The sequence below is a fragment of the Mangifera indica genome, chromosome 5 (assembly GCF_011075055.1).
Source record: "Mangifera indica cultivar Alphonso chromosome 5, CATAS_Mindica_2.1, whole genome shotgun sequence".
In the NCBI taxonomy this organism is placed as follows: Eukaryota; Viridiplantae; Streptophyta; class Magnoliopsida; order Sapindales; family Anacardiaceae; genus Mangifera; species Mangifera indica.
The window spans coordinates 99,877-244,055 of record NC_058141.1 but is presented as its reverse complement, the minus strand read 5'-3'; the positions used below and the strand labels follow the sequence as shown (position 1 = coordinate 244,055).

The following is a 144,179-nucleotide window of genomic DNA, read 5'->3' as shown; positions in this document are numbered from 1 at the left end:
AAATCATTAGTCATTTTACAACAAAAGTTGGGAAAATCAAGAGAAAGTGGGGGCCTCTAGAATACCCTGCTCAATCAAACATTTTATTTCTATGTAATTAGAGAAACAGTAATCATTTTCCAATTTTCATAATTGAGCTTAATTTGTATTATTGAATATTTGTCATTTACATTCAATGTTTAATATAATGTTACAAATCCAAGAAATACTCTTGTTACATAAATCATTCTACTAATTTGTGTGATTTATACACTGTTGTTTGTGTTGAGGATTGTTGAGAAAGTTGAGTGGTTGTTACTGTGTTGAGAAAGAACTTGCAAGAGGTAGTTGTTTGAAGGATTACAGAGGTTCTGCAGATTGAAAGGAGACCAGGTACCTAGCAGAAGAACTCAATATGATTGTATATCACCATAATATCTATTATTAATGAGATTTTTTTTATATTTTGATTTGTATTCACAGAAGAAAATAATCCTCTCTTATCAAATTAAAAATATATTATGAATGTAATTATTATGCTATTAGCACAATTAGGATAGTGATTATTTTTATTTTAATTGAAAATCTAATTGTTTATTTTAGGGAAATTAAAATAAATGTCTATTTTGCCCTTCTTTAAGTAAAAATGTCCACTTGTCCTATTCCTAAACAAAATGCCCTAAGGGGGTGTTTGGTTCAAGTTATCAAAGATTATCTCGGTAATCTATTTTTTATTCCTTTGTTTGGTTTGTCAGTAATAAAATATTATAGTAATCTTCTATTACCAATGTTAACGTGGTAGGTAATATAGGTGGTAATCTAATTACCATCTTCATCTTAGGTATTTAAAGATTACCAAGGTAATCTTGATTTTATTATAATTATATTATTATTTATTAATTTTTTGAGATAAAAATAAATTTATTTTTAATTAATATGATAAATAATATAAAAAATATTTAAAAATAATTATATTCAAGGGCATTTAAGTAAAATAATTTACTAGTAATCTTTTATTACTTTTAACCAAACATAATAATTATTTATATCTACCAAATTTTATCAAACATAATAATCATTTATACTCAGTAATTTTCTAAGTAATCTATCTTCAAGGTAATCTTTCTATTTTGATAATAAAACATTACCCAAACCAAACGCCCCCTAAATATTTTTTAAAATACTAAAACTACTCTTCATCACTTCTATATAAACCTCTCACATATATTTTTCATATAATTTAAACACTCATTCTCACTCTTATTTTTACTTGATATTTGTGTAGGATCGAATGACCTAAGAGGGGGGGTGAATTAGGCAACTTTAAAACTATCTTTACCAAATTTGAGAATTAAAGCAATTTATTCAAATCAAATAATGTTACCTATTTTTAATCCAATGTATGAGAATAACTAAAAATATTTCAAATAACCAACACAATTAAAATAGCATAACATAAAGTATGAGTTTAAGGGAAGAGAAAATCAAACACGCGATATATAGTGGTTCGGCTAAACCCGGCCTACGTCCACTCCTCCAAGCTTTCTCCCTTGGAGTATTCCACTAATCCTTGGTTGACCAAAACCTCAACCAAGCTTTTCTTCACAATCAAAATAGCTTCCAAGGTGCTATTAACCTTCACAAATGTTAATACCCAATTTTTCTCACAAGAAATTTTCTAATCTCTCCAAGAGTGAACCTCACTCTTTTATAGCACGATTTTTAGTATGAAATTGAAATATGACCTCTCTCAACAGTGTATATGAAAGTTAAAGCTTAGTACAACCCAAAGCAAATGAAATTACAAAGTGTATGAGCAAGGGTTTTGATTAGAGAGAAGAATTTGCAAGTCAATAGCTCAAAACTAATTTGCTCTCAAATATATGAAAGTTTTTGGTAGCAAAAGTTCTTTTCGAACGAAATTGATTGGGTTTATATAGGGGAAAATAAGGAAAGTTACCGTTGTGTACAAAGATAGTCGTTTTAATTTTCCAGAAAATGCATAATTCGGTCGACCGGATGAAATTCGGTCAACCGGATGTGACGTGGCACTTCCGTGGAGCTTACGTGGCACTAGCTGTTGGAAAAATTCAAACCAAAATTCGGTCGACCGAATTTAATTCGGTTGACCAAATTTCTGAAGCCAAAATACATGGCTTCTGGATAATTCGGAAGCTGATTCGGTCGGTGAAATTCGGTCAATCGAATTTTATTACATTTTACCCCCTGGATTTTCAAAAACTGCAATTTGACCCCTAAAACTTTGAAAAGTGATAATTTAACCCATTTTTGAAAATTCTTTCAAAACCAACTTTAAGATATGAAAATGTAGTTCACAAAACTTCATCATTTTAAAAGAATTAATAAACTTTGGTGAAAGAATTGGCTTAAACCAATAAGTTTGAAAAATGACATTTTAACCCAAAATGTGAAAGATATGAAAATGAGTTTTCAAGTGAGCTATCCCATGCAAATAAATATTCTAATCAAAACGAATGCTCTAAATTACAAATATATCTACCTAACACTTGAGTTTTTCTTCAAATCTTCAATAATTCTTCAATTGACTCTTCTCTTTCATTTCCATCTTGAAACTCCTTTAAGTGCATTAGATAAATCCTTGCAATCTAAGCTCACACTCAAGTAAAATCATTAGTCAATATGTTTAGGGACATATTAGTTTGTTATCATCAAAATAAGAGCATAATGACTCCTCAAGTCAACAATTTGATACTACAGATTCATTCGAAAGAAAAAATTCATATTTTTGAATTCGAATCGAAAAAAATCAATTCATGAGAAAAATGTATTTATACGAATCTTAAGTCAAAACTTAATTTTATTTATTAAATCTAGTTTGTATATTATGTAAATGAGGTATTTGGATATTTGATAATAATTTAGGGGTTAAACAAAATATTAGAAAAATATGGGAGACATTTTAACATTAAACAAAGTATGAAGGTTCTAAATGAAATTTTAGGAATCGATAGATGCATTTCAATGCAAAACAATATATGAGAATGTTAAATGAAATGTTACATAATTATATAGGGTTAAATGAAATGTTAAAAAAATATAGTAGCATTTTGATATTAAACATTGCAAAAGGTTTTAAATGAAATGTTATGAATAGATAAATGCATTTCGATGTAAGACAATATATGGGGGTGTTAAATAAAATGTTAGATAATTATAAGGTGTTAAATAAAGATTAAAAAATTATATACTCATTTTGATAGTAAATATTGTAAGACAATTTTAAATGAAATATTATGAGTAAATAGATGCATTTCAATACAAGATAACATATGAGAGTATTATATAAAATGTTAGATGATTATAGGGGGTTAAATAAAATGTTAGGAATAAATAGATATATTTCGATACAAGACATTATATGAGGGTGTTGAAGAAATGATAGACAATTATAAAGCGGTTAAATGAAATGTTAGAAAAATATAAGGGTATTTTGATATTAAACATTGTAAGATGGTTTTTCATTTTAATAAAAGAGAACATATAAGGGTGTTAAAAATGTTAGATAATTATAAAAATTAAATAAAATATTAGAAAAAATATGGCGGGTACTTTCATATTGAACATTATAAGACGGTTTTAATTTAAATAAAATGTTAAAAAAATATGGGGGACATTTTCATATTAAACATTATAAGATGATTTTAAATGAAATGTTTGTAATAGATAGATGCATTTCGATACAAAATAACATATGAAAGTGTTAAATGAAATATTAGATAATTATAATAGATTAAATGAAATGTTAATAATAGATAGAGACATTTTGAAAAATTATAGATGACATATATATCAACAAATGGTTATTGTAGATTTTTTTCTTATAAATATTTAATTTTTCCCTAAATTTTTCATTATAGGTTGATAATTAAAATAGTTAGTTATGTTTTTGTTTGTTTCCAAGAAAAATAGATCTAACGTGATGAGAACAAAATAAAGTATGTTGGAAGTTGTAAACAATTAGTTAAAATTTCTTCTGGAACAATATTTGAGGGATTTATCTAATTTTTGAGTAAACATTGCAGCATTGATCTAATCAGAAACTACATTCAACTATGTATGAAACCAAAAAGAATTGAACTTGACTGTCTTGTAAAGATCGAAAATGATGAATATGTCTAAGGTCTTATTAACATATCTCAATACTTCATGGAATGTATTCCTGTTTTTGTTACATGCATCCCAATTAAAGGATAAGAAGAAGAAAAAGAAGAAGAAGAAGAAATTGATAAAGTGAAAAAAGAATCTAATTAGGAAGACTTAATTGATTTCAATAATGATGTATTCTATATTGCTGATGAATGGGCTCGAGGAGACAAAAAGAGGGTTTTTGATTGGGGTGACTTTGACGGGAATGAGATGACTGATACTCCTCCTTATGAGGCAGAGTTTAAGGATATGTCACTTGTTACTTGTGATATAAATAGTTTGTAACTAGAAGATCATATTATGAGTGACAAAAATTATTTAGGATTATTTTTTGACAATGTCTCCATTGATCCAATTAAGTGGTTTCCTAATCTCCATAGCCTTTAACATCATCAACTGGTATAAGATTTATTTAAGAGAGAAATGTTGTAAAATTTGGTGACATTTTTCATGACAAAAAATACTTGAAAGATGTTGTGGACCAATTTACCCTAGAGAAAGGATTTCAATATAAGGTGCTTAAGTCTAACATAGAATGATGGAAGATTAAGTATTATGATGAAAAATGCCAATGGTATTTAACGAGAAGCAGAGTCAAATCCAATCAAGTCTTTTGAATTAGTAAAATGAATCTAACCACACATGTTCATTTAATAAGATAATATCACATCTCAAACAAGCCAGGGTATAGGCTTTAAGTCAATTAATGAGATCAAAGTTTGTGCTGATTGATTAAATTTGTCAGTCTAAAAAGATTATTATCGACATCATTGACAAGTATAAAATTGACATTTTATATTCATAAACCTAGCTGGTAAAAAATTAAGTTTTAAATTCATTGAAGGGCTCATCGGAAAAATCATTTATACTCTTACCTAATTATTACTATAATTTAGAGCGTGCTAGTTTAGGCACCATGACAACTATAGAAACAGACGATGAACATCGATTTAAGTATTTTTTTCATAGCATTGGGATGTTTCGTCTATACATTTAAATAATATATTTGACTTGTTATTTGCATTGACACTGTTTTCCTCAAAGGTCGATATCTCGAATATTTATTCCTTGCGGTTGGCTTTAATGGTAATAATAAGATATATCCAATTTTTTTTATGCTGATAAAAAAGAAGATCATGACACATAGTGTTGGTTTCTGATGAAGGTTAAAAAATGTATCAATGAAATGTCAAAGTTGGCAATAATCTTGGATCGATATCATGTTATATACTTTACAATGGTTGAAGTCCTTCCAAATGTATACCACAGGTGTTGTTGTTGTCACCTTCTCTGTAACATATAATCAAAGTACAAACACAACTCACGGTAACATGTTTATAAATGTATAAAATTTTTATGTCATTTAACATTTTATAAATATTGATAATAAAGTGCTCATATTATTTATAAACTGGCAGGTTACATGTTTATATTGGAAAACCATAAAGTCATATACAGAAACAAATTTTGAGGCTATGATAAAATCTCTTAATATGGTGCATCTTCAAGCTAGGGCTTACCTACGTGAGGTGAGGTTTCACTAATGGAGCAAAACACATTTTTCAAGGCATCGCAGAGTCATTCAATGCCCTCATCAAACATGCACAAGGTCTACTCATCACGATACTCGTCGAGTTCATTCGAGACACATTACAACGATAGTTTTACAAACGTAGATACCATTCAAATACCTATGAAGTTAATAATAATTATCTATTTGAGCATGCCTTTTTTCTCTTATGCTTGTTATTAACAGATATGTTGTTGCTTTTTTCCCTAACTATGTTACCCTATGGATAGAGGAGAAGCTTGATCGTCATGTGTTAAACACTGTGCATTGGAGGTTCATTCAATTACAAATATTTGGTATTAGGTGCTAGGTATTGGTGGATACATGGGCATTGTTGACTTTAATGAAATGTCTTGTACATGCAAGAAGTTTAAGCTTTCATGTATTTCATGCAAGTATGTCATTGTTGTTGTAAGACACATGAGGCTCACAAATGTGAATGCATGGGTTAATCCTTTTTTCACCACCAAGTGCTACCGTGCAATGTATGCAGAACCTATCAATTTACTCAAGATTCAATTAGAATGGTTGCATGCCCTAAAGAAAGAGTTATCCTACCCTCAATTCTTGATTATTATAGATCGAGTTACCCTTCAAACCAAAATTGATGTCTTTCACAAGGAGAAATTGTTACACCCAAAGTATGTAACTAGTGTAAGAAACCAAAGCACGTCCGAACATAATGCAAAAGCTCAACACCAATTCCAAGCTCTATCCAAGTGATCAACCAATTAGAGATATTCTATAGATACCTTCCTTCATCAATCATTCCTCATTAACACTATATGCCGACAATACAAGAAGGCCATTTTGATGACATTGATATTGTCATCCTTCTATAGCTTAGCCAAGAAAACGTACTCTACATCATGATACTACACTTTCTGACATCCATGAAAATAGGTATCTTTAATCCTATGTTTGAATATGCATGGAGTATATGATGAAAGTATAGTGATTTAGTTGAATGATAGCCCTGTCATGATTGCAAACTCGAATAGCCTGAATCTCATGTTAACCCCATTTACCCTAAATCAAAACTCATCTTTGCCTAAGCCCCAATATAACTTCATAATAGAAATGAGTACACCAATACTCTACTGAACTTAATATCTAGTAATCAAAAGAGATGTCCAAAACACATTCTCTCAAACAACCGCAACTGCTGCGGTGTCAATATAGACCTAATCTTCAATATAGCAGTGCGTTGGACATGATATATAACCTCTGCTTCGAAGTGTCAAGACTCATCCAAGATTTTTAATTTGTCATCATCCCGTTTTCTTTTATGAGAAATATCTTATAAAAAAAATTTAAGTATAAGAATTTCATAAAAAAACAGATATAAAAACAAAGATAGAAATGACAAATATAGAAAAAAACAGATCTAAAATTTGAAAACTACACGTTAAAATACTCTAAAATGTCAAAAACCAAAAAATTACTAGGAAATTCAAAAATTACAAGTCGAATTACCCTAAAATGACAACGATAAAAAAATAGACCTGAATTTTCAAAATTAAACGTTGAAATACCCTAAAAAACTGAAAAATCGAGTTGAATTTTGAAAAGTATATGTTGAAATATTCTAGAATAACAACAATTGAAAAACTAGACTAAAATTTGAAAGCTATACATCTAAAAACCTTAAAATAACAAATATAAAAAAGCAGAACTGAAATTTGAAAATTACACGTTAAAATATTCAAGAATGTCAAAAATTAAAAAATCACTCAGAAATTAAAAAATTATAAGTCGAATTACCCTAGAATAACAAAAAAAAAATTAACCTAAATTTTGAAAATTAAACATTGGAATATCCTGAAATGATAAACGATCTGAATTTCAAAAAACACATGTTCAAATATCCTAAAATGACAAATATAAAAAGCAGAACTGAAATTCAAAAACTACACGTCAAAATATCATAGAATGTCAAAAACTGAAAAATCACTCAAAAATACAAAATTTACAAATTGAAATACTCTAAAATGACAAAAATAAAAAGGTAAATTTGAATTTCAAAAACTAAACGTTGAAATACCTTGTAATGATAAAAACTGAAAAATCAATTTGAATTTCAAAAAGTACATGTCAAACTATCCTAGAATAATAACAATAAAAAAACTAGACTAAAATTTGAAAACTATACTTCCAAAAACTTTGAAATAACAAATATTGAAAAAAAGAATTGAAATTCGAAAACTACACGTTAAAATGTATTAGAATGTCAAAAACTAAAAAATTGATCAAAAATTTGAAAATTACAAGTCCAAATGCCTTAGAATGACAAAAATAAAAGAATAGACTTGAATTTTGAAAACTACATATTAAATAACCCAAGTATGAGAGCTATAAAAAAAAACCAATATGAAATTCAAAAACTACATTTCAAAAAATCCTAAAATAACAAAAATAAAAAAACAGAACTGAAATTCAAAAATTGCATGCCTAATTACCTTAGAATGACAAATACTGAAAAATTGATTTGAAATTCGAAAAGTGCACATCAAAAACCTTATAAATCACAAAAATCGAAAGACAGACTTGAAATTCAAAAACTATACATTCAAAAACCCTAAAATGTGAAAAATGAAAATAAAATTTGAAAACTATGCTCAAAAACCCTAAATTTAGAAAAATATCAATTTGCCCCCTTAACATTTTCTTTCTCTTTCACTAGTCCTAAATGTTTAGAACAATATTATTTGCCCCTTAACATTTTCTCATTCTCCCATAGGTCCTAAATGCTTCGAACAATATCAATTTGCCCCCTAATATTTTTTCATTTTCCCACCGGCCTTAAATGCTTAAATAATATCAATTTAATCCATTATAATTTCACTCTATCCCATATGTTCAAAAAGTTGAAAAAATAGCAATTTCACCCCCACGGGGGTTCCCATGGGTCTAACTGTTTAAAAAATCAATATTCCCCCCTCCCACATGGTTCCCATGTGTTGTGCCGTAGGAAAAGTTTCAAAACTTGCAATTTTCCCCTCCCCCGGGGTTCCCCCGTATGACCCCCAACGTACTTACTGTTTAAAAACTCACGTTTGCCCCCCTCCCCCATGTCATTGATTCAACTTGGGGGATATTTCTCAAACTCGAGAATCCCTGGTTTGCAAAAATCCCACAGGTTGAATTCCTATTTGCAAATCGATCAATTTTTTGACAAAAATCGCAATGTTTAGTTATTATTTCAGTCAAAAACGATTGTACACTAAGTTAAACACAATGACCCAAAACTAATTCATTCAAAACAACCAAAAATCAAGCCACAAAATCAATTGTTTAAATCACAAAACCTTAAACTAAAAACGCTCTAAATGTTACTTTAATCTGTCAAATCTAAAAATGATTCAAACAAAATAAGGGATAATTTACTCATCTTGTTGGTCATTTTCATCATTGGAAATAGTCAAAAAATTGACTAAAATATCGAATTTGTCATGCTGTGACAAAGCCGTGGAAGCGTCTATGGGAAATAAAATTTTTTGCAGTGTTGTGGGAAAAATTTGAGTGAGGATTTTTTCTTTTTTGGGTTTATATATGGGGGCATTTCAGTAATTTCAGAGAAAGGGGGCACTTTTGCATAAGTCCAATAAAATGGGGTAATTTCACTTAAACCCCTGATATTTAGGCCATTTACTTTAATTTCCCTTTATTTTAAAAGCAATGCTATGAGCATTTAATGGGAATCAAATTAGATATATCTCTATATGAATAAAATTTTGTTTTATACTTAATTAAAAATCACATAATAATATATTATATGATTTAATAAATATATTTTTTAAACATACATAAAAGATAATTTATTTGTAATAATAATACAACCATTCTAATTATCTTAGATAACTCTTACCTATAAATAGAATAGAATAATAATATATAAGATTGATTTAATTTCCAATCATGAGATATAGATGAATCAAGTAGAACATAAGCCAACAAGGACTCTGTATTGACATTCATGAACTTCATGAAAACGAAATTAAAATCATTCTGGGAGGTGACATTTCAATATCATAACCAATGACTTCCCAACCGACCATGCCGCATTTTAAGAGAGGTTCTGGCCGGTTTTGGCCCCTCCACCACTGCTAACTCATCTTATATCTTGATGTGAGATAAAATTGTGAGGTCACAAAGGGTCGGCAAGCTTTAACCTAGTCAAGGTTTTATCCGTAGTGAAGCACGTACATATAAATATCACATCATGCTGTAAAATGAGATTTTTTAAAATTACAACTCAACTGTAGTCACTGATTCCTCTAGAGTAATCACTTCAGTTCAAAACACCATGAGTTGCCAATCTTATATTTAGTTGAAAAGATTAGCTTGGTAAGACTTAATTTAGTCGTCAGTTTGAATTAAGAATGACTAGTTCTCAGTTTTAATGTAGTTTAATTTATTTAAATGAAACCAAATTAGATCAAATGCACACGTTAAAAAAAGAAAATACTATGTGAGGTTGTAACAAATTTATATTCTAATACAGTTTACTCACCAAGAGTTCAATAAAATTAACATCAATCAATTACTTGTCTAGTCGATTAGATTGTTGGTGTGGGGCTGATAGTCGAAAATATTCAACATTACAATTATACGAGAATATGAGATTCGATCTTCTTTTTGAAAAAAGAGTTCCAAAACACTATTGAAGTTCAATCAATTATTATTCATAAAATATCTAATCGTTCTCCGCCCAACAAAAAGAATTTAATTATATATTATTTCATTAGAGAAGCCGATCAATGATTTTCAAAAAGATTTCTTCTCAACAACTTTTATCCTCTCCATGGACATTAGTCTGTTTTTTTTCCGCTGTCAGATTAATGAATAATTGTCAGTCGCATCAAATAACTTGATAACTGATCAACAAGCTAGAGCCGATCAATCTTATCAAACTTTATGAAAAATACAGAACAATTCCTCATCACCACCAATTTATCCATCTTTATTGTATCATTTGATGCAGTGAGCTAGGTGAATAATCTTACTAGGAAATGAAGTATTTTACTTCGTGTTAAAGTTTGACTAACAAGTTATATAGCTAGTGACGATAGAAATATCCCACACTGGTCATGGAGTTGAGGGTTTTGGTGACAAAGATCAACTGGACAATATCTCACATATTGTGTTGACGAATGTAATCACACTTTTTAGGTCTTGCCCATGTCTCGTATATGGACCACCATCAATAATTGTGCTAGATGCATTCCCCAAACCTTTTAATGGGGATGTGTTGATGTCAATATCTTACATTAGTCAAAAAGTTGAAGAATATAATTTCTTAGTCTTTCTCTTCCTTCCTCTTGAGGTCGATGAAAGTCAAGACAACAGATACATCACGAATAATGTTAATGAATGTAATCAGATAGTTTGGGCCTTGCCATGTGTCAGTTATGGACTACCATCAACAATTAGATAGATATAAAATAACATAAACAAAGTCGTATGGTTTGGACCTTATTATGTGTTAGTTATAGACTATCATCAACAATTAGATAGATATAAAATAATATAAACAAGGCTGTTTGGGCCTTGTTATGTGCTGATTTGAACCATCATCAATAATGATGTCGTTTATGAGGACAATATTAGTTGATTCCTCTAAGCCCTCAAAGCCTTACCATGTGCCGAATCCCAACCACCATTAACAGCTAGATAAATATAAAACAATATAAACAGTGTCAGGTTAGAGTCTCCGCATGGAATTAAGAAGAGAGTTGGAATGGGAAATTAAGAAAAGTTTCAGGAAGCTGAAATAATACTAGTCTTATCCTTTGAAAAAATGATTATACTGTTGTCATGAATCAATGTTATTGGTGACGTGGGTCCTTTTTTGATTGGACTGTTTGGGGTTTAAAATAAACCCTAATCACTTTGAGATGACGGATGCGCGTGCGTGCTGAGAAAAGCATGTACATATTTGTTAATACAAGACCCTTTTCGATCTAGAAAACCTGAAAATATAAAGTTTGAGACTAGAATAGACTTTAGATAAAATTTTGGAGGATAATTATATGCATTTGCCAAAGATTTCTCTTGTTTTTTTAAGGAAAAAAGAGCAAAATAAAAGGAGACATTATATAATAAACCATTTTATAATATATTTGATAGATGTTAGTATGAAAAATTATACCAACAAAAAATATGTAAAACTAAATATATGATATTATGTCAGATGTAATCAAGAGTTAAGAGTGTAATTGTATTCATAAAAGAATTAAATATAATAAAATTTTTAACATAGTTCAATTTACATATTTAAAAATCTACCTTTATGGTATATCTATGAGTTGTAATTGAGTGTCAATGTAAATTATAAAAGAATTGTTGAAAAATAGACCATTTTTATCTCTGTATCATCTTATAGTTGCTACGCATGAAAATAAGATAATTATATTATTCTAATTTAAAATGAAGTAATTATTTTCATATATAGACATGAGATGCAATAAACAAATAACCTTCTTAATAAAGGAAATTGAGTTTATCACATTAAGGAAATTGTGGAAATCTACTAAGTCTCATTCTTCTTGTCGTTTTTCCCTATTTTTGGACAAGAGGAAGACCCATCTGCATGCCGTACTGATTCGTACGTAGGTAATTCGTCCTGGTTGCTGATCATATGGTGTATTACTTCTTGGTAGCTAGTCACATTTTGAATATAGTTGAGTTTTAACTGTAGAGGAAATTTTCCATACACCTATAATAACGGTTTAACCTCCGCAAAGTATAACTCAATTTCTGTTCAAAAGTAAGAATTAAATCAAGAGGATAAACCCCAGATCCCAGAATAATTCTGTAACAAATGAAACATTCGAACGAACGGTTAATGAAAAATAAAATCAAATTCCAAGTCAACTAGCTTAGTTTATTAATTAATAATAAATATGACTCAATGGATGAGGATTTCAAGAGGAATTTTTTATGTCATATTATTTTTGTTCCAAGCAATTAGGTGGCGTCGTTACTTCTTGATGATGTTGCTTAATTTGTTTTTATTAAATTATCAATTATAAAGCAAGGAAAATTATGCTTTAATACGTATTTAAACTGATAGGACGATGTTGACGTAAGGATATATATAATTGCCCATGAACTTCAAAAACATCGTTTTATTGTTGGAATTGATTTGAGTTGTTTGAACTTAAATTCGAATAGGGATCACATAAGAAGAGTTCAAGTTGTTCACATAAAATAAATGAAGCTTGAGTTGATCTGAATATTTAAGTTTGAGTCCACTTAAAGCAAATTTAAAGTAAATTTTTTTTTTTTTCAAACAAAGTATGAGTGTTAGTTTCACATTTAAGTCAATCTCAAATTGTGTCTTAACTGGGCTCAATCCAAATAGAATTCACTGTAACAACCCTATTTGGTTCTGATTCCAAAAGAAAAACAAAGAAAAGAACAAAAAGCTTGCCAATGTATAGTTTGTATCATGGCTTTCAGAATTGGATCGGAGCAGTTGGTCGGATCGGTTAGACTGCGAATTGGCCAATCGGATTGAATTGCAGCTAGGCCGGCTATTCGTAGCCGGTTTGCAGCATGGGGCGGTTCAAGGTTGCTCCGGTTCAAAAGAAAATAGAAATTGAAAAAAAAAAGTTAAAAATCTAACCGAAAAAGCCATTCGCGTTTTTCTCTTTTTGTACTGTGCTGCCCTAAACTAAACGCACCTAGGTAGCCGAGTAGTTGACGACGACGACCATCATCTTCACTGTGATGATATTTGGCTGTTTTCCCCCATCACGCACGACGGCAAGTCGATGGCAGTGGACTTTTCTACCAAAGTTTAGTTCTTCAAGTTCGGCTCTTCTTGCCGATAAATTTTCTGTGAACTTTGAAGTTCACTGTAGCTGACCAAATGAAGGTTATGATTCAAACTTAAATGAAAATAGATGACCAGATGAAGCCTAATCGAGAGATACAGAGAGAGGGAGAGAAAGAAAAGACGCTTGTGGAAGAGAAAGCTTTTTTATTTAAAATGAGTTGTTACATTTTCGTACAGATAATTTGGCTGTACAAAATTCAGCAACCCATTAATTTCTAGCCCTTTCTTTTTAACCCTGCATTCTCAGATTCTGCCCTTATGCATAGATTTAAATTCAATGTGTATAGAAAATATAATTCAAACAAATTTTTTTAAGATTCTTACATAAAACTGAAAATCTTGTTAAACCAATCAATTAAAACAGTTTGATTGGTTTGATCATAATCAAATTTTAAAATAGTTTATAGTCTAATCCGGTTATTAAAATTTTGGTTCTTACAAAATCAATCTTCATAAAAACCTTTTGTAAGTGAGTTATACATAAACTCATTTATCCATAACGCTACAAAAATTAAACCCTAATTCTTCGTCTTACCATATTACAACATATAATGTAAGTATTCGAACTAAATTAATTGGTTCATGCCAAAGTATTAACTATTATATGAAATTAATTAACCTAGATCAACATTAATCAATTATATATAGCCAAGGGTTTCTTCCAGATTGAAACGTTAACCAAATCCATCCAGTTTCAGGCCAACTAAATGGCCGACAATTTTACTAATTATAAAACCTATTGACTGTTGATCAAGCTTTGAATATCGGATTCCGAGCTTTGGATTGTGAAGTTTGGTGTCCCAAATCAAGAAGTGGGGTAAGCTCAATCATCAATCATCATTCATACTTCTATTTACATGAACCAAGTTCAAAAGGGGTGGTAGTTACAAACGGTTTTTTCATTATTTATGGTACTATATTGTATTTAAATATTAATAGTTCACCATTTGTGGTACATTTTTACTTGAATTCTATCCTTAAGTAAAGTTCAACCGTCTACTTTGAAATATTTATAGATCAATCCAAATACTTAAAAGAATGAATTTAAAAGGTTACTGTATGTTTGATTTACACAATCTTTCAAAATATATAAAAAAATGTTTAAATTAAAAATAGGGGTTAGGGTTTGTGTAGGTTGATTTTGAACATTCTTACTTCAATTGTTGTCTGCATATATGATGTTTTACCATCATATATAAATTCAATTCATATTATTTTCAAACATATAAAATCAAATATATATTTAAAAGTATATGTTACTCGGTATTCTTCTGCTCATAAGATATTCTTTGGAGAAGCATCTCCTCAAGAAAACTTGTTCGAGCAATTGTGACTAGCAACTATTTGAGGGACTAATAAGTAGAGAACATCCTCTATCTGTCAAATGACAAGAAACACAAATAGACATTTTAGTTTGCGATCGCGAGATGACCACTAATTAGCAATGAATTAGCTCATAATCTTTCAAAAAGATTTTTCTATTTTTTTTTTTGTGAAAACAATAAAAAGCTATCTCCTTATTCCCAATTGAGATGATTTCATCATCATAAATATTCTCATTTAGTTTAATTATATATGAATAAATTCATATAATCATATTTGTATTAAGAATCTCCTAATATTCCTTTCTGATTGTAAGTTCTATAAATAGAAATGATCACCACGAGAGAAAGGGAGAGCCAAGGACAAACCAAGAAAACTCACAGAAACAAACATAGAAATACATACATTCTCTATTGTATACATCATTTTCAAGATATACTTTGTAATATCAATTAATAGCTACATTGTCAATATACCTTTTTCCATCATTGAGTTAACCATGTTAAAACTTTTGTAATTTTGTAATTTTCTCTATTGTTTTGTTCATATTACACCATAGTAATATTTAAAATTGTATACTTTATCTAATGATGAGAAATCTCATTAATAGTATACAATATTATCTTGTTCAATAACATTCTTAAGCAATAAAATCTTAATTAACTTAGATTAAATTTGGCCAACATTCAAACTTTAGGTCTTAATTAATAAGATTTATACATATGTTGATACTAACTACCACTAAACCAGAAAAAACAAAATATTAGATTGAAAGGTGGTATATGTGCATATTAAGTGGGGGAGGCCACGAAGGAAGCTATGACAAATGGAAAAGTTGATGAATGGGATTTGCGAGTTTAGGAAGTTACCTAAGACTATATCAAAATATTGTATAGTATGGTGTTGTCATCTCTTGCAAAAACAATGTAAAATACTTGTATGCACATGCTTTGTTTTGCATGAGTGTACCAACAAGAGAGACAAATATATTACCTCATGTACAAACCATTATTTATCAAAAATATATAAAAATATTTTTAAGATGATATGTCTCAACATCCTTTCCATTAAACCTATTAAATTGTTGTTGGGATGCTTGAGAATGATGAAATAAACCTTTTTCTTATTTGATATTTGGGTTTATTTTGTTTATTTCAATCAAACATAATATATTTTGTATTACATAATAAATATAACTAACACACATAGATATCATAGTGTACCTAGGACAGATCTGATCTGGACTAAGTTCGAACAAGCCTTAACTTGAATATAAAAGAATCAATTTAAGATTGACAAGTTGATGCTATAATTCGATTAAAAAACAAATTAGCTCTGGATTCAATCCAAAAATCTTAAATTTGAATATTCAAATCGATTCATTCGATTTGCTCAAATTTAAGTTTAAAGAGCTCGATCAAATCTAGCCCTCAATGAATTGTTTGCCCTTTGTGAACCTTTGGGTCAGTCCATATTGTAGGAAACATATTTGAGCTGGGCCCATCAGCCCATAAGGGAAATTTGTGAAAGCTGCACCTGAATTTTGTATGTAGAGCTTCCATGGTGAATGTGATGTTCATCTACATTCAAAGAAACGTATTAGCATAAAGGAGAGCGCAGAGAGAGCGAAAAGAACAATAAAAGAAAGGACCACTTTCCGATAAAATTTCGGCTACAAAAATGAACTGGATTCTCATTGTAGCTAAATTTACACGATAATGTTACTTCCAAGTGTGATATTGCCTCTTTGTGTCTAGCTTCCTACCCAAGTAATTTAGAATCTGGTACATATCCAGATACTCTTAGTAGTTTTGTCAATCCATTCTAGGTTTTGTACATTTCATTGGTTTCAGGATGGCTCTCATCTAAGATAGATAATCTTTTGAATTTTCTTAACCCAACTCAAGCCTCACAAGCCTTTGTCTTTTCAAAGACTCCTTGTTGTTTTATTACTGTCAGATGGGAAGGTTGATATTGAAGTTGAATAGAGAAGGTTGATTGTAGATAAAGATGAGGCTTTGTTTGAACAAATTATAAGGAAAAAATAATATAAAAATAGTTGTCAGGTTGTTCAAAATGGACTCCTTAATTAATGTTGGGGGGTTTATGGTCAATTAGGCAAATGCAAGGGCAACTTAGTTCTGGATATTGGAAGAAGAAGGAAGGTGAATTTTTAGAACTTTCTTAAAATACGTGATTCCTAAGTCGTCCCTCGTAAGCAGATAAGTTTCTTGACCACTCAAAATACTCTTTTTACTGAGTTCCACGTGTTGGTGCACTGAGTAACCTTTCTAAGATGAGCTTTCTTTGCACCAAAATCTTGTACTTTCTGACATCACATAATTACAACCGGAAGACATATAATATGAATTAGTGAGCATTACACCTCAAAAGTTAATTATTAAGATTAGAAAGTTTAAATCTATATCGAGCAGAAACCAAAATCTCATACATTTTGATGTAATATGAAAGCAAAACATATGTAACGCATTGTCAAAATTGAAGCTGTTCTATGAGCCAGTGTCCCTATTCTTGAAAATTGATATGGACTTTAAGAGAACTATACGTCAAAAGATAGCTATTGAGATGAAAAAGTCTAAGAACATATAAACCCCACACTACCATACTTTTCAATATGGAATCTAAGTCTCATACGCCTCAATGCCTACATAGGCTAGTTGTGCACTTGAGATCCTAATATACCACCACACTCTGTAACTCCAGCACCCATGCGGACTGGCTATGTGTTAACTCCCTTCTAGCCCTGGTCAAACACTACAATGCCAACATCATCACCCATGTTGCACGATTGTAACTAGAAGACGTGGTGATAACTCTAATCCCAAATGATACGGACCTTAAGAGAATCACATCTCAAAAGCTAGCTATTGAGATAGGAGAGTCCAAAGTCATATAAAGCCTACACTAGTTCTTTATACTTTACAAAGTATGATCCAAGTCTCATACGTTACATTTGAGATCCTAATAAAAAGCAAGAACTCAAAGCAAAAATAATTAATCTCATGAGGCCTATTATCAAATGTCATATAACATAAAGTCTTAACCAAATTAGTATTCAATGAAGTTTGACACCTTTAGTTTTAGGATTTTAATTATATACAAATAAACTGGCTTTAACAGAATGAAAGATGTAAGTATTTATTTGCATAAGACTGTAGGAAGAAATTAAACACTCTTCAGATATTTTCCTTGTTGTACTGCTTTAGACATTCCACATGTTTTTGAGAAGCAAACGGGTAACTAAGATTTAAGTTGCAAGTGTGATGTTTTTGCTAGCTGGAGCAGCCACTGGAACTTACAGGCTAACTAAGATTTAGCATCTAATATTGTTGTTTGATTCGTGATGGGACAGTCTTTGATATTATAGCTTATCTTGCTACTGTTAGGAACAAAATAATATATTCCAAAAAGTGGATATTGTAGCTTGTGTAATAGGATTGCTTGCATAGTAATTGACAGGATTCTTTTTGGTTAGCATAAAAATATTAAACCTTGTAGATAGAGATGAATGATTTTGCAAGCGTCAAAGAAGAATTAACCAAAAACATTCACCAGGGAATTATTACAACTTCACCCGGAGATGGATAAGAGAAGCTAATATAAGTGGGGGAAAGACCAGCCAAGCAAAAGTAGAGGAATCAAAAGATATATATGGTGGAGTGTCAACTGAAATTTCTGTAAACCAGAGCCCTCCTAGATCTTCATCTACTAATAGGGCTAATCCAATTCTGCCTACAGAGTAAACTGGGATCTTAACGCCTTCAAGAACAAAGTGTTGGAATTTCTTATGTAAGCATATATTAATTATACTTTTATTTGATTAAATAAAACCATGTAAATATATAGTTCAAAGTGAGTTTATTGGACATTATGTGATCAAATTGTAAATGCCCATTACATAGGGGTCTGCATAATTTGGTTTGAACCGTAAAACCAGATTAAACCGCTTAAAAATTATAGTTTAGTTTGGTTTAATTTGTAAAATTGTTTGGTTTTGGTTGATAAATTTTAAAAAAATAGTTTTTAGTTTAGGTAGCAGTTTAGACAATTTTCAAACTGAACCAAACTGTAAACCGTTTTTTTAAATACATACATACATATATATATATATATATATATATATATATATATATATATATATATATATATATATATATATATATATATATATATATATATATATATATATATATATATATATATATAAAACTATATTTGATAGAATTTTTTAATTAGTAATTAAGTGTATAACTTGTTTTTTATATTTATTTTGTCATTTTTCTTTACATGTATATTATATATATACATTATATTTATTTTACATATTTATATTATATTTGAGAAAACTATAATTCGATTAATTTTGTTAAATAATATATATTTAAAATTGAATGATTTTAATTGGTTCAAACCATAATCTAAACCAGACCATATTGTATTTTTTCAGTTTTATTTGGTTTGAGTTGAAATCTAAAATAATTTGGTTTGGTTTATAAATTTTCTAAACTATTTTTTTCAATTTGGTTTGAAAAAACTTTCAACTTGATAGTGCACACCCTTATCATTACACTTCGTATTGGCCTTTTTTTAATTTAGGTGACAAGTGTAAGTTTTTATAGTTTGTAGGGCTTTTAATGGGTAGGCCTAATAAACTTATTAGATAAGGGATTAGATTCTCTTCCCAAAATACTTTGAAGTGATATATGTACTCATTTATAGCTATCATGTTTTGTTTTGAGTGTTATTGGTTAAAGGAAAATCAGATTATAGATCAATAGTCAATTGAATGAGCTACTACATCAAATCACTTAATTAGGTTTATTTGAATCCCTAAAATTACTTAGTATCTATATGTCTATGGATTCAATAGTCATATTGATATTCAATTGATCAATTACATGAATATTTATGTTATAATTTGTGTGATTAATTGTATATCTGGTATCAGAGCCATGCATATTAAGTTATAGGATCTTTTGTGTCAAATTAAAATTGAAAATTGTAGATTAAATTAGAATAATTTCTATCTAGGGTTTATAATTAAAAATTGTGAATTTTGGTTCAATTGATTTAAAGTCGATTCTGATGTGAAATTGGACATCTTTGTAACCTCGAATACGTTTGGTGGTGGCATCCTCGACATTATTTCTAACGTTGATAAAGCCTTGAATTGCTACCAACTGTAGCAATTCTTTCTTTTACTTATGATATTGTGGCAAAATTCTAGCTATTAGGATTGATTTCAGTGCATTATGTTGCTGAATTTTGGTTAAATCAAATCTTTGCAACATTTCAGCAACCAGAATTAGATGAATCAACATTGGAATGAAAGATTTTTAAAATTAGGGTTATTGTTTATCATAAGTCGAATTCAGATAGGGAATGCCTAGAGAATTGACTCAAAAGTCAAATGAATCAGGTCAATCCAATTGGATTACATGCCTATAAAAGAATAATTAACGTGCATGCGGTGTAACACCCACAATCGCATACCTAAAAGTGTGTGTGTGTGTGAGAGAGAGAATTTTTGGTTGTTAGAGGAAGCTATCAATCACCAGAAGTGCCATAGCCATGTGAAGATCTTAGCACTTTTCAAAAGCAAAGTAAGTAGTGACTCTTGGCTTGATTAAAGACTTTCAAAGCATTAGTTAAATTGCTATGAAAATATTATGTTTATTCTTAAATGCCTAAAGGTCTATTTGATGATCAAATAATGATGATTTATTATTGGTATAGATGAAGAAAAATGATGATTTATTATTGGTATGGATAAAGATTAATGGATCAATGTTGTGTTCAGTTTAGCTAAGTGCAGAATCATGTTTATGGTTTGATTATTCATGGATTAACGTCTTAAGTATGTTTGAATATCTTATGTTATTTTATTGATGATTATAAGAGAATTACAATGACTTAAATCATGTTGGCATATATATGAATACTGTTAGGGTGTTATATGAATTTGTTGATATGTTGGTTGGAAGAATTCCTTCTTGATGATGATAATTGCCAAATAATTGAGTAGTTTAGCGTGATTACATGGATGTAAATGTGATAATATGCTTTAGGCTATGTAGAGATTTGTTTTTGAAACTGCATATGTGTTTGTGTGGCCAGAGAGTGGTAAAAAAAAAAAGTGTAGAACCCCTAGGCTTCGTGATCTCTAGATCACGACACACAGTCATGTGTGGCCTCATATATGTCTGTGTGTCCTTAATGCAAAATAGAAAGTTCCATTTTTTGTGCGCTTGTTTTGAGAAAAATCATATATGGTCATGTGGTATGGGACACACGCCAGTGTGTGACTTTTTAAAAATAGACGTTACGCTTAAATAGATAAACACAGGGGGTGTACCTTAGGCATACACTGGTGAATTCAGTTAAAAGAGTATTTTACCCTTAGATTAAGCATAAGGAAAGGAAAAAACCTTAGTAAAAAAGACAAGGTAGTTAGAGATAGAAATAATGTCTGACTATGTAGAAGATGACATAAGACCTCAACTAAGTTAGATCTAGGTCGAAAAATAAAAAAAGTTAAGAAAAGTGGTACACATCTAGATAGACACCAACTATTTACGAAATGAAGATGTATGTGAAAGCAATAGGGCATGATACCCATGAAATGCATCATGCAATTAGCACCAAGACATATAACCACTTAGTTCAATTCAACTTAGCTTAAGTATGCATGGTAAGGGATTATAACTTTCAAATATTTTCTCACGTGGTCAGCAAAATGTATCACATATGTACCTATGATAGGGGTCATCCTATGATGGTTTAGATAGTAATTTTGTAACTAGTGTATGTGGTAAGGGAGAGACTGCGACCAAATTTTCTCATGTCACTAGGGTGTTCTAGTGATACGAAAGACATTATAAATAGTGATACAAAAGGTGTCTTATGCTTTCATTAAGACATCAGTTATGCCAATTTTAGTTTAGGTTTTTGTAACCTTTATGGATGACCTATGTCAGGACACGAGGGTGTCGAGTTATGATTGCATTTAGATTCATAAATGGAACATTAGGTTTATCAGTCTTATGTATTATTCAAGATGTCAAGAGATCACTTACTTACTAGATGTTTGTATTCACGCATTTTTTTTTTGTTTTGCAGGTAAAAGTGAGTAACGGGGCATGTAGGGGAGTTATTGGTCTAGCCGAGCAGTTGCATGAGGTGAAGGGCAAAAACATTATTTCTAAATTTTTATATTGTTTTTGTATTTATGTTTGATTATGCGTTTTATCAGTTTTTTAGTTATTTTCAAACGCATCAATCGTAATAATGTCTGATTTATTTTATATATTTAAGACATTTATTCAAATTTCACTTGTTTGCACGTTTGAGTATTTATTATCATGCATTAAATTTTGTGTTTTTGAATTAAATAGTTTAGTTATACACGTCTCTCTAGGTCATATTCCATTTAAAGGTATATATATCTAGAAAGAGGTGTTACATTTATAATATCAGAGCATGATCTTGGTACCTAAAACGGAGTTAAGTTTTAATGTGTTTGAAAGTGCATAATAGAGTTAAGAAAGAATAGTAGCCCTTCATGCATTACTGACTACCCTTGAACACCTATTGTTGTAATTATAATAAACCTGCATTTAGTTAAAATCATATATGTGCCCGAATTGTGATTTTATTTTAGGATGAAAAAATCCAAGAGATTGATTAGAGATGCCCTAGAGGTCCCTAATCAAGAAAAGAGCCAAGTTGAGGCTTAAGGATAGACATATGGCACATCAGTTATGCCATTAGTAAATAGTGAAACTATCCAACGAATAGTTGAACATATCATCAGGTAGAAGAGAAAGGCACCCAAGAGTGTTGGGCACCCAATTCATGCCCCAATAATGCTAGAGCAACCTTTAGACATTGAGTTATTGCCCTAACAGGATAAAGTGGGCATGGAAGTACCTAGCATGGAAAAAATAAATGGTGGCATAGGTCAGACCCATCTTACTTATAGTTTGGTGAGCAAATACTAGCCCCTTAATCTTAAAGGTAGTGTAATTTCAGATGGATTACTAATTGATGAGTGGTTAGAAGTAGTAGAAGACATCATAAGAATTTTCGCCATGACAAACGTAGATAAAATCTAGTTTGTCAGCCTCTTATTGAAGGATGATGCAAAGGTTTTGTGATAGACAATATATGAGACCTACCAAGCTTCATGGATGACTTAGACTAACTTCATATGGGTTTTTGAAAAAGAGTATTTATTAGTAGACATCTTTTATATGAAGGCCCAAAAATTCCTTCATCTAAAACATAGCAATAGGACAATCAAGGTATTCTCTACCAAGCTAAATTTTTTAGCCAAATATGCTTTAGGAGTAGACAGTTTAGATAGGGGCAAGTTAGAGGTTTTCCTTGGAGGACTTAGGTTGGATATTGCCAAAGATGTCATGATAAGATATAATCCTCCCAGATCTTTATCAAAAGCCTTAGGCAAAGCATTGAGGTCAGAGACCGTGAGGTAAAAGATGGCCTAAGAGAGAGAGGTATTAGACTAGCCCGTGCTAGTAACCTCATCTTTCAAATGATTATAGGTGGCATCTAATATAGTGACAATAAGGATTTTAGAGGCAAAAGGTCTTTCCAACCTAAAAATAAAAAGAATTAAAGAGGTAAAAAGCAAAGGAGAGAAGGTCAACCAAGACTTGATGATCCCCTTACTTATCATAGATATAGAGAGAAACATACCAATCAGTGCCTAGCCAATCAGAGAGTATTCTATAAGTACAAGCAACCCAATCGCTTTGCCAAAGAGTGCACAATCATAGCAATACTAGTACAAGCCTCAATAAAGTAGACAATTTGGGAAGGATAGGCTTGAGTGTATATAGCCACTTAGACCTAAGTCAAGGCTAGCCTGACAACAATAACTGGTTAGTTGATCTTTCATTCTTATCCATTGTATGCATTAATTGCCTCTAGTGTTATGCACTATTTTATTGCTAATGGCATAGTAAAGAGATTAGGACTAGAGTCCACAGTAGTCTCACAAATCAATATAGAAATGCTCGATAGAAATAGGGTTTATAGTAGCCATATGTTGATTAGAGAGATAACATTTCTAACAGGCCAAGAAATGGTCGTGGACTTGATAGTGATGGATATGCCTAATTTTGATGTAATACCCAATATGGACTTCTTAAGCAAATATAGGGTAGAGATAGACTATAGAAAGAAAAAGGTTCGATTTAATTTAGATAATGGTTATTAGTTTAATTTTGGAGAGGGTCAAGTTCACAGTATGATGATCAATAGTGTCAAGGTAAGAAAAATGTTGAGAACATCAAATATTTGGCGTATATAATGAATAAACCAGACGAAACAATCTTGAGTGTAAATGATACTCTAGTGGTGTAAGAATTTTCAGATATTTTCCTTAATAGCCTTATAGGGTTAGCATTTTAGAACTTTTACAACCTCTTAGCATGTTAGAATGGAAATGGGAACATATCTCGCTAGATTTCATGGTCAAATTACCAAGAGTCCAAGGAGGACTCAATGCATTATAGGTCATAGTCGATCAATTGATCAAGTTTGTGCACTTTATTACAATTAAAGACACCATGAGTACAGATCAAGTGGGTAAATTTTATGTTAAGGAGATAGTTAGACTTCATAAGGTATCTAAGATGATAATATCAAATCAAGACACCAGGTTTGTCTCGACATTTTGATAGAGTATGCAAAGATCCTTGGGTATGAGATTGGCATTTAGTATAGCTTACCATCCCTAGACAGATGGTTAAACTGGGATAATCAACTAGATGATTGAATATATGTTAAGGGCTTGTTCCTAGATAGAAGAGTGAGTTGGATAGACGTATACAATTATCAAGATGAATTCGTATGAGGCTTTATATGATAGAAAATGTAGATTATCGTTGCATTGGGATGAGATAGGAGAAAAAGATGTCTAACTTAGTCATTAGGATCAAAAATGACCTAGAGAATGATAGAAGATTTTAGATTGATAAGGAAGAAAATGAGACAAGCTTAAAACCATCAAAAGAGTTATTCTGACTAGAGGAGACATGATCTTGAGTTCAAGGTGGCTGATAAAGTGTTTGCCAGAATAGCTCCCTAGAAGCATGTTATGAGATTCGATAAGAAAGGTAAGTTGGCATCATGGTTTATAAGTCTATTCAAGATGTTGAAGCATCTAGGTGAGGTTACCTATAGGCTTGTGTTGCCAACAAGCATAGATTGCATTCATAATGTGTTACATGTATCATTGTTATGCAAATATATCAATAACCTAACCTATGTGCTAAGACTTGAAAATGTCAAGCTCGATGATAATTTGGCGTATGAGGAGCGCACAGTTTAGATTTTACACAGGTGATTCAAAGAGCTCAAACACAGACAAATTCCCTTAGTCAAGGTTCTATAAAGGAATCACGAAGTTGAAGTAACCATATGAAAGGTCAAGTAGGACATAAGGTAGTGGTTCCCATAATTATTTGAGTGAATTTTAGGGATGAAATTCATATGAAAGGGGGAGGATTGTAACAACCACAACCGCACCCCTAAAAGTGAGAGAGAAAGAGAGAATTTTTTGTCACCGTTGTCGATTGCTAGAAACGCCATTGCCACATGAAGATCATAGCACTCTTTAGAAGTCAAGTAAGTAATAACTCTTGGCTTGATTAAAGACTTTCAAAGCATGAGCTAAATTGCTGTGAAAATATTGTGTTTATTCTTAGATGCTTAGAGCCTTTTTGATGATCAAATAATGACGATTTGTTATTGGTATGAACAGAGATTAATGGATCAATATAGTGGTTAGTTTAGCTAAGTGCAAAATCATGTTTATGGTTTGATTATTCATGGATTAATGTCTTAAAGATGTTTGAATTTCTTATGTTATTTCATTGATGATTTTAAGATAACTACAAATGAGTTAAATCATGTTGGCATATATGTGAACTTTGCTAGGGTGTTATATGAATTTGTTGATATGTTGGTTGGAAGAAATCTTGCTTGACGATAATGATAGCCAAATAATTGAGTAGTTTAATGTGATTATATGGATGTAAATGTGATAATATGTTTTAGGATGTGTAGAAATATGTTTTTTAAATTGCATATGTGCTTGTGCAGCCTAAGAGTGGTCAGGAAAACATAAAACTCGTAGATTTTGTGATCTCCATATTACGACACACGATCATGAATGGCCTCATATGTGCTCATATGTCCTTAATACAAAATAGAAAATTTCATTTTTTGCATGCTCGTGTGGGATGAGACACAAGCCCATGTGTGACTTTCCAAAATTGGATGTTATGCTTAAATAGATGAACACGAGGGTGTTCCTTAGGCACACACTAGTGTAATTAGTTAAAAGACCATTTTACCCATAGATTAAGCAACCTTAGTAAGAAGGACAAGGTAGTTAGAGATAGGAAAAGTGACTGAGTATGTGGAAGACAACACAAGACCTCGATTGAGTTAGATTCGAGTCAAAAAATAAAAAAAAAGTTAAGCAAAGTGGTACACATCTAGATAGACACCAGTTATATGCGAAGTGACAATGTATATGAAAGCAATAAGACTGGATATCCATAAGATGCATTATGCACTTGATGTCAAAACATATAACCATTCAATTTAGTTTAGTTCAGATGTGCATGGTAAGGGATTGTGGCTTTCAGATATTTTGTCACATTGTCAATAGGATGTATCATATACGTACCTATGGTAGGGGTTATCCTATGATGGTTTAGACAACGATTTCATGACTAAAGTATGTGGTAAGAAAAGGAATGCAACCAGATTTTTTTCATGTGACTAAAGTGTCCCAATTAGTTAGCCTAATAGGTTGTATAATATGTGCACAAGGCACAATAGATAGTGATATGTCTTACGTTTTCACTAGGGTATTAAATATATCAATTTCAGCTTAGGCCTTAGTAACCTTTATGGATAGCTTATATTAGGGTACAAGGGTATCGAGTTGTGACCACACCCAAATTCACAAATGGACTATTAGTTTTATCAACCTAATGTATTATTCAAGGTGATGAGAGGTCATCAACTTACTGAGTGTTTTTACTCATGCATTCTTTTTTATTGTTTTGCAGGTAGAGGTAAATAGTTAGACATATTGAGGAACTAATAGTCTAGCTGAGCAATTGCATGAGGCAGGGGGTAAAAGCATCCTTTCTAGATTTTTATATTACTTTTGTATTTATGTTTGATTATGCACATTATTAGTTTCTAAGTTATTTTCATACACATAGATTATAATAATATCTTGATTTATTTTATGCATTTAAGGCATTTATTCATATTTCACATTTTTGCACGCTTGAGTATTTATTATCATACATTGAATTTCATGTTTTTCAATTAAGTAGTCCTGTTGTAAATGTCTCTTTGGGCCATATTTCATGTAGAGATATGTATTTGGAGAAGTTGGTTAATGTGGCATGTGTAAACTCATTGCAAGCGTGTGTAACACACATATAACTTATTAATTCACGTGGATCACTTTTACCTTCTAGAGTCAACACGTATGAGTGTGTGCTCTGATATAACAATGCATACGTTGGTTTTAAAGGCATGTGTAGTGCATCTCTTCAACCTATTGGCCTATAAGAGTGTGTTAATATGTTTGCTTAGCTTCCACTGGTGGGTAGGAACATGTGACAAGCATGTAAGTGAATATCAGAGCATGGTGGCCATTTCTCAACACATGTTTGCTTGTCCCAATATCTCATTAGTGCATGAAAGCAATATTTTGGCACGTGTAAGGTCCTGGAAGATGAATAAAGCGTGCATGTACACTTGCCTTGCGCGTGAGTGTGTGTTAAAGCATTATTTCAATGCGTAAATGCACTTGAAAGGTTTGTATAGTGCATAAATGTGCATGAGATTGTCCTATGAGCATGTTTCATTTTCTAGAAGTGTTTAAGTGCACATGAATGGTTTTCTACGGTGTGTGAGTGCATAAAAGATAGATAAGATAAATTAGAGCTTGTGAAAGGTTTAAAGTGGCGTGTGAAAAGCATTAAAGAGAAGTGATGGTGGTTGAAAGCACATGAATGACTTATCAAAGCGCATGAATTGCATATAATGTGCGTGAAAGTAAATGGTAGTATATGAAAGGCAAGTGAAAATACATGGTGATTCTTGGATTGCTTGTGGGAGTATGTAAAGGTGCATGAGACGCCTATGAGAGTATATTTAGAGTTGAATTAAATTCTAGATTTGATATTGAGGTAAAGTACTCTTCCTATATTAGGATTGATGCATTTATAATAATATCAAGTCTGATATACGTGGCTAAGTTAGCATATTTGGCTAAGATTATTGTTCATTGGTTGAGATACAACAATTTTCCAATCAAGATTGTAAGGGATAATATAGTGTCGTATCTCATGAAATCTTAATTAAGACAATAATATTAAGTACCACTGGAACAATTTTATGAGTTATCAGAATATTTAATCGCCAAATCAATACATTAATTAAAGCTTATAAAATTTTCATATAGTAACCATACATTCTTTAGTTTATGAAGCATAAGGTTAATTTTCTAAAAACACACTAGTCATTGATGCACTCTATTTTAGCCAAAACAACATAAAAATCATTCCATCCACACCCATATAATATATATATATATATATAATTCAAAGCATCATTCTAAATCATATAATCAATTGACTTCAATAATTCATCAAGATCAAATCCATAATATCTCAAATAAAATCATGGAATCCTCAATATATGTAAATGTTAGCATCTCATTACAAGCCAACGAAATAAAGATCATTAACAAAAAGAGTCGCCATCTACTTACCTTTCTTCTAACAATCTGCTTGGTCTTCACATGGCAACAAACAATCTCTAGTAATCCCTTGGTCCTTAGGCTTCCAAATCTCCTTCAAGGCTTTCAATTCTCTCTTTTTTCTTTGAATATGGTGAAAACCAAATGAGTTAAACACCTTTGAAATCATTTTATTTTGCCTGTAACGCTTAGACGTGCATGCCATTACTCATAAATAGTAGTTTTCAAAATTACTGCGAAACTACTTCTTATCCAAAATTCAAATTGCATTGACCACACACGGGTTGTACAACATACATAGGTGTATGTGTCTTCTAAACTTAGCCATTTTTCACACACTTAGTAGAAAAAACCATTTTACTCTTGCCAACACATTTACGTGGGTGTCAGCTTCCCACACGATCGTGCACCCCCAAATCACACATACATAATAAACAAACATAATTTAAGAGACAAAAGATATAAATAACCTTGAACACATCTGTAGGTGTTATAAAGCTAATTTTGGAAAGATTGAGTCATAAAAATAATGGAGATGTTTTTTCCACATGTATGAATGTTCAAGGGTAAATTCATTTTGGTCCAATGGGTGTTAAAGGGACAGATTGGACTGATAATGATTGTTATATTATTGCTAAAGGTAGTACCCCAATTTGTTGTGCTTGAGGTGTCTCTAGGGGAAATTGGGATAAGATGAGTTATGAATATGATCCTAGTTACTTGAGTTTCCAAAATTGGTTTCCTCATTAATAAATCTTTTCAAAAGTAACCAAACATCCATATTTGTAGCATGTTTTTGAAAGTTGAGGTACATATCGATTTTGTTCAAAAGTTTTAGCTCTTCTTGGTATGGACCTAGATAACCATATACGAGGGTTCGATATATGCTTCGCTACTATAAGTTTGTTCCATAATAAATATGATGTCATCTCTTCTATGAAAATAAACTATAAATTTGTTCATTGCTACAAAAGCTAGACAATTAGGGTTCTTAGACTAAAAAATTTTATATGTTCCCATTAAATTATTAATCAAAACTTGGTCTTACTCTATTCAGCCAGTTTTTTTTTTTTTTTTTTTTGGGATTTTGGATATAGTGAAAGTGTCTTTATGTCTAAAATCAAATTGGAGTGTGTGTGTGTGTATATATATATATAGGTCTATGTATAGTCCTAGATTACAAAATTGAATAGCAAGATATATCTATTCACAGTTCTACCTAGATGCTAGTGATGTCGCATGCATATGATGTAGCTACCTCTTTCTTTGATTTTTGTGTAGTTACATCTTGATTTCCATTAATTAACAAGAGAGTTCGTATAATTTATCCACAATTTCATAAATACAAACTTTTGTAGGGAGAGGTTCCATGGTTGGCCATTCTCAACTTCATCAATGTATGTTGAGTGATCTAAATACATTTATTCCAGTTGGAATAGATATCATCAGAAAAAAAATTATATCACTATTAAATAAATTTTATATCAATAAAATATAACAGATATATTAAATATAAGAAGATTGATTAAATATATAATTTTTAAACTCTTATTAGAAATGTTTTGGATTGTACAGTGTAAATGCAAAACTAATCACATTAACAATATCACATAGAAAGAGGAGAGATTTAAGTATGGCCACAATAATTAAGTCATAAGGTCTGAGGAGCTAGGTAGGAATTGAGTGTGAAAACGCAGGATCTAAGATTCCGAAAGGAAAAGACAAAGACTATATCAATGTTATATATAATTTAAAAGACTAAAAATGAAATGAATGAATAAAATATAGTTCATTGCCTGCAGCAGCTTTAAATATTCCCTCGATCGTCATTGCATGAATAATCAGCTCTCTCTTAGCCTATAGCCGTCTATCTACTTCTGCTCCACTATATTCAATTCAATTGGGCGCTATCATATTTCAGTATTTTGACAGCTAGCTGCAACTCTTTTTGTGTAGTTCTGCCCTATATCTATCTCTATATTTTTATAGTATTAATCATTTTCGATTCTTCATTTTTTTTATTTCTCTCCTCGTCACTGGTGCAATCCCGAGAATATTCAGAAAGGTACGGAACTGTAGGTTGGCAAAGATCCTCTGTGTTTGAGAGAGAGATCAATAGTTGTTAATCAGTTGTTGTTGTTCTTTCTTTCTCTACCTCCTCTTAGTTTTGACAATCAATATGCTGCCCCTTACCCGATTCAATATTTCAAACTACAAACTGTATATATATTTTTTATAATATATGTTTAAGCCGGAGTCTGCTGTTTGAGTTTCAGTCTAAAAACCTTCGTGTTTTGATGCGAACTGTGGTATCTATATGTGAGTCATTACAATTTCTCATTGTGAATCACTCAACTAACCTCTTAATTACTGATAAACCAAACTTTTAACGAGAGAGAATTGAAGTATGTGAAAGTTCTTTAATTATTTTCCTTTCTGGTGCAGCTGCGTTTTAAGATGGGCAATCCATATTATATTAGGTTAAGCAATAGCATTAAGAAGGGTATGAGTTTTGTTTCGATCAAGTGGTGGACCATAAACCATAAACCACCACCTCATCCTATTGCTTGGCAGCTTCCAGAACTAGGGATTCTTGCATACATAGGTATCTCATCATTCATCATGATCAATTTGCTTATGAGAGAGGCTCTCTTGCTGTAAAAATATTCCGCCAATAATCCTAGTGTTTGATGAGTATTATGATTGAATTTTTCTTTTTTCCAAGTTTTAAGCACCTTAAACTAATTTTCCTGATTCTTCTTCTATCCAGTTGCAAAATCGGCCCAATGTTTGTGTAGCTCTTTTCGGCCATCCAGGCTGCATTGACTTTCCTTTTTTTTTTTCATTGAACTGTCTCAGAAAGTTATCTTTTTTTTTCAAATTAATTGAATCCTACTTTCTCTTTACCAGCAGCTTGCTCTAGAGGTAAGAAAATTAGAGTGTATGTAATATCCCTTTTAGAGAAATTAAGAAATTTTATAAAACAAAAAAAAATAGAGTATAAAATACGAGGGACATATCCAAAACAAAGTTACAGGGGACTCATAAAGTAAAACAAAATGAACACACAAACTTCCAAAAATAAACTAAGTAAAAGACATGAAAAAACAAAAGGAGCACGCAAACTCAAAATAAAAAAATTAACTAGATAATTATCATATAGCTTAAAACTAAGACAATATCTTATACATCGGCTCTAAGACAACAATCATAGTGCTAACCACATCACAAATATTAGAAACAATCTCACGACAATGTCTATGATGTGGATGAAACACCTGATTATTTCTCTCATATCATAGACAGTAAACAGTGGCAGACAAAGGTAATTGGGAAAAAAAATGTCAAAAGTCCCTCCTCTACCTAAGGTGCAAAGATGCTAGTGAAGACCAAGAGAAACTTGGTTAAGCTAGAAGAGTCCTTGCTTTGATTTCACCCAAATAGAGGAAAATATATCATAACTGAAAAAAAAATGATCGTGAGTCTTCATGGCTAACCCACAAAGAACACAGACAACAGACTGTAAAATCCCATGATGCTAAAGTCAATCCATGGTACACAAATGACCCAAAGTGAAGAGTCAAAGGATGAATGAGTGGCATTGAACATGCCTTGAGAACCAAAGTAGATGGCACACAAAGGTGACATCTTTTCAGGTCGATAACATGTTCCAAGCAGAGTCAACTGAAAACTTAGTAGAAGAGTGACCCTTCCAAACAAGGTGATCAAGAACCTCAACTCACGGATATGTAGTGATAGAATCCTAGACATGCCAAAGCTCCAAACTAGTTGCCGAGAAAACCCATAGGCCATCACGAATGATCTCAGAAACTTTGGCATTCCTAGGAAAATTAGTAGTTGATAAAACCCTTAAAGAGAACAAATCACACAAATGGATGAAAGCCAGTAGTCTGGCCATAAAAAAGTGAGTGTACGTAATATTTTATATTAAAAATCACTAATCGTAAAAATTGTGATTTAGTGATGCATATGTCAAATTCAATCAAGTAGTTCCACATGGAATTTGATAGTTTTGATCGAATTACTTGTATATTTGGCAAAGAGAGCTATGCTCTACAAATGCATCCACAAAGAATGCAAGTTGACAATGATAACATGATGTTGCAAGCCTATATTGATACTACATAGGAAAACATATACCTTGAAATGAAATGTTTATAATAATACTTTAACATGTGTCATATTACCTATAGTCACAATTTAGAGTGGATTCAAGATGAGTTAAACCCAAACAAAGATCAACTCAAGTTTGGTTTCAATCTAAAAAGTTTAGCTTGAGCTAATGATGAGGTCATCAGAGAAATTGTCGAAAAGCTACAAAAAAAAATAAGGATTGCTAGAGATGGAAAAGAAAAGAATTGGGGAAAAAGAAAAATTCTCCAAAGAAGAAGAAAAGTTATAAAAGAAAATAAATCTACCTGCTATTTTCCAATGATTCATTGGATTCGAATTAGCTTGACTCAAACTCAAATCAAGGCTCCTCTAATTTGAGTTTAACTCATTCAAATCAAACATTGAGCCAAGATTGAGTTAGCTCAGTTTAACTTGAATCTAGCTCTATGAACTATATTAGGAATGAGATAAAAAAGTATAATATAATATATATAGTTGTACTTAACTTTCTAATATTATCCCAATAACACAATGTAAAACATTTGTGGAAGCATCTGTGATTCATAAAATGTGTTTATGTTATGCATTAGATTCATAACATATTTTCTTATATTGATTCAAAATATGGTAAATTTCTAATAATGTAGAGAAAAATCCCCATTTCATAAACGAAATGTTCATTACAGTTTAAATTTTGATTAGAATGTAAAGATTCCACCATAATAAATAAGGATTAATTTGATATCTCAATTAGCAATCCAAATACAACAATTTTACTTTCAGTTTCTCAAAACTAAAGATAAGAAAAATATTTATTAATTTGAAAAAAATAAAATTATGTGTAATAACAATAAATAATAATTTCTGTAATAAAAATGATGAGTCAAAATATGATTAGTGATTAGTGATTTTAAATTAAGAAAAAGTAACACCAATCATATAATGATATACTATTATTAATACATATATTAATATCATTATTAGTACATATAATTTTTGTTCAATTATTAATACATATAGTGTTACCCATTAGAAAAACTTATTGATTTTGAGTTTTTCAAAATAGATAGTTGATATATAACAATGGATGAAAAATGGTTTACAATTTTTTTGTGACCAAAGACCTCACTTGTCAGAGTCTGACCACTGTTAACGCATTTCACTTTAACACAAGCATATCAAAAGGTGTTAGTGTAGATTTCAATCCATTTTTCAGAGTTTTCATGTTGTGGCTGGTTGATTACCATAAAGGCTATAAGGTTATTACTATTCACATGCAGCTCTGGAGAGTACAGCCGACCCTATTGTTCTTTTCTCAGTTTGACAAAGCAAAGACATCGATCACAGCGTGATTTTATATTTTAATTAATTTCTCTATTTTCTCCACTGCTTATTAAAGTTTGATTCAAAACTAACATGAATTAGAAACGGGGTTACGACAGTGAAAAGTTTTTTTTTTTATTATATATTAATTGGAGTTGAGCACCATTTGTTCAAGTCAAACTCAAACAGAAGCAATTTTAAATTGGTTCACAATCAAAACTCATCTCTTCAGGGATTTTTTTCTTTTTTCGAAAAATTCTTTATTTTGTTATCTATAGTAATGATCTTCTTCTCTGAATATTTTTCATCTTCTCTGAAGAAATTGTTTATTAACTCAAATTAGATATTTTAAATTTTAACTGACTTCAAATTAACCATTATTTGAGTTCAATTCAAATCTAATCCTCAATATTATATAGATGTTGAAAAATGCCCTGGATGGAAGCCTTGAATATAAAACATTTTTTCTATAGTGGGGATGGTAGTCAAAAGATTTGGCTTCAGGAATTAATGTTGTGTCTCTCGTGAACACCCATTAACAATGGACGAAAACTGTATGACATTTGGCATATATATAATAGCTAGGTGTTGTTATAGTGTGGATAAAATCAAGAAATAAAGTCAGGGAATTGAAGAAAAAAAGATAGATGCAGTGATTAAACAGACTTTACTTGACAGATTTGATTGACTCTGGTCAGAAAGCTTTCAGCAAAAAGTGTTTAATGGAATTGCAGAGATTTCTCTCCTGGTCATTGCCCGTATTGCGCAAGCATGTTGTAACCATAAATGTTTTCAAAAACTAGAAGATTCCAATTTTGGATTTGGAATGAAAGAGAAGGAGAAACGGATGGAACCAAACCCATCATCATCCTTGTCTCATCGCCCAACACTCACTGCTTCAGTCAAAGATGTTTATAATGGGAGAAGAAACTGAAAAAAATTAAAAAGCCAAAACCAAAAGCAAAGACAAATAATATTGTAGCATCCAGTTCAATAGGTTGCACAACTTTGAAAGATATTGTCATTTTAGTCAAATATTTTATTAATGAAACATTGGAGAAATACTAGATATATATGAGATATACATATGAGATATACATAAGTTGTAAGCTTTAAACTATTGAATCTTATTTTGAGTTACAAAATCAAAAAATATTCTCTATTCAAAGTGGATGTAATACGAATTGAATTATTCAACTAATAATAAATTTATATGCATACATTTTTTAGTATACAAATAAATATAGAAAAATATATCATTATGTGATTATCTGATTTTGAATTAAAAATAAAATAATATTTAATCAAATGATAAATATTATTTATATACCTATTTATATATTCAAAAGTCTGTACATATATCATTGCTCACTAATATTACATATAATATAACATAAAAAAGAATGAAAAATATATGGCCAAAAGACTATTTCCCACCCAAGATTTGATGCAAACCCAACTTTTCACCCACTAACTTTTAAAAATCTAAATACTCACTCATCTATTAATTTTGATTATTACAATCAATGATAAAATTATCATTTAGAGATTTTTATTGAAACAAAAAAATTCATTTCTTTTTTACACATTAGTTTTGAAACTTAAACATTTCTCTCATAACTTAATTTTAAAAAGTTATTTTTTCACTCTCATTATATAGAGTTTTCAGGATTTTATATTTTAGAGTTATTACCTACCCCCCTCAAAGTTTGAAACATTACACTTACACCCCCAAAACTTTATTCTATCTTTTTTATGACAGTTCTTTCCAATTATTCACTCTGATGGCATCTCCCCTCCATCCCCAATGGCTTCTTGACATAGGATCCACCAAAAATCTGTGTAAATTTGCATAAATTCATGCACAAAAATTTGACCATTTTAGTCAAATTTTTTGTAGTTCTAGCATCGAGAAACCACTGAGAATGGAGGGGAGATGCTGCTAGAGTGAATCATTGGGAAGCTCAATCATGAGAAAGAAAGGTGGAATGAAGTTTTGAGGGTGTAAGTGTAATGTTTCAAAATTTGAGGGAGACAACTAATAACTCTAAAATATATAACCTTATATAATTGGGGTGAAAAAGTAATTTTTTAAAACTAAGTTTGAGGAAAAATTGTTAGTTTTCAAAATTAATATGTAAAAAAAATAAATTTTTTGTTTAAATAAAAATCTTTAAATGACTATTTTACTTCTAATTATAGGGGTTATAATTAACACATAAGTGGGTATTTAGATTTTTGAAAATAAATGAATAAAAAGTTAGGTTGGCATCAAACCTCTGGTGGGAAATAGTCTTTTGGCCAAAATATATTAAACAAACACCATTGGCATGCAAATGCAAAAAGATGGTTAAGGACTTTCAGTTCATATGTAACTTCTTGTCCAATATATCCAAAGCTCTGGTTCCTATTTTTAACAAATGGTCATTGTACAACGATCCTCATAGCTCAAAGCCAAACTAGCTGAGTGTGCACATGATCTCAAAATGCCTTCCCCAAAACCCAATCTCCTGTACATAAACCAGAAACTTCTCTTTCTGTCCTTCCTTGCGTGACCCCATTTGTCTGTTTGTTATGTCTCTCTGGCTCTCTGGGTGCCGTGTGAAACCACATGATCAATTCTTTCGATATTATTTTCATTTGTTCATCATCCAGTCCTACTTAAACCTTACTTAACCATATTGTTGTTGGCTAGAAAGGCGGAACCCAATTCAATCCTTCCTCCTGATTGCGCAGTGACCCGTCTCTCCCTCCGGATGATGCTCCACTCAAGTCTGCGCTACTGCCACGGCTTGAACCCGCCATGAACCCGTGTCCTCTGACAGGCGCGCCAATGCATGTGTAGTTTGACCCAACCGGTGCACCCATGTAATTTAGGTTTTGGTGAGGGTATTGTGAATGAGAATGGGAAGAACGGCTGGTGAGGACATGGCCGACGTAGTACTCGTTCATGGGATGAGGAGGAGGATACTGAGTGCAGTAGGAAGTAAGACGTGAAGGTGAAGGGTAAGAGTAAGGCGGTGGTTGTGGCGGTGGAATTATTGTAGAAGAACCAGTGAATAGTCTTGGTGGGTGGACTGATCTGAATGGATCTCCAATATGACCTGCTGTATGGTAACTTCCTGCTGCGATTGGATGGCACCTCGTGATAAGAATAAAAATTATATTTCAGTCATAAAAAACAAAACAACAAAAAGAAAATGATGATTTTTTCCATTTTTGGTCTCGAATCTCGATCACAATAATAATGCTCCTTCCGTTGTTATCAACTTTTTCGTCCAAAAGAGTTTAAAAATAAAGTTAAAAATAAAAATAAAAATCTTCCTTGATGTTAGACATTATTGAAATCAAGTGAAACAATTTCTGGGTATCTTGTGAAACCTCAAAAAATGAACAGTGGTAAGAAAAAAGATGAAAAATTAATGAATAGATAAACATACCCTAGATGAGAAGGGACCTGAGCGGCTGGGTTATCGTTACCGAAGACGAGCTGACGAGCCCGGCTCAGTGTCTCTGTCTCCCTCTCTGAGCGCAACCAATGAACAAACATCAACAACAACACAAATCAAATCAAAACCCTCACAGACAGATTCAGCAGAAAAAAGAAAACCTAGCTATGAACTTCGTTTTCCTCAAGATTGACAAGACTTGAGCTTTCTTTTTTCTTTCCTTTTTCTCTTTTGTTTAATTGTATGAAGGCAGGCACAAACTTTGTTGGTGAAAGCAAGTAGAAAGAAAGAAAGAAAGAAATGAGTTGCCTTGTCGGTGGCGGTTCATGTGTCCTCCGAGAGCTTGAGATTTGCAGAACTTGAGGGAACAAAACCTACATTCATAGACCTTCCCGCACTCATCTTTCCCTTCCTTAGCGCCGCCTTTCTTTTTCCTATAGCCTGTTCCAAGAATGACACAACCAAAACCAATGAAAGCAACTTCGATGAGACCACACAATGCTAATTACCCAAATCATGTTTGGAAAAATAAAAATTATAAAGTATCAACTCCATCTACATTATTTTTGTTTTTGCACATGGTTGTTTTTAATCTTAAGCTCTAGTGAATTTAATTGGTATTTACCAGAAGCTGAAGAGGAATCATCAATGACTTGTTTGCCATCTCTATTACTGAAATCTTCAGGCAAGTTGTTGAGGTCCAAAGAGTTTTTCTCCGGCCTCCTGCAAAATTAAAAAACAAAGTTTAACAGAGAAGATAGATAGATAGATACGTAGAGTGAGGGAGTAAGAAGAGAGAAAGAATCGATGAATGGGAAGTGTGGGAGAAGACCTACATGGTACATACAGTGAGCGAAAGACGGAAAGAAAAAAAAAAGATATAAACTAAACAATCTTTCAGATGGGAAGATACAAGTAAAGCTTTAGAAAATTATAAGACTGCTTCAGTTTGAGACTGTATGGAGACTAGTTGAGTGAAGTAGAGAGAAAGGAGGTTTGAAAGTTCTCTATCAGTTTTCTCTGCCACCCACTCTGGACTCATCTCTCCCTATCTCTCTCTCTAAATTGAAAGAACAAGAAGGGACAGTGGTTCTCGTGACTTTAAAAAGAGCAAGAGGCTTAAGCAGGTGTAATTAGATGATGAGTTAGGGATTGAGAAGGACGTTTGCCTTATTGAGAAGATGAGCTAACTAACTCTTTCCTGAACTAGTAGTGTCATCTTCAATCATTCAATCAAATTCCAATATATTTTTATATTGATACTTACTAGATTTCTATAGAAATTCTTATGTCATCTAATTATACATCTCACATATTAAATGGTCCCAGGGTTAAGGGTTTTGCGGATCTCCTCTCCTGGTGATGATTGTTTTTATCTGGCTCTTGCCATGGATCATGGAACTGTTACTATCAAAATCTGATTATTAGGGTTTTGTGATCTAAGTTGGGATACAAACCCAGCTGTTGTTTTATTCCTTGGAATTTCCTGCTTCCCTCACTCACAGTCCTTTTCATTGATGTTGTGTGTCTATTTCACTGGCCAACATCCTAATCATGGATTTGATCATAAATATTATAACGTAACAATTTAACAGTATATAAACTATTTAATTATTATAAAATTCAGCCTTTGGACAACCATTTACACAACTTTGCCTTTAGATACATAGTCCATCAATAATTTGTTAGGCAAAGGACGATTTTCCATCCAAATTTTAGCATAATCTCAAAAACACACCTATAACAGTTGAAAAACTCAAATATCCACTCATAAGTTAACTTTTATTAAAATATTCTATTAGAGAGAAGGTTAAATCTTTATTTTCTCTCATTAATTTAAAAAACTAACATTTTTCCCCTATAATTAATTTTAAAAAATGACATTTTTCCCCATTCAAATTTTTTGGCGAATAATGACTGTTCTTTCCCTCCCGACAATGACTCTCCCTCCAATGTCTTCTCTCTGTCTGAAGCCCTCTCTCTCCAACTAGATTTCATCTAGATTCGAAAAATCCAGACAAAACCTTTCGTTTGAATGATGAATTACCATCATCTAGACAACAACAACACTTCCAAACCAAGGGTTTATCATTTCTAGTGTCTACCCTTGGTCTAGATGCATCATCATCGTCCAAGCAACGACTATTCGTCTGGATGACACCTTCATCGTCCAGACGAAATCCAACCGAAGGGAGAGAGTTTCAGATGAAGAGAAGGTGTTGAAGGAAGAGCCATCGTCAAGAGGGAAAGAGCAGTCGTCATTTGTTAGGAAATTTGAATTGGGGAAAATAGTTACTTTTAAAAAATAATCCTAAGGGAAAAATGTTAGATTTCTAAACTAATGAGAGAAAATGTTGTAAATTTTTAGGGTTTAAAAAAAATGATGATTTTACCCTTCCCTCTAATAAAAAATAGTAACAGAAGTTAGCCTATGAATGGGTATTTAGATTTTTCAACTGTTGCAGATGTACTTTTGATATTAGAGTAAAACTTTGGTGGGAAATTGTCGTTTTCCCTAATTTGTTTTTGGGATTTGCAACTTAGAATGTGTATTGATAGTTTTAGAATTCATAAATTATTTTACCAGTCTTGTTTTAGTACCTCAACGATATGAAATATTCATACATGCTTAGCATATTTCTTGTTTTATTAATATGAGATTTGTGTAGGAGTGTTGTAATTTCTCAATTTTAATACAGCTTGATAAACATAGTTAATCCTCCCAACTCACTTCATATATTATATAGAATGATCTCAAAACATACCTTATATATTTTCATGTCCTCAATAAGAAACAGCATGAACACCATGATATTTGAGAGATTGTCCATGGTTTTTCCTTGGAGTAAGAGCTAATTGATGAGTGCAATTAAGCACAGCATGGAGCTGGTCGGGCATTGCTGGTGAAAATTAATAAGTAGTCGGGTTGGCTCTCTGAGTAGCAATTGCAGTAGTTTTGTCAAATACATCAGCAGGTGGTTCATGGACCACTCTACTTGTATCTTGTTTTGATTACAATAAGTATAATAGATTGCTTTCAGCAAGCAAGCAATGCAAAACGCCATCTTGCAGCTGGTACAAAGTTACTCACAGATCACCCATTATTGCTTTCATTTCCTTTCAGTGGTCCTTCTAACCATCATTTAATCTTCCCTTCAATATATTTCCCAGTTTCTTTTTTTTTTTTTTTTTTTGGTCTGAATCTTCTTATATAGAACCCATTTCTATATATGTTATACAATACACTTGATCTTCCTCCGATTTCTGCGAACTCCTTATTCTTGTAATCAAGCTACTTCAAGAAAAAAATCAACATTCATCTTTCTTTTTCTCCTGGAATGAAAGATTAATTTCGGCTTCTCATAACTCTTCCACGTCAAGATTAAATAAGAGTGGTCTGGTTCAAATTTAATCAATGGCTCAGTACAATTGAGTCGATTACATGATAGAGGTTTAGATTGATAACTCAATTTGAGTTTTATGCATTTTTTCATTCAATAATATTAATTATCTAATTAATAATATTATTTATTTCATTGTAGTTTTTAATACAATACACTCATTTGAATAACTTCAAACTTGAGTGAAATATTATTATTTAAATGCGAACTCAATTAGACTCTACACTCAATTCGGCTGGGATATACTCTTTGTATTTGTTTCATTCTAATTTTTATTAAAACAATATTAATACTTAAATATAAAGAAAAGGGATATTAAAATTTTTACCACTATTTTATTCCGTCTATACAAAATTATCACCTATTCTAAAGCTTTCACAAATATACCACAACAGTACTCACCTTTCCCAAAATACCCCTCTTCAATCTTTCATGCAGATATTTTCTCTCTCCTTCTCTGCAACTTTTTTCTCTCTTCTTCCTCTTCTTCCTCTTCTTTTAAATGATAAAAGAATCATATAGAAAATATAATAAGTGTTTCAAAAACAAAAAAAGAAAGGAAAAAAACTAAAAAAAGAAACAGATTTCAGATTACGAATTCTTTACTGAAAAAAAAAGTTAAAAAGATTGACAGAATAAAAATGTGGGTGTTGACGCTAACTCTTTTTATTATATTATATTGATATTTAATTAAAAGAAACTGGAAAAAAAACTTGCTGATGGACTCATGAAACCTTATTTTGTGGATTTCAGATTTCAAAATAAGATTGATATTTAATTTAAAAAAAAAACTAAAAAAAAACAACATTTTTTGGGGGTTGGCGTTACGCCAACCCATTAAAAGCAGAGCACCTAACGCCAACCCAATATTAATATAAAAAACTGGCATAACCCATTATAATATAAAAAAACTGGCAGACACGCCAACCCTTTGCAATATAATATAATAATATTATATTATAATATAATATTATAATATAATATAATATAATATATAATATATTATAATATTATTTATAATATTATATAATATTTTATATTATAATATGTTAAATATAATATAATATATTATATTATATTAATATTATTTATTATATATAATATAATTATATTTTAATTATAATATAATATATATTATATTATATAATATATTATATTATAATATAATTTAATTTAATTTAATATATATAATATATAAACTGATAATATATATATTAATATATATAATATATTATAATATATAATTATATATATAATATTATAATATTACAATATGTTATATTATATATATATATATATATATATTGCCAAAGGTTGGCGGCATCGCCAACCCTTGGCGACGCCAAGGGTTGGCGACCCCGCCAACCTTTGATAATTATATATTATATATTATATATATAATATATAATATTATATATAATATTAAATATACAAATATACTTAATATTAATATATTATATATTATATTATTAATATATATAATTATATATTATAATATAATATTATATATATTATATTATTAATAATTAAATATTATAATATATATGTATATATATATATATATATATTATATTATATTATATTATATAATATTATAATATAATTATAATTATATTAATATATAATATATTATATTTAATATTTATAATTATATAATATAATTATATAATATATAATTTATATAAAATTATATAATATATTATAATATATAATTATTAATACTAGAATATCTTTAATATTATAATAATATATTTTAATATTAATATACTATTATAATAAAATAATAATTATAATAATATAAATAATATATTATTATAATATTCTAATTAAAATATAATATAATATATCATATATTAATATAAATATATAATATAATTATATATATAAAATTAAAAAATTATATATATATATAAATCATGCTTTGCTTTATAAAGGGTGGGCCCACCCTACATTAATGCTGCAGGCCAATTTCCCCTTCTCGCCAACCCAGACTCCTTTTACATATATTTTATAAAATATAAAATTATATTATAATATAATATTATATATTATATATATAATATATATAACCAAGGGTTGGCGATGCCGCCAACCCCTGGTAATAATTATATATAATATATTTTTTATATATTATATTATATATGTAATATTATATTATAATAATATTATTTAAATTATAATATATTATATATTATATTAATATATTATTATATGATAATATTATAGTATATAATATATAATTATATAATATAATTATATTATTCTAATTAAAATATAATATAATATATCATATATTAATATATAATATAATTATATATATATATATATATATATATATATATATATAAAATTAAATAATTATATATATATATAAATCATGTTTTGCTTTATAAAAGTGGGCCCACCCTACATTAATGCTACAGGCCAATTTCCCTTATCGCCAACCCAGACTGCTTTTACATATATTTTATAAAATATAAAATTATATTATAATATAATATTTATAATTATATAAATTTTATTATATAAAATAAGTAATATATTATAATAATATATAATTATAAAATATATAATATAATATATTTTATATATTATATTAATATAATAATATTATATTAATATATAATTATAATATTTTAATATAATAATATTATTATATATATAATATATATTCCAGGGGTTGGCGATTCCGCCAACCCCTGTTATAATTATATATATTATATAATATATATTTTATATTATATATGTAATATTATATTATAAAATATTATAATTTAATTATATAAATTATAATATATTATAATATTATAGTATATAATATATTATATTAATATAATAATATTATTTAATATTATATACATATATTAAGGGTTGGCGTTACACAACAACTTTTATGCCAATCTTTTTTTTTTTTTTAAGTTAAATGCCCAGTTTTTTTTGTTTCACTTAAATCCTTAAATATCAATTTTTTTTCTTTTTCCAGTTAAATACTGTTACATGATCATCTTACATGGTCATTTCTTCGATGGTAATTTTTTATCTTGTAGGTTGCTCTTTTTTTTCCCTTTTTTTTTTTTTAAATCCTTACTTTGAAGAATTCTTAATTTGAAGAATTTGGTTGTTTCCTTCCTGTTTTTGTTTTTGAAGATGAGGGAGAAGAGAGAGTGATTTCTTTATAACTTTGGAAGAAGAGGAAGAAGAGAAAAAAAAGTTGCAGAGAAGAGGAGAGAGAATTTATGCATGAAAGATTGAAGAGGGGTATTTTGGGGAAGGTGAGTACTGTTGTGGTATATTTGTAAAAGTTTTAGGATAGGTGACAATTTTGTATACACAGAATAAAAAAGTGCTAAAAATTTCAATTTCCCTAAAGAAAATCTAAGTTTGAAAGGCAGACCTAGAGTTACGTAGACATGAGAGTTGCCAATAGGAAAACTTTAGATGTGCAGGGCAGCTAAAAGAACTAGGAAATGACAAACTCATCGGGCACTGAATCCAAGTTATTGACTGAATCAGAGCAGGATAATTTATTGGATTTTCGTACTTTGTATAATAAAATCGAGATTGGAAACTTATTATTTTGTTCATATGTATATTTGGGGCTGGCCAGACATCATCTGCGTAGCTCTAAAAAGCAGATTTTGATTCCAATAAATGCAGGTCATTAAAGGAGATGAACAACTTTAATGTTCATCGCGTTGATTCACCCAATCTATTCACTGTTCCTGCAACAATTAATAAGAAAATTCCAACTTGATATTTTGTATTATTGAACACACATTTCGTCACACTTGTACTTTTACAATTCTTAATAATTCAAAAACTTAATCATATTATGTTATCATTTGATGTGCAATGTCAGATTCAACATCTCTCATGTTTTAATTAAATAGGATTTGACTAAAGGTAATGCGTTAATATTTAAAATATTATATAGAATTTGACTAAAAGTAATGTGTTGATATTTAAAATATTATATGATATGTGTCATATTTAACCATATAATTCCATATATTTGATCTAATTCTCCCTTCCTTGTAATTGTATTGTAAAGTTATATTAAGAAATCTTAAACATTCTTTAAAAAGTGTTTAATATTGAAATAAATTGTTTTTAAGGATAGATTTGAACAAAATCAGTTATGAGTTCAATTCTATATTCAACTCAAACAAATTAAGCTTGAATGATAAAATAATCAATTTATCAAGTTTAGGATCAATATCCACGTCGAAGCTTGTCTTACTAACAAATCTTTTTTCTTATTCTCCAATAATGTTTTTTCTTTTCCGATGATTGTTCGCCTTCTTTGTTTATATTGCTCACCAGCTTAGAGTGGCCTTTATTAAGCTCAAACTTACCCCTTGTTTGAGTTCCACTTGATTCTAATCCACCTCTAAGTTGCTAGCTCTTTACATTGAACAATACTTAACATGAAACTAATGTATCCATGAATTTTAGTCCTACAACTTGGAAAGGTTATTAAAAAACAATAACATACACATTTTTTAGTATACAATTAATATGTTATATATGATTGAGTAATTTTGAGTTAATAATAAAATAATACTTAATTAAATGATAATACATCAACTATGTATTTAATTATATATTCAAATATATATACTCATAACATTGTTCATTAAAATAAGTGTAAAAAGTGGAAAGGTACAAATTTTTGCATGCATATGTGATAAAGACAATTAAAAATAGGGAAATTAAATTAAATGCCTAAAACTAAGTGGGCTAAGCAAAATTGCCTAAAACTACTGAGGAAAAGAAAATATGCCTTAGTTTTGTGAAATGACAAAATTACCCCTATGTATAAATCAAGAATTTTTATTGATTTTCCCTAAAATTTCCCACGAATTCTCCCACGAGGAGGACAGATTGCTCGTGGGTTAGGGGGAAGTTAGCTTTTTCAAAATATTAGGGACTTGGGAAAGAGGGGATAGTCTACTGGGGGTCTTTGTAAAATTTTACATGAAACCGTGGGCTAATGCCATGAAAACCGTGGGTTGGGGGGGGGGGGAATTTACTTTTTTTTTAACTACAGGGGCTCTAAGAAAGTAGAAAATTGTTGAAGGGGCAAGAGAAAAATATTGGACTTGTTTTCCAGTATAAATTTTTTAAGGGGGTAAATAATATTTTTCACATCTAGAGTTTTTCGACGTGTAATTTTTTAATTTCATATCTGTTTTTTCTATTTTAGGGTTTTTCGAAATGTAGTTTCCAAATTTGACATTCGGTTTTTCATTTTTATGCTTTTTAGACACATTTTATGATGTAATGACGAAATTTCTAATCGATATTTCGGGTTTTTCGTTTCTAGGGTATTTCAATATTTAGTTTTTGAATTTCAATTCTTTTTTTTTATTTTCGTCATTTTAGGATATATCAACTTGTATTTTTCAAATTTTTGAGTGATTTCCCAATTGTTGACATTATAGGGTATTTTAACATATAAAATTCCAATTTCAATTCTATTTTTTTGAATTTCGTCATTTTAAGATGTATCGATTCATATTTTTCAGATTTTCGAGAGATTCCTCAATTGTTAACATTCTAGGGTATTTCTATGTATAAAATTTGAATTTTAGTTTCGTTTTTTCAAATTTCATCAATTTAAGATATATCGACTCATATTGTCAGATTTCTGAACGATTTCTTAATTGCTAACATTTTAGGATATTTCAACGCATAGAATTCAAATTTCAGTTCTGTTTTTTTTATTTTTGCCATTTTAAGGGATATTAACTCATATTTTTCAGATTTCTAAGTGATTTTTCGATTGTTGACACTTTAAGGTATTTCAAAACATAGAATTCAAATTTCAGTTTTATTTTTTTGAATTTCACCATTTTAGGATATATGACTCATATTTTTCAGATTTTCGAATGATTTTTTGATTGTTGACATTCTATGGTATTTCAATATATAAAATTTGAATTTCAATTCCCTTTTTTAAATTTCATCGTTTTAAGATATAATAACTCGTATTTTCAAACAATTTTTTTATTGTTGACATTTTAGGGTATTTCACCCATGGAATTTGAATTTGAATTTTGTTTTTCAGATTTTTGTCATTTCTAAAAAGTATCAATTCATACTTTTCAGATTTTCGAATAATTTTTTTATTATTGACATTTTAGGGTATTTCAACGTGTAGATTTCAAATTTCATTTATGTTTTGATTGTTTTTCCATTTTTTATCTTTCTATGTTTTTTTTATTTGTCATTTCAACATTTGTTTATATATTTGTTTTTTTTTTATTCTTATCAATTTTCAAAATTTTTTGCAGGATACTTCTTATAAAAGGAAAAGTGTCGAAGGCGAGCTACGAATCCCTGACGAGTCAAGACACTTCCAGACAGAGGTTATATGTTGTATATAGCGCACCGCCATGTCCAAGATTAGGTCAACACTAACCTTGTATTAACTTTGATTATTTGAAAGGATATGTTTTCGGAATCTCTTTCATCTATCTGATATCAAATTTTTTGGAGTGTTGGTGCATGCATTTCTCCTACGATAGCTACACCGGCTTTCCATTAGAGATGAGTTATGGTTTAAGGTTAACGGGTTGATATGAGATTCAACCTGTTCGAGTTTTCCTTGATGACAGGGCTATCATTTAGTCGACTCACTACATTTTTCTCATATATTCCCCCTCATCCAAACATAGGATCAAAGATACCTACTTTTAGGACTGTCTGAAGGTGCAGTATTATGACATCAAATGTGTTTTTTTGGCTAGGCCTTAGGGGCATGACAATATTAACGCTGTTAAGATGGCCTTATTGTATTGCCTACATATAGTGTTGTTAGAGAATGATCAACGAAAGAAAGTATCTGTCGAATACTTATAGTTGGTTGATCATTTGGATGGGTTTAATTCCTACCCTTGGGGCGTTGCAGTGTGGTAGATGACGTACGAGTCGATGTCACAGGCGTGTGACAGAGTCTGTTCTAGACGAATGCTTAAAATACGTAAATATGACCTCTACGGATTTCTTTTTGCATTTCAGGTAAGTTTATATTTATTGATTATATATATTAATCGACAGAAATACGAATTGATTTATTTTAATCATTAATTGTTATATTATAGTATTCAATATATAAGACGTTGGACACCCTATATGATTGAGTTGATATGATTGATATTCATGTGTCTCCACAAATGTTTAGGTGGCGTACTCAGGATATTCCTATTTGGAGTCATATAGACAGTATTTTCACCGATGATCAGGTTTATAATCGTTAATCATAGAGTTAATTGATTCATTGAATATTGCAATTATGTTAAATTATATATCTTAATGAATAAGATGATGTCACATTTCCACTTCGTTCGTCACCGATTGAGGAGTCTAGACCATGATATGCAGACATTTGTGAGTACACCGGTATGACAGAGCTGCATTCTTCCTCATTGTCTTTGATGCCTCCCTCGACAGGAGATGGGGTTTTTCTAGTCATGCCATCTTCAAATATACCAGTCGGTACTCTTAGGACACTTGAGAAGCCTATTCAACCCTTGTTATGGAGTAGCCTTCATGTTGAGACCGCAAACCTTTCTAGGGTTGAGAACCGTGCTACCTATCCTATCACACATGAGTGTCCCCCATCTACATCACCCATTCGATCCACAGTAGATGTTGTATTGGCGCACTAGGGCACTATGATTTTATGTGAGATTTCTTGTTTTCGCAATGAGGTGTCTTCACAAATGACTCGATTACACGACAATGTGTCTTCTCAGATGACTCGATTAGAGGATCATCTGACTTGTTTGGGGAAATGGTCACGTGTATATGTCTAACTCTAATCGATCAGTTTATAAAACCACATCTCATTTATTTCTTATAAAAACTGTATTTCGTTGTTACTTTAACATCTATATTAACTTCATACAGGCTACGCACAATGTTGTCGAGACGACCTCCCCCATTGACAAGTCAATACCATCTCATCACCCACATGAGGTCTGTATTTAATTTCTTAGAGATATTTAATGTTAAATGTCGTTATTATATTTTTATTATGTTTTAGGGTTAAATGTCATTGATCGAGTTATTATTACTATTACCCTAGGGTAGTCGTTACGAGGAGGTATCGGTTGACTCTTTTATTATATCACCTTTCCGATATAAGGTATATTATTTATCATTATCACTCTATTTTTTAATTAATTGTCACTGATTGATTTTTTTTATATATTCGTATAGAGTTCTGCTTATAATTAATTCCTTCAATTAATTGTCATTTATCGTTGTCACTCGATCTTGTACCACTTGATAATGTTGATGGTTGTAGAGGAAAATCAAGAAGCCACATGAACGAATCAGTGGGGACATTATCAAAAAATGACCCAAAATAATTTCTACCACCCAAAATAGGATCTTCAATCTGCAAACTGTTCATACCCTCAATAACAGATGATTTATGCTTGGGTTTTATCTCTTCAAAAGGAATATCAGTTATATCATTTCTATCAAAGTCACCCTAGTTAGGAACTCTATCTTTCTCTCCATAAGTCCATGAGTTTGCAATATACAATACGTCATTATTGAAATCAATCAAAATTTTCAAATCATATTCTTTTTTTACTCCACTAATTTCTTTTCTTTTTTTTTTCTGTCTGTCAATCGGGGTACATATAACAAAAACAGGAATACATTCCTGTAAGTATTGAGATATATCAATAAGATCTTAGACATCTTCATCATCTTGGATCTGTACAGGACAGTTGAGCTCCATTTTTCTTGTCTTCATAGATAATTGATAGTAGTTTTTCATTGGATCAATACCGCAAGACTCATTTAAAAGTTAAATAAATCCCTCAAATGTTATTTTAAAGAGAATTTTAATCAATTGTTTAGATCCTCCAACATATTTCATTGTATTATCATCACTTTGAATCTATTCTCTTTGGAAACGAATCAATGCATAACCTGTCATTTTAATTATCAATCCTATAATGACAAATTTTTGAAAAAAATTAATCATTTATAAAAAAAAGTCTACAATTACTATTTAAAACAGTTTTATAATGATTAATATCAAAATATCTTCATATTTTTCTAATATTTTATTTAACCTTTATAATTATCTAACATTTAATTTAACATTCTTGTATGTTGTCTTGTATTAAAATGCATATATCTATTCTTAACATTTCATTTAAAACGTTCTTACAATATTTAATATCAAAATACTTTCATATCTTTTAAACATTTTATTTACCTCCATAGTTATCTAACCTTTCATTTTACATCCTTGTATATTGTCTTGTATGAAAATGCATCTATCTATTGTTAACACATTATTTAAAATCGTCTTACAATGTTTAATATCAAAATACCCCTATATTTTTCTAACATTTCATTTCCTCATATAATTATCTAACATTTCATTTAACGCTCTTGTATATTGTCTTATATCAAAATGCATCTATTTATTCTTAACATGTTATTTAAATCCTTCATATATTATGTAATATCAATATACCTCCATATTTTTGTAACATTTCATTTAGCCCCCCAGCTTATCTAACCTTTTATTTAATACCCTTGAATATTGTCTTGTATCAAAATACATCTATCTATTCTGAACATATTATTGTAATCCTTCATTATTATATAATATCAAAATACTCTCATATTTTCCTAACATTTTTTTTATCCCCCATAATTATGTAATATTTCATTTAACATCTTTATATGTTGTCTTATATCAAAATGTATCTATCTATTCCTAACATATCATTTAAAACATTCTTACAATGTTTAATATCAAAATACCCCTCATATTTTTTAACATTTTTTTAGCTCCTCATAATTATCTAACACTTCATTTAATACCCTTGTATGTTGTCTTGTATCAAAACATATATATCTATTGTTAACATATTAATTAAATCATTTATATATTTGTAATATCAAAATACCCTCATATTTTTCTAATATTTCATTTCACCCATAAATTATTATCTAATAATCAATTACACCCTTTACATGACATACAAACTAAATTTAACAAATAAAATTAGGTTTTGAGTAAGATTCGTATAAATATTTTTTTTTCACAAATTGACTTTTTTCGACTCAAATTCAAAAATACAAACTTCTTCCTTTTGAATAAACCCCGTAGTAATAGATATTAAGTAAAAATGAAAGTAAGAGTGAGTATTTGAGTGATATGAGAAGTGTATGTAATAAGAATGAGAGTGAGAAAGTTTAGACAGATGTGGTGAAAGATAATTTTGGTATTTTAAAAAAAATTAGGATATTTTTACTTAGAAATAAAAAAAAAATGGGTATTTTTACTTAAAAATAGAAAAAATTGATATTTTTACTTAATAAAAGAGTAAAATAGTTATTTAATTTAATTTCCCTTAAAAATATTAGATTTGGATGCTAAAACTTATTATTGTTTTTTTTATAATTCTTATGAGCTGTTCATCTTCTTTAATTCAAAATGTGGACAAGATTAACCGGTCGAACTAATTCAGAGAAGAGGGAATCGTCATGTTAACTTCAATATAACTAAACCCAACAACTAAACATGAGTCTTCTTGGATGGGACTTGGTACAAAAACATCTCGACCAAAACATTTATTGTTGAACATTTTATATAAATATATATTATATATCACAAGTCAACCAATCGAGTGAACTGAATAACCCACAAACCGACTCTTTGATACGGTCAAGGTCCAATCTTGGTCTAAAAAGGCTTGAAATATCTATAGAAGCCCAAGAATAAGGAGGCCTACCCTTTATCCTGTGAAAGCTTCAGTATCCATCTCCATCCTTCAATGGCGTCTCTTCTCTCACTCAACTCACTAACTCTTCACTCCCCTTCTTTCAAAGGCAGCATCTCTAATTTAAGACCAAACCCATCTCGATTATTTAATTTGTCGCTCAAATTCCAAAGCCACCAAAACACAACTTCACTCACTGTCCTCAACCATGCTGCAGCAGCAGCAGTGACTCCAGCTTCGGTTACAAACGTCCGGTTTCGCCTTGATAACCTGGGCCCGCAACCGGGTTCAAGAAAGAAAGGAAAGAGAAAGGGACGAGGGATATCAGCTGGGCAGGGGGGAAGTTGTGGGTTTGGGATGAGAGGTCAAAAATCAAGGTCGGGTCCTGGTGTTAGAAAAGGCTTTGAAGGTGGTCAAATGCCGCTTTATCGTCGAATTCCCAAGCTTCGGGGGATTGCTGGAGGTAATTTTTGGGTTGAAATGGCAAAGTTTTTATTGTTTGGTGCATTTCTAAGTTACCCTTTTAAGGATTTTATGAACTGTATGTAGTCATGATGGTGCGTAGATGAATTTATTTCGTTTTATACAGCATTTGGAGACATAAAGATGTCATATTTGATAGGGGCATTGGATTAAGTTGATGTTTTGTATCATTTGTTAGTTTCTAATATCCAAATTAGATGAATTTATTTGTTTTTCTGGTTTAAGTGTTTTTTTTTTTCCAACATATAGCTGCTTTTTATGTTTCTAAGTGGTCCATTTAAGCATGTTGTGAACTGAATGTTGTCATGTTGATGATATCATTTCTCCAAACCTTGTGGGATTGGTATGGATTTACAAGGAATCTTGGTATTCAAATCGGGAAATTATAAGTTCGTTCTTTTCTGTATGGTGTTTTATCCAATTAGTCCCATTTTAACTAGGAGCCTTGGTTTTTATTTAGTATTGGATTATATATGAATCTACTTGAGGCAATCTTATTGTTGTGGGACGTCTGAATGAGTGCTAAATTGATTTTTTTCTTTTTTTTGGAAGGAAAATGTTGGAGAATATTAAATTTCTCCTGCATAGTTTGAAATCCTTGTGTCTCGATTGGCAAGCATCATTTTCTTTTCTTAGCATTGATAGTGAAATTTTGTGCACATATGTTATTGCTTGTGCTTAGGGTTTTTACTTACATCTTTCTCTTCTTATTTCTACAAGGTATGCATGCGGGATTACCTAAATATGTCCCAGTTAACTTGAAAGACATAGAAGCTGCAGGATTTCAGGAGGGTGATGAGGTGTCATTGGAGAGTTTGAAGAAGAAGGGTTTGATCAATCCCTCAGGAAGAGAAAGGAGACTTCCTTTAAAGGTTTCATTGGCATTATTTTTTCACTAAGTTCAAAACATGAATCTGTTTGTCTACATATTCCCACTTCATCTTACTTGGCAAAACATTGTACTAACTTCTAAGAGAAAGACAAACCTGTGCAATCTGTTTCCTTAGGTCCATGAAATAAGTTATACTTCTTTTTTCTAATCATTTTAGATGTTAAAATAGAAATATTAACTACCCACCCATTTACTGTTTACTCTTATCTGCAAAACATATTGCATGGAGTTGCATATTCTGTGATTGATGGTGAAGCACCTTTTTCTTAGTTAGACATATCTTGTTACTAAAAATCCTATACTTTTTGCTCATGTTGACTCGATCCTTTTCCCTCCTAAATTACTATTTAACACGTTTATGTGCATCTCTTTCTCTGTGAATGCATGTGTTTGCCTGTCTTGACCCTTGGGTGTGTATTCAACCATGTTATTTGAGCATTTTTGTCTTTGTATTAATTAGTGCTAATTTTGAATAAAACATTATTTACTCTAATTTCACTTTGATCAAGTGTTTGAGAGGCTTGGTACTGGACCTACTACTATTGAGCAAACCAAAGTCCCAATTTACTACATTGATTTCAGGTTGGCAGTGGTGGTGTAATATTTTGGTTCTTCTACTACTGATAAGAAGAAGGAAATTATTAAGCTAACCTCTCAATTTTCTGTGCTTTTAAGCATCTTGCTTAGATGTAATATAGAATCAAGTCAATAAAACCTGTAAAATATAAGAGACAACAAAGTTTCTGTTTTGTCACAGGTCAATAATTCCCATTTATAGCCTCCTTTATAACAGCTGTATGCAACTTCACATTACCACTTCACATGTATCAACCAGATCTCTGATGGTGATATGATTTAAGCTGATAATTGTTGGATGTTTATTCTCCAAAGCTTCCTTTTGCTGTTTTATTATTTGGTAATCTTTCAGTTTCACATCAGCCTTCTTTGTAAAGAAAACACAATTGTCATTGCTACTTTGAGCCAGTGCAAAATTGAGGTATAGCAATAAACATTGGACTTTTCAGGAAACCTGAATCCTAAAATTCTATTTTTGAAGTTTCATTTGGAATCTCCCGATTTGAATGGTTTAATGTTGATCGTTCTCGCATGTCAAAAAATTTTTATTTACAAAACCGTATGTGCAAATGGAAGTATATGATTATTGCTGATAGAGATTCTTAACACGGTATCAAAACGAAGGTCTCGGGTTTGAATCTTTCTCATGTCACATGTCTAGATTCATTGCTAGAAAAGGAAACCTGAGCTGCAACTACAAGTATCCCACTCCATTTCTCAGTATCAGCTTAAAACTGCAAGTAAATCCTAGTAGCAAAACCTGTGAGTAAATCCTAGTAGCAAAACCTGTGTTTAAGGAAGAGAGTGGACAACATGGTTTCAGGACATTTTCAGTTTTAAATGATTGTTTTGAATGTTTAATGTTGGATTCAGATTCTCGGTGATGGGGAACTAAGTGTGAAGTTGAACTTCAAGGCTTGTGCCTTCTCAACAGCAGCAAAGGAGAAGCTTGAGGGCGCTGGTTGTTCCCTCACTGTGTTACCCGGCCGAAAGAAGTGGGTAAAACCAGCAGTTGCCAAGAACCTTGCCCGAGCTGAAGAATACTTTGCGAAGAAGAAAGCTGCCGCGGCTGCTTCTGAACCAGCTTCAGCTTAAACTTAACCTTAAATGTTCAAAAGACAGCCAGCCATTGTAGGGTGTTCAACTCTTTCCTTTTAGGTAAAAGGGTATCCCTAAATGTAATTTCTTGTAACTGTTTCTTCTACCACCTATTCAATCCTGTTGAAAATTCTGTTGATTTCAAAGCAAAGTGGGAATCTCCAAGTAGGCAGAAAGAAAATTTAGAAAATGGTCAAAATCCAATAATCAAATTGGTAATGTTGACAACGTAAGGTTATTTGAATTGGAATGTGATGTATGAAACAATTGGAAAAAGGTTGTGGGAGTGGGGAGTGGAGTGGGTCATGAGGCATCGAATTTTCTTTTAATTGGACATAATCATTTGGAATTAATTCCTCTTTTGATAAAGAACCCAACGCATACATACCCAACTCTCTTATCTGTTTTTGCCTTTTCAGTTTCTTGTCGTTTCATCATCACCTCCACCTCCTCAGTCTCCCTCTTGTATTAGAATATATATGTATATATATATTCTAATATAGTGAAGTTCAAGTTTTTTCTTATGTTTTTTTTTTTTTTTTCTATATAGAGAAGTTCAAGGCTTTTTGTTTTTTTGGAAGAATCTTACTTGATGGAGCTTGATCATCGCTTTGGGATAGAATACGACCACCAAATTGAAAAATTCTAAGAAAATTAGCTTAGTAACCCATTGTTGGTGCCAGGGTCTCTCACTTTAATAGGGGAGACTGGGAGAGTGAAATTGAGCTTGGGTTCTCTGGACAGACTACATGTTTGAGATTGTTGATCTATTTATTCATGATGGATCAATTTTTTTACTTCATCTCCAAAAGAGATATTAATTATATTTCTATGTATATAATTATTTAAAAGTAATTATTTCTTGTGAAAAAGATCCACATAACAAAAATAAAATTATTTGTTTAGTTGAATCCGAATCTGCACTTATGGTGTTTGGCCTTCATCTAAGCCAACCCTAGTTTGAATTTCTTATGGTGTAGAGGATTTATATTGTTCTGATGCAAGTTGAAAAGAGTTGTTAAATGGGTGATTAAATATCCTTGTACTATTTTATAAATTTAGACAGCTTATATCCTGACATTGACATTGCTGCTAACAAATAACTTTGAGGTTGAATCTATACAATTAGGATGTGTTCCCTTCTTGGGGCAGCGGCAGTAGCATTAGCATAAACATGTCCAGGGTTAAGAAGATACTGAATCTTCCTCCTTTTCCATATGAATAACCAAGGTAATCTCTTTTTTTCAGTACATCCCATCACACAATATTGCTTCACAAAAGAGTCTAAAAACGATAATATTTACAACGTCGCCACAAATAGAACAATATTAGCATCTTCCAGGAAATTAGTACTTCATTGGATTCCTAACTTGTTGGGAATCATTTTGTGACATCCAAAATTAACAAGGATGTAGGTAGTTTATTAGATCAAGGACAGTAAAATAGATCGATGAATTTGATGATGAATATTTGTCACATAATGACTTTTACATATTTTTATTATTATTTTTTCTAGCTTGGCTTGGGTACTGAAACAGTACAGACGTTATTTCTCGCGGGAGGTTCCGCTCGCTGCATGGCCAATTTCTGAAAATGACTATTTTCCTTTTTTTTAATTAATTTCTTAAATTTTAAAATCAAGAATAATTCATTCCTTACACCTTATCAATAAAAATGTATTACATCATCCATCACATGTGTATGACATATGCGTTCTGAATGGGCAATCCTCAATTATATTTAATTCAAATTAAATTCAAACTAACTATATTCTAATTTTATTTGATTTAATTCACCTCTAACAGATCCCATGGACATTTCAAAATCATAACTAAAAATTTGAAAAAAAAAAATTTGTAAAAGCAAAGAGAAAGTGAAACAAGATGCCTTGTTGTTGTTGCATGTATTTGCAGTATTTGTCTCTCAAATTGGAAGAAATAAAAATAAAAATGGCTGTTGGCCTGTTGCACAGTACAAATTTTCTGACTTTTCTCTTTCTTTATAATTTAACATTTTCACCCCCTTTTTTAAATTCCCTAAAAATTTCTCACCTTCCCTTCTGTACTGCTCTCCCTCTCCGCCTAAACGTCTTTGAAGTTTCCATTTTTACTTCCTATTTATTAAGTTTCATTTCCATGTGTTGCCGTGTTTGTGTTGAGTTGTTAACATAGTTGAGAGTTTTCAAGCTGTGCAGTTGAAGCTAAAGGCATAGTCGTTAAGCTTTTTAGATCTCTCTCTCTTCCTCCTCCTCTTCTTTCTTCACAAATTTCTTTATGCTTTAGGTCTGTTTCTTTTGGTATTTTTCCTGCTGGGAATTTTCTTCAACTTTGGTTTCTTAATCTCATACTCTTTGCAGATCGGTGAAGAATTCAAGTAAATCCTATTTTACTTGAGAACCCATCCGGGTTCAGCTTATAAACTTCAAATATCAAGTTTTGCTTCTTGTTTTGACTGAAAGATCCATCTTTTTAAGCTTATATTCTCTCTGGGTTTGGCTTAAAATCTTCAAATTTTGAGTCTTTTTATGATGGTTAAACCAGATCTTTAGTTTAACTCTGTTGGATGCTAGAACTTGAGCTTCGAATTTACAAGATTTTGTATTATCTTCTCTGTGCAGGTGAAATTTTTCTTGTTTATAAAGAATAGAGGTAGAGACACAAGGTGCGATCCAGCAGAGCATAATTACTGGTTGTGAAGAGATGAGAACCTCAGTTTCAGACATGAGGGACTATGTTGTTTGTCCTAAACCGCGCCGTCTTGGTGTCCTTCACTCAACCTTCAACGACCCTCAGCCCGTTCGCTCTCTCAGATGGAGCCTGAGGTTTAATATTTAGACTTCATCTTACAATTGCGAAGCTTTGTGAAGGTCAAAACTTTATCTTTTGGTGTTAACAATCTGGTATTATTGTGATTTTCAGCCATCAATCAGAGGCGTTGGATTCAAGAGCAGCATCTGATCTTTTTGACATCATAATCCCAAAGGTATTTTGTTAATCCTTGTGAATATTTATAGTAATTGGTAACTTGTGTGGGTGATTTGGCATGGATAACAAGTGATTGGTTTTAATAAAGTTATGAAATAAAAATCTGAACTTGGAGGTGGAGCTATGAAAATGGTATGTTTAGATTTAGAACTGGTATAGTGTTAGGGATGGATGGTTGGTGTAGTGTTGTTGAGAAATAATTTTGGTTTTCAATGTTTCAATAGGGTGGTTATGGTGGTATGGAACAATCTTGTACACAAGTATTAGCATCGTCGCCCCCTTTTTTTTGTGGGTCGCCGCCTAGCAGAGTAGCTAACCCATTAATACATGACTCTCATTTTGGAGATGAGAAAATTATCACGATCACCCCAGTGTCACCACTTTCTCCGGTGCAGCTTTCGCTTTCACCTTCTTCTTCAAGGAAGACAGGAGGAGGAGGCTGCGTTCGACCCAATTTTGGTAACAAACCTGCAGTAAGAATTGAGGGGTTCGATTGCAGGGATAGGCACAATTGCAGCATCCCTGCATTGGCATAGGAGAAACCCTATTTCATTGATCAACAAAAGTACATATAGTAAAAAAAGATCAGGAGCTAATGAATTTTTACTTTACAGAAGCACAAGAAAAGGTTTGATGATAGCATGAGATGAATTTTGAAGTTCACAAGAGATGGTAAAAGAAGGATCCTTTTTGTAGTGTAAATATGTTTATAAAGAAAGGATTCTTCATTTCATTTCTTTCTTTGTATATAATAATAAGAGGGGTCAAATTACGTTTAATGGTTAGGAAGAGTATGAAATGTGGATCGTCCATTTTTAGAAAACCCCATTTGGGTTATGTTGTATTATCCAAGTAAAACAAGTCTCAATTGCGATGGGAAGTTTCCTTCTTTTTGGGTTCATTGAAATTATTCAATGAAAGGCACCATATGGAATAACAATCTGTACAAAAACTTGTTATTTTGAGTCATTTACAATGTGAATGTGTAGCTTTTGTGTTGTTGTGACTTTGTTATATCCGCTCTTTCTTTTGGAACTTGGTACCTTTGGCTTATGCTTCACGCCAATATATCAGCGTCTTCCTAGTCAATTGCTTGAAATTATTGATCAACATGACCATCTAATGGCTCGAGTTGAAGACACAGAAAAGCTCTAATTGGTTCAATCTTTAGTCATTCGATATTCAAAGCAATTTCAGGAGATCCATCAATGCAAATCCATATAATCATCTTTGTTTATCATTTAAACGAGGATCTTTAATGGAGTCACCTTTTTGATTGAATCAAAACTCTGAATCTAGTGATCAGTTTCAATTATTGTATCAGGTAAATCAGCCCCTTCCCTCTTACTTGGGCATCCCTACTTTTATCACTCCGCCTATGCCAATTTTTGCTTTTTCTCCATTGGAGAAGGAAACTTTTAATGGGCAAACTAGCATCGGGCTCATAATAAGTCTATGTTCCCATATAGTGTTGAATAAATTTAAGGGATTGTGCATCTAACAAGAAAACTCTAAGAATGCAGAATCCAGTTTTTGGCTTATTTCCTTTTACAATTTTTTTGTAGAATCTCTCTCTTTTTGGTTTTTGTACATCAGCCGTCTTTTTTAACCTATTAAGTGAAATTATCTGTAAACAAACAAGTTACAAACTTTTCTTTTTTATTATTTTTTGTGGGTTGGATCTCTTCAAGTTTCAATCAATTACATCAAGTAGAAGAAAATTCTGAGTTCAGTGACCAATCTAATAGTTCTTATACTAAATTAATCAACAGTTTGATTAATATTAATATGTATCCAACAAATTTCAAATAGCCTCTTGCTTCGGTGCCCACACCTGCAAGCTACCCGTTGGGGGAAACTTACAGGAATTACAGCTTCTTGTGTGAGTTGTATTATGGGCAGCTCATTGTGGTTTTTCAGGCAGGCCCGTAGAAAGAAAACTGTTGAATTTATTGCTTGGATAATGTCATTTCCTTTCGTACGTTAGGCTGAAAAACAGCTAGACGTGGTGCACGTGATGGCCATAAATGTCTTTAGCTTATACCAAGAAAGATATACCTACCCGTGACCGAATTATAACTCTGTATAGTCGGCTTGGCCCAATATACAAGTCCAAGATGGTTACGTCTTATGGATTATTGGGCCTTGCAAGCTCACAACTAACGCCAGACAATTGGTCAATGGTAAACCCTAGAAGCTCTAACTTAGAATGACCTAATTTTTGCATCACATTGGCAAGGGTAATGGTGGATTCGAGTCAAACTGATCTGAATAAAAGTGGGTTTGAATTTGATTTGAATTTAAAATAGTTATCTCAAGATCAAAATTAACTTGTTTGATTGATGAGTTTGATAGAGACATCATTGGAGATAAAGAAGAAGAGGTTGTCAAATATAAAGTAAAAAAAAAAAAAAAGATAAATAGTCAAAGAAAATGAATTGGTAAAATAAATTTTCAACTACCCGAATGAATCTAGCCTAGGCCTAAGATTAGATTAATAATCTAACATTCTAAATTCCATTTTATTTATGTAATAACAATATTCCTTATCAATATTCTCAACTAATTGAATCAAAGGAACCCTCCCTAAAATTATCAATAAAGTTCAAGCTGCCTTTGTTGGAGGGAGAAGAATAGGAGACAATATCCTTCTTTGTCAAATGCTCCTCCACAATTACCATAGAGAATCCAACAATGAGAGAAATTATACTATAAAGATTGACCTTATGAAGGCTTATGATTCGGTAAGATGGGAGTTTATTGCTCATGTTTTTAAAGGTGCTTAAGTTTCCTAGTACCATGGTGAATTGGATGTACTCTTGCATATCCACCCCTAAATACTCGATAAGCTTTAATAGGGAATTAGTGGGTTTTTTTAGAGCTTCTAAAGGGCTGAGACAAGGGAAATCGGTGTCCCCATACCTTTTTGTTTTGGCCACGGAGGTTTTGTCGTGCCTTCTTTAGAAGGTTTCTGCCAATGCATCTTTCAAATTTCATAAGGGTTGTAAAGAACTCAACATTACCCACCTATGCTTTGTCGATGATTTGATGTTATTTTGCTAGGCAAAAGGGCCTTTCATCAAGCTTTTTAAGGAGGCCCTTGATTCTTCTGAGATGTGGTCCGATCTTAAAGCTAATTAAGATAAATCTAATATCTCTTTCTCAGGAGAGAATACATCAGAGAATGCCCAACATGTTGCTATTATGGGTTTCAGTGTTGATTCCCTTCATATAAAATACCTTGGAGCTTCGTTGATCACTACAAAATTGAGATATGGAGATTGTAGGTAGTTGGTGGAGAAAATAAGAAGAGTTGTTCTCATTAAATGTATCTTATTGAGCATTCATGTGTGTTGGTTCTCTATCTTCATTCTCTCTTCTAAAGTCCATAAGGAAGTTAAGAGCATCACCAAAGATTTCCTTTGGTCGGGAGTAAACTTAGAAAAAATTAAACAAAAAGTTGCTTGGAAGAATATTTGTGTGCCTTTGAAGGAAAGGGGGGGGGGGGGGGGGGGGGGAGGGCGCGTTTAAGGATAATAAACATCTAGGAATGGAATAAGGCAACAATGGTGAAACATTTTTGGAATAATGTATGCAAGAAAAAGGGTTCTATTTGGGTCAAATGGGTGTTAAAGTATCATATTAGAAAAAAATCCCTTTAGGCTATTAAGATTCCACAAAATTGTCCTTGGATATGAAGAAACATCCTTAAACTTAAGAAAGATATGCAAAGACATATTCACCATGAGATTGGGAATGGACAAGATAAGTATCTTTGGTTGATAAATGGCATAAGCTTGGCCCCATTGTTAACAAATATGGTACAAGAATTATCCATGACTCCGGTTTAGAGAAGAATACTCAGGTTAGTGTTATCATAGACGATGGAAGGTGGATGCGGCCAATTGCTAACTCTTGGGAGGTAATGGAAGTTAAAAATAACATTACCTATAGTCCCAAGGAAGGTTGTGATATGGTGAAGTGGAAAGCAAACAACTCTAGAGTTTTTTCCATTATCTCAACTTGATGTATTTTAAGAAGTGGGAATCCTTAGGTGCATTGGTACAATTTGGTTTCACCAAAAAATTTCATTCCCAAGCACTCTTTTATCCTTTGGTTGGTGGTTAAAGAAAGACTTTATACAAAGGATAAAGTTACAAAATTCTGGGAAATGGTGGACATGGTTTGCCAATTTTATGATTGCTAGTTGGAATTTATTGGTTACCTCTTTTTCTCTTGTCATTTTACGGGTATGATATGGAAAGAAATTCTAAACTAGAGTAGCCTTAATTATGTGGGAATGCCAATTGTGTTATGTGGATGGCTACAAACTAGAACTCCAATAATCTTTAACATGGAATGGCTAAATTGAGTCTTGGTGCCACTATTTACTTATTTGGTTGGAAAGGAACAAAAGTGTCTTTCTTGATAAATTGAATGAAGTTGTTGCAATGGTTAAAAGAATCAAATCCTATGTAAGGGAGAGTGTTGCAGAATTTAAGAAAATCTAACCAAAGCATATAAATGAAGTCATTGCTCAAAAGTGGGGTCTGCCATATTGTATTTTTGTACAGAAAAGTTAAGGTGGAATGCTTGCCAGTTAGCTGGCTTTATTTTCCTAACCTTTGGTTTTAGTTTGCAGGTGTTTACAAAAGCTTTCAGACTATTACACCCAACGAGGATTTTTGGTGCATGGTTGCGAAAAGAAAGCAGAATATAATCATGGAGGAAAGAGAGTATTCATGGATGTATCAATATCTTATGCAATTGTTATTGCTGGTAAGACCTCTATAACCACCCCTTGGTGCCCTTGGTGTTAGCTAGCTCTTACTCCCTGATTTTGTCTACATGGTGTTATGTGCTTTCTTTTTGTTTCGGTTGTTTGCTTCCAGTCCAGATTGCTTCTTCTATAGCTCTAGATGATCATGTTTTAGGTATGCGCATCTTTTTTCTAGTAAGAAATCATTTTTACTCTTCTAGTCAGATCTCATGCTTATTAGGGGAAATATCTTCCTTTCCTGATGTTGTCAAAGATTGGTTGTTCCCTTGTTGGATATACTGTGTCCCCTATTGGTTATAGTGGGTTTTTTCATATTAAACTTAAAAAAAAAAACTTTCAGTTTCTAATTAATCTAACGATATGCTAATATGGGAACATGAGGCAAATCAATCTTACTAAAACTTATTACTCACAATCTCCACTACCACCATACTACATGTGACAATCACACACATTACTTATGGGTTAACTTCATTAACGTCCTCTAACTATTATTTTGATTTAAAATTTATGACAAATAAGACTAACCAATTTAAGTAAAGTTTATGGGTTTAGGTAGTATAAAAATTCACTGGATCCTTAATTTAAATAAATTGTAAAAACTTATTTTGACAATTTAAAAAAAATAAACACGTAAAAATTTATCAAACTTTTAACCTATATAATGATATATCTCATTAGTACAAAATTTAACTTAGGAATAGGTGTTGACTCAATCAAGAGGTTGGTTCGGGTTTAGATCCAATCAAAGCTATGGTTGTTTAAATATATATTAGAACAATATTTATCAAACAAAATTATACTCTAGCGATATATTATGCATATTCCTTACTAAGTAGATTCAATCCCAACAAATGGGAAATGTTCTAGCCTCCAACTTGACCAATTTCAAAAGGATTCGACCTAATTTGGTTTGAGTTTTAAAAAAATGTTATAAATGAATTTTTTAAACGAAAAATCTTTATTTGACTTAGACTGACCTTTAAGACTAAATCAGTCATATCAAATAAATAAAATTTTGAGTCTAACGATTGATCTCATAATCTAGTTGGTAAAAACATAAATTATTTGTATTCCTGTTTAATTAACATTTTAAATATGTCACTCTTAATTTTTGAACTCAAAACATATTAAACGCATAGTTTTACCATTTTTAATGTTTTTCATTTTTTATGAATCTTTTAAAGTACGAAAATATCTTTTGTATTTTCAATTAATTATTATAATATCATAATTATATAAAAAAAAAACCCAATTTTTTGTCATCCAAATCCATAATTTCTCTCGATAATTTTTGTGATGATTAAATCGATTATATATTATGTTATATTAAGTTTAATAGTTAATAAGATACTTTATATTTAAATTGTTAATAAAAAAATTTACGAAAGGTGTTAAAATTATAATTAATATTGTCATATTTTTTAAAACGAATTATTGACGATGTGTCATATTAAACCCGTGTACACATGTTCCATATCTTTTTCATATCCAAATTTTATGAGTCTTTTTTTATAAACATATTTTTCACTATTTGTTGTATTATACCCCTATAATTTCCATACTTTTTTTCGTTTCCATTTTTACTAACTAGGTTTCACAACCATTATACCTAGGGCTGAATTCGAAGCGAGCTTTTTCATGTTTGAAACAAGCTTAGCTTGAACAAGCCTATTATAAATGAGCACGAGTACAAACGCAAGCTTAAGCAAAAATTAGAAAACGAACACGAACCCAAACCCAAACAGGATAATACTTGGCTGGCTTGGCTTAGTGAGCTAAGTTGGATTTGCTTAACTTAAAGCAAAAATTGTTGTTGGCCTCCTGTTGCTACATGAAAACGTCACTGTTTATGGAGCAATTAACTAAACTAAATCTTAAAAAAAAACAAAAACCCTAAGTTCTTTTGCTTTTCTTCTTGCTATTTCTCTAGAAATTATATTGTCGTTTAGACTTTCTTCGACTCCTATATTCGCTCATAGTTCAAACACCGTTCAACCACCACGACTTCAACGTTGTTTAGCCATCGTGACAATATCTTTCTCTGTATTTTGTTTTCTCCATTGCATAACAGTTTTTGGCCTTTCTTCTCTATCATTTCTTCAGTGGTTCTCTACTCTAGCAAGGTTACTCAGTGATGTGAACAAGTGAGGTAACTTTTCTGTATATCAAATTTCTCATAAACTTGTTAAATTTCTCATCTTTAATTCTTCGGGTGCTCTCTTAAAAGTCAAATTTCTATAGTTGTTGGTTCTCTCGAAAATAAATAGTATCATTATGTAATTATCTCATAAATATTACATTATTCAATTGTATCTTTGTTGAGCTTGCTAATAATCACCTCAAAATCAATTTAGTAACCAAAATAATTGGAAACACTACCTTGAAATTCAATTCATTTATTGATTCTCAAGAGTTTCTCATAACTCAAGCTTACCAGTTTATTTCCAAACTATAATTTTAGTGAAACAAATAAAACAAAGATCACTAGGAGTGCTTACTAAATCTATAGCAAGTATTGCTCTATGCTTTTGTAGACATGAAAATATTTCCAAAAGCTCAAGTGACTAAACTTGAGGCTAGTGCCTTAAGAATTCTATTTCATGACGATTTTGTAGTATATTTGTTTACATTTTTTTCTCTATGATTTAATAGATTGAAAAATTTGGAGCCTCATTTTGCATCATGCCTAAAGAAATAGCTATGCCCATGTGAAGACTTTTGTATTATAAGACTAGAAATTGTGGAAGTTGAATTATAAGTCTCACGATATCTTATTTTTTCTCAATGGTTATGTTTAAGACTTTCTTCTGTTCAAGTTTCATGTGGTAGTTATAGCTAATTAAATAAACGTGATGCAATTGTATAATTTGACCATGAAATTCATAAACCAATTCTGTCTTGCACTACATGGAATGATGTCACACCTCTAATTAAATCCTGACTTGAATGTTTTTGCTTATATGTTGCTAGCACATGACATTGATATCCAATACAATTATACATGTTTGCATGTTCTTAGGGAGAAATATAGGACTAATAAAAACAACATCTATAATTAAGTGATCTTTTTTTTAAAATCTAAACCAAAGTTTGGCTTTAAACTTTTTCATTGACATAATTAATATTTTTAATGTTATAAACTATTAACATAGGTGGAGAAATGTTCTTTGAATGTAATAAACTAATCATTCATGAATTATGTATGTTTTGATTGTAGATGCACCAAAGAAATATTAGTCAAGGTTCTTCTTATTTATCAACTACAACTGAAAAGAAACATCTTCATTCATCAAGGTCAATAAAAGGGAAGGGAATAGCAATTCATGGACCTCATTTGTTTGATTCTATAGAGAATGCAGAAGATTATGAAAGATTTGAAAAAGATGCCAGTGAGTGGGAAGATATAATGTCTAAAAGGAAATCTAGCTCACATAGTCTTCTAGTTATCCCACCTAACAAGAAAAAAAGACCTATGTTATTTGGGAATGTTTTCCTGAAGACATGATTATAATAGTAAGGGATGCACAATTTGTTATATGTAAGTTTTGTAACAAAAGCTTAAAACTATAGAAGACATATTCAACAACACACCTTTGTTATCATATGGGACAATGTGTCAAGCAAAAGAAGGCAATGGGAAAACAGAGTTCTTCAAAGGGACAAATATTGTTAAACTTTCAACTAACAGAAGGAAATTGCCTAGGCCCCTTACTCCACCCATCATGAGACCGAACGCAAAATATAATCACGATATGGTATGTCTTAAATATTTAAGTAACTTGTTTGGTTATTTTTTATCAATTTCATACTAATTTGTGTAAAAATAATTAACTATTATTGTGATTCAATATACAATCCGCAAGGCATTGGCTCACATGATTTTGATTGACGAATTGTCATTCTCCTTTGTTGAACATATTAACTTCAATTATTTTTGTAATATTCTACAACCACTATATTAGAGAATAGGCAAAAAAAAAAAAAGTAAGGTTTGACTGTGATCGAGATTTACAAGTTGAAGCCAAATAATTGAAGAAAATTTTTAAAGAGTTAAAAAAGATAAGTATAACAATTGATTTATGGAAGTCAAATGCACAAAACATTGAATATATAGTCATAACCATATATTGGGTGGATCAAGAATGGTCATTAAATAAATGCATAATTAGCTTTGTCCATGTGCCTCCCCTAAGAAATAGGAAAACTATTGCACATGCTTTGTATAATTGCTTCAAAGATTGGGTATTCAAAATAATGTCAGGTGAAATTTGTTTATTTTGCTTATCAATAATAAGTGACATCACTTATGATTTATAAATGTGTTAATGCTATATTAACAGATGTTCATTATCACTGTGGACAATGCATCAATGAATTTAAGATGGATAGATCACTAGTTTCTGGGAAAAATTTATCCCATATTAGGTGCACAGTTCACATCATCAATCTTCTTGTTCAAGACGATATTGGTGAGATTATGGATATTATTGATAAAATATGGGATAGTGTGAAATATATGCATGCTAGTGAGGTTAGGCAATGAGATTTTGCAAGCACTACAAAAATTTGTGAGATTAAAGAATGGAAATTGGTCTTGGATTATCCCACTAGATGGAAAAACACTTACAATATGCTGAATGTGGCATTGATTTTTCAACAAGTATGGTTGCAATACGAAACTAAAGATGGAAACCGTTTGTAATATTTACCAAATAAGGTTGAATGGAACAAATTGGCTAGAGTTTGTAACTTTTTGAGAGTTTTTAATAATATAAGTCAAACTATATCAAGAACTGACTATTCAATAACTAATTTGTACTTTATGGAGGTTTTCAAAGTTAAAAAGTTGTTAAAAGATAGAGAATTTGATTTTGTCGTGGCCTCAATGGTTAGATCGATGATGTTAAAGTTTGATAAATATTGGGGAGAGGTTAATTTTCTTATGGCAGTCGTAATTGTTATGGATCCGAGGTAATAATTTTGATTATTGGTATGTTGTTTATTACTATTTATCCAAGCTAATTTCTCATTGTTGTAGGTATAAATTAGAGTTTACAAACTTTGTTTATCTCGTTTTATATAGGGAATACGATGTGGAGGTTGAGCTGGACAACTTATACCACACATTAGAAGAGTTATATGGTGAGTGTGTGAAAATTTTGTCAATAAAGAACTCATCCCTCGCCCTTACATCACAGATGGGATAATCTATCTTAGGTATATAATTTTATTATACATTCATATTAATTGTCATATCATAACTCTTAAAGTTTTAGATTAATTTATAGTCATGTATTTTTAATAAAAAAATATTGTAGGAATACATTGCAATTTCATATCTTCACATAGAATAACAGATGATTTTGATATTGTGTTGGAATAGCATATGCATCGTAAGAAAAGTCAAGTTGAAGCTGCGGGAAAGTTGGAGTTGATAATGTACCTCGAATTTGATGTATTCGAGTTTGAGACATTAGATGATGTAGAGACAAAAAAATTTAACATACTTTATTGGTGGTCTGTTAATCAAACTAAGTTTCTAGTCTTGTCACGTATGACAACTGATATTCTTGCAGTTTTGATCTCTACTATCGTTTTAGAAAGTGCTTTTAATGTTGAAGGTAGAGTGATTGTAAACATGTTTATATGTGAAGGTGATTTGTTTCGAGCCAAATATCGAGTAAAAAAACCAATACAGGTATAACTTTAACTTTATATACTTGTTTATTTATGATATTTATAACCAATTTAATAAAACATGTTGTGTGCTCTCTTAAAGATTGAGGTCGCTAATACTGAGATTAATATATTACTAGACACTTAAACAGTCATGTATTGAAGGATAATATAATGTTCTCATACAAGTAAGATCAGATTAAGTTTATATATGTCTCACAACTAAAATTATATAATTGTTTTTACATGTTATACATTTTCTTGTTAATGTTATGAAATGAAGAATTTCTCTTAATGCTACTATGAAATTTATTTTAATTCTCATTACCTTATTGATGTTAAATGTAATTGCTTTCACATACCACTTTCTATCTTGTTAATGTTATATTGGGGATAGCAAAAATGCTAGAGTTATTGTTTTTATTCTTAAATTTATTTTGCAAGTACGATGAATTAAATAAATTGGCTATAGTTTGTAAAAATGTATGTTGAGGTTTGACTAAAACCATGACATGTTATAATTATGTAGGGCTGATTGAGGTTTGACAAGTGGCATGAAAGTTATGGAATCATGACATGGAATATGGTTGATTTAGGTTTGAGAGGAGGCAACTTCATGTTGGTCATTTGTTCATGTTTAAGCAATCTGTAAACATGTTAAAATTATATAATTAATGTGTAATGTAAACTACTTTATTTTGTATTCATGTCTTTCAAATCAAATATTAAGGAGAAATCTAAACTTATGATGAATGATGATAATAGGATGCAATATATATTTTGGATTAATAATATTCTTTATATATGTATTTTAACTTTTGAATTTGAGATTCTTATTTGTATATATGTAGTATATATTTTTATAAAGAATATTAAGAATAATCTATAATTTGACACGAGCCTAGAATGTGAGCTCGAACCTGAGCCTGAAATGTGAGTCTAAAGCCGAGCTAAGCGAACCTGAGCCAATATATACGAACTCGAGCTAGGTGCAAGCTAAACACGAACACTTAAATTATAAAATGAGTTAAACACAAACGTGTGTTTTAACGAGCTCGGTGAACTTGAGCTAAGTTTGAGCCAAACTTAAACGAAAATAAGTCGATCCCTATTCGGGTTCAATTCAGCTCATATCCACCTCTAATTATACCAAGTAAATTGAGAGTTTTATTTTAATATGTCATGTGTGGGTTTCAAACTAATACTCTAATACTTAGACACCCCACCTTTACCACTCCATTATCATTTGTAAATTAAATTAAATATTTTTTATTAGAGAAGAAGGTATATTCTTATATTGTTGAAAGAGTTATGATATATTTATTCATTTAACGAAGTTACCTCAAGGTGGAAAATTGTCAAGAGTTTATTCATTTATTTTTTTTCTAAATAAAAAACGTTGGTCAGTAATAACTTCTATTTATTGGACTTTCTAAAAATTTAGACAAATCTCAGGAGATGAGTGAAATTAAGCTTAACTTTAACGGTTGAGTGTTGGCAACCCCTCGATGAGGTTGTGTGGAGCAAAGTAGTGATTCCATATTCACCCCGTTATGTGTCACTACCGCTATATTTTTAAGTCTCATTACTTTCTTTACTTAACTATTGATTTTTAAGTTCCAATCAGCTCCAAGCTAAAGCTTTAGATTCTCATTTCTCAAAATCCAAACATGGGAGGGAGAAGGCAAAGGCTCCACCTTCGTCCACCTGCTCATCGTCGTTCTAAGCCTGGTGGCTTTTGGTTTCGCCATTGCTGCTGAAAGAAGGAGAAGTACTATGTGTTTTTTGTTTTGATTCAAACATAGATTTTGGATGCGGATTATATGTTGTTATATTGTTTGTGCACATGGGTGGATCTTTGTTTTTCCATTGTGTTTTTAGTTTGTTTGGTTAGTTTATTATGTGGGAGTCTTTCTTGTTTCTTGTTTCTTGTTTGTTTGATTGTTAGGATTCTTTTAATGATTGCAAAGGTTGGATTTTTAAGGACAAAAATTATGTCTTTGTTGATTGATTGGTGTTTTTGTGATGGCTTTTTGGCTATGTTCAGCGTTTGATATTGTGATGTCATTGAGTAGTTTGTTGATTTTCCAATTCAGGGAATTAAGATGGTCTTAACATTAACATTTAAGAATGTGATTTGGTGCTCAAGTCTTGATGTTGGCCGACTTTTCCAATATCAATGTCTTTTAGTTCTATTCAGAATTTCCTTTCGGCAATAATTTGCACAAAATGTGGAATGCAAACAGCTTTTTAGCTTTCTGCCCATTGATGAAACAATGATGTTTGTCTTATAGCTGTAAATTGGACAGTGCATATGCAAGAGGCTAGAATCAGTCATTTTCGTTTTAGATGATGCGGCTGCTGAGATGTTTGTGAATGTAATTCAAGATTTTTAAACCAAAGTCTTCATATGGAGTAATATATAGCATAGATTTTGTACCCTGACTATAGTTAGTTGCATTGTCATCAGTCTTTCACCAATTACCAAGTCTGTAGCCGTCTAACCCAGTTAATTATTCAAACAAAACAACTAGAAACTCAAACAAATCAGAAAACAAAGATGATTTTATTGACAAAAGGGGATTTACAATGATAAACCAACAATTTGAGGAGTGAGGATCTCCCAATTCTGGCTATTTGAGACACTAAAAAATCTTCTAATCAGCCCTAAGGCTGCACAAACCCTAATTTTTTCTTCCCCTTTTGGCAACCTTAACTTCCTTTATATAATAAACTTTACCCTCCTAACAAAATGCATTGAAGTTTCAGTAATTTATGTAAAATGAAATTTGCTATTAAAGATAGCTCAGTAGAAGTTGTACTGCAAACCATGCAACGGAGCATTGTATAATCAGATGAAATGAACTTAATCTTATATCTCCTTACAGGTATAAAGCGATTGGCTTACACATATTCTAAGTATTTTCTGTTGTCCATGACATTTTAAACCTCCTACTAAGGCATTTGTCTTGACTGAATTCTCGATAGATACTTTGAATTTTTTTCCAAAGAATCACTATATTAAATTATAGCATTTTGGAGTCGCTTCTACTCTACTGTGGGGTTTGGTGTGTATGGTAACAAAAAGACACCTCCTGCCCAGATCAGTCGACCATAATGAATTTAACCAAATTTCTAAGACGGTTTTGTGATAGATATTCTAAGTTTATGGTTATCTGCCAGAGTTAATAGATATACACATGAAATTAAAAGCAACCATGTGTTGCCCCTTATCTCCCAGTTATGTTTGGTGAGACTGGGAACCAATGCCTGGATGGAAGTTGTGAATATGATTACGAGATTATTGAAAAACTTATTTCTGCTACATTTGATGCCTCCAAATGTTTATTTGTTAGACCATGATTAGTTGATGCTTCTCTTTGGCTCTTGGTTTTAACTCAACTGCTAGAATAGTTTAAGAGTTTAAGGGGTTCACCAGTGCATCTGTTGCCTTGTGCCCTAGGTTTAACAAGGTGCATTGAGCCCTTGATTACAAAAAAAAAAAAAAAAAAATCTGTTTATATATTTTGAAATTGTGCCTCCATTTGTTCCTGTCAAATATGCTAAAATAGTATCTGTGTTTCAGCTAGGCAAGTTGAGGCCTCAATAGCATACATAATCAGCTATAGATTTATAAGTATGCTCCATTGGTTTTGGAAAGTTGCTAAGCCTGTTTTGGTTTGTTTCAGGGATTTTACATGATAAGGTAAAAAATGAATTTTTATTGCAGGGATGTATACCCTACACTCAAATATAAAATAAAAATTAGTTATAGCATGCTAGCTTTGTGGCATGTGCAGCATGCTCTGGATTAGATTATTTTTTTGTGAAAAATTAAATTTAGAAAAAATCCTTCTTGAGTGGAATTTATGTAGTTACTTGAGAGAAAGGAGAGTGGATTTTAGGGGAACTATGCATAAATAGTTTTTACTGATGAAAAACTCTAAAATGGTCATAGCATTCTGTAAATGTCAGTTATTAGGTATATATGTGTATCTTATATTGCTTATAAGAGACCAATAGTTAATAGCCTGTGAACTCCTAAATTATCAAGACGTGTTTTAGATCACAAAACTTTAAAACAAAATAGTAATAGACTGTATATCCAAAGCAAACACCATCTTGACAGTGAACCTGGACCATAATATTACAGTTTGAATAGTCTAGAATGTTGTGTTAAATTTAATATTTTAGGGCAACTTGTTATTCTTGAATTATTTTATTATAATTAATTTGTGTATGGTTTATCTCTTTCTGTATGATAGGGTCATATGATGACAGATCAAAATAATGCGACATACTGTGTCTACAGCTCAGATGTTGCAACTGGTTATGGAGTGGGCGCTTTTCTGTTTCTTCTTTCTGGTGAATCGCTGCTGACAGGTGTTACAAAGTGCATGTGTTTTAGGAGACCTTTAGCTCCAGGTAGGAATCGAGATTGGACCATCATCTACTTTGTGTCATCATGGTAAGAATTTAGGCATACCAAGTACATGTTTCTCATTCTCGGCCAACAAGTTAAGGAAACCTCACTAGCTAATTCTGATTGATCTCATATGTACAATTACTTTAACTAAATTTGTGTCGTTCCGAGTGTCTGCAGGACAACATTTCTGGTAGTTGAAGTGAGTCTAATAGCAGGAGCTACAAAAAATGCCTACCACACCAAATATAGGGGAATGATTATTACACAGAACTTCTCCTATGAAACATTGCAGAAAGGAGTATTTGTGGTTGTAACGATGATCCTGAATGTTTACTTCTACATGTATTTCACCAGGGCCACTGCTGCCCAGGCTGCCCACAAAGCAAATCGTGCAAGTTTGACAGTTGGGATGACTAGCACTGAGTATGCATAGAGCCAGCCAATGAAACTAGATAGCTAAGTTTTGTTTCTTAACGTCATGCGGGTTTATGTAAGTCTACTGATATCTAGTGTTTGTGTTCAAAGATAATATAGTGTTGTTATGATTTTAATTTTTCCATAGATCTGTTAATATATGAAGTGAATAAAGAAAACAAGGCTCTATAGTTTCTGAAATACATTCCTAAAAACACATCTTTGCAGCTTGAGGAAAAGATGAGTCATTTTCATCTATTAACTATGATATTATGACTATTATGACATCCTAAAACTTGCCAAAACTACTTCAATAAATGTTTCAAAAACTAAACCATGTGAGGATTGATTTAATTGCTTGTAAAGTTGCCAAAAGGCAGTAACTGTACAGAAACACGGTCCCATTTAAGCAAAAAGGTACAACATCCTGTTTATGTCTTGCAGGGTGTGTGTAGAGAAAGTGTTGTGCAAAAAGTTATCTGGGAAACAATATTGAACTGGTCAGTGCAGTGTAATATAAATAGCAATTACCCAGTTGTGCCATGGACCTAAGATTGAATTTTCTATCAGGCTCATGTACCAGTTTGTTAAGTTAATACAACTACTTACGAATCAGGTTTCTGATGAATATCAATTATCATTCCTCAGACTGGTCTTGCTTGGCCCTGACCACCCAGATTGCGCAGTGCAAATTTAATTAGCCTTTATTATTCCAGTTGTTTTATTCTTCATTTAACTGGTAGTAAACAAGGCCCTAGTAAGGGTCAATAGTCCTACTTACAATTAAAATATGTGAATACAGTCTATTATGATTTTGTTTTGGTGTTTTGCAACTTAAAATGTGTTTTATTTAGCTTAAGAGTTAACATATTATTTAATCAGTTTTGTTTTAGTATTTTCAAACGATATAAGATGTCCTTGCATTCCTAATATTTCTCTTATGTTTTGTCAATGGGAAATTTGATTAGAAGTGTTACAAGGATAGAATGAAATGTGTTCCTGGATAATGTGGTTGAGTTGACAGACTTAAAAGGCCAAATCCAAAATGGCAGAAAAAGGAGGAGGAAATAAATGCAGCAGAGAAGAAAAGGAATAAGGTCAAGAAGAAGAAGGCAAAGGTAATAAAAGAAAGAGCTAGAAAAAGGGCAGAATGGAATACTAGAAGGAGAAGACAAAGTCTACACAGACACAGATGCTAAAAGTTTTGTTTACTTTCAATTGCATGCTGCAGGATTGGATATCAGATAACAGGTAGCTTTTAAGACTTTGGAGTTTTCTCTTCCTTTTTCGTTATAAAACAAAACTCACTTTTCTTTTATTTTTATTTTTTAATGCTTGTTCACAAGATGATATGTTTGTATTCAGTTTGTATCTATTATCAATGTTCGTAATATTATTCGAATCTAAAAAATAGTTGTTCGGTCTTACATGCTCCATTCTCTCTATTCAGCACTTGTGAGAAGTTTTAAAGCAAATTTATATGGGTTTGGCGTATTATCAACGATAACTACTCGGTTGAATCTAAAATATGAAAATTCTTGCTACGCTTATTAATCATGCATGACATTAAAGACAGTAGTAGTATGTGTTATTCCCATTTCTCTCTTTTCATTCTCATTTTTGCATATATAGTTACTTATTTCAATTATAATCTCATCAAATAAATAATATTAGTAGAAACAAATTAAGTGATTATGTGAAGAGTAATATTATATATATAAACAGTTAAGTGGTGATGAATACAAATAAAATATTACGTAATTATATAATAACAGATACAAAATTACTTAATTATATAATAATATATCATTTTGTTTATACATAATGGTCATAATGGTATTAACAGAAGAAATAAAATACGAAGAGTATGAATCTAAATTTCATTTTAAAAGAAAAATATGTGCATAAAATCAAAATGAGATATATGAACATGTACATATCTCATTTATATACAAGATTTTCTTTCATTAATCAAATCAATTCTCCTTGCTTGCAATTATTTGGGGGGTGGGGTGTGGCTTGTATAGCTAGGTAGCTGTGTGTTGTGGCGTGTGATATTGTTTAAGTCATTTATATGACAAAATTTCACCATGTCACCATTTTTACTCACGGGTTCTAATCTCTCTCTCTCTTTTTTTTTTTTTTTCTAATTCAAGTAATTATTTTTCAGATCCCCTTAATTTTGCATTATTATTTGATATTCTTGAATAGGGTCAGAAGCTGCCAAGCTTGCTGGAATTTAAATAGTGACTCAAATCAAATGATCTTAGTTAGAGTAAGAATAACTCTAACTTGAATCAATTGAATCATTAAAAGATAATGTATAAGTTTATCTTATATAGTATTTTTTCCTTTTTTAAAGAATTTTTTCTTCATCTTCAATCACTTTATTTTTTCTTCGAGTGTTTCGTCAAAGAACTTATCATTAATTGAGTGAGTCTTTGGCTTGATTTAGAACAAATTGGATCCAGTCTTATTTATTAAAAAAATGTGAAAGGGCAACATGTGGAGAAGAATGCATAAAAAGGAAAATTAGGTAGAGAGGGTAAGAAAAGTTACAGGAAAATTGACTCGTACGGAGCACAATTAACAAAGACATATCGTAAATTTTAACTTGTTAAATACGTTCATATTAACAAAAGTCTCCAACATTGCTGCGATATTTCCGGCTAGCCATCTTCCTTAGCTAATCAATGTTTCCTTGGAGGCGCGTGGCTGCTTATGGAGTTGGTTGAGAAACGCGTGGTAAGTTAATGTTAGATTAGATAGATTTCAAATTGCTTTGACTTTGACGCCGACATATAGTTTTTACTTTGTTCACATTTCCCATCCAAGGAATGTTATGTTAATTTAATATAAGTAAAATATCAATGTAATTCAAGAAAACTTAACTTTTTAGATTTTTTTTTTTATTTACCTATCTATATATTTTTTTTAATTTTCTTTTACTCACAAATTTTATTAATAGATCTGTTATTTCTCAAATTAACCCTTATTAAATCTAATTCAATTTAATTCTACCCTCTTTTTTATCAACAAAATATGCAGAATATTTTACAAATCTACATGAAAATTTACCCATCATTTACTATTACGATATTATAGCTTGGCGGTAAAAATTCGCGGAGTCTAGTACTTTTGTTTGGTAATAAATAATAATGAATGCAATTGAAGACAGACACACACACACATAGATAGTAGAAAATCGTGGCTAATGGAGATGGGCATGTTCTCTCACCACGTGGGCCATTGCGGGGGCATTTCCCATTTCGCCTTCTGTCTCTCTCTGTCACTTGTTTAATCTTCCTCTTCTTCTTCGTGCACAAAGTGAGAGACTCTGATTTTCTTCTACCTTTCATATATATATACAAACATCTTATTATATAAGTTTATTGTTGTTATCAGTTCCTGTATTGTTCTTTATGCGGGTGCGGCTAAGATGTCACTTTTTGGTGGCAAGACAAAAGCAGAAGCTACGGCGGTTTTCTTCTTCTTCTTCTTCTTCCTATTCATTTTTGTTTTCCAGATTTGGGTTTGCTCCGACTGCCAAGCTGAAGCTGTCAGGATTTTTCCGGCAACCAGTACAAAACTTATCAACAAAGCTACAACCAACTTCACCAGTGCTAGTTCAATGACGACGAAGAGCTTCAAACAAGACCTAATCCATAAGTACTTTCATGGAAGAGCTTTCAACATCAACACAACAACAACTCATCGTGATGATAAAGGCTTTGAACAAGATAAACGAAGAGTTCCCAATTGCCCAGATCCTCTCCACAACTAGTACAATCATTATTATTCAGTTTTTTTTTTTTTTTTTAAAAGATGAATTTTATGCTCCTTATATGTCCAAAATACCCACGTTTTTCTCTTCATTCTCTTGCTAGTCTTTCCACTTTCTCTCGTAATATTAGGGGGAAAAACGAGGGTATTTTGGTATTTGAATGATCACTCTCATATTGCTTGAATTAATCAAAAACCAAAATATGATCCAATATTATCTTCATGGTGAGAGTCTACTTGTTGAAGAAGAAGAAGAAGAAGCAAGGAAGCTGCAGAAGTGAAATATGTAATTTGGAAATTAGTAAAAGATAATTAAACAATGTACTTACAGAGATTTTCATGAACTTTCACATTGGATTTAGTTTGAATTATTGAATTGGATCTCTCTCTTTTTTTTATTGTGTAGCTAAAATTTAGTATATGGAAGTATTAATAGCTTATTCTCGATCTGACACGCATTTATTGTTTTTCTTCAAACTAACTAATTTTCTTATCAAATCTATATATATTTTATACTTTATATCTGCTTGCGATCTGTTTTAAAATCCTTTTAATAACTGTAATCAGACTTCCACTGATTCATGTCTTCTGACTCGTATCAAACCTAAATCTTCACCATATTTAATAATGTTATGAATTGATTAAGCTTGTATATATAAATTTTATTCTGATAGCCTTAAACTTTGAATATTAATATTCACTCTTAGTATTTAATTAGATAATCAACTTGAATTACCCATCAGGTTAGAAGACTAGCTAGTTAACATATGAAATTTCAACTTGAATTACAAATGGATTTAAGTGCACACACTAACGTCTTATAATATGTCTCTATTGAAATAAAAAACATGGATAATAGATTGTTAGACTAGTCTCCACTCAAAAGAGATGATAGGATTACACCAAATGAAATTTCTCGCCATAAAAGAAATATATATATATATATATATATATATATATACACTAAATTTGAATAAAAACGTTCATTTCGTAATCCTTTTATAATATATATTAATATTCATTACCATAGTTATTATTAATTACTATGTGAAAATATTACATGATAGTTGTAATTTCAGCACAAGGGAGAAAATTCATATGATTAGCAAAAACAATAAAACATTAAAAGAGAAAAGAGATTTTTAAGTGATTAAGTTGTTATTTAAGCAAAAGTTATATCAACTGTAATTTTATTTTACCATTTTTATGCCTCTCATGTAATATCTTTAGTATAGGTGTATGGAAGAAAGAGAAAGAGAAAGAGAGCAAAACAAGAAGGGGATTTGTAAACATTTGAACTGAGATTTCACCAAAAGAGTTTACAAAGAAAGCAATCAAAGTAGTTGAAAGTTAGATGGACAGTAGTGATTGTAAATTAGTGTAAAAATGGATTGAGCATTTTGTCTTCTTACAGAAGACAAAACGTGCATCAAGACATGAAACAATCGAGTGTAGTTTACACAGAAAAACAAAGCAAAGTTGCTTGTTTGGGTTTATTATGAGAAAAGTTTTGTCTCGTATTTTGAGTGATAAATAAAAATTAGAGGAGGAAATCGATGTGGGAAAGAGCCACGTATAATGCGGCCACAAGAGGGTAAGAAGTTACCAAGTCTTTGTTTATTTGTTTTCTAGTGGCTTGGATTTGGAATCAAGTTGAATGAATTTCCACAGTACTATTTCATTTACTTCACCAATGCATGCCTTTCTATGCTTTCATTCATGTATATTCTTAAATTTCTAATATCTTCCTCTTTCTTTGTGTCCTAACCTCTCTTAATTGAACCTGCAATTGTATGTAATTCATTCACCGCATCAGCCTTCAGATCAATAAGAAATTTATTTTACAATCTTAACTCTTATTATTCACTCAGAGTTGACTCTAAAGTTAACTCAAAAATTCAAAATAAATTTATAATACCTAATTCAAATTTGAATTTATTCAATTAGATGTATAATAATATAGAGGGTTGATAACAAAATAAACCATATTGATAAAAGGGTGAAGATCATCAATATGATAAATAATTAGTATCATTGGATGGGTAAACGAGTCGATCTTGAAGTAAACTATTAAGTTAGAGTTTACTTGAATTAAATTCATACCCGTGTAGAGTTTATACTAAAGTATCATGTGAATGATTTTTTTTTTTTTTAAATGTTTGTTTGTTTATATAAAAAGCAATCCTAATTGGTGGAGTTAAAGTTTTAGCTTAATTGACTCAACTTTAATTCATTCATTTATTTGATGACATTATTGATCCCTTCGTTTAGCTTACAATACTGTTCATTTATTTGACTGTGTTTTAATGACATTATACACTATCTTAAATTATGGATCTTATTCAAGCTTAAACTCACCCGAAGCTCAGTTTTGGATTAGATTAAATATATCCCTACCCTTGAATTGCCGGATATAGTAGAGTTTCCCACTGGAAACTGAAGGGAGATTGTTTAGAATGGAGGATTGAAAGATCATTGAGTATTGTTTTGGGCCACATGGTCCAAACTTCTGCACCAAAAAACAACATTTTTAATTAATGGTCCGACCCATATATCATATACACTAGGCCCACACAAACAAATCCGCAAGTCTCAAGTCTCAAACATTTTCGTGTCATATTAAAATTCATGGGCAAGGCAAATTTATCGCTCTTTTTAATTATGGCTATAGAAGACCATCTGTGATGAATTTGAATAAGTAATAGAAAAATTCCTACTGATGAAACTTTGACAAAAGAGAATTGATAGCCAATTTCGCAAAATTTGGAGGTTTTTAGAATCTTCTAAGAAATCAGTTGTCATCTTAAACACATCTTTAAATGGTTCATAAGATGCTTAATGGAGATTAATTCATGTTCTATTTATGGTTAAAGTTTTACTACAGTTAGGCATATTGCATTGGTTGTCATTGTCTATTAGAAAAAAGCCATTACAATTTTCTTTCCATTGCATTATTTAGGCAGAGAAATTGTCTAATAAAATAGTTTCATTGTGTTGGATAACATATATTAAACCCATGTATTGGATCATTGCTTAAATTTTTAATCAAATTTGATAGTTGAATTGGTCCATATTAAGAGAAAAACTTGTTTAGTCCTTAGAATGGATTGACTTATGCTTGAATACAACTAAAAAAATTATAATTAAATCTTATAATTTAGTAATCTATTAAATACTCTTTTTAAAATTATAAAATTATAAAAATATATTAATAATATTTTACACCTATAAAACCTTTTAACTGGTTGAGATAAATAATAATAGTAAATTTGGACTCAGGAAGGGTTACATACAGGTTACTGAGAATAACTGGCAATTGAGTTGACAGGGACAGCCCCAGTATTTGGTGTAAGAAAAAGGTTTGTAAAAATAGACTAACTATTTGTAACTGATTACAGATGAGATGACACATAATAAATATTTAGATTCTCATCAACTTTAATTAATTGAATTGAATTGAATTAATTACGAGTTAATACCACATTAAAATTTCCCAAAAACCAATAATTTGAAACCATTGGCTATTATCAAGGAATGAATCTCTGTGCGCCCACAGTACCATCCCAATACAATTCTTATAAAAACTACTTCTGGTTTCTTTAATTTCTATTACTATGTACGGACTCCTCAATTTCTGGAATTTTCGTTTGTTACTCACTTTCTCTAAAATCTTCCACTCTCCATTTTCATTGCAAGACATGAAACACTCATTCAACAATGCACATGTTTTTCTCAACCACTAATAAGCCTAGCCATGCCATCTCCTTTGCCTCTCGCTCAATAATTTACATTTCCGTCCGAGCACTCACTTGGCATCCCCAAGTTTTAGTGTATGTATATATACGTGCCTCTTGCACATATGTGCATAATGTCCACCAAATATTCATGTTAGACCCTTTCTCTAATTTAATTTAGTTTGACTTAAATTCATAGTTCAGTCCAATTGAATCGATTTTAAATTTAAGCTTTAATTCAATAATTCAAATCGAGATTGATTTGTTTGTCTATTTAATGACATAATTTATTTTACTAATTATATTGTTTATCTTATCGATAATCCTTTAATGATATTGTATACTATCTTAAATTGAAATTTATTAATTCAATATGAGTTTAAATTGATTTAAACTTAATTCGAATTATATCAAATCCACCATACTTATTGATGTTGTCATTTGATTAACACATATAGGAACTTCATTCTAATGCTTAAAAGCTAGCATTACCATGATGGAGACGAATTGGGGCTTTACAATATTATAACACAATTAACATGAAATATATATATTTTTCACATGATTATATTATAGTCATAGTAAGTTGAATTTGACAGTTGGAAGAATATTATATAAAATCGACAAGATTATTTTCATGCATCATGCCTATAAAAAAGATGGGAAAAAACAAGTGATGTTAAGAGAAAACGGAATGGGTGGGAATGTAATAAAATGGTGCATGTAGGGTGATTCTAAAACCAAGTTAAAAACAAAGAACAAAATCTTGGTGAGTAGGTTTGAATTTGAAAATTGAATCCTTATCTATAGAATTCTCATTTTCCAATCAAACCATACAATATATGCTAATAATTGGTACAAATTTGAGTATAAATACTTACCTGTTTTAGGGTGATTTAGTGTTATTTTATCAATAATTTTAAATCACTAAATCAAATAATAAGACATTATTATTTGTACTTTATACATGTATTTATATTTATTGTTAGTATATGTAAAAGATTGGACATAGTTCCTAAAATTTTAATTGATTTCTTCATATTTCATTAGTTCTTTATTGACACAGAATTTAATTAAGAGTTTGATTTTAATATATCATTAATGAATTTTAAACCCTTAGATAGGGGTGTGCACGGTCTAGTTTGGTGTGGTTCGAAAGCTTTTTAAAACCAAATTGAAAAAAATTGTTTGAAAAATTTTCAAATCAAATCAAATCGTTTTAAGTTTCAAACAAAATTAAAAAAAATACAGTTTGATTCAGTTTGTATAATGGTATGAACCATAGTTGCCAATATAAAAATGTATCATATCCTATTATACGATACAATACAAATAAGAAATGATACATATCATAAGGTATATCAAATTAATACGATACAATAAATTTATTTTACAATACAATACGTATTCTATAATACGATACATATTATTTATACGAATTGATATACTTTTTAGATTAAATAATAGTGCATTAGGAGTGCATATGAAAAATTTTAAAATGTTAACAGTGTTTGTGATTTTTTTAAAATGAAGACATGTTACTTATGATATAGTATTATTTTATTAATATTTTATTATTTTAATTTTTAAAAAATGTATCCTACGATATAATATACGATATAAGAACTTAGGTTTTTAATATATAATACAATACACGATTTAGCTATCATAGTTTAAATATTTTAAAATCATTCATTTCTAAATGTATATATTATTTACTAAAATTAATTGAATTATAATTTTTTAAAATATAATATAAATGTAAAAAAATTAATATAAAATATATATACAATATACATATTAAGAAAATGATAAAATAAATATGAAAAAACAAGTTATACATTTAATTATTGATTGAAAAATTTTGTCAAATATGGTTTTATATATATATATATTTTTTAAAACAAAACAATTTATTGTTTGGTTTGATTTGAAAATCGCCTAAATCGTAATTCAAACTAGAAAAAAAAACAATTTGGAATATTCTAAGCTAAACCAAACCATTTTACAAACAAAACAAAACCAAACTATAATTTTTAAACAGTTCAGTTTAGTTTTACAATTTGAACCGAATTATATACACTTCTATCCTTGAAGATATTTATATTTTATTTTTATTTAATATTCATTTTTAAGTTTTATTTTTATGGTCCGACACAGAGAGCATAAAGAATTATTGTTTTCCAAAAACAACAATAATAGTAAAAATTTTCTTCAAAACATTTACTACCTGATTAAAATTAGGGAAATTTGGCAGAAAAACACAAACCCCTGGTTTTGAGCACTTTCATTGTCTTCTCACTACCCCTTTGGAAATTACAAAAACCACTGCGCCCTTGGAACCTTTTTTTATTTACAACTCACAACTCTATTTGTCACTTCTCTTCTTCAATAAATACTCCTCTCTTCCCCCTCTACTTTTCCGTACATTTCCCCTTCTTCTTCTTCTTCTTCTTCCTCAATTCTCTGCAAATTATCAGCTAGGATGAGGATGAGTTGCAACGGCTGTAGAATCCTTAGAAAAGGTTGCAGTGATGATTGCACCATCAAACCTTGCCTTGATTGGATCAGATCTTCCGAATCCCAAGCCAATGCAACTCTCTTTCTCGCCAAATTCTATGGCCGCGCCGGCCTTATCAATCTCCTAGAAGCTGGCCCCCAACACCTTCGTCCTGGTATAATATTTATATGCTCTCTCGTGTGACTTTGATATATAATTAATAATGAACGTGACTTATTATATTTATATATGATTTGCAGCTATATTTAGGTCCCTTTTGTACGAGGCTTGTGGGCGGATTGTGGATCCGATATCGGGTTCAGTGGGGTTGCTTTGGTCAGGGAAATGGGTTCAATGTCAAGCGGCGGTTGACGCTGTTCTCAAAGGCAAACCCATCATGCAAAATCCTCCTTCGTCCTCTTATTCTTCTTCTAATTCATCAACAACTACTACAGCCACAACAACTGCTTCTGCATTACACCAGATTCCTCCTCTCAAGTTCTACGACATCCGCCATGTCTCCAAGGATCCAAATTCCAGTTCAGGCGTCACCACCACGACCAAGACCCCCCGCATGAAGCGATCCTGGAACCGCAGGCCCAAAGCCCCTGCACCTGTAACTGACTCAACCAATGGTAGGGCTTATCCGGGTCTTGACTCACCAATATGGCTGACTCCGATCGGCAATACAGAAAGCTCGGTGGAGACCGTGGAGGGTTCAGGTTCAGCGATGCACCGGAGCCAACAGTTGAGCACGGTTGGGTTGGAACTAACTCTGGGTTTAATTAGTAGTTCCAATTAATGAATCAATGAAAGAGCAGCAGGGTGTAAACCTGAGTGTTTAATTGTAATCAAGGTTATATTTTATCAGTTAATCCATGAATAACTTGTGTTTAAAGATGTATTAATTATATAATTAAAATTGTAAAGATCGCTTATGATGATTTTTCATGGTTTTGTTGTGGTGGGGGAGATTAGCAGAGAGGAGAATCCACGTTGAGTTGAGAGAGGGGACAGGTGCTCAACATGCAGCGCCATTGAAGTTTGTGATTCTGAAAATAAACAAAATTTACTGCATGAATGGTTCCATGTGGACATTGCTAGCTTCTGTGGCTAGGCAGGCCATAAAAATCAGAATCCTGCATGGAGATGACTCCTCTCCCGATCTAGCGTCCAATTTAAGGAAACATATTCTTAAAAACAAACAAATAAATAAATGATTTAACCGCTAAATTGAGGAGAGGGCCAAGTTTGACACAATTAGAAAGCTTTAAGTTTGCGTCTAAGTTTGTGTTCCACGAACTCTTTTCAAAAAAACTCAAATTTAATTATAGTAATTAAAGAAATTTAAATTTAGTTTGAATTATATCAAAATAATATTATTATACTCCTTTTGAGTTATGTTAATCCAAACTTACGAATCATAATAAACCGAATATCCCACACTTAAATTTGAGCCTGAAAAATATCACACTCCTCTGGCCCAAGCTTACCTAGATATACCTATCTTCAAATTGGCCAAGGGACTATTTCATATCTAAAGTATCCTTTAATCTTAAGTATTTATCTCTTAATTATAAAAATTTCAAATACCCACTCATGGATGGTTAAAAATAATGAAACTCAAACTTCTTAAAATTTTATCTTTTTTTTTCCCCTAAACTCTACAAACTAACAATTTTCTCCATAAATCAAGTTTTACAAAATGACATTTCCCCCATCTAGGGTTTAGTTTTTAAAATCTGATGCCATCTCCGACGCTTCTCCAACAACATCTCTTTTCCTTTCCTCAGGCAGTTGCTCTTTTATCATCTTTCCCTCTAGCCAGTAATCCTAAATCCAACATCTTCGTCTTCCAGATGAGGATGAGATTTTTTGTCTTCCCTAACAAAGACGAGATTTCTTATCTTCCCCAACAAATCTCTCATCTTTATTGGGGAAGATGAACAACTTCATCTTCCCGATGAAGTTGAGATTTGTTTTCCGTGTTAAATGACGTCGTCCAAGCTTTCAAATGAAAAAAGTTTGGTTGTCGAAGAGAGAGAAGACATCGAAAAATATTCATTGTCAATGATAACGTCAGAGATTTGAAAACCAAATCTTAGGGAAAAACTGTTATTTTTTAAAATTTAAATTAAAGGAAAACTTTTAGTTTCTAAAATTTAAAAAAAAATAAAATAAAATTTTTATTTATTTTTAATATTATAAATAAAATGATTATTTTATTTTTAAAATCGTTAATTTTAATTATTTATAAATGAATATTTAAAATTTTTAAAATTATATAGTGAAAATAGATTAAAAGGATTTAAGTGGAAATAATTTGGCCCTTCAAATTTGGTTGAATATAATTTGAATCCGCCCAAAATTGCAAGTACGTTAACATTAAATGCCGTACGTCAGACAAATTGAAGTTCATATTTATTTACCGAAGTTTATTGATCTTTAAATATTTTTTCCTCACCCCAACAAAGTAACAATGATTTAAGCAAAGTCAAGATCATGTCAGGGCTGAACACGTAATCTAATATCGATAAATGGAATATGTCAGACAGCTAACCAACATATTGGTAGACGCAATCGCCACGATTCGGCCAATTTGGTACGGGTTTTGACAGGTCATGCCGACCCGACTCAACATTAAGTCAGGAGCACGATTTATGGCCTACTGTGTAAGTGTTTTGGCAGGTCGGTTCGTATGTTTTCTGGGTTAGTCCATCAAAATTAATTTTTGTAAATTTTTAAAGATTGAAGGATTATTTTTCCCTTGAATTTTAATGTAAAAATAAATATATATTTATAATATTTTACAAATTTAAACATTTATTTATAAATTAATTATTATTAAAATTTTTTATTAAAGATAAATATATAATTATTATTTTATTAATAATATTAAAAAATATATTATTTTATCTTATTTTTCTTCCTTTAGGTTTTAAAAAGTGGAATTTCATCTCTCAATTTCAACTTTAAAAAATAACTTTTCTCTTTCTTCCAAATTCCTAGGGTTTGTTGAAATTTTGAGGACAGCAACAATGACACCAATCAATTCTGATGTCAATCGGCCTTATATGTGTCTCTCTTTGCTATCACTAATGAAGCTAAGCAAAGGTTGACAAAGCTCTGACGATGATGAAACTCGAAGACGAAGAGACTTTGTTCAATAGACTCCAGACAACGAGAATCTATCACATTTTCCAATCGATTTGGTTTTAAATTAGGATGATCATAGATGAAGATCCCATTCTTCGATCACAAACATGACGAAGACGCGACCACAAATGCGAGGTTGGTCGGAGAATGTCACTAGAGAAGGAAGAGAATGAATGAAACCCTAGGGGTGAAGAGGTAGCTTTTTAAACTTTTAGGTGAAAGAAAAAAATTAATTTTTTAAATTAAGGAAAAAGAATAAGATAAAATTTTAGTTTTTTTTAATATTATTGTTTAATAACAATTTTGCCCTTGTAGTTAATAGCAAGTTTTAACAAAAATTTTATGACCAGTGGGTATGTGAATTTTTGAAACCCCATGAGTATGAATTTGTCTTTACCCTAAACCTTGGGTGGAAATAAGTTTTTTGGTCTTTTTTTAAATTTACACAAGCTAACACATGGGCTTTCTTCTATAGATTTTAATATAACATTTTTTAAAAATAGATATTGATCGTAGGACGTACCCTCTAAATTGGACTGTTTAGGCTTAAACTGATACAATTTGTTGTCAGTACTAGGTATTTAGCCACTTGCGCATTTTTATAACGGTGTTTATATAAGTAATTATAAGTTGAATATCTATTGAACTTTGTGCATCTTTCATTAGAATACTTTAATTCCATTGGTAATCTTCATTTCTAAGAATTCAATTAAATCCACACCAAGAATCATCTTTGTCTTAGAGAGCATGATCCCATGAGTTTGGAGATCTAAAGGAATGGCGGATTGTTTTGGAGTAGTATCGACAAACTCAATTACTTTGCCTTCTTGATGTCGACCAATTCATATATAATATTTATGTAAAATTTTTGGGCAATCCAACCCATATGGTTGATTAGGCCCGAGAAGAGTTTTTTAAACTCAAGTGTTGCTCATTCAATCTTAAAGATTTGGAGAAACATTTCTACTATATGACATTTTGTCCTTTAAAACACCTCACAAAGAGAGAAAGATAATTGATTTTATATAACAATCCACTTTTGTCAATAAAAGGTTTTTGACATCATTAACATATTAATTAGTTCCAATAAATAAATACATTATGAAGATAAATTTTTGTTACTTATGATTAATCTTTTAAAGTGTGAATATTTCAAAATTTTTAATTGATAAACCTATAAATAATATCTATAATTTTGTGACGAGAAATTTTATATTTAAAAATTATCTCATAATGAAATGCTATTGAGAATATTTTTATATAGCTCAAAAGTTCATAACCTACATCTAAAAATTTTCCTTTTTCACTTAAAATAGAAGGATAACATATGTGTCAAATATTCTGATAATGATGTTGGTTGGTGAAAACAGACAGGAAGACCATAATATGATTTTTAGAATGATAGAACATATAAATTGAAAAGTTTGTGTCTCAATTCAATTTAAAAGCATTGGGATTAATACCTTTAGTTCTCTGACTATAATGTTGGACCTCCATGAGCCTTAAATTATAAATCAAAGATCAAAATGCAAAGTCATATTACGCATGAACAAACAAATAAAATTATTCAATTCTAAATTATATGATTTACGTATAGATCATAAATTGCAGAATTAAAATTTAAGATTTTAAAAATATTTTGATTGTCATTCAAACTAAATCTTTAAAGCGCTTAAAATTATTTGTTGATATCACTTCTTGACGCGACTTGACTTCTACTCTAGAAACCTTTTTGAATGACAACTTTGAATAGATTAGTTATACTGTATTAGGGTTTGAAGCAAAAAATTAGCTAATATATAATAGATTAATTGATCATCCATCAAAGTTTAATAAATCTCAAAACTCACACTTATACTATTCACCAAGATAATAACCTTCAAATATATTAGATTTATTTTTATTGATTGTTTAAGTCCATATGTAAAGTGACATTGGACTATTCAATTATCCAGTTTTATTAAACTAAAATCATAATTAATGTTAGCGCACGTCAATAAATTTCTAACATTCTCCCACTTGGGCAACATTAATTATTTTTATTTTCAGAAAAAGAAAACAATTTTTTGACTCTCAGGTAATTAACATTTTTAACTTTAAGTGACCACTATTTTAGAAAACAAAATAATTTAAAGATAAATTACACTTTAATAAATAATCCAATTAATATAATAAATTACACTTTACACAGAATCATCTTATCTGGTTGATATGAGAATGACACATGGGTATAGCTTCACAATGCATGACCATGTGTTACAGAAAACTTACATTTTGATTTTCAAATCATATTGACTCAAACATATATTTAATAAACTCTTACAGAAAAATTATTTTGCTCTTGAGATGTATTTATAGGCATTACAATAGCAAGATAAATAATATTGTTGGAGATGTAAATAACATCGTCGATGAGATAAACAATATTACAAAAAAAAGAAATGAGTTGATTTAAATTAAACCAAAGTTCGAGTTCAAAATCAATTGAACTAACTCAGATCCAATTCGCCAATATCACACACACACACACATTTGTTTCAGGTCAACCTATACGAATGTTTTAGCTTCAAAATTGAATTTACAAAAGATAAATAAGTACATGAAATTTTTTCCATTTGTAGTGTCGAATAATAATAACTTGAAAAGGTTTGGCTCCATAAACATCATTATACATTATTAGCTTGAATGAACCGAGTTAACACCAAGTTCGAATCAATTTAATTTGAATCTACTATATATCCACCTACTAATCAACTTTTGGGTTTAAACCTTTACAAAACAAAATAAAATTTATCTATTTTGTATTAAGAGGAGCTCGTTATCCAAATGACATTACAACAAACTCAGAGTAGTCATACCTCATCTAAAAGGTTGTCTCGGGTATATCTTACTCAACCACCCTCACCTGATGGCAACCTGACGTTAAATCTATCTTGGAGAATATCATTGCTCATCTCAACTAATCAAATAGGTCATTTATTCTGGGCAGCGGACACTTGTTCTTCATAATTACCTTGTTTAACTCTTTGTAGTTTATGCATATTCTTATGGATCTATCCTTCTTTTTAATAGAGAGGATGAGAGCTCCCTAGGGAAAGTGACTTGGTACGATGAAACTATTCTCAAGTACCTCTTGGAGCTACTTCTTTAATTCTTACAGTTTGGTTATGGTCATTTTGTAAGGTGTCTTAGAAATAGGTGTTATGCTCGATGTCAATTCTATGCTAAACTTGATTTCTCGCTTAGGATCTAATCTTGGTAATTCCTTCGAGAATATATCTGAAAACTCTTGAACGACTAGCATATTCTCTATACTTGGGTCTATCTCCACCTTACTTACCATGTGAGCTAAAAAACCTATGCACCCCTTACTTAACATTTTCCTTGCCTTTATGGCTTTGATCATCATGCTTCTGATGCGTCTTTCATCAAACTTAAAACTAATCTTTATCTTTAAGGTTGAACAAGACTTTGTTGCATCGATAGTCAATCTCAGCCCTATTCCTCTCTAAGAAATCCATCCTCATAATTATTTCAAAGTCTGACATCTTAAAAACTATTAGATCCATAAGAAGTTGTCTTCCCTAGACTTCTATGTTTGCCCTAATAACATCTCATCACTTATTACAAACCCACTATCTGATAATTCTATTTTAATTCTCTAAGCTACCCTTACTAGTTGTGCCCCTAATCTTTCAACTAAACTTTTGGATACAAAATAATAAGAAACGTCACAGTCAATTAAAATGTATAAAATAGTACTAAGATAGGAAATTTGAGCAATGATTAGTGATCCTTAGGTAATAGTGAAAACACTAGCAATGGCTCCCTCCACTGACTACTCGACTTAAACTAGAGCCCTAAGACAAGATCTAGCCATGTGCCTTGGTTGACAGCACCTGTAGTAGACTGCTTCCCTATTTAGGCACTCTCCTCTATAATGTCTGTCACACCTTTGACAAGTGGGAATCTTTGATCTCCTTTGCTTCTTGTTACTCTTCCAACCATTCTTGCTCCCCTTGGATTGGAATGACCTCTTTTCTTTTTTCTTTGGGGGAGGACCCCTTTTAATCACGACACTGTTGATGCCTGACTATGGTACTAGTGTTAATGTTGGTATTAGGGCTAACTAAGTTAGGGTTTGGCCATATATCCATTTGACAAACACCTTAACCCTCAAGGCTTTGCTCAAGGCCTCATTGTAAGTCTAAGGCAGTTATGTATCTATCATCATATCTTGGGCTATAGTTAGGTCAAGCCGTACACAAATTTCTCCATCTGTCTAATCTCGGTGTTGGTTATCTTAGGGGTGTATCTTGTTAGGTGATTGAATTTGTTGGAGTATTCTTTCACTGAATTTGTACCTTATGTCAATGTAAGAAACTCCTAAGCTCAGATGCACATTACATTTGCCCCCTATACTTAGCCTCAAACCTCCTATTGAATTATGACCAAGACATCTCTAAAATTTTTGTTGTCTCTCATACTAGGTTCCACTATGTTCTAACACTTGACTTGAGGAAATATGTGGCATATCAAACACTCTCTTGATTTGTCATGTCAAATCGGGTCATTGCACTCTCCACCAACTCTAGCCACTTCTCAATTGCAATTGGGTGCTTCATACCATCAAATTTATGAGGTTAGTGGATGTTGGGTAAGTTAAAGATGTGGTGTAGCTGAATCTTGGCTGGTACTACTATTGGTGCTATTATTGGTATGGATGTTATCTCAATTGAGCCTTAAGCCTGTGTCGAGGGTGCCTGAGCCAACTCACTAACTTGAGCTAAAACACCTCCCTATTCCTTTAACATCTCTTTGACTATGTTTTTTACTTCAATAGCACTTAAAATTGCTTGGGAAACACCTTTTCACTCTGAGTCCCTTATAGGTTCTCGGTCTAATTGTTTCTAGTACTGGCTCCAGTTCACCTCATTTTTCTTAAGAAACTCACAATTACGAGTCTTCATATAAACTTAGCAAGTATAATAAAATTTTACTTATAGTGATCGGCTACGAGTGTTGTTAGCGTGGCATAAGGGACTTACATTCTTACTCTATTTGACTATACATATACTTAGGACATATTTTGGGTGTCAAAATCATACTCTGATACCAACTTGTAACACCTTATTCAAAAGTATTACTCTCCGGAGGAAGATGTCACTAAATCGACTAACTAAACGTACTCAACTTTTAAAAACATTTTTAAGATTCATAAAAAAAATATTATAAAACCTTTGAATAAACATCATTTATTAATTATCAAAATTATAAAAATACCTTTTACCATAAAAACCGCTAGAAGCGTATAAATGATGTCTCGAACTCAAAACATAACTAAAAAATTATAATGTGTAGTCAAATACATAAATAGAAACCACAATAAAAATAAAAACTAAAAGAAGAAGGAATGACAAGAATACCCTCACAACTCTATACCTGTTGAGCACAACTCATTCTATAACCGTTATAATCACCTATACTTATATGTATAAAAGCATAGGTGTGAATAATGAAAGACTCAATAAACAATGCCAAAAGGGCTAAAAAATTGTCAAACATTGTCAATAACTTCTGAGGATTCTCAATCATGTTACACATTTACTAATGACCATATAGATAGGACAAAACACTTTTTGAAAATCGTCTGTCACCTATGTGCCAGAAACAAAGATAAAAAAATTGCACCCAAAATCTTTTTATGACTTTAATGATTTTAGATGAGCTTAATCCACAACTCTGGAAAATTCTCGATCAAGTTACACTTTAAAAGATATAGATAAAACAAGGAACATCTCACGATCGCAAGGTAACTGATACTCTGTCAAGATTGAAGCATTACGTTCCATCCCTTATTTTTTTCAAATGAATATTCAATTTTAAGTACTGAAATCTTTTGATCAAGGTTGTTGTTGCTCTATTTTTGTTATCGATCCATTGTCTTGAACACTTTTGGAACATCATAGAACTAGGCTCAATATAGACCCAAGTATATCTTATATATCATTCTCATCATAACATCAATGCTTTAGTCTAAAAGTTGTGAATAAACAAGTTAAAATGAAAAATAAATTTAAACAAGAGTAACAAAAATCGCACTAAGCAAGTAGTCAAATTTTAATCCTCGGACAGCGAATCTATAAAACTCAGAGCAAGGACAATAAGTTGTACAGACGAGGAGAATTCGGATGCCCTCTTGACTTTGACACACTCGTAAAGGCGCTGCAATAAGAGCACTTGGTTGCTGCAACATTGGCTCGTGTGATGACAGGGGTTTCATCATGTAAGAATCTTCCCATGTTTAGTGTTTGCAATACGATAATTCAAAATTACTATGGTAAAACAATGATTGTTGATTAATGCTTGAAGAAAAACACAGAGAGCCGACAAATACACAATCAAGAATTCAATAAGACCATATAGGGATGAAAATGGAAGCTAAGTTAGCTAACTCATAATAACATACATCAACTCTATTACACAACCTACAAATTCCAAAGCAGCCTGGCCCCGACTGAATTCCAGCCAAGCAGGCAGTCCACCTGCAAACAGGTAAAGAACGTATTCAAGGTCATCAACTACCAATCACAATACTTGTATTCAGACAATTTTACAAGTAATGCAGCAGATATATTCCCTTTTGATCATAAGAAATATGGAACTCCTGTCCTTGGTCCCCTCATCTGGTTGTTCTCTTCTGTTTCTGTGAAAAACTTCACTTCTCGCTCCTTTACAAATAACAGTGGAAACAATTAAATATGACCAGCATAAATATCCACAAGAAATAAAGATTAACACTAATGAAAGAGATCCATCAACACCATGGCAAAAGATGTAAGGAGAGCAAACTACAGAAACAAAATTGGACCACAAATGAATGCATCCAGGCGATCCTATATCAATTCCCAGGAAGCAGTAAAGGTGAAACCATAAATAAGACTAAGAAGCTTATTAGACCTAATTTTCACACCATTGTACACATGACGCATGATAGAAACCAGTGAATTAATTATATTTTCCAATAAATAAACACATCAGTCGGAAAGCAAGCAATCTATCTCACCATATTCTCATTAAAGCTCAATATAGAAGCTACATTCCCACAACGATAACAGTAATTAGGTGCAGACCATACCTGCAGAAAACAAGAACCACATTATATCATCAAATAGTTGATATTTTATTAAGCAATAAAATGAACACAAAGAGGTCCAGAGACTCACAGTCACTAAGCCTTTATCTTGAAACATGTACTTGAGACCTTCTTGTACAAGTTGGTGTGCTCGACAAACTAAATCAAGATTGTTTATGTGATTAAACTGCAAGGCAAAATAAGAAAGAGAAAAATATCAGTAATTCAGTGAAGAAATTAAAGTTGAAAGTTAAGATCTGATATGAAATTACCTCATATGTGACCCTGGAACCAAAAAGCCAACCTGCTCCTCGTGGACTAACAGCCCATGTTTCAATATCCTCAGGATCACTCCACATGAGGTCACAAAAGGGCCCTTCATGTGGAATTTCACAATTCCGTTCAATCACCCTTATCTGCCAAATAGGTAGATAATTAAACAAGCAAGGTTTTCAGATCATCTGTGCTCTAAAACAAAAAGCAGAGAGAAGATTACATTATGGCTAGTTACTTATGCTACTGAGAGGCCAGTACTTAATAGAATGTTGTTGTTTGATGTATATAAATACCAGCTCCATGAAATACAAAATCATTAATTTGATGCATTTTGCAAACAAACTCAAACTCTGAACTAACCAGAAACATGAAAAAATACATGACCAACTGCTAGTTCAATGCAAAAGCTACAATCTTGTTATATGTCCACCTTCAAGACTAGATCTTGATTTGAACTGAAGCAATCTATGAAATTCTACACCCACCCACCACCACACCCCCCACCCCCCGAAGCCATCTACTAATAAACTAATTTCAGCAAGAATTAAAGTAATGTTTGAAATTTCTGATGCAACATATGTTGAACACTCCTTCATCATATCCATGTTCATATGCAAAATTATGAACATGATCCATCACTTATTTTAGCATGGTAGGTTGACAGAGGAAATTTACTAAACTCTTTTGAGTGTATAACTTCTCTACCACTCCAGCAAATTCATACCTTTAAGACAAAATTTTAGGTTTCCAAACATGCCAGATATGTATGCTAGATTGAGAAGAGATGACGTCTTAACCTTCAAAGCACTATTCCCTCATTATTGGTCTTCAAAACTAACAGACCTTTTTGTTATCAAGATCACCCTTTTTTTCAATACAAAAAAATAAATAATAGAAGCCCCCACCATATTGTATCTTTTTCTTTAAAACAAGTCCAAGTTGAATGTCCAAGTCAGTCACCAACTGCCTATAGTCTCAGTACATGCTTTGCAGTTACAGATTTATCTAAAACTTCATCCTAGATATTTATTCAAAGATCCCATTATTTCCAACTTGCACACACTGAAGATGTTGGTGAGTGTTAGAAAAATTAAAAATGTAATATGTACAAATGTTGAGATTGTTTTAAGAAGATAAATATCAGTTAAAAAACTAAGCAAAGACAATGGGAAAAACCTGATCAATTGTTCGTATATCAGGTGAAAGGCCACCATGAACACACAGCACCTGAAACAACAAAAGATAGATCTTAATTTAATTCAAGAAGTTTTTGTGTACTCAGGCAGAAAAAAGCTCTTATACACAATAAAAATGTATATAATTGAGAGAGCGAAAGAATGGAGGCAGTGGTAAAAAGAAGTCTTACAGTCCCATCTATAATTGCAGATAGTGTTAGATAGTCAAAAACATCTGTACAGTACCGCCATGCATTAGCATTTCCATATTTCCTCTGGCACTCATCATAGAAACCATATACCTAGAAACATAATATTATGCATTAAAAAAATCAAACCAAGACACCACAATAATACACTATTTCCACAGCCGGGAGAGCTTGAGACTGAAATCTCAAGAATTCTAATCATTCTATTTTAGGCCTTAAATGATTGAGATAGTGTTTAAGTTCCAGAAGAATTTCCATTTTGACAAGTACAAGAATTCCATTCACATGTTTACTCATTAGCTGACATCTTATACATGTAGCAAACATTCATTAAGATTACAGTCTCTAAGCAAATCAACAATGAAAAAACTTTACCACAAAGTATAATTACAACTGAAGGATTTCCAAGCAAAATTGATGGCGCAACTAGGGGAAAAGAAAGTTGTAAAGACATGGTCAGGGTTGGGCTTAAGACAAAGTTAACAACGTGAAAGATGCTATTAACAAGGTTTTTTCTTGCATTGTCAAAGTTAACATAGTTTTGCTTTTAACTTTTCTCAGTGCTCTTCTATACTTCCAGTCTGCCAGGACCTTAAACAGTTTAAGCTGGTTCAACAGATCAAACCAGAACTTGCATGGGTCTCCAAATGACCGAGAAATACCAAACTTAAGATCTCACATTTGCATTTAGGCGCTATGAAACTTAACTCTCTTCAAGACATAATTCTGATGGTTAACTCATTAACATACAATGAAAAAAGCATACAACTATAGAAAACTTGAAAGAACACCTGAGTTAATTGCCTGCTTTCATGGTTTCCACGCAGAAGGGTAATATTAGCAGGGTATCTACAAGTACAAACAAGTCAAATAGCAAGAGCATTATCAGATTCTTCAATAGAATAAATATATTTGATAGATATGAACAAGGAACTTTAATTTGCATAATATCAGCCAAAACAATGTTGTAAAAGCTAAGTATCAACATGAAGCCTTTAAGAAATCCACAGGATAGTTGATACAGAATTTTCAAATTCCCTGGCTGTCATAACTTCAAAATAAATTCCCACATGGTCTCATGGCCTCAACCAGTAAAAATATGATAAATTATATGAGAAAACACACAATCGAAAGCAAATAAAATCAAAAGAAGAAAACAACTGTAAAAAGGATATACCTTGCTTTAAGAAGCAAAAGGATAGTGAAGACTTCAAGACTATTGTAACCCCGATCAACAAAATCCCCCTGTCAAGCCATTACAATATTCAACATCACAAGCAATGAAAAACAACATATATAAAGAATCAATTCAATGTAACAACATTTTTTTAAATAGAAATAATACCATGAATATGTAATTAGTTTCTGGTACATGACCTCCTGTCTGGAAAAGTTTCATTAGATCATGAAACTGACCATGTATATCACCACAAACAGTCACTGGACTGTTAACAGGCTGTACATTAGACTCCTCAATGAGGATTTCTTTAACCTGTAATATTTATACACACAATTACAAATAATTGACATCAATTCAGAAAAAAATGATATATGATTTTCACAAATGAGGGAAATTTCATCTGATAGTTGGCACCTTCCTTATCTATAGAATCTACATACAATTCAAATAAGTCAACATTTTCACCCAAAAAGAAAGAAAATCCAAAAATTGGCTAATTGTCTGACCAACAATGACTATCATTAACCACCGCTTTATAAGGATGAGTTTTTTCACAAATTCTAGCATAGGTCATAGAGACCATCTCACAGTACACTAAAAACATTCATCACACAAATTCAATACATTACTATAAAACCACTAAAAAATGTCAATCAACATCCAAGTAAATATTTAACTTCACAGCACAAAACCAACTCAGTAACAAAATGTATACCTAGGTCATTAATTCTAGAAATAAATCAATAGATCTACTACTTTCCGGCTCCAACAAAGAGTCCATATAAATTTGATTCACTGGGAAAACCTCTTCACCACCCACCGCATTTACCAAGTCCCAGCTCATCCATATTTCTTACGAAAACACACTTGGCGGGTCACAAACACAATACTACGATAAAAAAATAAGTACATTAAAACCAAAAGCACACCTCGAACGATTCACTCATCCTAAAATCATATAAAAATGCAGAGCCCTAGCTGCCAACAAAAACTCCCCATTCGAACCATGAATATTACCATAGAAATAATATTGTCAAATGCCGAAAACGTAAAATTACTTGAAAATACTATCTGCAATTGAACGACGATAAATTTGAGCGATAAATAAATCATTTCGAAAGCCAGTAAAACCCTGATTCGGTAAAGCGAATAGAACGAACAAACAACACGTACATATTCGCAGAGGAGCTGGAGCTCGTCTTCCAACAGATGCTGGCCCTCTTTTACTTTGGATATCCACTGATCTAAATCCATTCAACCTTTTAAAAAAGATTCGTCAGATTCAAAAAAGAGAAATTAGGGTTTAAAGAATGTCCAGAAAAGAGGGACGAGCGAAAAAAGTTCGCAATTCACGAGCCCTCTTGGAATGATTTATTTTTATTTTTATTTATCAAAAAAATTTAAAAAAAAAAGTATAGCATATATGTATAAAAAATTAATTAAAATAATATATATATATATTTTTTTTTATAGGAAAATTAAAATAATTACCCCTTTTTTGGGTAATAAAAAATCTACCCCAAATTTAGGGGTTTAAATGAAAATACTCATATATTAAAGGATTTAAATAAAAATGTCCCAAATATCCTATAAAATACTAAAAATACTATTCTTAATTAAATTACTCTTTTTTTAAGGGTGTAAATAAAATTATCCATAATTTTAGGGTTTTAACAAAAATACCCTAAAATAATACTAAAACTATTCTTCCTTTATTTCTATCTAAACCATATATCTTTCTTCATTTTTAACATATCTGAGAGAGTTTTCTAGAAAGAGAAAAGAAGTTCATATTCAAGATTTCAAGTCAGAAGAGAAAAATTCGTGATATCAAGGTATTTTTACCTACTATTACTTCAATTTTTATTATTTTATTAATAATCCAATTATATATAATGTTTTATATAATAAATTATAGTACTGTGTAAAAAGTGAAATAACAAAAATTACATAGCCTATTTTGTAAATATTATAGTAGTATAGGTGAAATGATATTTTACAATAAAAGATATTAGAGGATTAGAATAGATAATATTAGAGGATAAAATGATATTTTACAATGAAATGTGTTAGAGATATGTTAGATAATATTTTAGTTAAAATGATATTTTAGAATATAGAGTAAAGTGATATTTTCATAAATTAGTATCACATTAATCAAAATATATTAATAGTCACAATATATAATTGAATTATGAAATAAGTGTAATTATGTAATAGAAATCTATAAGTAGTATTTTCAATCATATTATTTATGTTGAGTATATATTTTATTGTATGATTAATCTAAATGGGTGGATATGTTTCAATTAGATTAGAGGGAAAATGGATAGAAAGGGATGACAATGTTATAAAATATGTTGAAGGTAATAAGAAATTGATTAAAATTCCAGAATATACGACATTCAAAGAATTAATCCAAATGGTGAGGGAGAAAATGTAATATAAATAGAAGGATATTTAACATTCAGTTAAGCATAAAACCAAAGCATTTTGACGATGACATTCCAATAGAAATTTCGAATGATGAAGATGTTGAGGTTTTTAATAGTCTATCTAACCTTTTCAAATAATGTATTCTACTTTTTGTAACAACTACAGTTAATAATGATAGTTATGAAGCACAACAAGTAGATGAGAGTTTACAAGATGGTGAGTCGAGTAGTTATTCAGAAAATCAAACTAATAGTAAATAAGAGATTCAAAATATCGGGATCAATCCAAAACAAGAATTTTCAAAGGAAGATTTTGCATATATAAATGATGTTTATGTTGATGCATTATATTGTGTGGAAGAATTTCTTAGTGGCAACAAAGAAAAATTTTCAAAGTGGAGTGAATTTGACAGAAAGGTTGTGCATGATATTCCAATTAAGAAATCGGAGGTTAAAAAGAAGATACACATTAATAAAGATATCGGAAGTACAAGTAGTTTTTCGAAAACAAATCTTGATGGTGGGAATGTTCGTATTGATGCATTTCATTGGTTACCTCATTTTCCTAACCAGTCATCTACATCCAGAAGCTCAAGAATGTCAAGCGATAGTGATACTCTAAAAGTTTGTACATTATTTTCAAATAAATAACATATCATTGATGGGATATGTCAAGATGCTCTTTAGAGGAGATATCAGTTTGCAGTGGATAAGTGAGACACGTGCAGATGGGTGCTTAAATGTGTTAACAAAGGATGTAAGTGACATGTAGAGGCAATTAGGGTGGGAGAAAGTGATAGTTTTAAATTACGTCGTTTGGATAGTCATCACACATGTTCTAGAGACCAGATATTACCTCATCATAGACAAACAAACGTTCAAGCTTTAGAACAAATTTTGATGACCAAATTTATATTAGTTGATCGTGTTTATCGACCAAAGGAGATCATTGTTGATATCGCTGACCAATATAAAATTGATATATCATACGCACAAGCATGGCGAGCGAGAAATTGGGCACTTCAATCTTAAGAGGCACACCGGAAGAGTCATTTATATTGCTATCAGAGTATTGTTATAATTTAGTTCATTGTAATTCGGGAACTGTGACACATACACTAACGGATGAGTAGAAACGATTTAAATACTTTACATGGCATTGGGTTGCAGTATCCGTGCATTCCAACAACATATTCGACCAGTCATTTGTATTGGCACTGTTTTCTTAAAAGGTAGATATTTTGGGTCAACTATTTATTACTGTCGCATTAGGTGGTAATAATCAGATATACCCATTAACTTTTAGCATTGGTCCCAAGGAAAACTATGACACATGGTGTTGGTTTTTAACAAAGCTGAAGGATTGTTTTGGTAAGGTACCTCATTTAGCCATTATTTGAGATCGATGTGTCAGTATATTTTCTACAATGGTAAAGTATTCCCTAGTGTGCACCATGGTTATTATTGTTATTACCTCCATTGTAACATGCGATCCAAGTACAAGAAAAATACAAAAGTAATAGAGATATTTTAGAAAACAACTAAGGCGTACACAAAGTATGAATTCTGAGAGGTAATAAAGTTATTGGCCCATATGCACCCTGATGCAATCACATACCCATGTGAGGTGGGTTTCGATCGATGGGCATGAATATATTTTCCTGGACATAAGTACAATATAATAACTACTAATATCGCTGAATCGTTTAATGCACTGGTCAGACATGCTCAAGGTTTTACCTATTACTATGCTAATCGAGTTCATTAGAGGTACATTGCAGCGATGGTTTTATGAAAAAAGAAATCACGTAAGTAAGTACATATTCAATATTATAATATGTTATAAATGTGTGTATGTAAACTTATACTTAATTACTCACTATATTTATTTGTATTTATATGATTTGCAGATACTTGTACTAGCCCAATAACACCTTGGGTTGAAGAAAAGATTGTCGAACGTGTGCGAAAATCTTTAAACTTGGAGGTGCATCCTATAACATCTGAACGATACCAGATTCTTGGTAGTGGCTAGTATGATGCCCTAGTCGACCTTACGAAGCGGACATGTACCTATAGAAAATTTTAACTATCACAGATTCCTTGCATGCATGTCATTGCTGTTGGCAAATATATGAAGCTTACCACTTATATTCAATGGATGCAACCATACTACAACACCATTTTTTATCGTACAATATACACAGAGGCTATCAATCCATTAGAAAATCAATCTTAGTGGATCCATCCAGAGGAGCCAAATGTTATCTATCCTCTATTTGTGCATCGTCGTTGTGCGAGTTGTCCAACAAATAAAAATAGACGTCCTTTGCAAGGAAAGATTGTTGAACAACTTATTTGTAGTCAATGTCACAAACCTAGACATACGAGACAGAATTGCAAGAGTCTTATTCCAATACCGAGTTTTGTACTATCAAGTTTAGGAAAAAAAAAAGAAGGATGAAAGATAACTACACTTGTAATTATAATTGTCAATTTTGATATAAATGTTGTTAATGTGCTTGTTATTTCAACTATAATGTTTGTGATTGTAATATTTTATCTTTTAAATTTGAGATTGTACTTGTTAATGTATCTATAAAATTTCAACTAGTAATTGTTATATATGTCCACGTTGATTTCATATATCATTTTTCATTCGTTTTTTGTTAATTATACTTGTCGCTTATAGTAATTATATAAAAGACAAACACATATGAATGAATCAATATATGGATATACATATGAATGAATAAATATATATACATATACAAATGAGATATAATATAATCGTCAATCAATATCCTAGAAAAATAGTTATGTGCCTAAAGGCGTGCGTAGGCGTAATGAGTCTTCCCTTTCAAAAGATAATGATCGACGAAGTGCCAAGGACTCGATGTATAGTAACATGAACACACTACAATCCCCTGATAGGGGTGCCTGCTACGGTATATCCACCACCCTATGCAATGCAAATGGATTATCCCGTGGACTCCGACCTGTGTGAGACCAAAATGATGTTGTAGCTAGCAAATGTGGTATCATCGATGTATACCCCAACATCTTTCGCCTAAATAACTTTGGGTCAACAGTAAAACTCTGTAAGGAGTCATAAATTGTAATCTTCCACTCCTTCAAATCCAACACCCTTGCTACCCAATATGCATTGTCGAAATTTATCGGGATATAAACCTATACACATTGATAAAATACATATATTAGACTTTAATTCAGTATTCCTTGAAAAGTAATTGAGATTCGAATACTGACCTCATCAATCATACCCTAGGGTTACAAATGTAAATTAGGTGGATAATTCGCATCCACCAATTGTGTGAAGAGCGGAGGAAACTGGTAGTTATACTGATCTTTCATCTATGTAGCATACTCATGAGGGATGTATCCAACAAAGCAAGTCAAAATTGTCGCCCAGTTTTGACGAACATTCGCAGTATCATCATGTTATCATTGATGTAATAATCCCAAAAACGAATCTACATGCTGAAAAAATAGAAAATATAACGTTATCACACACCTCAATGATCTTATATGCTAAAAACAAAATTATTTGATCAAGTAAACTCACCTCGTCAGATAACCATCTAGATGTATCCATAAATGTATCCCAGAAAGTAATTTTAGTCCTTTTTCTTATGTCGTATACATGACATTTCTCAAAAAGATTCAGCTCTGCATACCATTTCTTAAAAATTTCCTCCCGCTCAGTGCTTGATAACTGTACAATCAGTCTCGACTATTGGATCTGTGGTTTTAACAAATTTGTGTATGGCTACGAAAGAGCGATCTCTTCTTGACAATTCTACCATAAACTGTGCAGAAATACTACACCAAAATAAATGATTCATCATTTAAAATTACATTAACTTGTGAGATTTTTATAAACTTTTTAATACCTTCTATAAAACTGGAGTCATAATCAAAAAATCTACAATCAAAGTTAGGTCAACTATATTATCTTTCGAGATTGGCTATAGTTAAATACACAAATTTAGTAAATGAATAATATATTTTTTCAATCATGTTTATTAAATTTTTTGAAAATTTAATTACCTGAATAAGGTCTCCCTGTGCAGGAAACTCAACCACATCATCAGTGACCTCGTCATCCTGAGAGTTAATATCGATCACCTGTTTTTCCTTGCTTGGAGTGTTGAGATAGACCAAACGAAGATCCTATTGTAATAGCAGATCAAGGGTAAATGACAATTGATATTAACAAAAGTAACAATTTTCAGTGATTATTCCGACAGTTTACCTCAACCTCTGCTCAAGATGATAATGGAACATCCTCATGGGATGATTAATCGTCGTCGGCAATATTCTATGACAATATTAACATTTCATATTAGTAAATCAAACTGTTTAACAAAAATTATAAAGTATATAGTTAACAATATACGTACCTCTAATATCAAAACCAATGTCATAATGGGATCCCCCTTCAATGTGGTCTTCTCAACACCAAGACACTATCGTAATATTGACAGTAACGAGTTAATAGAGAATCATAATATCACAAAATTAGAATGTGTACAGTCGATGATATACGTACATCTATTTTTGAAGTCGATGTCATCTCTAGATTTTCCATTAGTGCAGCCTTAGAAATGTTAGACCGTTATCACAATGTCGACAATAACGAGTTTAGAGAAAATATCTAATCGAATGTATAAATAAGATATAATATTAACAATCAATGTTATATTTATCGAAATCATCACAAAAGGTGTTGATAGGAAAATTGTGTGAAGTGATCTATCATCTCCGATATCCTGTAACAATATTAATAATTTACATTGATACATCAAAGAGTTACGTTTACTGAGAATAACAGATGTATGTCGAAGGTATACATACGTCTACTTTTGAAATCAATGTCATCTCTGGATCTCTTATCAGTGCAGCCTCAGAAACGTTAGAGTATTGTGATAATGTCGACAGAAACTCGTTAATAGGAAATCAATCAACCATTGTTCAATTCAGATATAACATTTACAAACGACGTTATAATTACCTAAACCATCATAGAAGGTGTCATCGAAAAAACCTCATGTGATGATTTGTCATCGTCCACATCAAAAGTCAATATAGGATCTTCTGTGGATGGTCTCTCATTAAACACTCGACGTTGTGAAAATTACCCATTCACGAGTTAACAAAAGACAAAAAATATTTCTAAAGTATTATTTCTAATATACTCAAAGTATTTAGCACTCACATCAACAACAAGTGGAGACGAGAATGTCGGACCCCCTTCAATTGTCCTTCACCATCGTCATGAGAAGATTGTAGCAATATATAAAATTATTATAGGGTTTACATGATTGCATATATAAATAGATGAAATATCTAGTAAATTATTAACTTTTTTACCTATCAGATAGTATCTGTGTGGTGATGAGATTGTGTCTCCTCCGTACGAGTCATCATATCCTCTATACGACTCAGCCTATCCTTCATACGAGTCATCCTATTCTTAGTCTGACTAAACCTATCCTCCATTTTAGCCTCCAAACCAGTGAATCGATCTAAGATAAGATTTTCCCATCAAAATAATGAACGGAGAAATCTGATCCGCTGATAGGAGGATCATCTAACGTGTGCTCAGTAGTAGGAGGCTGAATAGGAGCCTCGATAGGAGGAGGAGCAACGATCGAAAAACTAACATTAGGAGGACTCGATGATGCATCTCTTGAGGACATTATACGTGATCTAGACGAAGAAGATCAGTTATCCGACATCCCTGTGTATCAAACGATATCATCATACTAGTCTGTATCTCTTTCAACCGGAGATAAAACTAATGGGAAATTAACATCATCCTACAAATTTTTTTTTTCAATGCACTTTATTATTATACCTTATACATATTAATACTTACTGTATCTCCGGTACAGATAGCTGAGATAGAATTCTATCTCGGAATGTATTTTGAGTGTCATCTCAACATCCAAACAATTTCTAAAACCGACGAGATATCCACCCATCGATATAGCTAGTCCAGTGTCTCATATATCCAAAACTGTAATTTCAACTTAAATCAGTTATTGTATATATTTATAATCGTATTAAATCAATTATATTTTAAACACAAATTTTTTGTTTAAATTAATAAATGTCATAATTACTTGAAACGCTAGTGGAAATCCTATGATCTCATACTGTTTAAACTAGTTTTCCTTATTCTTTTTTGGACCAGAAACTATAGAAATTCGGGAGATATTATCACATATAGAGCGATATGTCATCTGTCACACCCGTACTCCCCATGGGTATGCATTGAACCCATTAAGATGATCAGCCAATTGTAATATCTTCTGGGGAATTGTTTTTCTTAAATCACTCCCTAATAACCTCAGGTGAAGATAAAACAACAGCGCTAACTTAACTGCATCAGTGTCGTCTTCCCCCCATGACCTCTGTTGGAAAACATGACTCAGATCAACATATGTAATTGACTTACACTCGTGAAAATATGTTTGAAGGATCTAATATGTTACCTTCGATGGAATATAGATGTTAATATCTACCATATGACTTAATCGAAGGCCTATCATAATAGCAAACTCGTACGGACTGAATCTTACATCCACATCATTAACTTGAAATCATAACTCTTCTCTCGAGGTCACCTTGTTTACCGCTCTAAGGATGAAGACGTGTATTGGAACCCCACTAAATCGGTTATCCTTTAAGTCCAGAAAGTATCCGAAACAGGTACATCGAAAAATTTGTAATTGCCTTTCTATTAATCATTTTTGTTATCATGGCTTCCACATCTCTATATCCACGTATAGTAACTTGAGTCTTGAATTGCTTTTTGAAAGGAAATCGCATTTCATCCCTACCTTCATCCTTTTTTCTCTTTTGTCCAGCTTCCTGTATCAAAATTAAATTACGATTATATTAAATTTATATCAATTTTATATTATAAATTATTAATTCTATACATAGAGGCTTTATTAAAAAAAAAATAGATATCAAATTCGAATTTTATGCATAAAAAAACCTTAAAATGCATAAATTTAAATTTTCCCCTCATATGAAAAATATTGAAAAATCCCTAAAATTTTATAAAATCTCATTCTGCCCCCTAAATCCAACCATGCGAATTCGCGTGGCGATAACTTTGGAAAAGCGCAATTTACATGTCAATCGCACGAATTCGTGTGGTTGATTGTCACCCTCGCGTGTTAACCAACTTTTCCAATTTCTAGTCCGCCCCACCATACGATTAAAACTTGCATTTTCACCCCCAACCACACGACTTTGTGTGGTCCACAAAGTTTGAAAAATGCACAAAACCTCCCCGTCTTCGACAAATCTTACCACACGAATTCATGTGGTCAACGCGCCATTCGCGTGGTCATTGTCGAATTCGTGTGGTTACATTTTACCTCCCAAACTTTGTTTTTCAAACTTCATTTCAACAACAATCAACTCTAAACCTAATCAACACAAAAGCCCTAAGAAAATTTATCAAAATCACCAACAAATCAAATAATTTCATCAAAATTTTCAAATCGGAACCCTAACGCTAAACACCCAAATTTCATATCAAATCGTTTAAATCTTGAACCGAAATGCATAAAGAGATGACAAAGATTGTTTTACTAACATTTTTGTCCATTTTTGTCGTTAGAAACATAGCGAAAATTGCCTGAGAAAATCGAAGGTGTTGACTGCGCTAAAACGTGTATTTGGATTTGCTATTTTCGTGTGTTTGACAAAGAGAAGCGTCATTTTCGTCAATTTTGATATGAGGGATATTTTCGTCTCTGCATAAATTTAGGGCATTTTCGTTTAAAATTTAAATACAGGGGCAATTTCATTTTTTATATGTCTAAACATTTTTTACCAAATTTTTATGGAGTATATAAATATACTTAAGAAATATAAGCTTTATTATTGGAAATGTTCAACTCTAAAATTTGTAATAAATTTTAAAACAATAATTAAGTATGATAAACAGTGATATGATGTTTTAAATAATTAATGTATAAATAGTAACAAAGTTTGATGAGAAATTAGATGAAATAAAGTAAGAAACTATGGTTTTGAAATTTAGATTGACTAGTTTGATTAGACAAATTGCATTTAATCATGTTTAAAATATTGATTCAATTAACCTATTAATATTTACAGGTCCAATGATTTTCTTTCTAATTGTCAAAGTCCAAGCAATTGGTAAGGCTGTCAAAATATGTAATGTGTATAAAATACACATGCACACACACCACTTAACTATAGTTTCATTGTGTGTGTGATTTACAAGTCCAATGATTTTCTTTTTAATTACCTAAATCTAAGCAATTGGCAAGGCTGCCAAAGTGTGTGTGTGTGTAAATATATATATATATATATATATATATATATATATATATATATATTTACACACACACACACACACCCTAGTCAACCATTGTTTAATTGTGAGAAACAAATAAGATTTTGTATGATAAACAAATCAAATTTGCAAAACTAACTAATCTTTTTATAATAAACACATCCATTAGGTGAATTTTTGGAGGGTATACGACAATTATATAAAATCACCTTATACTAAGGTGCATTTTGATAAGTTTCAGAGTTAATATGATCTATAAAAAATTATCAAAGCTTGAGGGAGTATACAAAATTTCTCAATAGGTATAAACCATTGCTAACTCTGGTTGCAGAGTGCACGAGCACACAACGACTTTCCTTGCTTCTTCTTATTCTTCTTCAACCTCTTCATTCTTTTCTCTCTAATTCTATCCCCGATACAGAATTCCTAGATTTCCTTTCTCTTCACACTCTTTTTCATCACCCCCATAACAAAGAACTGCTTATATGTTTTCATCGATTGTCGTGGCAGCTCAAGTCGACAAGAATAATAAATCAATAAAGAAACAAAATAAGAAGAAGCGAAAGTTGAACTTGAAATAGAAGAAGAGTTGCCATGCATTCGAGAGAAAGCTTTGGACTTGGTGGAGTTCACTAGGTCTATCACTTAAGCCATTCCTGGACCAAGAGTTGGTCAAGGCAAATTGCCTTGGATTCTTGCTATTCCTTTAGCTTATGTTGGTGTTTCTTTCATTATTGCCTTTGTTAAGATGGTTAAAAAATTCAATTCTCCTAAATATAAATACAACATGGAAAAAAAGAGAAAATTGGTAAGCTCATTATTGGGTTTAGTTTCTTTTTAGATAAAGAACAAAATATGGAAAAAAAAAAAAATGTTCAATTTTGAGAATGTTACTAGGTGCTTCTTATATGTGCTTTCAATCTAGAAAGTGTTTGTCTTTTGTTGTTTTCAATGTAGCTTATGTTTGGGAGAATGTTTGAAACCAACAACTTATGTCTATTTTTTTGGAACTTTTTGTCTAGATGTACCCAGCACACCGAAATTTTACAATTTTAAGAATTTGCATTGTGTTTTTTTTCAAAGAAAGTATTGGATCTGGTCCACCCATGATGGGTTGATCCGATCTATTAGGGTTATAAATTCAAGACTAACCCATGATATACAATATTCCAATGTTGCCCTTGGCAGTTATTAAAAAATAACTGCCACCCTTCCTCTTATTTAATAAAAACGTAACTTTTATTGGGAGGTTGAGAGAGGCAGAAAGAAAACTTACACTGAAAACACACCAAAAGAATATAATACTCTTCTAATTCAATTCTCTAGAAGAATTCTTACAGAAACGAGGGAGAAAATTAGCAAAGTGTGTTGTGAAAACTCCCAGGAGTGCATTAAATTACCAAATCATTATCAATTGTCAGATTCAGAAAATCGGGTATACTTTCTATGATCCTGGAATTGGTTTAATTTATGCTTATATTGGTACCAGAGCCATCTTATATCTGTGCAATTGTGATGTTGATGATATAAACATGATTAAGAAGCATGTTTAGAGATTAAATTTACGTGAACAGTAAATTTTCTTTTAAATCATGTGTATGGACATTAATGCTTCTTGATGGATCCGTTGCAATTTTTGTGAAATTGATGCTTAGAATCATGTGAGGACGAATTCTGGATGTTAGTTGCATGTTTAATTGAAAAAATATTGTACCGAAATCGCATGAAATTGGACGAAATTCAGTGGTCTATGTTTCACCTAAAAATTGTGACATTCTTGTATTTAATTCGCCGAAATCCGGTGACTTTGTCGTCGAAAATTTGATAAAACTTAATCATCGCGTCACGGGCTTCAAAAGCCCTATGAAATTGTCATCGGAAGGTGGCCGAAAGATGGCCAATTTTGTCGTTAAAATGTTAGGGTTCATACTGTGTCGCAGGTCGCAATCGGGTTGGAAAAACTCGATTGCCTGACCCGAATGGTCAACGGGTTGGTCAAACCTAATGGTCAACGGTTTAACTCGTTTAGTCAACCAGGTCGACCCAACCCGGATCCTGACCTATGGGCAACCCGATCAACTATTGATCGGTCAACAGTCAAACAGTGACCAGTCAACATTTTGACCACGCGTGAGGATCTTGTTCCAGCGTGTGGAGGTGCGTGAATTGAGTTGTTCGACGCGTGCGACAGTATTTTAGCGAGTGGGAGTGCATGTATGCTTCTATTTATGCTCGACAGCTTATATTAGCTCAGATTCAATTCTATGTGATCTATTTATGCATAAATTAAACACTTATAGGTGTTATTTTGATCATGGTTTTGAATTATACATTGCTAAACATGTGACCATGTGTTGTTTATATTGTTATGCATATATAATTTATTATTATCCATTTGTTGATCATATATAAGGTGAACATGTTGATTAAGGACTACTATCTGAATTATAAGATAAATCCAGTGCACAATCTTTTCGCTCACCTTGGTGTCATGCATGAGAGATATAACGATTTAAAAGACAAGGGCATAAAATTAACTGAAAATGAGAGGATATTTGGATTACTAAGGTCATTGCCAGATTATTGGACTCAATAATTTCTAATCTTGTCCGGGGCAAGAAATTCAAGAATTATTGGCAATGTGTGGACGAATTACAGCTCGCTGAAGAACGCAGAATTGTAATGAATATAAAAAAATCTACATCACTCTCCATTTTTTCAAATCAACAAAGTGCGAGGCATGTAGGCTATCGCAAACATGACAATTACTTTATCTTAGATAAAGTTACTCCTAGTATTGTTAGAGATAGAGAAAATGTCTTTTCTCAATCTGATTGATGGAAATCAAATCCTTATAAATATGGAGAGCGTTTGATTAACAAGATGTGATGTTAAATTGTACAAATCTCAAGCCAAGAATAGTTTAGAAGTTAGTCATAGTTATTGAATTTCATGTCCATATTTATTTCATGTGTAGTTGTTTATTTTAAATTATGGTTATGTTGAACTCCATGTTGATATAATATATATATTTTATGGTTATTTATGGGAATTCTGAGACTGATAGAATTCAATTATTCTAGTCTGGAATATACATTGACGCGATTGGATTAATTGTTAAAATGCGAAATATTTGTGTCATAGACGATGATTGAGAACATAGTGAACTTTCGACTCTTGCCTTATATGACATATTTTAATCTTTAATGCAGAATTGTGACAATAAAATGTGTATATATCTTATTGTTGGTGTTGTGTTGCGTATCTCTGTAGTTATATATTGAAATGATTTCGAAAAACATAATTACTGATTTGAATAAGGGAGAAAGATTGAATAGAGACAATTATAAAATATGGAGAATGAGAATGAACTATATCCTAGATGAACAGGATGCCTTGGAAGCTGTCAGTCAAGTTATGGAAGAGCCCCAACTGAATGAGGGGCAAAATCTTAATAATGCCCAATATAGGCGTAATATGGACACTTATAATTCCTGGAAAAAGAAATATTCGACTGTCAAAGGAATACTCATCAGCTCAATGAATGATAATATTGCTTATCAGTATGAGCAATTTGAAACTGTAAATGCTATGTGGGTGGCATTGAAAGAAAAGTTTGGAGGAACGACCGTCTCCAAACTACGGCAACTGACCATCAAGTTCGACACATAGAAGAAAGTTCCTAATAAGCTGATGAAGCAACATCTAAGGGAAATGTCAAACATGATAACTGAGCTGAAGAAAGCTGGGCATGAACTGACTGATGAACAACAAGTGTAGGCTATTATACGATCTCTTCCTGATAGTTGGGAGCACATGAAAGTGAACATGACCCATAATGACAATATCAGGACTTTTGATGATATTGCTCACCATCTTGAACTGGAAGCTGAGCGCCTAAAGGCTGCTGGACCAAATGCTCAAGCATATGTTACTAAATCCAGCTCGAAGAAGTTTTCTGGCTATAAGAAAAAATGGCGAAAATCTAGAAAAGGGAAAGAAATCGTCCAAGGACCTATGAACAAGAACAAACGGTTTAAGCGCAAAAAGAGGCAAGCGCTATGGGAAAAGAGATAAGTCTAAACTGACTTGTTATAACTGTGGTAACAAGGGTCATTTCACCCATGAATGCACGGAGCCGAAAAAGGTATTGTCTTATTTTGTCTCAAATTGTGAGATTTATGTTTCCAGTACCATTTTCTTAACTGAATCTCATTCTATATAGACTGTAGACTCAAGAGCCACAGACCATGTAGCTCGTGACAAAGACACTTTCGTAGAATTTCGTCGAATACCGAGGGAAACACAATAGATATATGTAAGTAATAATACCAAAGTTGAAGTAAAAGGAATGTGCACATGCAAATTGGTTTTGCGCAGTGGTCAAACCTTATACCTACATGATGTTTTATATGCTCCAAGAATTCGACGAAATCTGGTCTCTGTAATGGTTATGTTAAAACTAGGATATTGTTTTATTTTCTCTAGAAACTTGGTTAAACTTTATTATAATGATACGTTTTATGGATGTGGATTTATGTCTGAAGGTTTTATAGTGCTGGACACCTTAAATTGTATTAATGATAATACTGTTAGTTTTTCTTTATTTGCAACTACTAATAGTCTAGATGTGGATGCAAATAAATGACATGCTAGATTAGGGCATATTGGCCAAGAGAGAATGAACAGACTAGCCCGTGAAAGTTTATTAAGACCTGTCACGAAAGTAGATTTGCCTATTTGTGAGCATTATCTAGCAGGAAAAACTACTAGAAAACATTTTGGCAAAACTGTTAGAGTTGAAGTTCCTTTGCAACTTATATACTCAGATATTTGTGGCCCTATGAATGTTAGAGCTAGAAAATGAGCATTCTATTTCATCACTTTCATAGATGATTATTTGTGTTTTGGTTATATCTATTTGATAGACCTGGCCACGGGCCGATTTGGCCCGTGAACCGAACTGAACCGAAATCGGCCCGGATAAACCTGAAACCGGAATCGACAGACCCAGAACCAGACTGAATCGGAACCGAAACCGTGGCTCTACGGTTCGGTTCCGGTTCACATAAATTGGAACCGTGGAACCGTCGGTTCACACCGGTTTATGAACCGGCAGATTACTGTGTTGAACCGAAAAAAATTTGAAATTTTTTTGATTTTTTTTTTAATTTTATTTAAAAAGGCAACGGTTCCCTACGCAGGGAACTGTTGCCTTTTAAAGGAAAAATTGCAGGGGACCAACGGTCCCCTACAATTTTCAGTGAAATTGCAGGGGACCGTTGGTCCCCTACAATTTTTGGAATTTCAATTCACCCCCCCTATTTCTAATTTTTTTCAAAAAAGTTTTTTTCTATATATACCCCTTTAAATTCTATTCTCTCAAATCTCAGTCTCTTTACTCTCTCACTCAATCCTTCAAACTCTCATTCTCATTCTTTAAACTCTTAATATTCTCTCAATCTTTCAATTCAATCAAATTTTCTTAAATTTAATTAAATTCTTTCTTAATTTTTTATTAATTTTAATTTCAATTTTTTTTATACAATTCATAATTAATTATAGAATTTATTTCTATAATTAATTTTATTTATTATTTATTTATTATCTTTTATAATTAATCATATAATTTATTTATATAATTTATTTTATTTATTATCAAAAAATGGCAAGTAGTGGAAATTCTTCCAGTAATAGGAGATTTGGTCAATATTCACATATATCAAATGTGAATGAAAATCAATTTATAGATGATTTTCATTCACAAGAAAGTGAAAACCAATATGAAGAGATGGAGCAACAACAACAACATCAACAACAGATGGAGATGGAACAACAATCTCAAAAAATTTCTACATCCGATATTTTCAAAATTCATTTCAAGAAAATACAAAAGGAAGATGACAATTTTGATGTTGCTTGCAATTATTGTAGGCAAATTTACAAATTCAAACAAGGAGGTGGATACGGGACATTCAAAAGGCACTTGGAGTCAAAACATCTGAAAAAAATGGCACAAAGCCGAGGCCAAACACAAATAACCGGGTATGGTTCTGCACACAAATCTTTATTTATGTATAATGATAATAAAAGTAAAGAAGAATTTACAAAAATGGTAGCAATAGATCATTTAACATTTAGTTTTGGTGAAAATTTAGGTTTTAATAATTATTGTAAAACTGCATTAAATCCTGCATATAAAACTATTCCAAGAAATACATTAAAAAGAACATTATTTAGTTTATATAAAAAACAAAAAAAAAGTTAATTCAATTTTTTACAAATTTTAATGGACGTGTATCTCTATGTAGTGATATTTGGAGTGACCATTGACAAATTCACTCTTATATGGGTATAACTTGTCATTAGATAGATGACGATGTTCTATTACAAAAAAGAATTTTATCATTTAGGGTGTTTGATGAACGACATACTGCTGATAATATTTATAGAATAATTAAAGAAATATTAGAAGAATATAAATTACTTTATAAAATTTTTTCAATTTTATTTGATAATGCACGTTCAAATACTGCCTCAATAAATAATTTAATTGATATTTGCAGACCTAATTTAGGTGGTAGATTTTTTCATATTAGATGTGCATGTCATGTGTTAAATTTATGTGTACAAGATGGTTTAGAATGTCTTAATAATTTTATTAGTCCAATAAAAATAACAATTTCATATTTATAGACACATCCCCAAATTATAAAAGAATGGGGTAAATTTTGTAAACAACATAATAAAAGACCAAAAAGATTTCCTAAAGATGTGCCGACTCGTTGGAATTCAACATATGAATTACTCAACGAGTCATTTGATTATAAGGATTTATTATGCTTATTTATTTCACAAAATGTGTCACAAATTATATTATATCCCCAACATTGAGATATTTGTAAAAAAAATTTAAATGTATTAAGAAATTTTAATAATGCAACATATACTTTAAGTGGGGTTTATTATCCCACTTCTCATTTGTTTTTAAATGAAGCTGTTAATATTATTGGAACTTTACAAGAAGCCGAACAAGATATTATTTTACAAGAAGCTATTTCTTTAATGAAAACAAAATGGTTAAATTATTATAAAATAATTCCAGAACTTTTTCTTGTTGCATGTTTTTTTTATCCTAGATTTAAATTAGATGGTGTCACAGATTATTTGACATTATATTATGAATGTTTACAATTAGATAAAGTTAATATTCCATTAACTATAACTAATATTATGAATTTAATTAAAGAAATTTATGCTGAATATGCATTAATTTATGGTGGTTCTTCTTCCTCTCTACCACCTATTGCCCCATCATCAACCCAAAATATGAGTTATGGTGATCGTATTATGATGCAAAGGGGCAAAAGACCAAGAGGAACATTAGGCTCCACCTCGGAGCTTGATATTTATTTAACTACTATTTTTGAGTTTGGTAACAGCAATATAGGTAAAGACTTTCCAGTTTTAGAATGGTGGAGTCGACACGCATCAACTTTTCCAATATTAACAGCTATTGCTAAACAAGTTCTAGCAGCACCGGTATCAACTGTCGCAGTAGAACAAGCTTTTAGTCAAGGGGGTAATATATTGGATGAGAGACGATCAAGTTTGGCTCCCGAATCTATTGAAGCTCAAGTATGCGTGGACGATTGGACAAGAGCCGAATTACGCCAACAAGAAATGAAAATGGACTTCAATGAAGAATCGCTTGATTTAACTATGGATAGTTCGATGATGACGGGAAATAATACTCAAGATAGTGGAGGTGAATGATAAGGTAAAGGGGTACTGACAGCTATTAGATATGCAAAGGTAAGAGAACTACGTAGGCTTTGACTCTTCTAAACCCCAAGAAGATACGTAGGAAGCTTAATTGAAAAATTAAGTCCAAGCCTTTCTTTTAAATTTCAATTATTGTAATTAATAATTTAAAAATTAAATCAAGATCATGTATTAGAATTGACGGTTCAATATCGGTTTTGAATCGAAACCGTCGGTTCCGAACCGAAATCGTCGATTCTGAACAGAAACCGTCAGTTCCAAACCGGGGCCATGAATCAGAATCAAGGGTTTCAAACCGTGGACGAACCGTCCTGTTACGGTTTCGGTTCAGGGTCCTTATATTTTCGAACCGTGAACCGACGGTTCCAAACCGAAATTGACAGTTCATGAACCGTGGCCAGGTCTACTATTTGATCTTCCATAAGTGAGAAGTAATAGATTGCTTTAGACATTATATGAATGAGGTTGAGAATCAGTTAAACAAAAGAATAAAAGACTTGAGAACTGATCGAGGTTGTGAATATTTATCCACCGAATTTAAGGAATTATGTAGTGGAAAAAAAATTATGAGGCAATTTACGATTCCTAGAACTCCGCAACAAAATAGTGTAGTGGAGAGACAAAATCGAACACTGTTAGAAATAGTTAGGTTTATGATAACACAAGCGAATCTTCCAATTTCGTATTGGGGAGATGTTTTATTGACTGCGACTTATATACTTAATCGTGTGCCCACTAAGTTAGTAACTTCCACACCTTATGAGTTATGGACAGGTAGAAAACTTGAATTAAATATGATGCGCCCTTGGGGGTCTGCTGCATATATTCATGACACATTCCATAAATTCAGAAAATTGGGTCCTAGAGGTAAGAAATGTATCTTTATAAGATACTCTAAACACTCCAAAGGGTAGTGTTCATAGGAGAGGACTTTGATGAAAGAATGACTGAAATAGAATCTCAAGATGCGACATTCATAGAAAATGAATTTCCTAAAAAAGGTGATATTGATAAAAGTCTTCATCTGTAAGAAACGGAAGAGGAATGTGGAGAAAGTTCTTCCCAACGACTATTAGTTGTGTCACAAGAGATGATATCTCTACCTGTTACAGATAGTGGGAGCAATGAGGTAATGTTCCAACTTCTTTCGGATAGTAGGAGCGAAGATCCTCAATTGCGTAGGAGCAAACGTTATCGAATCCCCAAGAGATGTTTCGAAATTGAAAATGAAGTTTTCATAACTACTTCTCCAGAAAACGATGAGCCTAAAAATATCAAAAAAGCTCTATCATCCCTTAATAAGGAAAAGTGGTAAGAAGCATTAGAAGAATAAATGAAATCCATGGAGCTTAACCAAGTTTGAAGTCTAGTGGACTTACCACCGGATCGAAAACCCATTGAGAATAAATGGATTCTCAAAATTAAACAAAAAACGGATGGCTTAATAGATAGACATAAAGCTCGTCTAGTGGCAAAAGGTTATACCCAATAAGAAGGTATAAATTATGAAGAAACTTTTTCGCTTGTTGTGAGGTTTACTTCAATCCGTGTCATTCTAGCTATAGTAGCACACACAGATCTAGAATTGCATCAGATAGATGTCAAAATAGCTTTTCTTAATGGAGAGCTTAACAAAGAAATCTATATGGATAAGCCTGTAGGCTTTGAGGTAAAAGTCCAAGAGTGCAAAGTATGCAAGCTCCAAAAATCTATATATGGCCTAAAACAGTCATCAAGGCAATGGTACTTAAAATTTCATTAGACGATATTGTTTTATAATTTTAAGATGTTAGAACAAGATCATTGTGTTTTTGTGAAAATGTCTGATGATAAATTTACAATTCTATCTCTTTATGTGGATGATGTGCTGATAGTTTGGAGTGATTTGAAATATGTGATGATCATTAAAAATTGGTTATCCGCAAATTTTGACATGAAGGATATGAGTGAAACAGATTATATTTTAGGTATAAAAATCAAAAGGGGTCGTTTAAAGAGACTTTTGGCTTTGTCACAAGAGCGTTATATCCAAAAGATTTTAGAACGATTCAATATAGGAAACTGCAAGCCTGTAGATAATCTTGTGTCAAAAGGCAAATCATTGAGCCAAGATTTGTGTCCAAAGACTCAAAACGAAAGAAATGAAATGTCTTTAGTACCTTATTCAAATGCGGTTAAAAGTCTCATGTACACGATGATGTGTACTCATCCCGATATATGTTTCGCTATCGGATTGGTTTGTTGATATCAATCGAATCCAGGAAGGAAAAACTAGAAGGTTGTAAAGAGGATATTGAGATATCTGAAAGACACTGTGGATTATTGTTTATGCTACCAAGGAAAGGATTTTTTCGTATCGTTGGCTATTCAGATGCTGACTGAGGTGGTGACTTGGACCAATACAAATCAACTTCATGTTATGCTTTCTTACTCCAAAATGGTGTTATATCTTGGAGCAATAAGAAAAAACGTGCATAGCCTTATCCACAATGGAAGCAGAATTTGTAGCATGTTCTATTACTGTGCAAGAAGTTGTTTGGTTGAAAAGATTTTTTGAGAATTTGGGTGTATTGGACACATCAGTTAGTCCTATAGTTATGCATTGTGATAATCAAGCTGCGATAGCTTTCATAAAGGATCCCAAATTTCACAATAGAACCAAACATATTGACACCAGATATAACTTTGTCAGAAACATCATTTCAAATAAAGAAGTGATAGTGCAATATATTTCTACGCGTAACATGATTGTTGGTCCTCTAACTAAACCAATCTCAAGAGACGCATATCTTGCACATGTTAAGTCTCTTGGCTTGCGTAGAATATGATAGATGACTTGTTGAGTATATATTGTACTTGTAACACAACGTTAGAACATCAAAGAATTTGAATTTATTTTGTGTTTGAATTCATGATGTTTATGGATATACACATTATTTTTTAAATCTTAACAAGATGATAATGTCGCACAAGTTTGATTGACTCTCTCACACGAGTAATTGCCTTTGACGTTGAGGAGAGCATGCAAAGATGAGACATATTTCTTGAGGTTGATGCTGTTAAAAGAGCGCACTTAGAAAATGAGAATTGCTCAATAAATGAATTATTTGATATGTCGTTTTGATGATTAAACAAGATGAGGTCATGACTTGATAGATTTGAAAATGATCGATTTGGATCCACCATGTCCAAATAACTTGTGAATGTCAGATGTGAGTTCTTAATAGATAAAGATACCTGCAAGATTGGAGAGATGATTAAGAACTTAGGTTAGACGCTAAGTGTAGCAACTGAACTAAGATCTGTACAATGTTGGTAATGACATTTTGAAAAGATACATATTGTAGCACATGATTCATACCATGTGTGTATGAATAAGACGACCGTTTAAAGTAGTGGAAGGATGAATCTCTGCTCCTTCACTATGTGAGACTTTATGAGGATTACCTCATGATGGTACCCTTTGACTCTTTGCTATTATTTGATGTTTATTCTTAGTGTTGTTATCTTAGCTTGGAACCTATGACCATGAATGATTCGGTCTATGGAACATGACTAGAAAAACAGCTAAGTTTAAATTAAAAATTCTGAGTAGATGAGGAAGACTTATATATTAGGTGTGTCCATTGGCCGATTGGTCATGTCACTCATATAGGAGATTGGACTTGATCATAGATACATAGGAATATAACACAATAATAAATGAGGGATTAAAAGGCGCTAGTGTTATCGAGTAAGTCTGGGGTGCTATGAGACTAATGCTTTATTTTATTTTGGGTTGAAGCGACTATGTTATTCCTAACAGATGCATAGTAAATTAGCTCCCAAGTGTAGGTTGCATGACACATTTGCTAGTATAAATTGCTCTGTTCTGTAAGATTTCTGTAGAAGAGTATTGTGATTCGAATCACCCTATCATGTGTGAATGAGAGATATTGGATCCGGTTCACCCATGATGGGTTGACCCGATCCATTAGGGTTACAAATTCAAGACTAACCCATGATATGCAATATTCCAATGTTGCCCTTGACAGTTATTAAAAAATAATTGCCACTCTTCCTCTTATTTAATAAAAGCGTAACTTCCATTGGGAGGTTGAGAGAGGTAGAAAGAAAACTTACGCTGAAAACACACCAAAAGAATACAATACTCTTCCAATTCAATTCTCTGGAAGAATTCTTGTAGAAACGAGAGAGAAAATCAGCAAAGTGTGTTGTGGAAACTCCGAGGAGTGCATCGAATCACCAAATCATCATCAATTGTCAGACTCAGGAAACCGAGTATGCTTTCTGTGATCCTGAAATTGGTTTAATTTATGCTTACAGAAAAGCTATCAAAAGAGTTTCTATCAGTTTTTTATTATGAGAGGTTTGCCTGATTTGAGATATTATGTTCAGGTGAATAAGAATGCAATGTTATGCAAATTAATTGATGAATTACTCCATAATAGGGGTAGTGCATTACAACCATCAACTTTAAAAGACCTAATGCAAAAGGTGAGACATATGACCTTAACTCCATGTTTTTGTTTTGAAACTTTCGGACAATGCAGCTATGACTTACCATATTATGAGCACACATAGACACTTGTGGATGAAGGATTAAAAATGTATTAATATAGGTGCATATTTACTAGTCTTATTGAAACATGTGATGTTTCCTTGTTTGTTTATGTTGTTTGTATTATAAGTTGTATTGCTTGCACATATATTGGATTTTGATAGCAACTTGTAATTTACATCCAGATGGAAAAACTTCCATGTTGGATGACTTCCAAGTTGCTAAAATTTTAAATGAAATCTTTAGAAGGATTGTGAAAAAGAAAGGTAATTGTTATATCATTGATTTTTGTTTATTTCTCTAGTTCTGGCAATCACCATTGCCTTTATTGTTTGTAGTAATAAGTTGATGTGCAAAGTACACTTGTGTTTAATATTTCAGGGGTACAATGTATGAATAATAACCTTTGTTGGTCTTGCTCATATAGGTATTGTCCACAAGATCTTTAGTAGAACCAATAATCCCCTCTAGTTTATTAATTATTTGATAGTCAGTTGACAAGATTGCCTATTTGTTTTTCTACTTATGAAATGCTGCAATTTGTAGACAATTTAGATGGTGATGTTTACTAAGGTATTATGTTTTGAAAGTTAAACTATGCCAATTTTTTCACCACACCAACTTTATCTAGCATTTATTGTTGATATTATTTGTGAATTTCTTATATATATTGATAATGAATAGGATAACAAAGTGAATTTCTTGTATATATTGATAATGAATAGGATACATCTATATATATTATTACAATAAATTATAATTGGAAATACAATAAACTGCTTTCCTATTTTGCAAATCCTAATTCTAATATAACTTTGATTCTAATCTTAATATAGTCTTATATAATTTATATACAACTTAATATTCCCCCTCAAGCTGGAGCATATAGATCATATGCACCAAACTTGCTACAAATAAAATCAATACAAGGTCCTCTGAGAGATTTTGTGAGAATATTTGTTAGCTGATTGTTTAAGCTAACATGACTCGAATAAAATGATAATCAATTTCTATATGCTCAATCCTCTCATAAAACACTGGGTTAGAGGCAATATAGAGGATAACTTTATTATCACAAAGTAACTTCATTTGTGATACTTCTGTAAATTCTAACTTTTGGATCAATTGCTTCAACAAAATAAGCTCATAAGTTGCTAAGGCCATTGCACGATATTCTGCCTCTACACTTGATCTAGTAATAACATCTTAGTTCTTACTTTTCCAAGATACTAGTTTTCTTCCAACAAGACCATAAAAACCTGAAATGAAATGTCTATCATATAGAGTGTTTGCCCACTTAACATCAGAATATTCGACAAATTGTGTATGACCCATATAACAAACCTTTGCCTAGTGTACCCTTGATATATCTCAAAATCTGAACAATCATATTCCAATGACTATCACATAGAGACTATGTAAATTGACTAATGATGCTGACAGAGAATAAAATATCAGGTTGTATGATAGTAAGGTAATTAAGCTTACCAACTAATCTTTGGTATCTTCCAAGGTTTGCAAGGGGCTTCTCTTGTCTAGGTAAGAGCTTGGAATAAGGATCCATGTGAGAGTTTATTAGTTTGCAATTTGACATCTCTATTTTTTCTAGAATATCCAATGCATACTTTCTCTGAGAGAATAATGCCAAAACTGTATTGAAAAACCTGTATACCAAAAAAGTACGTAAGCAATCCTAAATCTTTGGTGTGAAAGTGTCTGAACAAGTGTTTCGTCAATTACTTAATACCATTTTGGTCACTGTTTGTAATGACAATAACATTAACATTGACAATTAAATAGATGCATTTCCCTAGTGATATATGTCCATAGAAAATAGAATGATCAGACTCATACTGAATCATACCAAACTCTTGGATGATAATACTGAAACGTCTAAACCAGACGCAAAGAGATTGTTTCAAGCCATGTAAAGAGTGACAAAGTTTAAATGCCAAGTTAGACTCCCTCTGAGTAACAAAGCCAAATAGTTGTTTCATATAGATTTCTTTCTGAAGCTCACCATGAAGAAATGTATTCTTAATGTCCATTTGGTAAATAGACCATTGTTTAATGACAACCATAGATTAAAGCAAATGGACAAAAGACATCTTAGCTGTAAGGGAAAAGATGTCATAATAATCTAACCTATAAATCTAAGTGTACCCTTTTGCTTTTGAACATGCTTTTAATGGATCAATCTGACTATTTGGACCAAACTTGACAGAGTAAATCAAACAACAATCAATAGTTGATTAGTCTGGAAGCAACGAAACTAATTCTCAAGGGTTATTATTATGCAAAACAATAATTTCTTCAACCATTGTCTGATGCCACTTGAGATCAGAAAAAGCCTAATGAATATTGGAAAGAACCAAAAAACAAAAAAATTGTGGACACAAAAACATAATATGATAGAGATAATCGATGATAACTAAGAAAAATTATAGATTGGATTGCTATTGCAAGTAGATTGCATACCTTTTATGAATGACAATGGACAACTAATCATTAAGAGGCAGGACCATAACAGATGAGGAATCCAGAGTAGAAAGTGCATCAATAAGAGCCTCAAGAACATTATTAGGAACAATTTTAGTACCTATAAGAGGATCAAAGGCATCATCTGTAGGAGGAGGAGACATTCTTGCAAGGGAAGGGCACTGTGATACAAGTATAGACTCAGGAAGGGGAGCAATGTAAAGGACAAGAAGAACCTCAATTATAGAATCACTGTCAGGTGGAGATAAAGGAAAAAAGGAAAAGATTAAAAAAATGTAACATTAGTAGATATAAAATATCGATGTATTGTCGAAAAATAACAATTATACCCTTTTTAAAGACATGAGTATTCCAAAAAAATAGACTTGATAGACTTGGTAGACAATTTGTCCTAATTAGGGAAATAAATAAGAATATAACATATGCAATCAAAGACACACGAAAAAAAAGTATAACAACTAATCAGGGAACAAAATAGAATGAGGTACCTTGTTTTGTAAGACTGAAAAAGACATTTAATTAATTGAGAAACAAGTAGTCAACACAATATTTATCCAAAAATGGAAAGGAACCTGATTATGTAAAAAGAGAGTGCAAGTAGTTTCAATGAGATGCCTATTCTTACGCTCAACAACCTTATTTTATTTTGGGCTATAAGCACAAAAGGAGTAATGAAAAATTCCATGGGTATATATGAATTTAGCAAAAGCATAAAAACATTCACAAGCATTGTCACTTTGCAACACATGAATAACAGTGTTAAATTGTGTCTCAATTTCAACACAAAATGATTTAAATATGGAAAACAACTATGATTGATTTTTCATTAAAAATAACCAAGTGCAACAAGAATAATTGTCAATAAATATAACAAAGTACTGAAAACCCAAAATAGAAGAGACATGACAAAGTTTCCACATATTTGAATGAACTAACTTAAAAGGAGATGCAACCCATTTATTGACATGCATTGAAAATGAACTACGAGAATGTTTTCCTAGCTAACATGACTCACAACTTAAAGTTGATAAATTAGATAGACCTGGAACTATCTTTTGAAACTTCAATAAACTGGGATGACACAAACGATTATGAAAGAGAGTTAGAGACCCATAATCAGTGTATGTTATAGGAGCAGAAGATAAATTGAAATGGTAGAAGCCTTATGACTTATGTCTTGCATCAATCATCAGTCTCGTGCCTTAATTCTGTATAATAACATATTCATTATAAAAAATGATAAAACAATTTAAAGAGTGTGTAAATTTACTAATAGACAAGATTAAAAGGACGATTGAAAATATAAAGAACATAGTCTAAAGACAAGAAGGGAAGTGGATGAGCATGACCACTGCATTAATAGCTATTTTGGACCTATTAGCTAAGGTAACTAATGACAAAGATGTAGCATTAGTAAAATGAGAAAGCAAACAAAGGTTACAATATGATTATAAGCACTAGAATTAAGGACCCAAAACCCTAGAGGAGAAGACTAAGTAAGATATACAACTAAATTGCCCGAGTGAGTAATGAAAGTAACAAATGAGAAAGACTACTTATTTGTCTAATACATGAGATATTTTTCATAATCAACACCAGTAAGAGTCAAGGATGGTTGAATGTGTCCTTTATATGATTCAAAACGAAGATTAGAGTGATCAACATGAACAATATTAGTAGTCTGAGTAAGTTGTCCATGTAATTTGTAGCATTTCTTCCTAGTATGCCCTTATTGATTATAGTGACTACATTTGGGTTGACATCCCTTACCACCATGATCTCTTTGTTTTCCTCTAACAGTATTCTAAAACTAAGAAACCAGAATAGATGAGTCAACAATGAGAGATCTTGTCACAATACTAGGGGAAGAAACACAAAATAATTGAGCAAACACTGCATTGAGAGAAGGCACAATAGCACTTGTAAGTATCTGATCTCATATTGGAGTAAGATCAAAGCTTATAGTGATAAAGGTTAAAACCATGAAGAACTTGCTTGCTATGCCAAATCTTATACTACAAACTTATCGATAGGCATTAATAAGTTAAATTCTACCTTAAGAGAGGCCATTCTACCAAGGAATTCTGACATGCTCATACTTTACTGCTTTAAATTAACTAGGTTTGATACAACATAATACAATCACTGAATATCATTAATATAAAACATTTTGGCCTGACTTCATATCTCAACATAAGTTCTATAAGTTTTATAAATAGGATAAAGTTAAGAGTCAATTGTTTGTCGTAATAAACTATATAACAAAACATCAGTCTTAACCTAGGTAGTTTAATATGTTCTTAGGCCTTCAACCTTAATGGTTAAGTGATCCTCCAGGCCTTGTCCAATGCACCGCAATTCAACAAAGATGACCTATGAGGTATCATTGACACTCCCTATTAATTTATCAATTGTCATTGCAAGAAGAGATAAAAAAGAAAAAAAAAACTTGATTTATAGTCAAATTCCTCAAAAAACATGGCTGAATCACGAGATTACATGAACTTGAGAAAATTGGAACCGACGGGGATCAAATAGATTTAAAAGGTGCTTTGGTTGACTTAGAGAAGACTAAAATCTGAATATGAAGGAAAATATGGCGAGAATAACTTTTTTGGTGATAGTGACGATGATTCCAACAATGGACGATGATAAGACTCTAGGGTTTTGCTCATTGGTGTCATTTAAGTTTAAGGTATCGATGGTGAGGTGTCACACACCCAGGAGATAGAGATTATAGTGAAAGAAGCTATTAGAAAATCAAGCACATGTGGAAGCATCTGTGACCACAAACAGTGACTTACTTCTGGGGTTTTGCTGACAAAAGAGAGACAATTAGGTTGATGTTATCGAATTTTTGATCCAATATTGAGAGGATGGTAGTATGAGTTTCATAAAAAACAATCACTGAAAAGTACACTGTTAAGGTTTCTGATAAACCTAACATTTTGATACCATGTGAAAATATTCACAAATTGAATTTCTTGTATGTATTGATAATGAATATGATACATCTATATATATTGTTACAATAAACTATAATTGGAAATATAATAAACTATTTTCCTATTTTACATATCTTAATCCTAATATAGCTTTAATTCTAATTCTAATATAGTTTTATACAACTCAATATTATCTAGAACTTGCATGACAGGGTGCATTTATATCTCTTCTACTTCTGTTAGAATGTCAACTAAACTTTAGGAGTCCGTGTAGTTGGGTAGAAGTTAAGCCATGCATTTTACACTAACAAAGGGTGGGCCTTAATATTCCTATATGTTTCTTCCCTTAACTGTTTATATGTGATTATTGGTTTATTATAGTTTATAATTGCATGCCCAAAATTGTAGCTTGGATAAAATTCTACTAACTTGTTTTGTGCTCTTGTTTGTCATATGGATGCCATCATCACATTGGAATGCTAGGGAAGTTCAACTATAAAATATGAAATAGAAATCAATTGTAAGCCTAGTCCATAAGAAATTTGTCAATGTAAACTTGATCTCTTGTCCAAATTCCTATCTGATTTTTTTAATATTATTTTACTGGTAAGGGTGATTGAATGTGGTTTTGGCCTATTTTGTTTATCTTGAAACACTATAATTGAAAGAATAAGTTAGAGAATTGCTTTGTTCTCATGTTTGTCTATGTTTATCAAGTCCAGTTGTCAAGGATATGTCAAGACTCAAAAAAAGAATTTGGGAGAAATCTTGCTATGCAAGCCCTTTTTGGAAAGGTTTTTTACCTATTTGAGGTAAGTGGCTAAACTGTCATTCATGAACTTTCACCAACTCTTGTTCGTTACTTGAATTCCGTTAGATATCTTAATCATGTTATGCAATTACATGCCTTTTTTTTTTCCCCTTTTCATGATATCCTCTCCAATGGCTTAAAAAGTGCCTCATGAAACAATTTAATTGATCATATCTTGTTTTGATATATTATCAACTTCTTAACAGTTTCACAAACTTGCATGAAAATGTGTTATCTCAATATGTTGCCACAAATAAAGTCTTGTTTGTGGCATGGGGGTTGTGCACTGCTTGTTGAATTATCTAATATTGTTCCAAATCATTTCTTCATAGTGGTGGTTCAGATTATTTGCTAAGAATTCTGATATGAATGTTTCGATATGTTTACTTTGATATCATGAATCTTTATGTTATCATATGATATCCATATATTAGTGGGTAAAAGAAATATCTTTGTGAAATTCCTTGACATGTGTTTTTCTTAACTGCAAGACACAAACTTTAATTTAATTTTTCCTCAATATTGGGAGATTAATGTTTTATGTGGTTCCCTAAAATTTGTGACACTAGATTTATTTTGTGAATTTTTGTGCATATGAGATGTTGAATATTTATTCTTTTGCTCTGAACTCTTGATCCAACTACCAGAGTTCTACTCAAGGGATAACTCATTAATTGCCAAGTATATATCTGGGGTTGCAGAGTAGGCCTTGATCCTTTCATTCTTATGCTAATTTAATTCTTGTAAAGAATATATGAATTAAGATGTTGAACAAACCATTTCTAATAATTTTTTTCCTCTCACTCGTATCAAGTTAAAAACAAAATCCTACAACTAATTATTTGGCTTGGTTATGATGGATTATTTCTTTTTATTTTAATGTTTTTATTTTTTTTAATCTGTTGGTTAGTGAGAATGCAGACAAACTTTGGCTTCATACTCTTTCTAAAGCTGGGGATATGGAATCACTTGAAAATATGGTTAATGACTCAAATTCTAAAGATTCTGGGGAAGGCTTACTCAAGGTTGAAAGATTGGATGAGAGGAATAGATGCAAAACAAATATGTCTATCAAGAGAAAAAAATCAAAACATATATTTGTAAAGGAGAGAAAAGATAAGTATTTTACTTACTTTTTTGTCTCTTATATGGTTATAGGACAATGAAATGAGTCTTCCACTTGCACGACCTCTAAAGAACATCTACTACCAAACCTTTTCAAGCCTTTGCCAAATATGGAAGAGAGAAGAGAAAGAGTTTACAATTTTAGTGAGAGAGTTTTCCTTTTAAAATTGGACTAACTCATTTTTGAATGAATTAACTTTATTCATTTATAATGGTGGTTAGTTGTAGTTTTTTAAAATTCTACTTTGGCCTACCAAAATGTTAATTTAAATATTTGTCATGCATATATACATCTAATATATTTTAGCCGCATTAATTCCATCTCACTATCACTTTAACTTTTAAGATGTTATCTTTGCACCAATTTAACATTTTATATGATTTTTATTATCCTTTAGAAGGTGCTAGCCAACCTTAGATAATTAATTCTCTCTCTCATAAGTTTGGTTTATTAGTATGATTCTTTAAGTTCATCGTGGCTTAGTCGTGAGTCCCATTTCAGATGATCTGAAAGTGTATCCAAAAACTTAAAGACTATGGTAAACATCTAGCAATGTGTCATAACCCTTAAACCATGACAAAAAAATATTTTATTGAACCTAATATCTTCAATCATATGTTATGTGTAGGCAATATCCTTCTATTGTTTAAACTAGATTGATTTCAGACTCATGGATCATAAAAGCCCCAATTTTGATTCTTTATTGATGTTCGCTCCAAAACTCATATCCGAATCGAATCAACAAATATTTAGAACCTAATACTTTTCTAGTCAATGGATCACTTCTTGATCATCATTCTTCTTCATATATAAATAACACATGACTAATATGGTTTGTCGTACAAGATGTGGTTAACCCCATATTTATACCTACATAAATCACGAGTATTCGTATCAGATCCTACCATGACGTCTCAGGTCAAAGGATTATTTCATACACTAATACGATCTTATGATAAATCATTGACTATGATTTAACGATTATGTGACTTATCATTATTGATCATGTTCAAAAAACAGTTATCTAACTGTTGATCCATATCAATACCCTAATGACATGACCATTATAGTTACCTGTACTAATGTCATCTCATGATATTCAATGAAGATGTTCGATATATCTACTATATGATATAATTCCCTAAGTTATGTCACGTTCATAGGAAACAATTCGATGACTTAATTTGTATCATGTAATCATTCAAATAGTTCATACACATATTTTATTTTATTGCAAAAAAAGAAAATAACTTATGCATACAAAAATAATAATAATAAAAAATTATAAAAAGATTATATACAAAATAAAATGCACTGAAATTGACAATACGAATGGTTCATGGGGCATACACTAACAGAGGTTTAATGATTCAAGAGCATTTAGGTGAATAGAAAAAATGAAGGATACATTTTGGTTTTCCCAATAGGAAACAAAGCTTGATCTAACCTTAGAATACATGTTCATCTGGGATTTTAAAAACTTGAAAGAATTATGGTGAGTCTAGTAGTTCATATTTTGTCTAGTTCATCATCATACAATTTGTGAATTTCGATTATTATTAGAAACTATAATTCTGAGTGGTGATTGAAATGAAATCCCTTAAGATAGACAAAAACAATGAAGGTTCATATTAAAGTTAGATATGCTCTTGTAGTATTGTCTTAAATTTCACCTAATTCTGAGTTGCTGAACCAAAGTAAGCTTTGGACAAAAATCTTAAGCCTTTTGGCTCACTATTCTCTTGTTTAGAAGAGTAAAAGTAGATTCAAGTCAAGTCTAATTTGAATTAGATACAGTTTGAGCTTAGCTCGAGACCAAGTTAGACTCATTCTATTAGCAATGAGATTGTCAAAAAAGTTGTTAGAGAAGAAGAAAGATTATCAAAGATGAAAAATAAGAATCGTCACAGAAGATAAAAAGTTGATGCAAAAGATGCATTTGTTGACAAATTCGAGGTGACTCGATTTAGTTAAGCTGACTCAATTTGGCTAAACTAGCACAATTTGATCTCAAACTGAGAATACTCTTACTTAAACTTGATTTATTCAAATTTAATATTAATATGAGATTGAATCAACCCCCAAAAAGGAGTAGGATAAAAGCCAAAAAATAAATTACCTACCCTATAGTGGAACCTTTTTCTGTGCATAAATTATAGCAAAATGCGAAAATACCCAAATCAGAAGAGCAAACTGAACGAAATAACTTGATTTGGGTTTTAAGATAATCAACATATGACACTGCAAAAAAAAATTCAAATTAGACCACTTTTTCTAATATAATATAATAAATGAATGGTGAACTCGAAAGCATATAATTTGGTAGCTCCCCGTCTTTGTATAGAATTAAGAAGCTTCACAATTGAATACAAAGAACCTGACTTTCTTCATCATCTAAAGGCCAAAGGGCTATTTCCCACCTAAAGTATGCTATTATCTTAAGTTTCCACCCGTTAACTTTGAAAATTTTATTTACCAACCTATGGGCTATTGAAATTAACAGTTTAAAGGGCAAAATCATCATTTTATCTATAATATTAAAAATAAATTAAAATTTTATCTCTTTTTCCTCTCCTAACCCCTAAAAACTAACTATTTCTCCGTAGACCAAGTTTTAAAAAATAACATTCCCCCCCCCCCCCAAGGGTTTAGTTTTCAATCCCTGACATCAAATCTGATGACGAAGCTTTCTAGAGGCATCAACGTGCTCCAATGGTCTCTCTTCCCTCCTTTAGAATGTCAATCGATCGAGATCTGGCTTGTAAAGTTAAAGAGCTTTATTGGGAGATGAAACTCTTCATCTTCTCAGACAAAGACGACGACCTCTTTTTTGTCTAGGAAGACAATGAGTCTCATCTCTCAATGAAGCTCTTTTACTTTTCAGACCAGATCTCGATCGACCAGAGTTCTAGAGGAAGGAAGAGAGACTGTCGGAGTATGGTAATGCGTTGGGAAAGCTTCGTCGTCGGTGATAAAGTAGGATCTGACATCGAGGATTAAAAACTAAACCCTATAAGGGAAAATGTTTTTTTTTTAAACTTAGCCTAGAGAGAAATGGTTAGTTTTTAAGGGTTAAGGGGAAAAAGAAATAAACTTTTAAAGGGTTATAATTCTGTTAATTTTAATTGTTTATAGATGAGTAAATAAAATTTTTGAAGTTAATGGAAGAAACTTTGAGATAATCACCTACTTTGGGTGGGAATATGTCCCTTGGCCCAACTAAAAAAAAAAAACTTAAAACAAAAAACCTCCTTTTCTTTTCTCACATCAAACTTAACAATGATTCACTGGTCTATTTCGAAACCTTCAATCTCATTCTCAGTTCCCGTTAAAGCCCGATGCTACTCAAAGACCGACTCCGTTAATCCCCCATTACAACAAAAACAACACATGAGTCCGTTCACAGGGAGAGACCCCAATGTCAAGAACCCTGTGTGGTTGAGACAGAAAGCTCCTCAAGGAGAAAGGTTTCAACAAGTTAAAGAATCTCTTTCTTATTTGAAACTCAACACTGTGTGCGAGGAGGCTCAGTGTCCCAATAGTGGAGAGGTGCTTATCGCTCTTTTATTTATTTTTATATCTGGGTTTCTCTTTATTTCTTCATTGCAAAATGCTCCTAGTTCAATGACATGTTTATATTGATGTTCATGTTTAATTTTATGTTCGCTAAGTAACTAAATGGCTACTAAAATTCATTCATTCGTGTAATATTAACCTGGAAATATAGCAATTTGCTCCAGGGGAATTCAGAACCTTTTGTTGTTATGATTTAGGATTGAAATGATTGGACATTATATTGGGCAGTGTTGGAATGGAGGTGGTGATGGTACTGCAACTGCGACAACCATGGTACTTGGAGATACTTGCACCCGTGGATACAGATTTTGTGCTGTCAAAACAAGCAGAAACCCTGCACCACCTGGCCCTATGGAACCGGAAAACACTGCTAAGGCCATCGCAAGTTGGGGGTTCGTATTTAAAGTGTAATAGTAGTAAATGTTGTTCTTATTATAAAGAAAATGTAGGTTAAGTTATCCAATAATTGCTATAACATAACATAAATAACTCGTGTGCAACTTTAGCATCTTTCATGTGTACTGTTCTGGGGATGCACACTTTTGGAATAATGGTTTCTTAGGTTTACTACTATGAATATCTTGTCAATTACTTGAATTTGACTGTATCTGGTTCTTAGTTTCTTTTTCCGTGAGACTCAGAAACAGCAGTAAATTTTAGTTTATTTGGATTCCTATCTCTGGTTAAGTGGACATCTCTGGGTTGATTTTTTGAATTAGAAATACTTGGTACATATGCACTCTGCATACATTTTTTTGGTGTGTTGCTATTTGTTTCTGCAGGATTTGAAAATGTTGTGTGATTTTTTTTGTACAGTGGATTATATTGTTATAACAAGTGTAGATCGTGATGATATACCTAATGGCGGCAGTGGACATTTTGCTCAGACAGTCAAAGTTATGAAGGTCTGTATTTCTCTCTTGCTATATTATATTGTTTCTTTTTAATTTCAGGCTTCTAAGTTATATTTACTGTAGAAGATATTGGAATTTAAATAAAAAATTTGATTGAATTTTGTACAACCATTTTGCTGAAGCTCAAACCTGAGATCATGGTCAAGTGTTTAACTTCTGATTTCTGGGGTAAATTTACAGCTGTAGATACTCTTCTACACCCAGGTTTAGATGTCTTTGTTCACGGTATAGAAACAGTGATACTCTTGTACATGAATTGTCAGAGATCCCTGGGCTGGGTGAGTTTTGTTGAGAGGTGGTAATTATCTTTATATCATCATGCACCATTTATGTTCTGATAGTAGCTCTCTTCATCGTCTTCAACAATGCTGAACCTATTGATGATGCTAACAAAACATCTCCTTCATAGTATGAAATTTTCACTAAGCTTTTGTGCTTAAATTTATTTTACTTGAGCAAAATCAGATATATCATGGAACTATAACATTTCGCCTTATGTTTCAAGGACTGGAAAACCTACATTGTTAGCAAAATTTCACTTTTGAGCTTTAGAAAATCAACCAGTAAACAGATTGGATGTGAATTGTATTGATTCGATCTGTTAAGAACAATCTGATGTTATTTGGCTGTCTTTGGGGACAACACTGGGAAGAAGTTTGATAGGAGTGAGAAGTTGACCCTTCCCATACAACTTAATTCTACATTTCTGTCTTTTACACTATGCCTCCGCATGTGAACTTGTCCAGCTTCATATATGTTGATTTGGGGTTCTATTTGAAATGAAACAAGGGAAGTGTCTTCTGTGAACTTTTAGATGCACAAACTTAGCTTGCCTTGTAGGGTGGATCAATGAACTCAGTTAAGGGCTGGTGTTAATTAATACATATGCTTGCTTTTATTACTATTGCCCTATTGTGCATCATTTATAGTAACTGGTTATAAATTCTAATTCTATGTAGTTTGGTAATAAAGGCATGAACAAAGCTTATCGGTTTTGAGACAAGCAAAGTTAAGCAAAAATAGGATGATAACAAAACCTTCTTTAATGCTGGGTCTTGAAGAAACTGATGATGAGTTGAAGGAAGCAATGGCTGATTTAAGGGCTGTAGATGTTGATATTCTAACACTTGGACAGTATCTTCAGGTAAAGTTTATAAGCAAATATTCTGCACAAAATCATTCTGGATTAATCTGCTAATGGGGTAAATGAGATTGAGAATGATTTTCACTTGAACCCTGCTGACATTGAGACTTAGTTCAAATGAGATTAAGAATGCTTTTTACTCAAATCTGCCCATTTTCAGGTCTACCAGTATGGCTGAGCATAGTCATAGATCATATATTAAGCTGGCTGTGATCCTCCTTGTTCTACTGATGTTCCTAAGCTGTTTCAAGCTTAGTACTAGTGAGCCTTGTAGCATGGCTTATTTTCCAGTATTGTTGCTGTTGACTAATTGAACATCTGTTATATTCTTGCAGCCAACACCACTACATTTGACAGTCAAAGAGTATGTTACCCCAGAAATGTTTAATTTCTGGAAGGAATATGGGGAGTCTATTGGATTCCGTTATGTAGCCAGTGGCCCAATGGTAATCTTGGATAATTGTAATATTTTTGGATTTTGGTGGACATGGAAAACTGGATGGCATTAGTGTCTACAATCCATAATGTTTATCGGGCTAGATGTTGTAAACTTTGCTTAACATTACATAATCTTGCCCTTAACTTCCCCAATATATTCATTTTTCAGGTTCAATCCTCTTATAGGGCAGGGGAGGGGAGCTCTTTGTTAAGTCAATGGTAAAAGAAAGGGCTAAAGAAACTACTGCCATATCATAGTGGGTTTTGTTCATTGACTCTAGTCATGATATGGCAGTGATGGTCCTTGAACTCCAGCACCAAAGAACTGGATGGCATTAGTGTCTACAATCCAGGCTAGTGGTTGCAGTGATGGCCCTGCCCTTGATTCTTTTAGGATAAACTGCCTTAGCCATATCTGATATATAATCATTTAGCTGATTATTTATGTATGTTGCATTCCTTCGGTATGTTTAATGAAAACCTGTTTTATAGACAATCATTGGGAATCTTTGCTTTTCAATAATTTTTTAACATATCCACTGTATACACTTGGTTCTTTCAAAAACACTTCTGATACTTGTATGTGCAGGAAACTGAAATGTCATGAGATGGGGAAAAAATTACAAATAATTAATATAAGTTGATTCGAAATGGATCTCTTCTCCATGAATGTGGTCATTCCATTGAATGATTGATTAGAAAATATTCTTGAAGAAGAATATGAATAGCTGAAATTGAATATATTTGTGGAGCTTACAAAGGGGAATTTTTGGACAGTTTAGAATAGGAATTTGGCATTTCTAGCTTTTCAATGATCAGTGGTCTTTAACTCTGTACCAGTTTTGATTAGTGTTAAACTCTGGTATTCTTGTCTTCGTATTTGTACATAAAACAGAGAGCATAAACTAGTAAAAATAAAAAACAAAATCTATGAAAGCTTCAATTCTGCAATAGGTTTCTTGGACATGGAGAAAAACTGCGCGTGGACCTGTTGAAGTAAATGGACCTTGAACTTAGTTTGTTCTTCCTAAGATCAAGATGTTACGATGTCTAACAAGACCTTACGGATGGCTCTGGATTGGGACAGGGTCAAGCATTAACTTGATAATTTTACAAGAAAACAGTAAAGTAATTTACTCTAATTTGTAAAGCTATTAAAGGGATTGCATTTCTAGACAAACCACTAATAAATTTTTTTGAGCTGCATTTCTTGTGAGCATGATAAACACTGAAATGGGTATTTGTACATGATCTCAAATATGGTATTAGTGGTGGATTCTACCCAACCAAACTTGAATTAAAGAAGGATTAGCTCATTAAACTTGAGATCGTTGCTTCATTGTATTGAACCATTCTTCATAGGTGATTCTTTTTCTTCTCTAATATTACTATTTATCCACTTGAGCTAGCTCATGGTAGCTCTTATTCATACTTAGTTTAGCTCAAATCTATCTCTCTATGGCATCATACCATGCCACCCATTAACATAAATGGAAGGTACTATATTTTTAGAGAGTCAGTTATAATAGAAACATAATATTATTTATTGCTTTAATAATTCTTGAATTATTATTTAAGGATTGTTAAAGAAGCAATCTGTTTATAATTGAAAGATTCGTAAAAGATTAATGCGTGAAAAATAATATCTATAACTTAAAAGAGGTCTTAGACAAGGAGATCCTTTGTCTTTTTACGCATTTGTGATAGCAATGGATGTGTTGTCGAGACTACTTGAGAAGATGACTACGAAAAAAGAATTTGATTTCCATTGGCAATGTAAGGTGAGCAAAATCACTCACCTTCACTTTGCGGATGACTTAATTTTTTTTTGCAAAGCCATTATTAAGAGTGTTAAGTTGATAAAGGAAAACTTGTATTCTCTCCAAAAATGGTTCAATTACCAAGTTAATCATGCCAAGAGTAATATCTTCCTCTGGTGTTTCTAGTAAGGAGAAGACAAACATCTGTAACATTCTCAACTTTGAAGTGGGCAATCTTCCTTTCAAATATCCTAGGGTTCCTGTGGTTTCCACCAAGCTCACAAAAGAAAATTGCAAACCATTTCTTGAGAAAATTCTTGGGAGATTCACTTCTTGGAAGAGTAAATCTCTTACGTATGCGGGGAGAATAATGCTTATCAAGGTCATCCTCTTTAGCATTCAATTTTATTAGTCCTCTATTTTTATTATTCCTTCTAGGATTCTCAAAGAAATTGATGCAAATTTGAGAGCCTTTTTTTGGATGGGTATAGATTTAAATAATCATATAGCAAAGGTGGCATGGGATGAATTGTGTGTTCCTAAGGAGGAAAGGGGATTGGGACTTATGACTAGTAAAGAATGGAATAAGGCGGCTATTGCCAAGCACCTTTGGAAGCATGCTCAACCCAATAGCAACTCCATTTGGGTGAATTAGGTGAAGAAAAATCGGATTAGGAAGAAAAACATGTGGGAGGGCAAAGCGTTGGGTGATAGTCCTTGGTTTTGGAAGAAGCTCAAGAAACTTAGAGAAGAGGTTAGGGGAAAATCAAATACCTTATAGGCAATGGTCATAGCACCTCCTTGTGGTACGACAACTAGCACCCCTTTGGTTCGCTCCTTGAAAGATATGGAAACAATATTGTTTATGATTTGGGCCTTGGTATCCAAGCCAAGGTAAGTAATATTATTGAGGAGGGTCAATGGAATTGGCCTATGACAATCTCTAGGGAGTTGATGGAGTTAGAGTTAATATGACCACTAATCCTTTAGGTGGTGATGACAAGGTAGTTTGGACAGCTAACTCTATAGGGCACTTCTCCATAAAGTCGGCTTGGGATGAACTTTGTACACGGAAGACTAAAGTTAGTTGGTTTGGTTTGGTTTGATTTGATATAAGAAGAATATTCCTAGACACTTAATCATCCTTTGGTTAGCGATAAGGAGAGACTCAACATTAAAAACAAGCTTGTTAGATATGGTTTGATCAATAATGCAAATTGTGTTCTTTGTCATAATAGTGATGAGAACCTTGATCACCTCTTCTTCTAGTGTCCCCTTAGTAAGTTTATTTTGGGGAAAATCCTTGAGCTTAACATGTTGGGGTATAGATCCCAAGCTTGGGATGGATATTTGGACTCTTTGGCTGAGGATTGGGAAGGGGTTGACCTTGATAAAACCTTGGCAAAGTTAAGCTCGGGAGATATTGTTTATGCAATATAGAGAGAAAGGGACAATAAATGTTTTTTCCAGTCACACGCTAACAAAGGAGAGGATTGTAGAGAATATTAGAAGACTGATTAGAGATAAAGGTTCGGAGCTATCCAACTTCAAATTAACCATTAAAAATGCAATCATCGCAAAGAAGTGGGGACAACCAAGGAGTATTTTTAAGACTGATGAGTAAGAAGTTTATTATTCTCGGGAAGGCTAGCTGGTCAGCAAGGATGGATAGAGATGCTGCAAAGAAGGAAGTTGTTTATTACTAACATGGGTTTTATTTTGCAGGTCCACCCAATGGTGTTGTGCAACACAAGAGCTCCACTTTCCCTCTCCACAGTTCAATAAGGGAGATTCATCTACATTTTTATACTGTTCTACTGGAGGTTTTACAAGTCACTCAGACCTGGTTACGGCTTTATTGCTGGCCAAAAATGTTGCTTAGCTTGATAGGCATTCCCAGTTTCGAACTCAGATGGTCCTTACTCTGCTAAGGAATTTTTCAAGGATTTCCCAGTTCCAAGCTCAGATGGTCCTTACTCTGCAAAGGAATTTTCCCAGATTCTAAATTTTGCTTCCTATTCGCAGCAAGTATATTTCTCTGCAGTCTTGCCTTAGGAGTAGCTATCAGAAACAGATTTTGTCTCTTGGTCAGCAGGCATTACATTGGAGCAGCTCAGGGTGTCTGCTTGCTGCTGAACTATTGGCTTCACCTGCATGTTTCAGGCTTCTTCTTTTAGCCTAAAAGTCTATTCTGGCATCATCTCCCTCTCTTTCCAGGAAATCTGCCTGCTGAACTCTGCACTTTTGTTTATTTTTTCTGCTGCAGATTATTGCCTGCAAACTGATTGCTTTGTTGTTGTTCTTCATTAAATCTGTTGAAGATCTTTTGTTGGAACCTGCAGAAAGAGCAATTGTCCCACAAGCAGTCAGACTTCACACAGTTAGCTCTGGTTTTTTTGCCGGTCTACACAGTCCAGATTATCCTGCGAACAGGCTCTGCATTGGCTGGGAAATTTTAGCAAAACCAAACGGCCATTTTTTATTTGTACACTGCTAGCAACTTTGCATAAAATTGGCAGAATCACAGCCTTGGTCCTAGCTTTTCTGAGACCTGGAACCTATCCTCTTTGACATTGCATGCAGGAGACTCCTCTAGGATAAAGGCAGTTGATCCTTGCATTCCAAATAAGCAGATGACGCAGATTTATCCTGTGCTTGGAACTTGCTGGCCTTTTATGGCTCTTTGGAAAATAATGGCCTCTCTGCTGGTTCTTGGATGCTGGCCCTTAATGATAATAGAATTTCTTTCCTGATGAGCTAGGGAATCCAATCTAGGAGGTTTATGATTTGCTGGCTTTCAAAACTCTCTCTCTGTTGCTTCTTCAGATTACAAAGCCGCTGCTCCCCTTGCAACCATCTTCTGCTCTGTGATCTGCAGGGCAACACTGCCTGGAAATTCTGCCTAGAGTTCGGCAGTATGGATTTTCCCCAGATCTGGTTCTGCAATGCTTGCTTTCCTACTACTTATGTTTGCTACCCTACTACTTATGTTTGCTACAATTTCATCCAGCTCTACAAATTCAGGTTCAGGACCTGTTTCAATGGCTTGAGACCTCTTCTCAAGGGGTTACCAAGAGTGTGCAAATACTCATTTTTCTGGTCAGAGATCAAAGCTCCCTCATGGTGTCTGTCTGCTTTTCACACTCTTGGTATAGGCTGGTCACTTAGATCCTTGATGTAGATAATATTGTACTTCTTGTGCCCTACTGCCCTTTGCTAGCAAGTCTGTGTTTTGTTGTGTAAAGTTAAATATGTTTACCTATTGTTTTATCCCCTTTTTGAACTTAGATAAACCTTCGAGAAAAATTGATTTTAGGTTCTTTAATTTGTAATGATATAGGTTAGGTCTTTTAGTTATCATCGTGTCCTATTAGACCTGGTGTGTTTTATTTGTTCTCAAATCTTTTTGTAAGCTCAGTGTTTTCTATTACTTCAAAAAAACCAAAAAAAAAAACCTTAAAATATTGAAAAGTTGTCCCTCTAAAATTTGCTTACCCGAAAGGAAAAAAAAAACCTTAAAATATAGAAAAGTTGTCGCTTGTTAGAAATCTCCTTATGAAAACACTCCATAACTCCAAGGTTCGTGTATGATGTTTCTCCAAGATCATCCATGACTTGTTTGACCGGAGTTGACTGAAGGGTAAATATCGTGATTAGAAAATAGAGAGGAGATTCAATTCAAAGTCTAAATAAGGAGGTTCATGAGGTGCTTCCATTTACCAGCACGCCAAGGAAAATATAGAAAGAAAGAAACCCCCCCAATTTGAGATTGAGAATTTTACTGGTTAAATATACAAGTAAGAAAAATGATAAATTCAAAGTGAGATGCGTGGTGGACAGACTCAATTCAGTCACATGGACATGGGTAAGCCTAACCAAATCTATCCTCTTCTGACTCTAAAATTTATTTACCATAAAATTTTCATCATTTGTTTATTATTGCTTTGTTACTGTTGTCAAACACACGTTACATTTGTATATAGCTTTCTTTCTTTCGGTGGCGAGGCATTACTTTTTGGTCATAATAAGAATAATAGCAATCATCTTCTTCTTCTTGTTCATGTTTGCTTCTTTCTCTTTCTCTTTACGCATTCTCTTTCTGGGTATTTCTTCTTGCTCTCATTTCTCTTCTTTTTGATCAAATTCATGCCTTGCTTTCTTGATTTGCTTCATGGGTTTCTTTCTTTTTAAATTATTACGTGCTGCCGTTGTTGTTTTGGGCAATTTTGTGTTTAGCATTTCTTGTATTATGTGTTATGTTGCTTTGTTATCAATGTGAGATGGATCTTGTTTGTTATCCTTAAATTATGTAATTTTAGCTGCTAATTGTTAGTATTTAATTGTGAAAGCTGATTAATTGTAAACTTCATGACTGCAGTTTCAAGAAGTTTTTAACTTGAGGGTCACCTTTCTTTTCTGTTTTTCGTTTCATTTTTTTATGGAGAAGTTCAAGTTGAGAAATGATAAGGCACTCTCAGTACTGCATAAAAGCATGACCACTGGCATTAATAACTCTTTTTTAGATTTTACAATGTGATACAATTCTTGTTACAATGTTAGCCCGTATCATGTTCTTCTTTTCAGTTGCTTCATAACGATTGTATGGTTATGTGCTTTGAACCACTTTTATCTCTGATGGAGAAGGATTGTTCTTTGTATTAATATTTTACATTTTGTTGCCAAGTTTTCTCATTTTACATTTTTTCACTTTTTGACACATATAGCTTATACGTCATATTTTTTGTGTTACTAAAATTTTGGTCTTCTTGGGTTCTATTGTTTCTTGGTGCTCACTTATACATTTCCTGCACTTTGCCAGACCTTCCCTCTGGCTATCTTTTGTATCAATATGAGTTTCTTTTATGTGTTTTTTATTGTAATGGCTGTGAGAATATGCATCCTCTTTACACACTTTAATTCTTTTTGCTCCTTGCAGAGTATTTATGGGTTGATTTAGACATTTCATGGGAATTAAAGAAGATATTGAACCACCCTTGAAACGTGTGAAAGGGCCCTTAGGAGAATCAAAGAGTTTGTCCAAAGACTCATCTGTCACACAATCTTTAGCTTGCCCTTTGGGAGACAAGATGGCCTGGCCCTTAACCTCCCAAGGGTATGAAGAAACGATAGGTGAAAAAGGCATCATCAAAAAATCAGAATTCGTCAAAATCATAACTAGGGCATTGTACTCACTTGGTTATGATAAGAGTGGGGCCCTTCTAGAGGAAGAATCAGGAATATCGTTGCGCTCATCAGTCGTAAATTTGTTCATGCAGAAAGTGATGGGTAGAGAGTGGGATGAAAGTGTGGCCACATTGCATATGATTGGTATATCAGATGAAATGACTGTAAAATCTATGTCTTTCTTGATATTGGAACAGAAGTTTCTAGAGCTTCTACAAATGGAAAAAGTCAGTGCTGCCTTAAATACTTTAAGAAATGAGATTGTGCCTCTCCAAATCAATATGAGCCGAGTGCATGAGCTTGCGGCCTGCATTATTTCTTTTTCCGAGTCTTCAATGCTTGGAGTCTCTTATCGAGATACTGATGGAGCAAAGCCAAGGTCAATATTATTGGCAAAATTGCAAAAGTTACTTCCTGCTTCGGTCATGATTCCTGAAAAAAGACTAGTGCATCTTGTTGAAAATGCTCTTGATGTACAACGAGGTTCCTGTTCATTTCATAATATATTGGATAGCAATCTGTCTTTATACTCAGATCACCAGTGTGGTAGAAACCAGATTCCTTCCCAAACTTTGCAGGTCAGAGTGTCTCTCGGAGCCCCATATCAGTTTAATGTTTCTTTTTTTATTTATTTTTTATAAATGGCATTAGAGTCTTGGCATTTTCTTTCTCTATGTTGTAGAGGTATAACTAATTGCTGATTGCTGATTGCCCAAGAGTTTCAATTTTTATTGACTTTTACAAGTCATTGTTTTTTATCAACTTACTTTAATTGTTCATATATCATTTCCATACTGGTGTAAGAAGCTCTGATCTCATACACAATTGAGATGTTTTTCTTTTGGCTAAGGAAGAATGGTGCTTCATCTGGATTAATCAGGCTCTTGTTTGCTTGGGGATATTAAGTTTACTTAGGTATATATAGGACTTCAGTCATCATCCTCTTCTTAGCTCTTCGTCCATAGCATAATGGTGAGGATTATTTCTGCAAATTGATGAAAATTTTCAAAGGTCCAGTAGATGGCTCTTCTGTGCACTAGATCGTATGTTGTACTAGAGGGAACAGAATTTTCAAAGATGCGGGCCTTTGTACTGAATGTGCAATTTTTCTCTTATGAAAGCAATGCTTAGTGCTTCCTTCTTCTGCTCCTGTTTGGCTTTTGTGACTTAAAGCATTCTAGGGAATTGAGAAGTGATCTATGTTTGTTGGAAGGCAAAATATTACACTTGACTAAGTATGTTGCTAAGAATAAAAAATTGAGGCGAGAGTTGTGAGACTATCAGTGTTTAAATGGTGAACTGGTTGGATGATGGGATGCAAAAAAGTCTTAATATGATTAGCTACTGCCAGTAATTCGAGGGGAACCTTATTGGAAGGGGCTAAGATAAAGAGATGTATTGTTTTCCTCACTATTTCACTATCTTCTAACTATCATGTGTCATGGTGTCTCTTACTCTACAAAAAATTAATGGACTGAATATTAGCTATCATAGATTTTTCCATTATTTCTTTTACCAAGGCTAATGTGAAATATTCTGTTGTACAAATGGAACAGATACTGGAAGAACACACTGATGAAGTTTGGTTTTTGCAATTTTCACATGATGGGAAATATTTGGCATCATCGTCAAAGGATCAGTCAGCAATTATATGGGAGGTAAGTTCTCTCTATGATTATTGGCTTGTTGTCGGTGGCATGGACTTCTACCTTCCATGTTCTTTTTCCTCAATTAAACAGTGCTAACATTTTGGAACTTGCCAATATGAGCACATTATCAATAACTAAGTGCTCCATTTCCCGTCTTGAGGGAGCCTATTAAATATTATATAGAAGGGTCAAATATAATAAAGTATCGGAAGTGTGGAGACGAAGAAAATTTCTTAGCAGATTTAAGTAAATCTATTATCTTGAGTGAAATATATGGGTAGTTGTATAGCATCAACAAATATCATAAATGCGGTGGTGTTATCTATCCCTTGGAGCTCTCTTCTACCTGGCTTCTTTTATGAAAACTATTCCTCTTTAGCTCAAACCATCTTCTAGCTGACTAGGCCTATTTAAACTCTGCTGAGCATTTCACTGCATCTGGGGAGATTAAAACTGTAAACTCTGAGGACACTCCTCAACTTGATCTTAAGTAGGTTTTGCTGGATCTAAGACATTGTGCTATATTACCATATGGCTCTTTATTTTAGTTGAATTGCCATTAACAAGATTTTTTTTAATCTAGCTTTATGGTGTCCTTGGGATGATTTATATGATGTTAGTATTTGATGGTGAGACATGTTTGCATGGGTTTTTTGGATACCCACATGGAGAACTTGAAATGTTGAAATATTGGGTAATGATGTGATAAAATTCTCACTATAGACGTACATAGTTTCAGCGTAACCGTATGACAACAATAGATCTTGAGTATAATTGACCAGAGATGTCCTGAATTTTCTAATTGTGCTGACTGTTTTATCTCTAGGATACCAGGGAATAGCAAATTATATTGCCAGCAACAGATCATAACAAGCCAAAGATGTTCTTCTATGTTGCTATTGTTCTCTGCCAAAACACTAGTTTTTTCAATATAACTTCGAACTTTTCTCCACTCATGAACTGAAAAGTTCCTCATTTTTTAGGTTAAAGATGATGGTCAGGTGTTAATAAAACATAAACTAAGTGGACACCATAAACCGGTGTTGACCATTTCCTGGAGTCCTGATGACCACCAAGTTCTGACCTGTGGACAGGAGGAGGTTATCAGACGTTGGGATGTTTTTTCTGGGGAGTGTCTTCATGTTTATGAAAAAACTGGCGTTGGCTTGATTTCCTGTGGATGGTTTCCTGATGGTAAAGGGATTTTTGCTGGCATGACTGACAGAAGCATCTGCCTGTGGGATTTGGATGGGAAAGAGCTGGACTGTTGGAAAGGGCAGAAGACACTTAGGATATCAGACATGGCTATAACGGATGATGGAAAGAAGATCATAGGCATATGTAGAGAAACAGCTATTCTTTTACTTGACAGGGAAGCTAACTTTGAGACATGTATTGAAGAGGAGGAAGTGATTACTTCATTTTTATTATCAAAAGACAATAAGTTCTTGCTGGTTAATCTTATAAACCAAGAAATTCATCTGTGGAGCATAGAAGGTGATCCAAAGGTTGTGTCAAAGTACAAGGGTCACAAACGTGCCCGATTTGTTATCAGATCTTGTTTTGGTGGATTTGGGCAAGCATTCATCGCTAGTGGGAGTGAGGATTCACAGGTACCTTTTACCCCCCTGCATAAAACCCAAATTATATGACGAGAAATGGTTGAAGTGAAGTGAATATAATGGTGTATGACCTTTTGTAAGTTCAACATGTACCCAAAAAAAGTGTTAAACACATTGTTTTCTCAAATTATTATTACCTGTGTCCCTGTCCTTCAATTTGTGATATTGTCTAGGTGTCAATGCCTCAATGCTATTTCTTGAAATGAATCCTTTAGCATATAATATTTATTTCATGTGCAAAACAGTTAAACAGTAGCTTGTTCTTAAAGAATTATGAGGCTTGCCTGAATTATTATCCTAAATAGAAATTATATGCTTACTGTCTTAGAGGGGATGGCAACATAGAGGGTATAAAATTCTATGATGCCAAGAAATCTCCCCACAGCTGTCTGGCTGATTCAGGAGGTAGGTAATTTGTATTGGCGCTGGATTATGCGAAAATGACAAATGGGGTTTAGTTAACTCAAGAATTAGCAGCAGCTATCTAAATCATAAACTGCGCCTTCCCCCTCCCTCTTGCTGTCTCTGACACCACAATGCACCTATGCATACAGTTGCTCACTCTTGTTGGTTTCTTGCTGTAAAATATTTTGATATGCTTGTCTTTTTCTGTCAGGGAGAGGGTTGTGGGTTTAAATTTAGGTTTGCCATTTCTTTTCCAGGTGTACATATGGCTTAGATGCTCTGGAGAACTCATATTGGCCTTGCCTGGGCATTCTGGATCAGTTAATTGTGTAAGCTGGAATCCAGCAAATCTTCACATGTTGGCCTCTGCCAGTGATGATTTTACAATTCGAATATGGGGTCTGGATCACTTCAAAATGAAGCACAGGGACCAGGGCAATGGTGTCATTGGCTATTGCAATGGAAGCAGTTGCAAGTAACATTTGCTATACTTTTAAAATTCCTTGGAAGTTATCAGACATTAATGTTCTTCTTTAGTTCGTTAACACTTGTGTAAATTCTTCAATCATTTGCTTTTGTTCTTTGCATCCATGGTAGACAAAAAGCAAGTCATTAATGCGGCTGCTGTCTGCCAACTCTTGGATCTCGCTCTACTTATTTT

At 32.0% G+C, this 144,179-nt stretch overlaps 7 protein-coding genes, 2 long non-coding RNA genes and 1 pseudogene across 21 annotated transcripts in view; 8 read left to right on the top strand and 2 right to left on the bottom strand.

Moving 5' to 3' along the window:
• Nucleotides 1-36,528: 36,528 nt before the first annotated feature.
• Nucleotides 36,529-38,694, bottom strand: LOC123217630 (zinc finger protein JAGGED-like). Its single transcript, XM_044638719.1, has 5 exons — nt 38,489-38,694; nt 38,278-38,375; nt 37,962-38,093; nt 37,644-37,728; nt 36,529-37,345 (listed from the first exon to the last, which is right to left on the bottom strand). Coding segments are annotated over exons 1-5 (768 nt in total). The 5' UTR covers nt 38,491-38,694; the 3' UTR covers nt 36,529-36,894.
• Nucleotides 38,695-51,803: 13,109 nt separating this feature from the next.
• Nucleotides 51,804-55,689, top strand: LOC123215477 (50S ribosomal protein L15, chloroplastic-like). Of its 6 annotated transcripts, none has more exons than XR_006502060.1 (5): nt 51,804-52,279; nt 53,020-53,171; nt 54,379-54,507; nt 54,641-54,925; nt 55,421-55,689. XR_006502060.1 is itself a non-coding variant. In XM_044635590.1 (4 exons), exons 1-4 carry the CDS (start codon nt 51,871-51,873, stop codon nt 54,860-54,862), a joined length of 912 nt encoding a protein of 303 aa, XP_044491525.1. In that variant the 5' UTR covers nt 51,804-51,870; the 3' UTR covers nt 54,863-55,234. The 6 variants fall into 6 exon arrangements, 2 of the variants coding, with proteins under 2 accessions (XP_044491525.1, XP_044491527.1); XR_006502058.1 differs by having other exon boundaries at nt 55,416-55,689; XR_006502059.1 differs by lacking the exon at nt 55,421-55,689 and adding an exon at nt 55,013-55,234.
• Nucleotides 55,690-56,694: 1,005 nt separating this feature from the next.
• Nucleotides 56,695-67,751, top strand: LOC123217205. Of its 6 annotated transcripts, none has more exons than XM_044638032.1 (5): nt 56,695-57,071; nt 57,483-57,686; nt 57,784-57,847; nt 62,485-62,628; nt 65,850-66,506. In XM_044638032.1, the coding sequence occupies exons 2-5, from the start codon at nt 57,565-57,567 to the stop codon at nt 66,135-66,137; spliced, it is 618 nt and encodes a 205-aa protein (XP_044493967.1). In that variant the 5' UTR covers nt 56,695-57,071; nt 57,483-57,564; the 3' UTR covers nt 66,138-66,506. The 6 variants fall into 6 exon arrangements, with proteins under 6 accessions (XP_044493967.1, XP_044493965.1, XP_044493964.1 ...); XM_044638030.1 differs by having other exon boundaries at nt 56,696-57,147; XM_044638029.1 differs by having other exon boundaries at nt 56,698-57,238.
• A 176-nt stretch (nt 67,752-67,927) lies between these two features.
• Nucleotides 67,928-69,128, top strand: LOC123217206. Its single transcript, XR_006502430.1, has 2 exons — nt 67,928-68,330; nt 68,838-69,128. It is a non-coding gene; the product is annotated as an uncharacterized LOC123217206 (long non-coding RNA).
• Nucleotides 69,129-69,814: 686 nt separating this feature from the next.
• LOC123216290 lies at nt 69,815-73,291 on the top strand. Its single transcript, XM_044636700.1, has 3 exons — nt 69,815-70,079; nt 72,574-72,776; nt 72,912-73,291. Exons 2-3 carry the CDS (start codon nt 72,580-72,582, stop codon nt 73,165-73,167), a joined length of 453 nt encoding a protein of 150 aa, XP_044492635.1. The 5' UTR covers nt 69,815-70,079; nt 72,574-72,579; the 3' UTR covers nt 73,168-73,291.
• A 3,040-nt stretch (nt 73,292-76,331) lies between these two features.
• Nucleotides 76,332-77,378, top strand: LOC123217430. Its single transcript, XR_006502486.1, has 2 exons — nt 76,332-76,475; nt 76,554-77,378. It is a non-coding gene; the product is annotated as an uncharacterized LOC123217430 (long non-coding RNA).
• A 5,593-nt stretch (nt 77,379-82,971) lies between these two features.
• Nucleotides 82,972-84,116, top strand: LOC123217518 (LOB domain-containing protein 42-like). Its single transcript, XM_044638589.1, has 2 exons — nt 82,972-83,340; nt 83,426-84,116. Exons 1-2 carry the CDS (start codon nt 83,151-83,153, stop codon nt 83,965-83,967), a joined length of 732 nt encoding a protein of 243 aa, XP_044494524.1. The 5' UTR covers nt 82,972-83,150; the 3' UTR covers nt 83,968-84,116.
• An 8,537-nt stretch (nt 84,117-92,653) lies between these two features.
• Nucleotides 92,654-97,676, bottom strand: LOC123217323 (phytochrome-associated serine/threonine-protein phosphatase-like). The gene is made up of 10 exons (XM_044638285.1): nt 97,470-97,676; nt 96,462-96,608; nt 96,294-96,361; nt 95,908-95,965; nt 95,099-95,209; nt 94,909-94,959; nt 93,729-93,872; nt 93,548-93,643; nt 93,388-93,459; nt 92,654-93,052 (listed from the first exon to the last, which is right to left on the bottom strand). Exons 1-10 carry the CDS (start codon nt 97,548-97,550, stop codon nt 92,969-92,971), a joined length of 912 nt encoding a protein of 303 aa, XP_044494220.1. The 5' UTR covers nt 97,551-97,676; the 3' UTR covers nt 92,654-92,968.
• Nucleotides 97,677-130,062: 32,386 nt separating this feature from the next.
• On the top strand, nt 130,063-133,394 carry LOC123215660 (annotated as a pseudogene).
• A 4,821-nt stretch (nt 133,395-138,215) lies between these two features.
• LOC123216920 (WD repeat-containing protein 26 homolog) overlaps nt 138,216-144,179 on the top strand; it is a 6,029-nt gene continuing 65 nt past the window's right edge. The window contains exons 1-5 of one of the 3 annotated variants that reach the window (XM_044637581.1): nt 138,216-138,523; nt 139,595-140,420; nt 141,399-141,500; nt 142,475-143,104; nt 143,776-144,179. The exon at nt 143,776-144,179 is cut by the window's right edge and continues 65 nt beyond it. In XM_044637581.1, the coding sequence (XP_044493516.1) occupies nt 139,623-140,420; nt 141,399-141,500; nt 142,475-143,104; nt 143,776-143,997 (1,752 nt within the window). In that variant the 5' untranslated portion in view covers nt 138,216-138,523; nt 139,595-139,622 and the 3' untranslated portion in view covers nt 143,998-144,179. Of the gene's footprint in view, nt 138,524-138,613; nt 138,762-138,913; nt 138,934-139,594; nt 140,421-141,398; nt 141,501-142,474; nt 143,105-143,775 lie in introns of those variants that run through there. The other 2 variants (XM_044637580.1, XM_044637582.1) reach the window with 2 other exon arrangements.

Excerpts from the sequence above, each read along its gene's own strand:
- LOC123217630 (XM_044638719.1), bottom strand. Across the intron at positions 38,094-38,277 it reads TGATTCCTCTTCAGCTTCTG|GCTATAGGAAAAAGAAAGGC; the intron begins GTAAATACCAAT and ends TTCTTGGAACAG. Across the intron at positions 37,346-37,643 it reads CAGGTCCCTTCTCATCTAGG|GTGCCATCCAATCGCAGCAG; the intron begins GTATGTTTATCT and ends TCTTATCACGAG.
- LOC123217205 (XM_044638032.1), top strand. The coding sequence starts at position 57,565 with ATGAGAACCTCAGTTTCAGACATGAGGGACTATGTTGTTTGTCCTAAA. Across the intron at positions 57,687-57,783 it reads TCTCTCAGATGGAGCCTGAG|CCATCAATCAGAGGCGTTGG; the intron begins GTTTAATATTTA and ends TGTGATTTTCAG. Across the intron at positions 62,629-65,849 it reads TTATGCAATTGTTATTGCTG|ATGCACCAAAGAAATATTAG; the intron begins GTAAGACCTCTA and ends TTTTGATTGTAG.
- LOC123215477 (XM_044635590.1), top strand. The coding sequence starts at position 51,871 with ATGGCGTCTCTTCTCTCACTCAACTCACTAACTCTTCACTCCCCTTCT. Across the intron at positions 53,172-54,378 it reads AAAGGAGACTTCCTTTAAAG|TATCAAAACGAAGGTCTCGG; the intron begins GTTTCATTGGCA and ends TTCTTAACACGG. Across the intron at positions 54,508-54,640 it reads GTATCAGCTTAAAACTGCAA|ATTCTCGGTGATGGGGAACT; the intron begins GTAAATCCTAGT and ends TGTTGGATTCAG.
- LOC123217518 (XM_044638589.1), top strand. The coding sequence starts at position 83,151 with ATGAGGATGAGTTGCAACGGCTGTAGAATCCTTAGAAAAGGTTGCAGT. Across the intron at positions 83,341-83,425 it reads CCCCCAACACCTTCGTCCTG|CTATATTTAGGTCCCTTTTG; the intron begins GTATAATATTTA and ends TATGATTTGCAG.
- LOC123217323 (XM_044638285.1), bottom strand. The coding sequence starts at position 97,550 with ATGGATTTAGATCAGTGGATATCCAAAGTAAAAGAGGGCCAGCATCTG. Across the intron at positions 93,644-93,728 it reads GTTCCAGGGTCACATATGAG|TTTAATCACATAAACAATCT; the intron begins GTAATTTCATAT and ends TTTGCCTTGCAG. Across the intron at positions 93,460-93,547 it reads AAGATAAAGGCTTAGTGACT|GTATGGTCTGCACCTAATTA; the intron begins GTGAGTCTCTGG and ends TGTTTTCTGCAG.
- LOC123216290 (XM_044636700.1), top strand. The coding sequence starts at position 72,580 with ATGATGACAGATCAAAATAATGCGACATACTGTGTCTACAGCTCAGAT. Across the intron at positions 72,777-72,911 it reads ATCTACTTTGTGTCATCATG|GACAACATTTCTGGTAGTTG; the intron begins GTAAGAATTTAG and ends GAGTGTCTGCAG.